This window comes from Ornithorhynchus anatinus, chromosome 1 (genome assembly GCF_004115215.2).
Source record: "Ornithorhynchus anatinus isolate Pmale09 chromosome 1, mOrnAna1.pri.v4, whole genome shotgun sequence".
Classification (NCBI taxonomy): Eukaryota; Metazoa; Chordata; class Mammalia; order Monotremata; family Ornithorhynchidae; genus Ornithorhynchus; species Ornithorhynchus anatinus.
This window is the reverse complement of record NC_041728.1, coordinates 134498586-134620481: the sequence shown is the minus strand read 5'-3', so window position 1 is coordinate 134620481 and position 121896 is coordinate 134498586. Positions and strand designations below refer to the sequence as shown.

General features: G+C 46.3%; 1 protein-coding gene across 6 annotated transcripts; it reads left to right on the top strand.

Annotated features, from left to right (window-relative positions):
* Positions 1-3083: 3083 nt before the first annotated feature.
* On the top strand, positions 3084-99766 carry ETV5 (ETS variant transcription factor 5). 6 transcript variants are annotated; one of them, XM_029068351.2, is made up of 13 exons: positions 3084-3132; positions 8712-8857; positions 9010-9097; positions 9238-9285; positions 9385-9435; positions 43171-43300; positions 45601-45891; positions 60968-61227; positions 71380-71442; positions 79234-79302; positions 80711-80880; positions 91938-92039; positions 97446-99766. In XM_029068351.2, the coding sequence occupies exons 2-13, from the start codon at positions 8813-8815 to the stop codon at positions 97665-97667; spliced, it is 1539 nt and encodes a 512-aa protein (XP_028924184.1). In that variant the 5' UTR covers positions 3084-3132; positions 8712-8812; the 3' UTR covers positions 97668-99766. The 6 variants fall into 6 exon arrangements, with proteins under 6 accessions (XP_028924184.1, XP_028924191.1, XP_039768951.1 ...); XM_029068358.1 differs by lacking the exon at positions 3084-3132 and adding an exon at positions 5199-5221; XM_029068365.2 differs by lacking the exon at positions 3084-3132 and adding an exon at positions 8449-8598 and having other exon boundaries at positions 43174-43300.
* Positions 99767-121896: the final 22130 nt, after the last annotated feature.

Genomic DNA, 121896 nt, shown 5'->3' with positions numbered 1-121896 from the left:
TGGGACAACCCGATGACCCTGTATCTACCCCGGTGCTTAAAACAGTGCTCTGCACATAGTAAGCGCTTCACAAATACCAACATTATTAGTAGTATTATTATTAGGACAGTGCTCTGCACATAGTAGGCACTTAACAAATCCCAACATTATTATTATTAGAAGAGTGCTCTGCGCATAGTAAGCGCTTACCAAATCCCAACATTATCATTATTATTATTAGCACAATGCTCTGCACAAAGTAAGCGCTTACCAAATCCCAACATTATCATTATTATTATTAGAAGAGTGCTCTGCACGTAGTAAGCGCTTACCAAATATTATTATTATTAGAAGAGTGCTCTGCACATAGTAAGCACTTACCAAATCCCAACATTATTATTATTAGAAGAGTGCTCTGCACATAGTAAGCGCTTACCAAATCCCAACATTATCATTATTATTATTAGCACAGTGCTCTGCACATAGTAAGCGCTTACCAAATCCCAACATTATCATTATTCTTATTAGAAGAGTGCTCTGCACGTAGTAAGCGCTTACCAAATATTATCATTATTATTAGAAGAGTGCTCTGCACATAGTAAGCGCTTACCAAATATTATCACTATTATTAGAAGAGTGCTCTGCACATAGCGCTTACCAAATATTATCATTATTATTAGATGAGCGCTCTGCACATAGTAAGCACTTACCAAATCCCAACATTATCATTCTTATTATTAGAAGAGTGCTCTGAACATAGTAAGCGCTTACCAAATGCCAACATTATCATTCTTATTATTAGAAGAGTGCTCTGAACATAGTAAGCGCTTACCAAATATGATTATTAATATGAGAAGAGTGTTCTGCACATAGTAAGTGCTTACCAAATATTATCATTATTATGAGAAGAGCGCTCTGCACATAGTAAGCGCTTACCAAATAGTATCATTATTATTAGAAGAGTGCTCCGCACAAATTAAGCGCTTAACAAATATGATTATTATTATGAGAAGAGTGCTCTACACGTAGTAAGCGCTTACCAAATAGGATCATTATTATGAGAAGAGCGCTCTGCACGCAGTAAGCGCTTCCCAAATATGATTATTAGCACAGTGCTCTGCACATAGTAAGCACTTACCAAATATTATCATTCTTATTATGAGAAGAGCAGTCTGCACATAGTAAGCGCTTCCCACATATGATCATCATCATGAGAAGAGCGCTCTGCACATAGTAAGCGCTTCCCACATATGATTATCATCATGAGAAGAGTGCTCTGCACATAGTAAGCGCTTCCCACATGTGATCATCATTATGAGAAGAGCGCTCTGCACATAGTAAGCGCTTCCCACATATGATCATCATTATGAGAAGAGCGCTCTGCACATAGCAAACGCTTCCCACATATGATCATTATTATGAGAAGAGCGCTCTGCACATAGTAAGCGCTTCCCAAATAGGATCATCATTATGAGAAGAGCGCTCTGCACATAGTAAGCACTTCCCAAATGTGATCATCATTATGAGAAGAGCGCTCTGCACATAGTAAGGGCTTCCCAAATAGGATCATCATTATGAGAAGAGCGCTTCCCAAATATGATTATTATGAGAAGAGCGCTCTGCACATAGTAAGCGCTTCCCAAAGATGATTATTATTATGAGAAGAGCGCTCTGCACATAGTAAGCGGTTCCCAAATGTGATCATCATTATGAGAAGAGCGCTCTGCACATAGTAAGGGCTTCCCAAATAGGATCATCATTATGAGAAGAGCGCTTCCCAAATATGATTATTATGAGAAGAGCGCTCTGCACATAGTAAGCGCTTCCCAAAGATGATTATTATTATGAGAAGAGCCCTCTGCACATAGTAAGCGCTTCCCAAATGTGATCATCATTATGAGAAGAGCGCTCTGCACATAGTAAGCGCTTCCCAAAGATGATTATTATTATGAGAAGAGCGCTCTGCACATAGTAAGGGCTTCCCAAAGATGATTATTATTATGAGAAGAGCGCTCTGCACATAGTAAGCGCTTCCCAAAGATGATTATTATTATGAGAAGAGCGCTCTGCACATAGTAAGATCTTCCCAAATAGGATCATTATGAGAAGAGCGCTCTGCACATAGTAAGCGCTCCCCAAAGATGATTATCATTATGAGAAGAGCGCTCTGCACATAGTAAGCGCTTCCCAAATAGGATCATTATGAGAAGAGCGCTCTGCACATAGTAAGCGCTTCCCACAGATGATTATCATGATGAGAAGAGCGCTCTGCACAGAGTAAGCGCTTCCCACAGATGATTATCATGATGAGAAGAGCGCTCTGCACAGAGTAAGCGCTTCCCAAATAGGATCATCATTATGAGAAGAGCGCTCTGCACAAAGTAAGCGCTTCCCCCAGATGATGCTTATTCTGATTATTAGCCCAGCGCTCCGCCCAGACTAATAATAACGTTAATAATGTTGGTATTTGTTAAGCGCTTCCCACGCGCCGAGCACCGTTCTAAGCGCTGGGGGAGACACGGGGGAAATCAGGTTGTCCCACGGGGGGGGGGGGGGGGCTCACCGTCTTCATGCCCATTTTACAGATGCGGTCACTGAGGCCCAGTGAAGTGACTTGCCCACTCACCCCACCCCAACCTAATTATGAAGTAGGATTCATGAAGAAGGCAGCAAAGGGGGGGGGGGGAGGGAGGCGGAGCAGGGTCGGGGCCCCGCGAGAGGCTCCCCGGCCTGAGCCTCCCCCCCCCCCCCCTCCAGACGCCTTTTTTTATGAATGAAATCCGCCCTCCCATTCATTACATAAAGCGGACGGCCCTGATTGGTCCGTCGCTTCCCACGGGGCGATTATGTAAAACCGTCCGGGGGCGGGGCCTCCGTGGCGGCCCCGGTCCAATGGGGCCGGCGCCCGGCGGGCCGGCGCGCGCCCATTGGCGGATCGGCGGGCGACGGACGCGGCGGCGGGCCAATGGGCGCGGAGGGGGCGCGGCGGCGGGCCAATGGGCGCGGAGGGGGCGGGGTCGGCGTTGCCGGCGGGGGCTCGGCCGGAGGCGGCGGAGGCGCAGAGAGCGGGAGGAGCGCGGGGAGCGGAGCCCGGCGGACCGGCTTTCCTCCCTCCCTCCCTCCCTCCCTCCCTCCCCGGTCCCGGCGGCTCAGGTGAGGGTGGCACCCCCTTCTCCTCCTCCTGCAGCCGGGTGCGAAGCACTGCGCTCCACGCCGGGCGGCGGGCGGGGCGCCGGTCCTTCCGCCCTGTTTACGGACCGCTCGGCTGGGGTGCGGAGCGCTGCGCTAGGCGTTGGGGAGAGGCCACTCCAAGCTTTCAGTCGCATTTAGGGAGGGCTGGGTGCAGAGCACTGCGCTAGGCGCTGGGGAGAGGCCACTCTAACCTGGGCGTCGCATTTAGGGAGGGCTGGGTGCAGAGCACTGCGCTAAGCGCTGGGGAGAGGCCACTCTAACCTTTCAGTCGCATTTAGGGAGTGATGGGTGCAGAGCACTGCGCTAAGCGCTGGGGAGTGGCCACTCTAACCTGGGAGTCGCATTTAGGGAGGGCTGGGTGCAGAGCACTGCGCTAAGCGCTGGGGAGAGGCCACTCTAACCTGGGCGTCGCATTTAGGGAGGGCTGGGTGCAGAGCACTGTGCTAAGCGCTGGGGAGAGGCCACTCTAACCTTTCAGTCGCATTTAGGAAGGGCTGGGTGCAGAGCACTGCGCTAAGCGCTGGGGAGTGGCCACTCTAACCTGGGAGTCGCATTTAGGGAGGGCTGGGTGCAGAGCACTGCGCTAGGCGCTGGGGAGAGGCCACTCTAACCTGGGCGTCGCATTTAGGGAGGGCTGGGTGCAGAGCACTGCGCTAAGCGCTGGGGAGAGGCCACTCTAACCTGGGAGTCGCATTTAGGGAGGGCTGGGTGCAGAGCACTGCGCTAAGCGCTGGGGAGAGGCCCCTCTAACCTTTCAGTCGCATTTGTGGAGTGCTGGGCGCAGAGCACTGCGCTGGACGCTGGGGAGAGTCCACGCTAATCTTTCAGTCGCGCTTACGGGGTGCTGGGTGCAGAACACTGCGCTAGGCGCTTGGGAGAGGCCACCTGGTGAGCACTGACTTTGTGCGGAGCACTGCGCTAGGCGGTTGGGCGAGCACGGTTTGATACTCAGTCGTTTTGAGTGAGCGATGACTGTGTGCAGAGCACTGCGCTGAGCGCTTGGGAGAGTACAGTATAGCCTGGTTCGATCGTCTTTATTGAGCGCCGACTGCGTGCAGGGCACTGTACTGAGCGCTTGGGAGAGTATAGGCTAACGTTGTTCGATCGTAGGGACACTGTACTAAGCGCCTGGGAGAGTAGACCAGAACGTTGTCCGATCGTATGGGGCGCTGACTGCCTGCAGGGCACTGTACTGAGCGCTTGGGAGAGTGGAATATAATATTGCTCAATTGGATTTATTGAGCGCTCGGGAGAGTGGTAATGATGATGTTGGTGTCTGTTAAGCGCTTACTATGTGCCGAGCACTGTTCTAAGCGCTGGGGGGGAGATCCGGGTTGTCCCAGTCTTCATCCCCATTTTCCAGATGAGGGAACTGAGGCCCAGAGAAGTGAAGTGACTTGCCCCCCAGTCCCACAGCTGCCAAGTGGCCGAGTCGGGATTCGAACCCATGACCTCCGACTCCCAAGCCCGGGCCTCTTTCCACTGAGCACCATTCTTTCAGTCGTATCGACTGAGCGCTCGCTGTGTGCAGAGCGCTGTGCTAAGCGCTTGGGGGAGTCCAGTCTGCCGCTGGGCACATTCCCTGTCCACCAGGAGTGAAGAGGGGATGGGGGGCAGGGTGTTCCCAGGAGGGACAGCCGGGATTTGGGGGGTGCAGGGAACATCTTGGAAGGGCGGGGATTTGGGGGACCTGGACAGGGACCCCGAAAGGGCCCCCGTTTGGGGGGGGGGATACGAATTTGGGGGGCTCAGAAAGTGGGGGACACCTGGTTTGGACGCCCCTAACCTAACCAGGCTGCGGGCTATAATAATGTTGGTATTTGTTAAGCGCTTCCTATGTGCCGAGCACTGTTCTAAGCGCTGGGGTAGACACAGGGCAATCGGGTTGTCCCCCGTGGGGCTCACAGTCTTCATCCCCATTTTCCAGATGAGGGAACTGAGGCGCAGAGAAGTGAAGTGACTTGCCCACACAGTTAAGTGGCGGAGCCGGGATTCGAACTCATGACCTCTGACTCCCAAGCCCGGGCTCTTTCCACTGAGCCATACTGAGGTGCGAGGGGTTTGTTTTTTTTTTTTCGAGGGGGGAGGATTAGCTACCTCCATCCCCATCGGCCTCCAATGACGGGGTGGGTGCAGGGGGGCAAAATAAAAACCTGGGAACCCCAATATTGGGGGGGGCGGGTCGCTCAGTACAGCACCAGGAGGGGCACGGGAGGGGGCCAGCTCAGTTTGGCGGGGTGCACAAGGACTGTCTTTAGAAGTTAATAATAATGATGTAGATTGGTATTTATTGAGCGCTTCCTGTGTGCAACGCGCCGTACTGAGCGCTCGGGAGAGGACACTAGGACATGAAACGCATCCCCCTCCCCCAGCGAGTCCTGCGTGCCAAGCACTGTACTAAGCGCTCGGGAGAGAACACTAGGACACCGAAAACATTCCCCTCCCACAACGAGTCCTGCCTGCAAAGCACTGTACTAAGCGCTCGGGAAAGAACACTAGGACACTGAAAACATCCCCCTCCCCCAACGAGTCGTGCGTGCAAAGCACTGTACTAAGCGCTCGGAAGAGGCCCCTAGGACATCAAACCCATCTTCCACAGCGAGTCCTGCGTGCAAAGCACTGTACTAAGCGCTCGGAAGAGGCCCCTAGGACATCAAACCCATCTTCCACGGCGAGTCCTGCGTGCAACGCACTGTACTAAGCGCTCGGAAGAGGCTCCTGGGACATCATACCCATCCCCCCCACCAACGAGTCCTGCGTGCAAAGCACTGTACTAAGCGCCCGAAAGAGGCCCCTAGGACATGAAACGCATCCCCCTCCCCCAACGAGCCCTGCGTGCAAAGCACTGTACTAAGCGCTCGGGAGAGAACACTAGGACACCCCAAACATCCCCCTCCCACGAGTCCTGCCTGCAAAGCACTGTACTAAGCGCTCGGGAGAGGCCCCTAGAACCTCAAACCCCTCCCCCACCGAGTCCCAAAGGTGTCGCTTTTTTAGGGGGCGGAGAGGTCGCCCCCCGTTTTCCCCGAGGGAGCGTATCAGCCGCCCCCGATCCTGCAGCTCCGAGTTTGATGAATGTGGGTGACTTTCTGAATGAAGCGGGTTTCTTTCCCCCAGCTCGTTCGCTCGCCTCTTTTTTTTTGCTTTTTCTTTTTTGTGAATGAAGCATTGAGCGGCTCCTCTCCTCGAAGGCGGGGGTGTAAGCAGAGCGAGGCGCAAGGGCCCCCTCCCCTCACCCCTCCCGGAGAAGTTTTCATGAATGGGGAAAGCTGGGAATTGGGTGGAAGTGTGGCTTGGGTTGGTTTTTTTTCCCTTTTTCTTTTTTTTTTTGTGAATGGGGCCCTGCGCTGAGGATCCAGTTACAGCCTCTACCTGATGCTGCTTGCTCCGCCATTCATAAAAAACCAAGACCAGATTTGGGGGGAGGGGTTTTTAATTGGATTCTTTGACTGTGTTAAAGTTTTCCTGGAGGCACAGTGAAAGGGGAATAGGAGGAAATGATTTTTAACTCTTGGTTTGAACTCGGGACGTCCCCTTCGGGCCCTTCGAAATGAAATTATCGATGGAGGGGGCGAGAGACCAAAAAAAAAGACGCGGTGACGGATTCATTCATTCAGTAGTATCGATTGAGCGCTTACTATGTGCAGAGCACTGCACTAAGCGCTTGGAATCGAAAAGAAGGAGGGGGCCAAAAAAAAAGACGCGTTGACAGATTCATTCATTCAATAGTATTTATTGAACGCTTATTATGTGCAGAGCACTGTACTAAGCGCTTAGAGTGGACAAATCGGTAACAGATGAGAGAGTCCCTGCCCTTTGACGGGCTTACGGTCTAATCGGGGGAGACGGACAGACAAACGTGATTCAGACTGGCCCACCTGAGGCAGGCCTTGACCCATAGGAAGCGCTCAACCAATATCATTATTATTATTATTATTATTTGAATCTAGACCGTGAGCCCGTTGTTGGGCCTGGGTTGTGTCTGTTCGTTGCTGAACTGTGCTTTCCGAGCGCTCGGTACGGTGCTACGTAAGCGCTCGGTGAATGCGACGGCACGAATGAATCGGTTCTTTTGTGGCCTTTTGAAAAGATATTGGCCGTCGATCTTGAAAAGCGCTGCAGCGTATTTCATTTCGGGCCTGAAAATACTCTCCACCTCCCCCCCCCCCCGCCGGCCGCTTATTCTGTGAGGCTGACAGATTTTTGGAGGGGGTGGGGAAGGTGTAAGCGGAGAAGGCAGAGTACATTCCTCCCTGCACTGCTCAGTGTTTCAGAGCTTCTGCTTAGACTTTGGTGGCACTTAAGAAGAGGCTTTGGTCTAAAATAGTTTTAGAGCTGTGACTGAAGACTGTTACTTGCTGACCTGTATGTCCCGCTCACTCTCTTCCCCTTCTCCCCCCGCCCACCTTCTTCCTTCTCCTCGAGACTGACTTTTAAAATAAGGGGCTCTCTCTTCCCCGCTTTCCCAAAGAAACCTCCTCGTATAAAAAAGAAAATGGAAGGCTGGATCTGTCTTCGCACGTTGACGAAAACTCGACCCGTTTCGAAATACAGATCTCTCCGGTGCAGTTGCCCACTAGAGGACTCCTTATTTTAACTTTGCATATGCAGGTTATAGGAAGGAAAACTGCTCTCTGATCATTTCCCCCTGCTAGAGTGAGCTAGAATTACAAGAATTGCAGCAGTAAAAGCAGAGGAGCTGTGTTTTGCCAGTTCTCTGTTGGCTTTTCTGCCCGTCCTACGGAGGACGGAGTACAAATGTGAAAAGGTGTCCGGAAAGGCAGTACGGTACCGTCTTGTTTTGTTCCCTGCGAACTTGAGAAACCGCCTTCCTTTCTTAACCTCTTGGAATCACCGAAGAGTTTAGTCGCGATTTTCCTGACGTGTCCGGGGCCCCTCTCTGGCCCCTTTGAATACGTTCCTCCTCCATATTTAGCGTGTACTAAAGCTTCCACCCGCTCCCCAAGTTTCCCAGGCAGTCTCTTTTATGGAACTGTTTGCTGCTTTGATAAATGTCATTCGAGGAGAGTTGAGGCGGGAGCTTTTCTAGGGTTAAGTTAAACCCGCTTTGACTTTCCACGAACTTATTGCTAATACTGACTTTTTTTTTTTAAAGCCTTAACGGTGGAACTATTTGGGATTTGTACGGTCAGGGTGCCCTCCCCGCCTTTTGATCCTTGCCTGTCTATGGAAGTTTGCTCCTTTTAAGAAGTTAGTGAGGTCACTAGGTTGCTATGGAGAGTTATGACATCACAAACAAGAGGTAGGACCTTTCTTGCGTTTGGACAAGAAGGGATAGGTTCTGTGAAAATGAAGTTGAGTAATCATAATCAGCAGATGATCTAGGGCAGGAAATCTCGAGAAGTAAAGGTTTCGTCTTGGGCCCGCGTTAATCTGGCCCAGCAGTTAATCTCTACAGCTCGCACAGTAAGTGTTCCTTAAGTGTCACCAAAGAAAGGAATGTTCTCTCTTGGGCTCAAAGAAACAGCAATATGTGATTATTTCATGGCTTTATCTCTCTTTTTTTTCCTGTTTCTCAGTCTGGAAACTGCCAACGTCTATAGCAAGAGGACCCTTTTCCCCCTTGGAATTGCTCAATGCTGAAACCTTTCAAAGGGATATTAAAGTCATTGGAAGCACAATGGATGGTTTTTATGACCAACAAGTCCCTTTTATGGTCCCAGGGGTGAGTCTTGTGGCCCTTCCTTCTCCCCCTCCCCTGTTTATTTTTGTCCTTCAGATATGAGCATTCTCCTAATTTGTTTTAGTGCGTCCCTCCTCCCGAATCCCCTGTGTTTCAGAGGAGTCTCTCTTATGGAACTCGTTTGTTTTCTTCAGAAATCTCGTTCAGAGGAATGTCGAGGGCGGCCCGTGATTGACAGGAAGAGGAAGTTCTTGGACAGTGATCTGGCTCATGATTCAGAAGGTCTGCAAGTTTTCCCTCGTATTTGTTATGGTTTCTTTCAAATTGGCTCCATTGTGAGTAGAAGGTAAAGACCTTCTACCCTCTCCTTCCCGAAAAACTTGCACCTTTTCATGTTGTTTTCATTTTATTTTCAATTCCAGAGTTGTTCCAGGATCTCAGCCAGCTCCAGGAGGCTTGGTTAGCTGAAGGCAAGTTTCTCAGCTGTCCTGTTTTTTTTCCAAAGAAAATCTTTCAGTGTACACTTTCATTGAAATTGAAATGTCTAAATTGCAATTTTTTTTTTCCAGCACAAGTTCCTGATGATGAACAGTTTGTTCCAGATTTTCAGTCTGATAACCGTAAGTCCTTTCTTAGTTGCTGAACTTTTTGCTGAGAAATCATCCGATGACCCTACTTTGGGGGCCTGATGAGATTAGCTGAAATGCCCCTAAATCGTTTTGGTTTATGTGGCCCTATCGCTAGACTCCGAAAGGGTGGGTACCCAGTTGCATGGCTTCGTATTTGGGCTGTCTGCTTCGCTCTCTTCTCCCTTGGCTGTGTCGTATTCAGCTGTTTCAGGTTTTCCCATTGCAGAAAAAATTAGATGGATTTCTGAGAAATTCAGCCCCACTTGCTGGTAAATCAGGAGATGTTCCAATCGGGTGTTAAACCGCCCCTTCTCCCCCCCCCCAAAAAATCACACTTCTGATCTCGAGAGCGAAAAGGTTACTTTTGCGGGGCGGGGGTCTTCTTTCAGTGCTGTCCTCAACAGGTTTTTGAGCTTTTACGGTCCAAGGGAGTCTGTCAAGGACAAAGCTGGCTGGTGAAATTTGAGCAGCCCAGAGCTACTCTAGGGACCATTAGTCACTGGCCAGTGAGCATGTTTAAGAGAAGATTGGAGAAAATGCTGCCTCTCTGGAGAGTTGCATCATAGAGAAAATCATGTCTCTTAGTCATAGTTATGATAGCAAACACCTGAGCCAGGCAAGAGGGTACGGTTTCTGCTTTTGCACTAGACAGACGGCTTGCTCGCTTTGTATCGTTGCTGGCAGAAAACGCCGGATGTGTGAATTTGTGCGCGCGCGTTCGGATGCACACATTTGGGGTGGTTCCTTTGGGTCATGCCGGTAATAGAGGTTCAATAAAAGGCGAGATGTTCCGAATCATTAATGGAAATAGCGTTGGTCCCAACTAAACATTCTTTAATAATAGGCCTCCTTTCTAAGGCACACTGCCATGAAACTTTAAAAGGGAATAAAACGTAGCCTGCAGTTGAATGGTTTCCTCAGCTTTGTCACAGCTTGCCACGGAGTATTCTATATTAAAGTAAATGCATGTTAATTATTGCTCTTTGATTGCTTTAAAGTGATTGGGAAGCTTGCCACCAAACTGCTAAAGACAACCCGAATTTTGTATTTTCTTTAGAGATGAAAGGCAGAGGATTTGTAGTTCAACTTTGTTCTGTGTTGACAATCTGGCCCAGCCCTCACAGTTCTTGCTTGGAGCAGCATAAACTGCAGTGGTGTGGGAGGCGGCTGTTTTGGCAGAGACGCTTTGAAATGCCTTTGACACTTTTTTTTTTTCTGGAGGGGATTGTTGTTGTTTCTTCCTACCCTTAAGAGCTAGGGAGGAGAGAGATTGGCTACTCCAAATTGTGATAATTTCAAAACTAAAATAAATCATCTTTCAAGGTGTTGGCGAGCACATTCTAGATACAAATGAAGACACGTATATATCTAGATATTTTTATATCTAGATATAGATACACACACGTGTATATATATATATATATGTATATATATATTCTTTTGTGGGTACACACTGTAATGATGCCATCAGGACATGTTCTTCAAGCAGATTTTGACTGTCTAAAAATAAATCCAGGTCAAATAATAGGATGTAGGAAGGCTTCTTAATGTAAAGAAACTCTCCAGCTTATATATAACATGGCTTGATTCAGTGTTAGTTTTATAAGCCCAGGACACTCTAGCCTTGTGTCTTTAAAGGTGATGCCGAGCGTTTTATCACTTTCCCTTGCACGTTGCTGTCTAATTTCTAGGGAAAGAGCCTGGAAAAGGACAGGCCCCAAATGTATTTATTCGCCAACAAGAACTTGGCTAAAATACAAGTATGGGCCGGTCTCTCCTTTAGCCGTTCATTCTCATTATTTGCTTAGACTGCAGTTCAGAATCACAATGCAGTAATACCGGAGCTGGCAGACTAAACTGCTGGGCAGTACACTCTTTCTTCTCTCTGAAAGCATTTAGTAGGATTTTATTAAAGACCCAGCCTCCACTCTTGAGTGATCTTCTGGAAGGTCACATGATTTCACCACAGGAGGGGGAGAGAGTCTCCTTCAAATTTAATGAAACTTGGCTGGGGGGCAGTTAGAATCTCCCAAGAAAGGACAACTTCATTTTGTGGTGTAAAACCGTCCCCCCCCCCCCTTCAAAATCACTGGCCCTGCAGTTACCCGAGCCCGAGGATTTTTAACAAATGCTCTTCTGAGGACCGCCGCAGTTGACATTCAACCTTTTTCTCTGAACAGAGATCTAAACTTGCCTAGTTTTCCTGTGAGGATTAAAGCGCTCGGGATTGTAGAAAGTAGTTTATCGCCAAAAATAGGATCCAGGGCCGTTAAGTCCTGGAAGCTTCGCTTAAATGACAAAGCGTATTTTGAGGGAGGGCGCCTTCCCGACTTGCCATTTCTGTCGAAAGGCTATCGTTTGCCAGCTGCGGAGCAGCGTGGCCTAGTGGAAGGAGCACAGGCCTGGGAGTCAGAGGACCTGGGTTCTAATCCTGCCTCCGCCACTTGTCTTCTGGGTGATCTTGGGCAAGTCACTTGGCTTCTCTGGGCCTCAGTGACCACTTCTTCTCTGTAAAAGGGGGATTAAGACTGTGAGCCCCTTGTGGGACGTGGAATCTGTCCAACCTGATTAGCTCGTATCTACCCCCAGTGCCTAGTACGGTGCCTGGCACATAATAAGCACTTAACAAATACCATAAAAAAGTTAGCTCAGTAAGTGTATTCTTCTTGACTGACAGAGGGTCATCGGTTGTAGTTTTCACTTAGGTCCTAGAGGTAGAGTGTTGTCCAGACCGCGGCTCTGGGCCCTTTGGAGACCTACAAAGTAAATTTCCTGTAATTTTCACCATCCTCCTCTTTGTTCCGAGCTCAGCATCGTTCTCATCTCCCAGGACGCTTCTAGGGTGGAGAATTTGGTTTAGTCGATAGGATGAGAACACGAAGGAAGAAAAATATGGCAAACTCATTACATTTCGACTCGAAAATTTTCTGAGAATGTTCTGAGCAGTCTATGGAAATACATGCAAAGTAGATGATACTTTCATGCACCCACCGCCTTTCTGTTTCATATGTGTGACCTTGGGCAAGTCATTTCTCTGTGCCTCAGTGCCTTTATCTGTAAAATGAGGATTAAGACTGTGAGCCCCATGTGGGACATGGACTATGTCCAACCTGATTAATTTGCATCTGCCCAGTATATAGTACAGAGCCTGGCACGTATTAAGTGCTTAAAAAAATCATAGAAAATATACCTGAATATATGACTAGGAACTTCCTAGTCATTAAACACCCAGGTTTGTCTGATGGCATGCCAATGCTTTATGCTTTTTGAGTTCTCTGTTCTTGTCCTGACTTTGAAAACTTCTCTCTGACTCCGGTTTCTCCAAAGTTCAGATTTATTTTTTCCATCCTGTGTTAAGGAACTTTCGAGGTGGATGAGAAAAGGGCCTCAAACATTTCCGAATATAAAGCACCCTATGTAAAACAGAGCAGACTGAGGTGATGCAGAAATGTGCTTGACATTCTCACAGAGAATTAATAATAATCATTATGGTATTTATTAAGAGCTTACTATATGCCAAGCACTGTTCTAAGCACAGGGGTAGACACAAGGTAATCAGGTTATCCCACGTGGGGCTCACAGTCTTAATCCCCATTTTACAGATGAGGTCACTGAGGCACAGAAAAGTTAAGTGACTTGCCCACAGTCACACAGCTGATAAGTGAGGGAGCCGGGATTAGAACCCATGACCTCTGACTCCCAAGCCCGTGCTCTTTCCACTGAGCCCCGCTGCTTCTCATTGTATTTGGAAGCAGGCTTAGGTAGCTTCCTGGCATTTGGACCTGGGGGATGCTGGGCAGACAATTATTGCTCCAGTCATCTCTTTTCCTTAACTCCTACCTGGGTATTTAATAGTATTGCTAATACCGTAAAAGGCAATGTGCAACGACTGATTTTTAAAGAAGAATTTAAATCCGCTATGGCAGTGGCCGGTGAGTGGAAGGCAATCTGCTACAAGTCAAAACTTAACTTGTGCTGGGCAGCAGCATCATGGGAGAGAGTCGGGGACGGAGACTCAAGTTGACTGCGCGGAAGGAGGCGGTGGTCAACCACTTCCGCATTTTTACCAAGAAAATTATGAATCCACTACCAGAACGATTGCAGATGGAGGTGGGGCGTTCTGGGAGAGATGTGTCCGTGGTGTCGCTATGGGTCGGAGACGACTCGACGGCATAAGACGAAGACAGGTCTTCCTCATCCCCTACAACTGGGGGAGACGAGAGTGTTTAGGGCAGTGTCTTAATTCAGGATGACTGTGTGAAGTTGGGGGAGAGTAAACTGGAATAAAATGGGCATCTTAAAGTAGTAGAGTTACCTGTAACAAAATTAAATCTAATCCATCAATCGGTGGGGTTTACTGAGTGCTTATTCTGTGCAGGGCACCATACTAAGGGCTTGGGAGAGTTCAGGACAATAGATTATAGACCAAATTAAAAGGTCGTGGGTTCTAATCCTGACTCCGCCACTTAGCTGTGTGACCTTGAGCAAGTCACTTAACTTCTCTGTGCCTCAGTTACCTCACCTGTAAAATGGGGATAAAGACTGTGAGCCCCTCGTGGGATAACCTGATTTCCTTGTATCTCCCCAGCGCTTAGAACAGTGCTTGGCACATAGTAAGCGCTTAACAAATACCAACATTATTATTATTATCCCTGCCCTCAGGGAGCATACTGACTAGAGGGGGAGATAGACATTAAAAGAAATTACAGATGGATAGGTACAAAGGTGTCCTGGTGCTGGGGGAGAGTTAATATCAAAGCGCTTATTTGATACAGACCTGAGGGTATCGGCTATGAAGAGGGAAGGCTTAGATGGGGAAATGAATGGAAGGCCTCTTGGAGATATGATTTTAGTAAGGCTTTGAAGATAGAGAGAAAATACGCCCTCCAGCCTGCCCCCGCCTCCCTGCCCCCCCTCCTTTTGGAGGTACTTTTTCTCAGATCTAATTTCAAAGAGCATGGAAATAACTAGAAGGAAGTAGAAGTAATTTCCTATGGGCAAGCTAATTAACTGATAGGACCGAATTTGCGGAACTGCCGAATTTTAAGGTGTGGTTGGAGAACAAAATCGATTTTTTTTTTTTTACTAGCTCTGCAGGAATTTCATGGTCTCCAACGGATCTCGTGCCTCAGTTTATTGAGTTGTGCAGTGATGATCATCTTTCATGGGATTTCTGTACCGGTAGGAAGTGGGGGGGTTGGGGTCCCAAGACCCCTGATCATCGCACTGTCCAGATGCAGCTTTAGGGGCCAAACATTTATTTGTTTTGTTTTGGTTTTGAAGTGCATTATCTGAAAGGGCCATTATAACTACCTTTCCAGCCCCCCCATCCCCTTCCCCTGACACCCCCCCCCCCCCGAAAGGTGAATAAGAATTAGCTTAAAACCTGGGGAAGGAAAGGTTATGATTAACTCATTTTCAAGCCCAAAGGATTCCTTCTAGCCGTATTTGTCTCTTCAGAAGTACTTTTCAATGTCATTAACTGCTTCATGGAAGAGGGAGAAGGAAGGTGGAAAGGTCCGAAGACGACCCGGGAAAGCAAACACCTGCTTACTCATCCGACCAGAATGAATTAACAGCCCTAGGCATCTCTTGGCATCCTCTTTTTAGCAGTGGGTCCAGTGAAGATCCAATCCCGGGACTTTAGCGTCTGAATTCTGTTATGTCGTACTCTCCCCAGTGCTCTCTTCTGCACGCAGTAAGCGCTCAATAAATCGATCGATTGATCTGAAGATCCCATAGGGTTACCTCTCTGCCAGAAAGAACCACTGCGATTTCTCCTCCCCTCTGCTCCCGGCCCACCGTTAGTTTACTTTGCCTGTTTAAAAAGCTGAGAAGAGCAGAGTCTTCCCAGAATCTTCCTTGCTCTTATTCCTGTTCTGAGCTGTATAGTGGGTCCTTTCTCTTCATCTCTTTTTGAGACAAGAAATTGGAATGGAGAAGTGTTCTTTCTGATCTGGCAGGCCAGGCATTTATGCAGAGCCCTAAGGTACCGTATCCTGAAATGAATCCAAAAGGTTCAATTTATCATCCGCTCTTGAGGTTCCTTCTGCCTTGCTCCGTTTAAAAGGGAAGATGTGGCGAAGATGGAGAAGAGAAGGTGTAGAAACCTCATGCCATTCGCTTCATGCCAGTTCCATCCCGGCAGTATCGCTTTCTTGGTTCGAATCCCTGGAATGAGATGGCGAGGATTTATTTTTTTTGGTCCTCTAACCTTTCTGTAGAGAGACTGTTCCCACACTATTGTGTTCGCCTTTTAATTGTAGTGAAGAACATTCGAGTTGAGAGGCTGAAAGCACTCAACGCACACACAATGTGCCCTTGAGGCATTTCTAGCCCCATCTGTGCCAAAGTAGTTTTCCAGTTGGCATCCAGGAAGAGCATCTTGTCGTGTTTGTGACTCCTATCTCTTGGTCAGAAGCCACTAATGCCGATGCCAGTTACCGGATTAGCTTGCTTTATAAACAAAAAATAGGTGTATTGTGAATTCCAAGAGTTAATGTACTGGCTTGTCCCTGTGAGTTATCCCGCTTATACGATATCAAAGTAATCGTCACTCAGTACTTGAGGAGCCCCTGTGTGCAAGGCCCTGCAGAGAAGCAGCAGCAGAGAGAACCCAGGCCTGGGAGTCAGAAGGTCTTAGGTTCTACTCTAGGCTCTGTCACTTGTCCGCTGGGTGACCTTGGGTAAGTCACTTCACTTCTCTGGGCCTCAGTTCCCTCTTCTTTAAAATGGAGATTAAAATCGTGAGTCCTATGTGGGACAGGGACTGTGTCCGACCCGATTTGCTTGTATCCATCCCCGTGCTTAGTACAGTGCCTGGCACATAGTGAGCACTTAACAAATACCACAGTTATTATTATTTTTACTACCAAGGTCCTGGGGGATTTTTGCCCAGGGTAGAAAAGGAATCCTTGCACTCCAGGAAGGTACGCTTTTTGCAGATGGTTGTGGGCAGGGAACGGGTCTGTTTACCGTTATAGCGTACTCTCCCAAGTGATGCTCCACACACAGTAAGCCCTCAATATGATAGACTGAATGAATAGTAAAATTCATTTTCTCTCGTGGCTTTCCTCAACTCCCATAACCATCCTGGGTGATGATGGCTTCTGATCTCCCTTTCCTGAGCCCCCACAGCAGTTCAGCGTGGCTCAGTGGAAAGAGCCTGGGCTTCGGAGTCAGAGGTCATGGGTTCGACTCCCGGCTCTGCCACTTGTCAGCTGTGTGACTGTGGGCAAGTCACTTCACTTCTCCGTGCCTCAGTTACCTTATCTGTAAAATGGGGATTAACTGTGAGCCTCATGTGGGACAACCTAATTACGCTGTATCTACCCCAGCGCTTAGAACAGTGCTCTGCACCTAGTAAGCGCTTAACAAATGCCAACATTATTATGTCTGTATCTGAAATTTATATTAATGTCTGTCTCCCCCTCTAGCTGTAACCTTGTTTTGGGCAGAGAATATGTCTGTTCATTATTGTATGGTACTCTCCCAAGCGCTTAGTACAGTGCCCTGCACACAGTAAGTATTCAATAGATACGAATGACTACGAACCTCAATATAGCTAAATCCCGGGTGTTTTCCTACTCCCCTTGGTCACCCCCCCCCCACTTTTTTATGGTGTTTGCTCAGCGCTTACCATGCGCCGGTCACTGTACTAAAGCCCTGGAGTAGACACAAGCTAATCAGGTCCACAGTCCACATCCCATATGGGGCTCACAGTCGATTCCCATTTTACAGATGAGGTAACCGAGGCCCAGAGAAGTAAAGTGACTTGCCTGAGATAACAGAGCAGACAAGTGGCGGAGTGAGGATTAGAACTCAGGACCTTCTTACTTCCAGGCCTGCGCTTTATCCACTAGGCCATGCTGCTTCTCACTCTCACTTCTCAGTGGTCACACATCCACTTCTAGGCCAGGAACCATAGTAGAGAGATAAGATAAGAAGGAGAGGGAAGAAGAGGCAAATAAAGAATTCCAGTGGCCCAGAAGTAATAGAAGTGATCTGGGAATAGGTCATGGGTTCTAATCTGAGCTCCACCACTTGTCTGCTCCGTGGCCTTGGGCAAGTCACTTTATTTCTCTGTGCCTCAGTTACCTCCTCCTCAGTTACCAAAGTGGGCACTGTGACTGTGAGTCCCATGTGGAACGGGGACTGTGTCCAACTCGATTTACTTTGTCCACCCCAGCACTTAGGTACGGTGCCTGGCACGTAGTAAACGCTTAACAAATGCCACAGTTATTTTCATTAATAATAATAGTAATGGGGTAAGTAATGAAAGGGTATATTACCCAGTGTATTGTTTGCTCTGAAGGTACCGTCCTTCAGCATGGATGATTGAAAGCTGTCTCTCCATTTTGGTGAAGATCGACAAGTGAGTGGTGATGGAGCTGATTGTGAGTTTGCAGAGGAGCTGTTTGTTTGGAAGGCAGTGAAGGTCAGTGGATAGAGCACGAGGCTTGGAGTCAGGAGACCTGAGTTCTAGTCTCAGCTTCACCATCTGCCTACTACATGGGACAGGCCCTGTGTTCGATCTGATTATCTTGTATCTACCGTCACGTGAAGCACAGTGCTCGGCACACAGTGCTTAATAAATACAATCTTCATCTCTGAGAAGTAGTGTTGCCCAGTGGAAAGAGCAGGGGCCTGAGAGTTGGAGGACCTGGGTTCTAATCCTCGCTCCGTCACTTGCCATTAGACCACACTGCCTCATTAGTCGATCTTTTTATATTTGTGTACCTCATTAGAATGTAATAATAATAATTCTGGTACTTGTTAAGCGCTTACGATGTGCCAAGCACTGTTTTAAGCACTGGGGTAGATACAGGTTAATCAGGTTGGACACAGTCCCTGTCCCAGATGGGGCTCCCAGTCTTAATCCCCATTTTACAGATGAGGCAACTGAGGACCAGAGAAGCAAAGTGACTTGCCCACGGTCACACAGCAGACAAGTGGAGCTGGGATTAGAACCCAGGTCCTCCTGACTCCCAGGCCTTGGCTCTATCCTCCAGGCCACTCTGCTTCTCTGACTCTTTCAGAAGTTTGGTCTTGATCTAAAAGGCAACCAGGAGCTACTGAAGAGATTTTTAGGATGGGGAAGTGATTCTTGAGAGTGGATTTTGGAGGCTATGTCATAAGGTAGATCGGAAGAGGGACGAGATGGAAAGCTAATGGAAAGGCTATTGCCAGGTTCCGGAGAGAATTGAAGCAGAGGATTAGAGAGGAAGAGATGGACCTAGGAGATGTTGTGAAGAAAGAAGCCACCATGCTCAGGAGAAATTTGCTAGATTTGACTCTCGTAAAGTAGTATAATTTCTCTTGTAAGGAATTCTGGTTGCCAGACAGCTCAATCATTCTTCCCAAAGATGGTAATTCTAACTTTGAAGAATCCCTTGAGAAGACAAACCAGTTTGTTGCCATTCTTTATAATGCCTTCAAAGTCAATTTCAAAGTCTGCCTTTTCCCACCCTTCCACCCCTCAGCCTTCCTCCCATTTTATGTGGCAAGGGCATTTAGGGGGGGCATTCGTGTCTCCTTACCTGAGCTAGGAGATGCAGAATGGACCTGAGTACGTTGCTTGGATAGGCAGCTGTTGCCTCCCTGTCATCTAGGGGAATGAAAAGCCCGGCCATGGGAGTCAGAGGACCCGGCTTCTAATCCCGACTCTGGCACCTGTCTGCTATGTGAACATGGACGAGTCGCCAAACTTCTCTGTGCCTCAGTTCCCTCATCCGTAAAACGAGGGAACCGTAGACGGTAGGCTGTAGACCGTAAGCTTGTTGTGGGCTTGAAATGTGTCTGTTTATCGTGTATCGTTCTCTCCCACCGGCTCTGGAAGAGTACAGTGCTCTGCGCACGGTAAGCCCTCAGTAAATTCGACTGAATGAATAAAATGGGGATTAAGACCGTGAGCCTCACCTGGGACTTGGACTGTGTTCAGCCTGATCGGCTTGTATCCACGCCAGCGCTTAGTACAGTGCCTGGCACGTAACACCTAACCAATACCATAAAGAGAAGTTGGCTCACCAGAATCAGGGGCTGCTTTCAGCCCCGTACAAGGAACCGATCCCATAAAACCTTGCCCGGCGGATCCCTCGGGGACCTACTCTACCGAAAGGAAAAACCCAGGGATCTGGGGCGGATTCCCAATGCGATGATCCCTCTAATGGAAACCAGGCTGCAGAGACAGCCCAGGGTAAGGAGAGATATCACTGAAGCATGTTGCTCTTTGCTGGTAGTCAGCAGTTGTGTTTTGGACAAAGCAGCACAAGTTAGTTTTTCTTTTGCCTGCCTCTATTTTTTTTATTTTTTTTTTTGCCAGAGGGCATTTCCGGACCTCACTACAGGCCTACTTGTGCAATCATTCAGGATTTCAGCAAGTGTTCGGCAGGGCAGAATCCTAGGGAGCAGTGCAGGCCATTCCAGCAGTGTTTGAATTTCTTACATAAACCCTTGCACGCAGTTTGAGCTTCCCTGTGCAGACAGCTGGTCTCTGTTATGAATCTAAGTGTGGTTTCCCTTTTCTTGTACCGGAGCGCTGAGTGGAGTTATTTCCCCTCTCCTCCCTCCCACCACCCCCTCCTCATTTTCCCCACCCCTCCACCCCTCTCCCATGAATGGAGCATTCCAAATTGGTTGTGAATGGAGGGCGGTGCCCACTTGCAGACTTTTTCAATGAATAACCAGACCCCATTGTGCTGCTGGTGGAAAAACAACCAGCTCGAACAACACAGAGACTGTTAGGAAGGAGCATGCTTGTGATTGGCAGCTGGAGGGCCTCCAAAATTAGTTTCCTTTGGCTTCCCTGCTGCTTGCCGTTCTGCAAGGCTGGGCTTAATGGAGGTTATAGTTTGCTTAAAGTACTGCCCGTAACCCTCGAAATGCTGGCTGGGCAGCCCGAAACGGGGGCGGGCGAAAGAAAGCAGCCGCTTGCTGACCGAGGGACCCATGACCACCTTAATTCCCTGATCTCGGAATTCTTGGAAAAGGGATTAATTTTTTTTTACACTTATTTTCTCCCTCTACCCTCATTCGGATAGGGTTTTCGTCCTTTAACATGACCTCGGCAGTCATCTGTCCAAGGACACGAGCTCTAAATCCCGGCTCCGTCACTTGTCTGCTGCGTGGCCTTGGGGAAGTCACTTCACTTCTCTGGGCCTCAGTTACCTCATCTGTAAAATGGGGATGGAGGCTGTGAGCCCCACGTGGGACAGGGACTGTGTCCAACCCGATTTGCTCGTATCCACTCCAGTGGTTAGTACAGTGCCTGGCACATAAGCGCTTAACAAATGCCATAATTATTATCTAAAATCAAGCATGACAATAAAGCCTGTTGTTGCTCATCTCAACTTTCTTTCCATATAACCCAAGGCAACACTTTCACCTTGCTGAGTCTGTAGAAGCAGTGTAGTCTGGTGGAAAGAGCACCAGCCTCCGAGATGCAGGAGGCCTGGATTCCAGGCCTGTTGTCCCAATTACCTGCCATGAGAACTTGGGCAAGTCACTAAACTGCTCTGTGCCTCGATTCCCTCCTCTGTAAAATGTGGATTAAATCCCTGTTCTCCCTCCCTCTGTGAGTTCCATGTGGGATAGGGACTCAGCACTTAGTATTATTATTAGTCTTGGATTTGGGGAATCTTTTTTATGGTATTTGTTTTGTGTCAAACACTATTCTAAGCACTGGGGTAGATACAAGCTAATTAGGTTGGAAAGAGTCCCTGTCCCACATGGGGCTCAGAGTCTAAGTAGGAGGGAGAACAGGAGAACTGAGGCAGAGAAGTGAAGTGACTTGCCCAGGGTCACGCAACAAACAGTTGGCAGAGTAGGGATTTTAAATCCAGGTCCTCTGATTCCCAGGCCCATGCTCTTTCCACTAGGCTGTGCTGCTTAAATCTTCTTGGGATTGCCATTATATTTATCCTAGCATGACTTAGTGGATAGAGCACGGGTCTGGGAATCAGAAGGACCTGGGTTCTAATCCCAGCTCCACCACTTATGTGCAGTGTAACCTTGGGCAAGTCACTTCACTTCTCTGGGCCTCCGTTCCCTCATGTGTAAAACGAGGATTGAGACTGTGAGTGCCACATGGGACAGGGATTGTGTCCAACCCGATTTGCTTGTCGCCACCCCAGGGCTTAGTACAGTGCCTGGCCGCATAGTAAGCACTTAACAAATATCCCAATAATTGCTATTATTATTAGCCAAATCCTTCCCACTTCTTTCTTAGCATCTCTTGGATCCCTCCCTGGGACCACAAGCTTCATTTGCTCCTAGTTAGTAATGGTATTCATTAAGCTTACTGTTCACCTTCAATGGAAGATAAGCAGATTAAAGGATTCCCTTCCCAGGAGGGACTCACAGTCACACATGTAGAACAATAACACTGAAATGCAAAACAATAAATTAGAAATTGAACAGTGGAAGATAACAACATCAAACTAAGTCGAGGGAGTCTTGCTCTGTACTTCCTCCAGGCAACAGTCTACACTCCAGCATCAAATCCAGATCCCAGAATGGTTTCACTTCCTGAGTTCTGGGGCCCTGCCAAGCCCCAGGAGAGGAGGGAAAAGCAGCGTAGCCTAGTGGGTAGAGCATGGGCCTGGATGTCAGAGAACTTGGGTTCTAGTCCCGTCTCTGCCCCTTGTCTGCTGCGTGACCTTGGGCAAATCGCTTCACTTTTCTGGGCCTCAGTTACCTCCTCTGTAAAATGGGAAGTCCCTTGGTGGGGAACGTGGACTGTGTCCGACCTGATGAGCCTGTATCTACCCCAGGGCTTAGTACAATGCCTGGCACAGAGTTAATACTTAATAGAGACCATTAAAAAAAAAAATTGAAAAGAGGAGCCATGAAGTGGCCTACCTCAGCCACCCTCATTTCTATGCCGTGTAACAGAAATGTACAGTTGTCTCCTTTCCACTGGGTAGACCCAGGAGGTACACAAGATTCAGGCAGGTTTAGTTGAAAACCCTCCAATTGCAACTTGTGCTTAGTTTTTTTTTAATGGTATTTAAGCCCTTACTTGGTGCCAGGCACTCTACTAAGCCCTGAGGTAGGTACCAGTCAATCTGGTTGGACACAGTCCATGCCCCACATGGAGCTCCCACTCTTAATCCCCATTTTCCAGAGGAGGTAACTGAGACACAGAGAAGTGAAGCGACTTGTCCTAGGTCACACAACAGACAAGTGCCCAGGTCCTCCTACTCTCAGGTCTGTGCTTTAATCATTAGACTACGCTGCCTCTCGTTCCTTGGGATGCTCTCTCCTTATGATGAGGAGCCCCGAAACAGAATTTGGGGGGTGTGGGCACCCTGACCTAAGCCCGTCTTGCCTGTCTAAGGACTCCAGTTCACCAGGCTGCATCGACATCCCTTAGGGAAATCTGGAATCTACAGAAGCCTCCATAGTGCCTGGTTCAGAACCACTCATCCGTTGGACACTCAATAAATATCTCTTAATTGTGATGATCTCAGGATAAAATCCACTTGAGAGAGGAAATTGGTAATTGCACTTAGGTTAATGAGCCTACGGCCTTAGGAGTTTCTACTCCTAAACCTCACTGCCCCCAAGGTCCCTTCCATTTGATTGTTGCCCCAAGATACGTGACCAGGCAAGGTTTGGGATTTTCTGAAATATATCCCTCCCCGCATTAAATGGATCTTGGGCAAGGATGGCTCGCCTTCCTTGTTAAAGCGAACAGGCCTGGGCAGATAGTTTTCTGCGGGGAGGGGTGGCGGGCTTTGAAATCTCCCAAGAGGTAACTCTAGCTAGCAGCTGGACAAGTGGCTGTGAATATTTTTGACTCTCTAAGGAGCAGGGACCATGGTGTTTTGCAGAACCGGACGCTTTGCTTCATGGACTCTTTTAAGCTCCCTGCCTACGTGAAAGTGCTTTTCACACAGGCCGCACAATCAGTAGCCAAGTTGGGGCTAATGCCTTGAGTGCTTGTCTTATGTCTCGTAGTCTAAAGTACAGTTCTCTACCCACAGCAAATACGATCCATAAATACGATCGAATGATTGAATCTTGAGAAGTCATTTTACTGGCCAGAAGCACTCATCAGCACTTAGTACAGTGCCTGACACATAGTAATTGCTTAACAAATACCGTAATTACAGCTGCGCCTTTTTTTTTTAAAGTATTTCCTAGACATGCACATTCTTGAAGCTTAGCGTGGCTGCCTTTCGGCTTTGTAGAAATAACACTGCATTTCCAAGCGAGACTGTGAATTCAGTAGATGATCTTAAATCTGGAAATAGCTGAGCAGCGTGGCCTAGTGGAAAGAGTTAGAGGACCTGGGTTCTTATCCTGGCTCAGCCACTTGTCTGCTGTGTGACCTTGGGCAAGTCATTTAACTTCTCTGTGCCTGTTACCTCATCTGTAAAATGAGGATTAAATCCTACTCCCTCCTAAATTAGACTTTGAGCCCCATGTAAGACAGAGAATGTGTCCAACCTGATTATCTTATGTCTACCCCTTCATTGTTCCCTTTATTCTTCCCCTCTCCCAGCCCCACAGCAGTTATGTACATATCTGTATTTATTTACATTAATGTCTGTCTCCCCATCTAGACTGTAAACTCACTGTAGGCAAGCAATGTCTCTATTGTTCTATTGTACTCTCCCAAGCACTTAGTACAGTGCTCTGCACACAGTAAGTGCTCAATAAATATGATTGAATAAATGAATACACCAGGATTTAGTACAGTGCTTGGAACATAGTAAGTTCTTAACAAGTATCATTAAATGTATATATGTATAAATTTAAATATAAATACATAGTTATAAATATATATTTATACATATATGCATTTAATGATACTTGTTAAGTACAACAAGAAGCATAACTGCACCCAGGCAGTTATATAAATTTGCAGCCGGACAAAGGTTGCCTTCAACATTATACAAAATATTCTGTAAGATCATAATATAATAAGACACAATCACAGTCTGAAAGTATTTTGTGGTCTGAGCATATTTTGTATAATGGAAGTCATAATGCTATCTGTTTGTTTTATTAAAATTTAGAATAAGCATTTGTGGTCCGTATCTAAAATTCAAAAGTATCAAAAATCCACATATCGCTTGTTCCCATTGCGTCTGCATTTTTGAGCCACTATACTGTTTTCTGTAGTTGTTCTTGAAGGACTCTTGTTTTGCTTTCTTTAAAAAAGAAGAATGCCTTTGGTTAGAGAACCAGATTAAGCTCGTATGAATTTTTGGTCTTTACGGTTAAATAATGCAGCTAATTTGAATTTGCACTAGAAGGCTTGGGGTGAAATTGCTTTTCAGAGATAGTTTGTTGCCAAATGCTAAACTGTTTTAGAACATATTTAGAATTAAGACTTGAAGTAATAGCGTTCAACTAATAACCGTATGGGCAAAATCGGACATCTCTTCCTTCAAAAAGAGCATTCGTTTTTTTACGTGACCTCAGTGTAGAGAAATATAGTGCTCATTCTATCTGTATGCAGATATATTTTTCTCTCTCCCCCTCTAGACTGCAAAAGCCCATCATGGACAGGGAATATGTCTGCCAACTCTGTTGTACTCTCCCGAGCACTTAGTACAATGCTCTGCACAGAGTAAGCGCTCAATAAATACCACGGATGATTATGATCTTTAGGAAGGCTGGGGTGGACTTAAACAGCAACATTAAGATTCTGGAGATAGACATTCTGCTTCCTAGCTCAACCCCAGGGCTCACTGACTTTAGACAAGACATCTTCACCTCTCTGGGATGTCTGTCTCCCCGCTTCAAGACTGTGAGCCCGTTGTGGGCAAAGATAGTCTCTATTTGTTGCCGAATTGTGCTTTTCAAGTGCTTAGTACAGTGCACTGCACACAGTAAGCACTCAGTAAAAAGATTAAATGAACCAAACTATTTCCTGCCCCTCTAGCAGATGGCATTGAATCCATTTTCCAAAGGATTTGAGCATCTTCTCAGTGAGGTAGTGTTAGAAAAGAGATGGTCAACCTATGAACCTTTGTTCCCAAACTCTTTATGTGGTCAGGGAAAAAAGTCTCTTGGATAAAATTATAACACACAGGTGGGAATGTTATTTCAGAGTGCAAGAGGAAACATGCGGGTGAAAAATAGTTGCCCAGAAGAAAAAAAACACTGCTCTGGGAACTTAGACTCCTTATCGCCATCAACAAAAAAGTATTTACTGAGTTTCCATGGGGATTTAGGCTGTGGGTTCTGTCTTCGAGGAGTTTACAGTCTGGAGGTAACTTTTAATCAAGTGACCCTATCCCCTTCTGGTCTTGTGACCCTGGACAACTCTTCACGCTCCTGTTCTAATTTTCCCCTTCTGTAAAATGGGGCTACACCCGCCCATCTCTACCTTCCAAAGGGTTTGGAGACTAGCTTAATGTATATGAAAAAAACCCTGAAAGCAAGTAAAAACAAGGAAATCTGAAACAACAATAGTCCATCTGAGCTAAAAAAAAAAAAAGTACCACTTTAGACATTGTTCACATTTAAGTGCTTTTCCTGAGACCTTTCTAAAGAAATAGGGATTTTACACCTGTTGGGATTACACAAGGCTGCAGGAAACGGGTTGCCCCAGTACTATTCTTCTAGCCAGGATGTCCTCTACTTCACTCCAAGGCTCAGCCTTCCCTTGTGGGGAAAGTAGAGGAGAGGCAGCATGGCGTCGTGGATAGAGTACAGGTCTGGGAGTCACAAGGTCATGGGTTCTAATCCCTGTGCTGCCACTTGACTGCTGTGTGATGTTGAGCAAGTCATTTCACTTCTCTGTGCCTCAGTTTTCTTATCTGTAAAATGGGGATTGAAACTGTAAGCCCCACATGGGACAGGGTCTTTGTATCCACTCTGGCATATAGTTAATAAAGTGCCTGGCATACAGTAAGTGCTTAACGAATACCACAGTTATTATTACTAAGGGAGGGTTGCCTCAACCTGATGGTTACTTGCGCTAGGGGTTGTGGAGAATGGGAGTGTGGGGAAGGGAGAAGAAGAGGAGCAAAGAGTAAGCACGTGAGTCTTACTGAGATGTGATTAAATGTGTTTGAAAAAGTCAGAAAACAAGGCAGTACTTGCAAAAAGAAAAAAGATAGGTACCTTTGGAATCGAATAGAAGATATGATATGCAAATTGGGAGAGCTCTGGCATTTTGTCCTAGTAGAATTGAGGCAACGTTGGTTTAACAGCCAGGAAGGAAGAAACAGGCTTGCTATCATTTAGGTGACTTTTCCCAAGACTTTTAACTAGAATCCAGAGCAGGGCTTACACCAGGCAAGACAAATGGGTCCCTATGTTTTCAGTTCTTTGTGTTTGAAGTGATGAGATCAAAGCCAAGCTACCAAATGACCCCCATTGCCTCAGTCCAAACAGTACCCTAGCGGCAACTGATGAACTTCAGCTTCAAAGTAGGAGAGGAAGAAAAGAGGTAACTTGAATTATCCCCAGTGTTTTCCAAAGAAACTGCACAACAAAACTAGCCTCTTGGCTTCTACTCTTCTCTCACCTCCCCCTCTCATGGTGTCTCTAACATTGGCAGAAATTTTTTTGGGGCGGGGGGGGGGCATAGCCTGACTTCAAAGAAGGCCCCCAAAAGCTTTCCTGTGTGTGTGGCCCAGTTCTTTGATAACTTTTGATCCTAATCACTAATTTCAACCAAAGGGGTAAAGGGACCCAGTCAACGGAGAGCAGGCAGAGGCATGAGGGTCCAACAGATCTGTGGTAGGTTTGCAGGGAGGAAAGAAACGGCTCCCTCTGAACCTGAGGAAAACTCCCCCAGACATAATGCTGAGCACCATTCCACGACAAAGTCCAGTCATTTTGGGAATCCATGCTTCAACTCCATCAGCTAGGACGCAATCGACAGGAAAGCAAGCTCTGTTAGTTTCCCCTCTCGGGACACCTCTCCTTAGGGTGGGAAATCTCTTTAAAAAAAAAAAAAAAAAGGGATGAGGTGTGACTTCAAGGGCTGCTCTATAGTACAAGAGAGTATGGCAATGTAAATAGCATCGTGCCTGGAACGTCTTCAACTGCTAATGTGAGCCTGATTCTTCTTCGACCCCGCCAAAACAAAGTGCTGCAAAAGCTTCACAACCAGGGCCATGGCAGACTGTGAGTTAGGAAGGCCCTAGGCTGGAGAGAAATGTTGTGGAAGAAATAAGAGAGGAGGAATCTGAGGTGAAAAGAGCAATTGAGATTTAGTGATTAGCGCTGGGGTTAGAAGGAAAACACCTAACATACCATCATCATCATTTCATGTTAGGGACAGATCTGGTCATTTGATGGCAGTGACTGTGAGGACAGTTGAAAGTTTTTCACCTGAAGAATGGCTGGACTAAGAGCCTCCTCTTGAGAATTTTGGTTTCCCCCAGACTCAGTCGGGTGACGTTTCCCAACTTTATTTTTGGAAACTGTTGCAGAGCGGAGTCAACCCTAACTCTCTGGACAAGTCTGTGCGTGTCTTCTGTTTGGTTTGGATGGAGGAGAGACGTCCTCAGGATGCCCCTCCCCACTTTTGATTGCCAGAACTCGCAGCCCCTTGGCCCCGTAGACGAGGAAGTTGTCTTCTACTCCGCTTCCTGCCCTGCTGCTCAGGGAATGCCGTACTAAACGACTATAAACAGTGGAAGGCCGTCTGGAGTTCCGGACGGAGGAGGGAAGGTGAAGGAGAGGCGGGCACGTGAGGGAACAGGTCACCACAGGTTGGCACGTGGCAAGGGTGGAGGCTTGCTCAGAGGGCAACCGCCCAGGTTCTGACTACCCGCCACTCACCACCTCTAATGAGGCGCCTGTGGGGTGGCTATATTTGATCTGGATTTCTCCCACCCTTCCCTCTCCCTCTATCCCCCGAGATAAAAATGTCTCTACCATAACTGAGAGTCAGAAGGACCTGGGTTCTAGTCCCGGCTCCGCCACTTGTCCGCTGTGTGACCTTGGGCAAGTCACTTCACTTCTCTGGGCCTCAGTCATTCATTCAGTTGTATTTCCTGAGTGCTTACCGTGTGCAGAGCACTGTACTGAGCGCTTAGGAAAGGACAGCACAGCAATAAACAGTAACATTCCCTCTACAACCAGCTCATGGGCTAGAGGAGGGGAGAGAGCAGTACAAATAAGTAAAATTAGAGATATGTACATAAGCGCTTTGGGACTGGGAGGGGAGAAGAGCAAAGGGATAAATAAAATTAGAGATATGAACATAAGTGCTTTGGATTTGGGAGGGGAGAAAAGCAGAGGGAGCAAATCAGGGCGATACCTCAGATCCCTTATCTGTGGAAAAAATGGGGATTAAGACTATGAGCCCCTTGTGAGTCAGGGCTGCGTCCAACCTGATGACCTTTTATGTACCCCAGCGCTCAGAACAGTGCCTGACACGTAGTAGGTGCTTAAAAAATACCATTAAATAAAAAGGTTTCTTCTGAATTTTTTTTTTTAATTTAAGTAGCCAGACAGAGTATTATTATGATCAAGTACCATCGAATGGTTTCCGATTCATAGCTACTCTATGGATATATTTTCTCCAGATTGTCCTGTCTTCCGCCATAATCCGTAACCTTTTCTAACAGTTCTTCCGTTATTGCCATTATGGTCTCCACCCATCTAGCTGCTGGTCTGCCTCTTCCACATCTTCCCTGGATTTTTCCTAGCACTAGTGTCTTCTCCCGAGAATTAGTCCTCCCGCTGATGTGTCCAAAATATGTCGAGTCATTTGGCCTTCCAAAGACACTTTGGTTTAATTTGCTCCAAAATCTGTTTATTTTTTGAGAGTCCGTGGGGAGCTTAAATGGCATGGGGTGTAGGAACAAAGGGAGGAGCAGATGGGCAGGTGGGAGGCAAAGGGGCGCAGGACAATGCCAGGCCAGGCAGCGAGTGGCAAAGGAGACGGAGAGTTGGATCCCGGCCTCAGCTCCGGCCCCAGGAGCCAGGCATGGAGGAGGAAATTCATTTATTCATTCAATCATATCTATTAAGCGCTAACCGTGTGCAGAGCACTGTTCTGAGCACTTCGGAGAGTACAGTACCACAACAAACAGGCACATTCCCTGCTCAATGGAACTCTGCACTCCCCCTGCCCTTCCTTCCTCCCGGGTAGTCATTCATGAGTCCCCAGAAGCAGCGTGGTCTAGTGGATAGAGCCCGGGCCTGAGAGTCATAAGGACCTGGGTACTAATTCTGGCTCCACCACTTGTCTGCTGTGGGACTTTGGGCAAGTCAATTCAGTTCTCTGGGTCTCAGTTCCCTCATCTGTAAAATGGAGATTAAGACTGTGAGCCCCATGTGGGACAGGGACTGTGTCCAACCTGATTAGCGTGTATCTATCCTAACGCTTAGTACAGTGCCTGGAATATAGTAAGCACTGTAACAAATGCCTGTAACAAGAAGGCATTTTTCCTTTCCCTCTGCTTCTCCTCCCCTCCCCATTGACCCTACTCCCTCCCTCTGCTCTTCCCCCTTCCCCTCCCCACAGCACTTGTCTATATTTGTACATATTTATTGCTCTATTCATTTTATTAATGATGTGCATTTATCTATAATTCTATTTATCTGTTTTGATGGTAGTGATGCCTATCTACTTGTTTTGTTTTGTTGTCTCTCCTTCTAGAATGTGAGCCCCTTGTTGGGTAGGGATTGTCACTATCTGTTGCCAAATTGTACTTCCCAAGCGCTTAGTACAGTGCTCTGCACGCAGTAAGCGCTCAATAAATACGACTGAATGAATGAATGAAAAGGACAGTTAAAAGAAAAAACAAAGTTTCATCATGGAAGCAGTTAGGGAGAGGGTGGGGTTAGTGGGGGTGGATGAGGAGTGTGAGTGAAGTGGGGGAGAAAAATTTGACAACTGACTGGCAGTAGCGAAAATGCAGTCTGACATGTAAGTCTGCTGCCTGCTTCCTAACTCCTCTTTAATGTGTTACACACACCCCCCCGTGAAGCCGATTTGCTGAGGAACAGAGAAAGGTCTAGAGGGTCTAATGACAGTCCAGATCTTAGGGCAGCGGGCTGAATTCTTTTTCTCTCTCTGGCCTTTTACAAACAAACATTAACGTTCCCTTGTAAGTCCCTTTCGGGATAGGAATAGAATCTGAATGTTGAAAAAGATAGGAGTAGACACTTCTGAGGTCAAAGGCAGTCTCCGTCTCAAGAAGCTTGCCGCAGAGAGGGATCGAATTATTTTATCTGTAATTTATTTATTTATATTAATGTCTGTCTCCCCATCTAGACTGTAAGCTCACTGTGGGCAGGGAATATGTTTGTTTATTGTTAAACCGTAATGATAATAAAAACAAGATCTCTCCCCCATTCTACACTGTGAGCCCGTTGCTGGGTAGGGATTGTCTCTCTTTGTTGCTGAATTTTACTTTCTAAGCGCTTAGTACAGTGCTCTGCACACAGTAAGCGCTCAATAAATATGATTGAATAAATGAATGCATAATAATAATTATGGTATTCGTTAAGCGCTTACTAAGTGCCAGGCACTCTATTAAGTGCTGAAATGGATACAAGCAAATCGGAGTGGGCACAGTCCCTTGTCCCACATGGGGCTTACAGTCTCAATCCCCATTTTACAGATGAGTTAACTGAGGCACAGAGAAGTGAAGTGTCTTGCCCAACATCACACAGCAGATAAGTGGCAGAGATGGGATTAGAATTTATGACCTTCTGACTCCCAGGCCAGTGCTCTATTCACTACGCCATGCTGTTTCTCAGTAGCCTGTTCTCTCCCAAGCGCTTAGTACGATGCACTGTATACAGTAAGCACTCAATAAATACTTTTGAATGAATGAATTGAGTGAAAAAGAACAATGGAGACAAAACTTTTGGAAGCCCACAAAGCCTATATTAGACTTCCCCAAGAAAAAGAGGGATTGATCGAGAGTTTATACTTACACCTTTCTTCCCGCAAGCCCTGTCTGTTGCCAAATGCTTCAACTCCGTCCTTCCCCGACAAAAACAATCAGCTCACAGAAGTTGCGTGTATACATATTAAATCTGTGGCCAACTGAAACATTTGTGGTTGTGTAACACTAAAGCAAAACCTTCCGGAGACACATTTTAGAAAAATATTTTTTCTTTAATTAAACTGTCACTCTTCACATTCAATAAAACTCTTTTCCTTTTAGTTTGATTTGATTTTGCTCTCCAGATGAAGTTTGCTGCCTGAATTGACATGAAAAGGCATCATGTCACAGAATCCAGGCCCTAGGAGCCAAGTTTTCATTTCGAATGCAGAGGCGCAGAGAGGACAGGGATATTGGTGCAGTGGAGACTAGAAGGGGATAATTGCCGAAGAGCTAGCAGACCAGAAAGTTAGCTTTTAGGGTCTGTTAGGCCTGATTGGAAACCCTGAAGACTTAACGGAGTTGCGTCTGAGGAGCAGTATGGCCTAGTGGCTAGAGCCCGGGCCTGGGCGTCAGAAGGTCGTGGTTTCTAATCCCGGCTCTGCCACTTGTCTGCTGCATGACCTTGGGCGAATTGTTTCACTTCTCTGTGCTTCAGTTAACTCATCTGTAAAATGGGGGTTGAGACTCTGAGTCCCACTTGGAACAGGGACTGTGTCCCACCCGATTTGCTTGTATCCATCCCAGTGCTTAGTACAGTGCCTGGCACAGAGTAAACACTTAACAAATACCACAATTACTTTTTTTTATTATTATTAGCAGAAAGAGCACGAGCCTGAGAGGCAGACAACTTGGGTTCAATTCCTGGCTCTGCCATTTGCCTGCTTTGTGATCTTGGGCAAATCACTTTTCTGTGCCTCAGTTTCCTCATCTGTAAAGTGGGGATTCATTGCCTGTTCTTCCCCAACTTTATGAGCCCCATGTGGAACAGGGTTTATGTCCCACCTTATTATCTTAGAGAAGCAGCATGGCTCAGTGGAAAGAGCCCGGGCTTAGGAGTCAGAGGTCATGGGTTCTAATCTTGGCTCCCGCTGTCTGTCAGCTGTGTGATTTTGGGTAAGTCCCTTCACTTCTCTGTGCCTCAGTTTCCTCAACTGTAAAATGGGGATTAAGATTGTGAGCCCCATGTGGGACAACCTGATTACCCTGTATCTACCCCAGCGCTTAGGACAGTGCTCGGCACATAGTAATCGCTTAACAAATACCAACATTATTAATATTATTATTATTATCTTGTATCTACAGTTCTTAGTATGTTGCTTGGCATACTAAGTGCTTAACAAATACCAAAATTATTACTAGTATTAGACCTCCCCTGGGAATCTCTCTTGAATAATGCTGGTATTAAGTAGCTTACTGTGAGCTAATTTACCACGCACACACTTTGTGCATGCAAACTGACCTCAGAACTCATTTCAAAACATACGAATGTAACTTTCTCTTTTGTTCCTTCTGGGTAGGGATTGTTTCGCAAGGGATGGAGATGAATTGTTCACTTCAGTTTGGGTGTGATCCTTCTATTAAGTCTTTTAAAGGGCCTGTTATAAATGTTAATCACTCAGCTTTCTTAATACTGTTTATTAGTGGGCTAAGTGCTGGAGTAGACTCGAGAAAGCTGGACAGAGTTCCTGTCCCACATGGAGTTCATGATCTTAATCCCTATTTACAGATGAGATAACTGAGGCCCAGATAAATTAAGTGACTTGCTTAAGGTCACTAGCAGAGGAGTTGTGGGGCCGAGATTAGAACCCAGCTCCTCCGCCCCCCAGGCCTCTTCCACAAGGCCACGCTGCTTCTCCGCGACGTGATTTCACAAGTGCCTTGAAGACGGGCAGAGCCTGTGGTCCTCTGGTGAAGTTGGAGGAGGGTGTGAGCAAGGGGTTTGTGGCAAGAGAGACAAAAATGAGGTCCTGGAAATGAAGAAGGCATGAAAGTTGAGGGGTAGCGATAGAAGAGTGAGAGTAAGTAGCAGGGAGAGGATTGGATGCCAATAACAATCTTAGGCTGGAAGAGGTCTCAGAAGATCCTCAAGCCGTAGATCAGTGCCTGTGGTCTATAATTTGGGAACTATTAATGAAATCCAGGAAGGGGCCCAGTTGGAAATGTGTGCATCCCCTGTTAGTTGTCACTGCAGGGTGACCAACCATGATATGTGTGGAGCACTGCTTAGCGACTAGAGCTTGGGCCTGGGAGTCAGAAGGTCATGGGTTCTAATGCCGCCCCACCACTAGAGAAAGAGCACGGGCTGGGGAGCCAGAGGTCATGGGTTCTAATCCCGACTCTGCCATTTGTCAGCTGTGTGACCCTGGGCAAGTCACTTAACTTCCTTGGGCCTCTGTTCCCTCATCTGTAAAATGCCTACTTGTAAAATGTCTAGACTGTGAGCCCGTTGTTGGGTAGGGATTGTCTCTATCTGTTGCCAAATTGTACTTCCCAAGTGTGCAGTACAGTGCTCTGTGCACAGTAAGCGCTCAATAAATACGATTGAATGAATAAAATCGGGATGAAGACTTTGAGCCCCACATGGGATAGCCTTGTATCTACCCCCGTGCTTAGAACAGTGCTTGGCACATAGTAAGCACTTAACAAATACCAACATTATTATTTTATTATTATTACTTGTCTGCTGTGGGACCCTGGGCAAGTCACTTCTCTGTGCCTCAGTTCCCTCATCTGTAAAATGGGGATTGAGACTGTGAGCCCTACATAGGCCAGGGACTGTGTACAACTTGATTTGCTTGTATCCACCCCAGAGCTTAGTACAGTACCTGGCACATAGCGCTTAACAAATACCATCATTATTAGTAGGAACGGTCATTTTAATGCCTTAATAATAATAATTGTACTTGTTAAATGCTTACTATATGCCAAGTACTGGACTAAGTACTGGAAATAGATCTTCGGGTTCAATACGGTAGACTGTAAACCCGTCAATGGGCAGGGATTGCCTCTATCTGTTGCTGAATTGTACATTCCAACCGCTTAGTACAGTGCTCTGCATGTAGTAAGCGCTCAATAAATACTATTGAATACAGGGCTCACTTTGTAAGTAGGAGGGAGAACCGGTATTGAAACCTCATTTTACAGAAGTCCAGAAAAGTTAAGTGACTTGCTCAAAGACACACAGCAGGCAAGTGACAGAGGAGGGATTTAAAATCCAGGTCCTCTGACTCCCAGGCCCATGCTCTCTCCACTAGGCCACACTGCTTCTATACACACTATAAACCAGTTTGCCACTAAAGAGCTAGATTCTACATTAATGTTATCCCAAGATCTTGAAAATTACATTAAAACTGGATTTCTTATTTATTGCTGATTCTGTTATTCTGGCTGTACTCCTAATATCTACTGGATGCCTGCTAAATGCAATTTGCTGTACTAGTCTTAGGGAAAGTACAAAGAAGCAAAAATACGTATTTTCTGCCCATTCATTCAATAGTATTTATTGAGCGCTTACTATGTGCGGAGCACTGTACTAGGCACTTGGAATGTACAATATGGCAGCAGATAGAGACAATCCTTGCCCAGTGATGGGCTCCAAGGAGATGACAGTTTAATAGTGATTGTGGTTTCCCCCTTAACATCCTCCTGAGCTTTCTTCCACAACCAATCAGCAGCATGACCTATTGGATAGAGCATGCGCCTCGGTGTCCCAAGGACCAGGGTTCTAATCCCAACTCTACTACTTGCCTGCTGTGTCACCTTGGGCAAGTCACTGAACTTCTCTGTGCTTCAGTCCGCTCATCTGTAAAATGGGGATTAAGACTGAGCCCCATGTGGGATTGTTTTCAATCTGATAATTGGATGCTTAGAACAGTGCTTTGCACATAGTAAGCGCTTAACAATTTTTTACAAAAATCACTGCTTCTGTTTCTTATTGCTTTCCATCTAATAAGGCTGAAAAATGAGTGATCACTATTGAAGTGGAAAATAGTTCATGTATATTTTTCCCCAGCTTTGAATTTCTTGCAAAATGTACTAAAAAGGCAAATTCTCTTTTTAAAAATGAAATGTAGTTAAGTATTTGCACAAACTTTGTCCAGTTTTTACCGTACTCTTTATCAGTAGTCCTTGGAGATCAGTTAGTCAGTTGTAGGGGTTTGGGGGGTGGGGGGTTGTATTTGTTAAGTGCTTACTATGTACCAGGTACTGAACTAAGCGCTAGAATAGATACACGTGAATCAGCTTGGACACAGTCCATGTCCCACATGGGACTCACAGCATTATTCCCCATTTTACAGATGAGGGAACTGAGGAACAGAGAAGTGAAGTGACTTGCCCAAGGTCACACAGCAGACAAGTGGCAGAGCCGGGTTTAGAACCCAGGTCCTTCTGATTCTCAGACCTGTGTTCTATCCAGTAGGCCGTGCTGCTTCCCTGCTTTGGAGTCCCATTGTACAGGAGAGGAAGTTGAGGCACAGAAGTGTCAAGTATTAGGTTCTGGGTATAAGAGGATTCTGTGGTTGAGTGTAGACATTCCCGAGTCCCTTGTGAGTACATGGCCTCTGAGTCTGTCAATTAATCAATCATATTTATTGATCACTGCATACAGATCACTGTACTAAGCACTTTGGAGAGTATAGTATAACAGAGTCGGTAGTCACGTGCCTTAACCACGATAAACCTGCCATTCGTTAAGCAGCGTGGCTTAGTGGATAGAGCACGGGCCTGGGAGTCAGAGGTCGTGGGTTCTGATTCCACCTCCACCACTTGTCTGCTGTGTGACTTTGGGCAAATCACTTCACTTCCCTATGCCTCAGTTACCTCATCTGTAAAATGGGGATTAGGACTGTGAGCCCCATGTGGGACAACCTGATTGCCTTGTATCCACCCCAGCTCTTGGAACAGTGCTTGGCACATAGTAAGCGCTTAACAAATAACGTCATGATTATTACCTTAACACACTCATAGAATTTTTCTTTCCCTTCCGAGCTTCTTCCCTGTCTGCTTCTTTAGGAGCACTCTACTATTGACCTACCTCTAGATTGTAAGCTACTATGGGCAGGGAATACATCTGTTATAATGTTGTGTTGTCCTCTCCCAAGCGCTTAGTGCAGTGCTCCGCACACAGTAAGCGCTCAATAAATATGATTGACTGACAGAATGACCGATTGACTCCCATCCCCTCAATACCAGTAGTTCTCGAAGAATATTTTGCTGCAGCCGCCATAACATTTTTGTAGCCGCGTCATTTAGAACCAGTAGTTGTAGGCTGAAGTTACTTAAGCAAAGAGCTTAAGAAAATACCTGAAAAACGACATGTCCAATTGGAAACATTTATTTTGTTGATTTTTGACCATGCCAGCCCCACTACACTTGAGGGACTGCATTGCCGAGAATCACTCCCTTTCCCCGCTCCCTTTCTCTTCATTCCATGGGAACGAGTAAAGTGGTGCTTTTTCTCTGTCATCTTTTTAAATGGAAATAGGACCACCCACCCAACTCCCTGTTTCCTGAGGCCATTATGAAAATGTATTAATCTTTGAGGCCAGCTTTCATCTTCCTTTTTCTTCTGCCAGGTCCATCTTCAGGGTTACAGAGGGATTTCATGTGAATGTGAAATTCGCAAGCTGTTTCCTCATCTCTAAGCTAGGGAATAGAGTAGAAGAGTATTTGACTATGTACAAGTTTTGCTTCCATTCAAAATGGCTCTCATTCATTCAGTCGTATTTGTTGAGCGCTTACCGTGTGCCAAGCATCGTACTAAGCGCTTGGGAAAGAGTACAGTATAACAACAGACACATTCCTGCCCATAACGAGCTCAGAGTGTAGAGGGGGAGACAGACATTCATATGAATAAATAAATAAATAAATAGAGTAAATAAATATTTCTTGTTGTTGTTGAAGTTCTAGTTGTTGAAGCAAGAGAAAAAGAATGGTGCAACAACTCAACACTTTCACAGGATACACGCCGACTTACACGTCACCCTAGTATAGTGCTGGTGTTATTTAATAATAATAATTACAGTATTTATTGAGCTCTTACTATGTGCCAAGCACTGTTCTAAGCACTGAGGTACATGTTCCACATGGGGCTCACAGTCTTAATCCCCATTTTACAGATGAGGTAACTGAGGCACATAGAAGTTAAGCGGCTTGCCAGAGTCACACAGCAGACAAGTGGCAGAGCCGGGATTAGAACCCACGTCCTCTGATTCCCAGGCCCGTGCTCTTGCCACTGAACCACGCGTTATTTCTCTAATGAACTTTTCACTCGGGAAAATGGTCACTTTGGTATGCACACCTTCATCAACATTGCACATGTGCACATCCATTTCTTCCTACATCATAATCAAGTTTTACGCAAGTAAATGTGCATTTTTGGAAGAATTTTACATAATTAAGAGCATGAGCTTTCTTTAATGAAAGGTTCATGAGGGAAATAACCCCAACATTATAAGAGGGCGGAGTGTAAGTCAGCATGTGCATCCGTTGAAAGTGTTGAGTTGTTGCTTTTTTTCTTACTTGAATTAGAACTGAAGAGCTGTTTTGAATACAAGCAAAAGTTGTTCAGTCTAAAATGTATTGTGAAAGTGTGTGTTGTGGGAAAAGCAGGTGCATACCAAAGAAACATTCCCTTCTATGCCCCTGCTTTAGCGAAGAAGTCTCAGGTTGGGAGGGATTGGATGGTGGCGGGTGGTGATGAGAATAAATTTCCAGGCAACATTTGGAAGCATTGATTTTCATGGCCTCTCAACTTGTCCCAATTTCCTTCCCATCTCTCTTTCACCTTATTATTCTCTAGAGAGAGAGAGCCTTGGGGGAAAAAAATCACTCTTGCTTTCCAACCACCCCACGACTCCGCACGCGATGTCTGTCGTGAGACGGGATGAACCCTGGATTCGATATACATCTGTGGGGCCAATGGCTGTGAGGCAGAATTGTTAAGTCACGTTGTGCACTGTTAGAGAGGCCATCCGGACTCCTGTTTACAGGTTTTAACGAGATAATCCTCTAAAATTTGAATTACGTTTCATACCGGCTGAGTGCTGGTTGCCAAGCTCATTTTGGTGTCAAGATAGAAGAACCAAAGGGCTCCCCTTTCCTCTCGTCTCCAGCCTTCTTTTGAATTGGGCATTGGAGGAGAGGTCTTGGAAGTCCAAGTGACAGTCGAGCTGTTTAAGCTGTCCAGGAAAGGATGGAATTACTATCATCTATTAAGATTGAGAGCGAGCTGGGCCCCTGATACTCTTCTAGGCACTATAATTAGTTAGGAATTAACTACTCATACTGTTTAGGGGGGCAAGCAGATCGGGTGGGAAGAAAGTTACCTTAGTGAGTCACAAAGGAACTTCCCTCAGGTTAACTATTTTACTGGGGCTTCTGATCCAAGTGGGGAAAAGGTTGTAGATTATAACAACTGATAACCTTAAAGCTTCCTTGATGTAGGAGAGCCAAGACTGCAGATGACGGAGGAGATACATCCAACTCCCATCTCTCTATCCAGTACAGGCCCTTGAAAGTGTGGGTGTGAAATGCCTCTTCTGAAAGGTTCTAGTCTGGGCATCATCATAGTCATCAACATCATCATACTTGGAGAAGCAGTGTGGCTTAGTGGATAGAGCATGGTCCTGGGAGTCAGAAGAACTGGGTTCTAATCCGGCTCCATCACCTGGCTGTCGCGGGTCACTGATCTTCTCTGTGGCTCAGTTAACTCATCTGTAAAATGGAGATGAGTGTGAGCCCCATGTGGGACAGAGACTGTGTCCAACCTGATTAGCTTGTATCTACCCCAGCAAGTAGAACAGTACTTGCCACATAATAAGTGCTTAACAAGTACCATAATTATTATTATAATATAATATTATATCAATATTGCATTATAATAGATAATATAGTGTTGTGTTAATATAGTTTTATGTTCCCCCTAGTGCTTTACAAGTACCATAATAATTATTATAATAGATCGATATTGCATTATAATAGATAATATGGTGTTGTTAACATTATATGATATGATGTAATATGATCATTAATTGTGGTGTTATTAAGTACTTATATGCCAAGCACTACACTAAGCTCTGGAGTAAATCTAAGATAAGCAAGTTCCACATGGGGCTCACAGAGTAAGTAGGTGGGAGAACACGTACTGATTCCCCATTTTGCAGATGAGAGAACTAAGGCACAAAGAAGTTAAGTGACTTGCCTAAGATAATAATAATAATAATGTTGGTATTTAAGTGCTTACTATGTACAGAGCACTGTTCTAAGTGCTGGGGTAGAGACAGGGTCATCAGGTTGTTCCACGTGAGGCTCACAGTCTTAATTCCCATTTTACAGATGAGGGAACTGAAGCACCAAGAAGTTAATAACAGGCAAATGGTCCAACCAGGATTAGAATCCAGCGCCTCTGACTCCGGCCTGTGCTCTTTCCATTAGGCCACACTGTTTCTGGACATGCAATTGAAGCACAGTTTTGGGGCCAACCTATGTCATTCGTCTTGTTTGGGGAGCCCCTCTCCTGCCTGCCAACTTTCTCATCATCGTGATCCCCATCATCACCACCACCATCCATATTTACAGCCTGGGCCTGGGAGTCAGAAGGTCATGGGTTCTAATCTTGACTCTGCTACTTCTCAGCTGAATGACCTTGGGCAAGTCACTTCACTTCTCTGGGCCCAAGTTACCTCATCTGTAAAATGGGGAATAAGACTGCGAGGCTTAAGTGGGACAGAGACTTTGTCCAACCCAATTTGCTTGTATCCACCCCAGCACTTAGTACAGTGCCTGGCATAAAGTTAAATGCCTAATAAATACCAGAATTATTATTATTATTTTGAGCATCATCTGAGGGTAGAGTGGTGTCCTAGAGACTTGAAAGTGTACAGTAAAAGACATTCTAATGGAAAAGAGAGGAAGGCACAAACTGAATACTGTGCACACAATAGAACGCAATTGGTAGAATCCAAAAAGTGAAATAAATATATACACATTCGTGCAGAGGGAGGCTGAGGGATCAGTGATGGGATTAGTTAGGGAGTGTTTTATAATCACAGAGGAGGCTACTGAGGACATCTTAAACGTAAACCATCGGCTTTCCGTACTTTAGTCATTCTAATCTTTGACTTCCTCCAACTTTTCCCCTCCTTGGTCTGTTTTACAAACTACAGCATGAATCATCTTTCTCCAGAATTGATCTCTTCTTATCCTTCTCTTCAGAAGCCTGCCGTGATCCCCTTGTTGCTGCTCAAATCAAGACAGTACTCCAAATATGGGTTTCAAGGCTCCCCACCGATTTGCTCCAAATGCAGACGTCTTTCTTTCAGGCTACTTGCTTATTTTTCCGTCCCATCCAAGGAAATCTGTTTCTTACCATTCTTCCCACCTTTCCTTTCTTTTTTTTTTAATGGCATTTGTTCAGTGCTTACTCTGAGCCAGACACTGTACTAAGCATTGGAGAAATTACAGGCTAATCCGGTCCATGTACCCCTTGGCACTCACAGTCTTAATCTCCATTTTACAATTGAGGCACAGAGAAGTGGAGCGACTTGCCCAAGGTCACCCAGCAGACAAGTAATGTTGGTATTTGTTAAGCGCTTACTATGTGCAGAGCACTGTTCTAAGCACTGGGGTAGATACAGGGTAATCAGACTGTCCCAGGTGGGGCTCACAGTTTTAATCCCCATTTTACAGATGAGGTAACTGAGGCCCAGAGAAGTTAAGTGACTTGCCCACAGTCACACAACTGACAAGTGGCGGAGCCGAGATTCGAACCCATGACCTCTGACTCCCAAGCCTGGGCTCTTTCCACTGAGCCATGCAAGTGGCAGAGTCCTTCTGACACCCAGGCCCGTGCTCTATCCACTAGGCCATGCTACCTCTCTTGAAAAGCTTTAACAAGCACCCACCTCTCCTGTGAAACTATCCCTCATTCCAGCTATTGTAGAAGCATTATTGACAGAGATAATATGTACCTTTGTCAACCATGTGTTCATATCTCTCCTCTTTGTAAAACCTCTTGAAATTTTCATCCTTGCTACTTGTATTTTGGGGATTAGATGTATATTTACTTTTTGTGTTTATTCTCCATGCCCCAGGAGCAGGCACTTTTTCCTTTTTCCTTCTTTTGAAATTCCCTACAGCTCCTAGACTATTCCCTGCTCAGAGTTGACAATAAATCAACGTGGTTGATGCGAGATGATTTTGAAAACCTACCACTAATTAGAAATGATGAGGCAACCTTAATAGAGACAGTTAAGTAGGTAGATTTGTGTTGGGGGAAGAAAGTGGGGTATTATGGGTCACAAGCAAAGGTTAGGGTGAATACAGGGTACAATAAGTTAGTCTTCCCAAAAACTATTTTTCAAAGTGAAATAATCTGCCCATGGCACTGAGTTGACATGGGGGAGAGCTAGGTATTCATCTTGCTCAGATTATTGGTTCAGTGTGATTGGAAAGGTGACAATGTTCTAAACAAATAGATTTGTGCTACTTGTTAAGCACTTGCTATGTGCCAAGCATTATAATAAGCCCTGAGGTAGATACAGTGAAGTGACACAGTTCCTGCCTACATGAGGCTCACAGTCTAAAGGGGAGGGAAAACAGGTAGCTTATTCCCATTTTTACAGATGCACAGAGATGTTAAGTAACTTGCCGCAGGTCACGCAGCTGGAAAGTAGCAGAGCCAGAATTAGAACCTAGGTCTTCTGACGTCCAAACCTGTTCTCTTTCTACCAGGTCATCATGCTGCTTTTCACTGATGTTAGTGGTTAGATGCTGCTAAACTCATTTTTAAGTTGATGCAGCTCTCTTTAGTTGTGTATATGACTGTCTTTTAATAATAATAATGTTGGTATTTGTTAAGTGCTTACTTTGTGCCGAGCACTGTTCCAAGTGCTGGGGTAGATACAGGGTAATCGGGTTGTCCCACGTGAGGCTTAATCCCCATTTTACAGATGAGGTAACTGAGGCACCTAGATGTTAAGTGACTTGCCCAAAGTCACACAGGTGACAGGTGGCGGAGCCGGGATTAGAACCCATGACCTCTGACTGCTAAGCTTTCCACTGAGCCATGCTACTTCTCAACAACTTTGAACAACTGCTTTTAACAACTACTAAGTTTTTTCAAGGAGTACCTGAACTTTGATGCCATCAGGCATTCATGGAAGGAAATAGTGTATCAGTTGTTGAACTGGAAATATAATACTGTTCTCCTTGAGTCATTTAGACCCTCTGAGATGACTTTGCTTGCACTTTATCAGACCTCTCTGAAAGGTCTCAAATGTTCAGGATTCCATCCTAGCCTACCTTCATTGACTCTTCGCATCTTCCAAGATTGTCGAAGGTTTGTGAGTACCTTTTCAGGAAATTGGGATGTGGCTGAGAAAATGTGGCAAGTGGTCTTGGCTAAATAAATGTTCGAATGGTGATTCCAACCTTTAAATGCTTTGATTTGGAGTTAAAATGGGATTCTCATGGGGATGTCCTATGCATTCTATCATAGGATGTGTTTCTGGCTCTGTGACTGTGTGCCTGTGAATGGGGATGAGAGCCCAGTAAAGGATTACAGAGGTGAAGCGGTGTGGCCTAATGGAAAGAACCCGGGCCTGAGAATCGGAAGGAGCTGGGTCCTAATCCCAGCTCCGCCATGCGTCTGCTGTGTGACCTTGGGCAAATCACATCTCTGGGCCTCAGTTACCTCATCTATAAAATAGGGATTAAGATTTTGAGCCCTTTGTGGGACAGGGACTGTGTCCAACCTGATTGACTTGTAGCTACCCCAGTACTGAGTAAAGTGCCTCGCACATTTGAAAGCGCTTAACAAATACCATAAAAAAAAATGTCACCTATTAACTGGTTACCCTTTCTCCCTGTTTCCCCCTTTCTCTTATTCCCTTTCTAATCGCAGTAGTGCTTCACGCTCCACCTCCAACCAAGATCAAGCGAGAACTGCATAGCCCATCTTCGGAGTTGTCATCCTGCAGTCACGAGCAGACCCTTGGTGCTAACTATGGAGAAAAGTGCCTCTACAACTATTGGTATGTAGCCTTATCCATGTATTTCGCCCAACAGTTAGTGCAGTGCTCGACCCATTGTAAACACTTAAGGAGCAATATCATTGATTGACTGATGTCAAAATCTTCTCCCTTAAATCTCTTTCAATTATAATATTATGATGTCTATCAAGCGCTTACTATGTGCCATGCAATGTTCCAAAGCGCTGAGGTAGAAACGGAGGTAGTCAATTTGGACCCAGTCCCTATCCCACTTCAGTCGTGTTTACTGAGCGCTTACTGGGTGCAGAGCACTGTACTAAGCACTTGGAAAAGAACAATACAACAATAAACAGTGACATTCCCTGCCCACAACGAACTTACACTTGGGGCTCACTGTCTTAATCCCCATTTTATAGATGAGGTAACTGAGGTACAGAGACTTTAAGTGACTTGCCCAAGGTCACACAGCCCACAGGTGGTGGAGACGGGATTAGAATCTACATCCTCTGACTCCCAAGCCTGTGCTCTTGCCATCAATCCATGGTATTTATTGAGTACTTACTGCGTACAGAGCACTGTACTAAGCACTTGGGAGAGTACAGTCTAACAGTTGGTAGACACATTCCTGCCAACAGTGAATCACAGTTATCTCTGTAAGGAGGAAAGTGCCTCTACAACTATTGGTATGTAGCTTTGGGAGAGGAGTTTGGAAGAATGGTGATCTAGATATGATCTAGATATGATCTAGATGTGACTGTGGGCAAGTCACTTAACTTCTCTGGGCCTCAGTTCCCTCATCTGTAAAATGGGGATTAAGACTGTGAGCCCCACGTGGGACAACCTGATTCCCCTGTGTCTACCCCAGCGCTTAGAACAGTGCTCGGCACATAGTAAGCGCTTAACAAATACCAACATCATTATTATTATTATTATATTGTCATTGTTGAGGCTTTTGGTCACCTGAGCACCCCCCATCCAGTACCTCTGTTCTGGAATTAATAACCCTCCAGAGAAGTTCATTATTTGTGGTCATTCTTGGTCCACAAATCACTTGGAGCTTTTCATGGTAATATACGCAGCTGTATGGAAAAGGTACATTTACTCATGTTACTACAAGTCTTCGTGGTTGAGTAGGAAAAACTAGCCTGAGTTTTGGGGAGTTTGAGCTGCGATTTTTGCGAACATGAACTTAGAAACCCCGAGGGAATAATCTGTAAATCAGAATATGTTCAGGCCTGTGATGTTGCGGTCATGTTCTTCATGAGCCCCACGTTTTGGAAAACTCGCACCCCTTAACCACCCCACGAATGCACACGACTGTTCTTTCCAACATGAAAATCTATCCAGAACAAGGAATGTTGTCAGAGAAATAGTCCCACGTTCCCTAGGAGCGTTCTATCCGAAATGCGCAGTGAAGATGCATTATGGAACTGAGTGCCGATGAAAAAATCAATTAATACTATTTATTGAGCGGGTAGAGCACAGCCTTGGGAGTCAAAAGGATCTGGGTTCTAATCCCAGCTCCGCCGTGCTCTGCTGTGTGACCTCGAGCAAGTCACTTAGCTTCTTTGGGCCTCAGTTACCTCATCAGTAAAATGGGGATTAAAAATGTGAATCTCATAGGGGACAGGAACTGTCCAATCTTGTATCTACCCCAACGCTTAGTACAGTGCCTAGCACATAGTAAGCGCTTAACAAATGCCATTTTTAATACAAAGTGTCGAGCACTGGACTGAGCATTTGGGAGAGTAGAGAGTTGGTTGACAAGTTCCCTGTCCACAAGACGCTTACAGTCTAGAGGGGAATAATTTAAGGTTCTGTTCTGTGCCCCTTTTTTAAGGTCCCTAGGAATACCACTGAACTTTAATTATGTGCTCTAAATATGACCAACCCAGATCTGCCTGGTGGTCTAAGGTAGAAAGGTATCCTTGAAACAGTTGTTCTGACTTCCAGGGAACTGTAAAATATATGAGGAAAACCAAGTGATGTAGACTTTCTTTTTCTTTTAACCACCAAATACAAAGATCCGCCTAAAAGAAACAAAAGAAGCTGGAAGCGGAGCTAAAATTATCTTTGAGAAAATCGCTCTAAGTGTTAAGTCCCTGTGACGCAGCCTGTTTGTCACTTTTCAGAGGTACAAATATTCCCTCGGGGCTGCTAGCGATTTAACTGTGTTAATGCTGTCACTTCCTGACAACAATGAAATGCAAACAAGCACGCGGGTTGTTCTGAGCAACAAGGTAACTGTTCCAATGGCCTAGTTGTGGTATCTGATTTCTCTTGTATGTGTGTGTCTCTTTCTCTCTCTTAATCTCTCTCTCTCTTTTTAATTTCTGTTGCAGTGCCTATGATAGGAAGCCCCCCTCTGGGTTCAAGCCATTAACACCTCCCACCACCCCCGTGTCACCACCGGCTCATCAGAATTCCCTGATTTCCCCACCGGTCACATCTTTGCCGACTTCGGCCCATGTCCCCACACCAGGGCCAGTGTCAGGGGTACCCCAGGCCCCTGCCCCTCACCCCCTTCATGAACCTCGACAGCAGCAGCAGGCGTTCGCTGTACCCAGGCCTCCTCATCAACCCATGCAGATGCCAAAGATGGTGCCCGAAAACCAGTACCCATCCGAACACAGGTAAGGAGGATCCCAGATATTGCTTTCCCGCCCTAGTCGCCCGCTTCGGCCCATGAAGATGGGTCAGCGAGGGTCGTTAGTCTTTATAAATGCTTAGCAAATAGAAATGACTACCTATCGCCAATGCCTTTCAGCCCTCCTAGAGAGGCAGCTAAGATCATACAGCGCTTTGCACACAGTAAGGGCTCAATAAATACTGTTGACTGAATCGTACTCATGGCAACTGCTTCGGTTACAGCTCCCTGATCTGAGGTACTTTAAACATTGCCTAATTCATCCATGCAACACGCTTAGGAAGCCGGTAGTGGAGAGGTGGTCGGCACTAGCAGCGTGGTGTAGTGGAAAGAGCACGGCCTGTGAGTCAGAAGGGCATGAATTCTAAGCCCGGCTCCACCGCTTGTCTGCTGTGTGACCTCAGACAAGTCACTTGACTTCTCTGGGCCTCACTTCCCCCATCTGGAAAATGGAGATTGAGACTGTGAGCCCTTAGTGGGACAGGGACTGACTGCATCCAACCTGATTAACTTGTATCTACCCCAGCGCTTAATATAGTGCCTGGCACATAGTAAGCGCTTAACAAATACCACAATTATTTCCGATATCATCATTGTTATTGGTATTATTATTATCATTATTATTAACCTGATTTGCTTGTATCCACTCCAGCGTTTACATCAGTGCCTGACACACAGTAAGCATTTAATAAATACCACAATTATTATTATCATTATTAGTGAGGAGACTGAGACAGAGAGGTTGATCTACCCAAGATTTGACAGTATAGGCCACCAAAGACATAGACTGTAGTCTCTCCTTTAGGGTTTTCATATTTTTTTACTTTTAGTTTAAGCTGGTATTATCATGTTCAGATCAATCAATGGTATTTGTTGAGCGCATACTATGTGCAGAGCACTGTTCTAAGCACTTGGAAGAGTACAGCACAAGAAAATTAGACCCGTTCCCTGCCCATAATGAGTTCATAGACTCATGAAAACTAGCCAGATGCGTTATAATTGCCTCTTTGAGATAAGTCACTGGGTTTTATGAAGTATCCTTCCTTTTTTATGGCATTTGTTAAGTACTTACTTTATGTCAGGCACTGTACTGAGTGCTGGGGTAGATACAGGCTAATCAGGTTGGACACAGTCCATGGCCCCCATTTTACAGATGAGGTAACCAAGCCACAGAGAAGTTTAGTGACTTGCCCAAGGTCAGACAGCAGACAGGTGGCAGAGCTGGGATTAGAACATAGGTATTTCTGACTCCCAGGCCTGTCCTCTATCTGTTAGCCACAGTGCTTCTCCGTCGTCCCCATTTTATCATTAGTACTCTTGTTGCGATATTCAATTTACCAGTAGAAGGGGAGACATTGCAAGATGGAGTTTCCTCCCTAGGATTTTACAAAGCCAAACCAGAGCTCTTGTACCTCATTCTCTTAAACCCTCTTTACTAGTGGTTTTTTTTTGGAACTTTGAATGTTCATGGCTTTAGTCTAAACAACTGTTGGCATTACTGGCCTTTGGGCATCCAAGAAATGGTAGGGGAACTGTGTCCATCGTTCAGAATCCCTGGCTGTCATTCACTGCCTCTCCCGCTCCAGTAAATGTGAAGGGGGTGGACCAGTTTCCTACTTAGAAATTTTCTCTCTGTAGTTTGTTTTTAGGTCAGACGCTGGAAGATTGTTTTCCTTTCTCCTTCCCACCCTGACGTAGGAAACTACTGTGAGGCAAACATTCCTTTTTCTTTGTCATAAAAGAATAACAAAGGATTAAATTTGGTTATTTTGCCCTTTTTAACTCCAGTTTACTTCTGGAGGGGAAAAAATATATATTTTCCCCGATCCTCCTGGAACTGTGGGTTGGGAGGAGTGTGCTTGGTGTGTAAGAGTGGTGACACACGCTCATTCTGTGTTTATCTAACCTTCTATAAAGGAAAATTACTTACTTAAACTGTCAAACCCTTTTACTGACATTTCCTCTTCGATAGCTGCTGTTTATCTTGGTGGTTTTTGTAAGCAGATGGCCTAGCTTCTTGAGCAGACCCTTACTTACTAAAAGCCCATCTCCTCCAGGAAGCCTTCCCTGAATACACTCTTTATTTCTCCACCCTATTTTCCCTCCCTATTGCCTCACCCATGCACTTAGTCCCATCCCCTAAACACTTAAGTACTCACCCCACTCCTACCTCCACAGCACTCATACTCCGTTGCTTCTCTTCCTATGACTGATTTTTATGTCTGTCTCCCCACTAGACTCCATAATAACAATAATGATAATAATAATAATAATGGCTTTGTGAAGCACTTACTGTATGCCAAACATTGTTTTAAGTGCTGGGCCAGTCCATCTACGTGGGCCAGTCTGTCTACAAACTTCATTCTGCTCTCCTAAATTATTAAGTGCTCTCTCTGCTCAAAGCAAGCGCCCAATAAATGCAACTGATTGATTACCTATATTCTGAGTCGTTTTACCTCAGAGACTGTGTTAATTAGTAGACATCTACATGGTGGTTCAGATTTAGCCAGCACCACAGGGTGCCTGACATTATTCTGGAGGTAAAGGCACGTTGTCAGGAATAGTTTGTTTCATTAGATCAGTAACATTTGCCAAGGGCTTCATGTAGATGCATAAAATCATCAGGAAGGACACACATAAATTTGCATCAGATTTACATGAGTTGGTGTGCATCCCGCCCTTTAACGATTTTTGCATTTCTCTCTTCTGTTTTATTTCCATCAAACCCCACTCTCGTCTCCCCAAATTCCCTACCCAAGAACCGTATTCAGACAGATGAGGCGAGAGGGTGTATAAAGAGATAAAAACTTAGTGAAAGTATGGGAGTCTATGAAGATTACAGGGAAGGTGCTGACCAAAAGATTTAAAAAGGAGGGAGTCTGGGGTGATCAGACTGAAGGGTTAGGAGGAGGTCTTGGAGCCGATGGAATCTGGAAAGAGGGGGCAAAGCGGAGGTGACTGTAGGTTGCTCCTACTGGACTTACCACTGCCTTCAGTAATTGGGGACCGGCCAGCCGTCATCCAACACGGAACGAACACATGGCGTGGCCTAGTGGATCCAGCACGGGCCTGGTAGTCAGAAGAACCTGGGTTCTAATCCTGGCCCTGCCACTTCTCTGCTGTGTGACCTTGGACAAGTCACTTCACTTGTCTGCGCCTCAATTACCTTATCTGTAAACTGGGGGAATAAGACTGTGAGTCCCATGTGGGACAGGGGCTGTGTGTCCAACATGATTATCTTGTACCTGCTATAGCGCTTAGTACAGTGCCTGGCACATAGTAAGCGCTCAACAATTACCATTTTTTTAAAAAAATCCTTCAAAGCCAACTTGGCCCGTCTCAGCAGCTCTAGCCATGTGACTTGAAATTACAAGGGCCATGGGAATAATGGCACCATTTTAGCCCCTTCTGGCTTGTTGCCAGAGGAATTTTTTTGTTTGTTTTTGCTCTGGGCTGGTAGAGCAGGTTCATTCATTCATTCATGACTTAGTGGATAGACCTAGGGGTCAGAAGGATCTGGGTTCTGATCCCACCTGTGTCACATGTCAGCTGTGTGACCTAGGACAAGTCACATCACTTCTCTGGGCCTCAGTTACCTCATCTGTAAAGTGGAGATTAAGACTGGGAGCCCCATGTGGGCCAGCAACTGTCCAACCTGATTAACTTGTATCTACCCCAGCACTCAGTGCTTGACACACACTCATTCATTCAATTTAATTGTATTTATTGAGCGCTTACTGTGCGCAAAGCACTATTCTAAGCTCTTGGGAGAGTAGAGTACAAGAACAAATAAACACATTCCCAGCCCACATTGTGCTTACATAGTAAGAGCTTAGCAAGTACCATAATTATTATTCATTCAGTTGTATTTATTGAGTGCTTACTGTGTGCAGAGCACAGTACCAAGCACTTGGGAGACTACAATAGAACAATAAACAGACACATTCCTTGCCCAGCAGGTGTCTGCTCCGTTCCTTACCCCCTGGTCTTTTTTGTTCCAAGCCTCCCAGTTGAGGCCCCCGGGCACGATGCCACGCATCCTCTTAGTTCCTGCTCTCGCCCCTCCATAAAATGAAGGCTGGTTTGCACCGGAGGTTGCAGCTCCCAGAGATGGTGGCTCTAAGCCCGAGCTGGATCCTAGCCCTGATTCCCTGCAGGGAGACGTCCTGGCCATTTTTTTTTCTTTTCCCCAAGATCATTAGCCTATTCTTAACCAACCAATTAGTCAGAATATCTCTGTAGGTTTGGAGAAATGAAAAGAGTTATGAAATGTCTGACCACCTATTGGAGGTCCTGATATTAGCTTCTATATCTCTGTCTATGCCACAGCCTATAAGTGGCATTATTAATCTTTCCAAATGGCTAGTATGTAATCAGAGCTAGAAATCAGCTCCAGTAAAACTGTTTCCTTCTGTTTCTGCCCTGTTTCCTTCTTCCCCCTCAGCCTGCTCCTCCCAGTGATACTCTCTATTAAAACCCTGGAAACCTCAAGAAAGAGAGGGTACATCGGAAAGGGGTGAATTTTGGTCCCCCTTTTTCCCACAGTGAAGAAATTGCTTGAGCAGAATTTATGCCTGTGACTCTGGGGCATAGCAGAACAAACATGTAACAAGCTACCACTATTCCCACTTTTTTTTTGGTATGCATTAAGCAGTTACTATGTGTCAGGCACTATATTAAACATCTTCAAAGCCCTAATAAGAATAATAATTATAGTATTTGTTAAGCGCTTACTATGTGACAAGCACTGTTCTGAGTAATAGTAATGTTGGTATTTGTTAAGCGCTTACTATGTGCAGAGCACTGTTCTAAGCACTGGGGTAGATACAGGGTCATCAGGTTGTCCCACGTGAGGCTCACAGTCTTCATCCCCATTTTACAGATGAGGTAACTGAGGCACAGAGAAGTGAAGTGACTTGCCCACAGCCACACAGCTGACAAGTGGCAGAGTCGAGATTTGAACCCATGACCTAAGTACTGGGATAGATGCAAGGTAATCAGGTTGGACACAGGCCCTGTCCCACATGGGACTCACAACCTCAATCCCCATTTTACAGATGAGGAAACTGAGGCCCCGAGAAGTCAAGTGATTTGCTCAAGGTCACACAGCAGAAAAGTGGCAGAGCTGGAATTAGAATCCATGACCTCCTGGCTCCCAGGCCTGTGCTCTATCCACTACGCCATGCTGCTTCTCACTAAAAATTCCTACTATAATCCCATCTCTTCTAAAAGGGGCCTTCCCTAGCTAACCCTCCGTTTCCCCACCTCATTCTTCCTCCCTCAGGCATCATCTGTGCTCTTGGCTCTGTACCCTCTAAACACCTGGATAATCACCCCATCTCCATGGCATTTAAGCACATATCCTTATACTTTCCCATTTCCCTATCTGTAATTTTCTTGGTCTGCTTCCCTCTGGACCATAAGCTCCTCATGAGCGTGTCTGCTGACTCTGTCATAACATACGCTCCCAAGCTCTTAGCACAGGGCTCTGCACACTGTAAGCGCTCAGTAAATCCCACTGGTTGATAGATTGACCAGCAAGCCTGCCTCCCCGAAGGCAGAATGTTGAGCTGTCTGGGGACTGCAAGCCTGGAGTTGCATTGTTCCCAAGGTTCATCGTCTCCTCCAAGAACTGTTTCCCCATTTAACATTTTTTTATGGTATTTGTTAAGAGCTTACTACGTGCCAGGCACTGTTCTAAGCACCAGGGCAGATACAAGGTATTTGAGTTGGACGCTGTCCCTCTCCCCCATAGGTGACGTGGCTCAGTGGAAAGAGCCCGGGCTTGGGAGTCAGAGGTCATGGGTTCGAATGCCTGCTCTGCCACTTGACGGCTGTGTGACTGTGGGCAAGTCACTTCACTTCTCTGTGCCTCAGTTATCTCATCTGTAAAATGGGGATTAAGACTGTGAGCCTCATGTGGGACAACCTCATTATACCCTGTATCTACCCCAGCACCTAGAACAGTGCTCTGCACATAGTAAGCGCTTAACAAGTACCAACATTATTATTATTATAGGGCTCACAGGCTTAATCACCATTTTACGGAAGAGGTACCTGTAAAGTCACAGAGAAGTTAAGCAACTTGCCCGGGGTCACCCAGCCGTCAAGTGGCAGAGCCAGGATTAGAACCCAAGTCCTTCTGACTCCCAGGCCCGTGCTCTAGCCACTAGACCATGGAATTCTGAATTTTCGCTAGCTCCCATTGGTCACAACATCTTCCTCTTTTTCTTTTGTGTCTCATCCTCTTTCCCTCTTAAATTGTGAGCCCCTAGTGGGATAGGAATAATGGGAAACGAACTCTATTGTATTGTACTCTCCCAAGCGCTCAGTAAAGTGCTCTGCATACAGTAAGTGCTCAGTATGACTGATGAAGGCTGTGTCTGAACCGCTTATCTATATCTACCTCAGAGCTCAACACAGCATCCACAGTACATAGTAAGCCATGAGCAGATACCACAATCAGTGATAATGATGATTGCGACATGTAGAAATCTGACATCTATTTTCTCCTAGAATTGGTCGAGAGAAGATCTCTAGGTTGATCTCTCAGGGCCTGAAAGGAGAAGTTGTTTTTCCTAAACTTTTCATGCACTACCATAGACTGGCATGGTAAAATTGGACCTCAGTAGGGCTGACAGGCCTTGGCAGAGGCCCCTAGAGAGCTGTTTTGAATTTTTAATTTAAGTGTATGCCCAACTGGCTGTCCAACAGAAAAAATAAGCATTAACAGAAACTCAAGCTGTAAAAATGCACAGGCCTGTATCAAACAATCAATCAATGGTATTTATTAAGCCCTTACCAGGCGGAGAGCACTGTACTGAGCGCTTGGGAGGGTACAATACAGCAGAGTTGGCAGACGCGTTCCCTGCCCACAACAACAACGGTCTAGAGGGGAAGAATAAATAACTTATAGTATATAATTTAAAGATATGGACACAAGTGCCGAGGAGTTGAGGGTGTATCCAGAAGTTACATATCCAAGTACCTAGACAATGGAGAAGGGAGAGGGTGCTGGGGAAAGGAGGGCTGGATCGGGGAAGACCTCTTGGAGGAGGTGTGTCCTTAATAATGCTTTGAAGGTTGGAAAGAGTGGAGGGGGAGGGAGTTCCGTGGGAGGGGCAGGGCATGGGAAAAGGGTCGGTGGCGAGATAGATGATATCGGGGCAGGGTGAGTAACCTGGAGCTAGAGGAGCAAAGTGTCCGGAGTGGGCTGTAGTAGGCGATCGGTGAGGTGAGGTGGGAGGGGGCGAGCCGACTGAGTGCTTTAAAGCCGATGGTAAGACGTTTGTCTTTGATGCAGAGGTGGATGGGCAACCACTGGAAGTTCGTGAGGAGCGGGGGACTGAACGTTGTTACAGAAAAATTAGTTGTGGGCAGGCAACGTGTCTACCAACTCCGTTGTATCTTACTCTCCCACATGCTCTTACAGTGCCCTGCACTAAGTGCTCGATGAATATGATTGATGAGTTGATTGATTATAAATGATCCAAGTAGGGTAGTGAAGTGTGGGCTGGAGTGGGGAGAGACAGGAGGCAGGGAGGTAGCAGAGAAGGCGGATACAGTAATCCAGCTGGGATAGGATAAGCGCATGGATCAGCGCGGTAGCAGGTGAGATAGAGAAGAAAGAGCAGATTGTAGCGATATGGTGAAGATAGAACCAATGGGATTTGGTGACAGATTGAATATATGGGTGGAATGAGAGCGATGAGTTGAGGACAAAGCCAAGGTTACAGGCTTGTGAGATAGAGTGGTGTTGTCTATGTAAATTTCCTAGAAAGTTGTACTCCAGGACATTTTTTTAAATCAAGGTATGGTATTTATCGAGCGCTTACAGTGTGCAGAGCAGTGTACTAAGCCAATACATCAGAGTCGGTAGACATATTCCCTGCCCACAATGAGTTTACAGTCTAGAGGAGGAGAAAGAGATTGTTAATGATCAGTTTTCCCATTTCTGGTTAATCCTTTCCATGACATTGGTCTTTATTCCATCTCGCTTCGGTTCTGGACTTCTTACTCCAGTTTGTCAAGATGATGCTATGTATTGTAATCCCTTTTACCTTGTAATCTTCGCACGGCGTCCGAATCTGACTTCTCTCTTCACTGCCCCCAACCCCCCCGTACAGCCTAATGAAAGTTTTAAATTATATTGGTTTCCCGGCAGACTTTGTGGATTCTATCACAGCTAGTCCATGAACCATTCATTACTTCATCTGGCACCCACCACAGTTGTGTATCCCTATAAGAGTTTCGTCAAACCCAAACTTTTCTCCTTCTCCCCGTGAGCGCTGTATTTACTGTGTGTGTATGTGTGTGTGTGTGTTGGCAGCCCTAACCAAAAAGGAAATACAGAAAAAGCATCTGACGGTTGCCCTGCGTTTTCATAACGTGAACCAAATGTTTGTAGCGTGGGTGGGTGAGTTCTTTGGAGAAAAGGCGCTATATAAATCTAACAAATAAATAAATAAATGGTTCTTTAAATAAACTGGCACCAAAAGAACTTTAATCTGTAGTTTATTGAATTCAGTAGTCCCGGGTTCCCCTGTTGCTTTCGGCGCTAGTTCGGCGCTCGAGTTCATTACGATGTGTCGTCTATCGGCATATTCATCCCCACGAATATGGGGAGGAAGGAGTTTATTAGGAACACAGCCATCCAATTAAAAGGGATTCCCGGCCTCAGTAAACAAGAACCATCTTTGTCATAGCTGCATTATGTACACAGCACATTCTAGGATACTTCAAAGGCTTGGAGGGGGAGGTTAAATGAAGGTCAGTATGCAGAGTGTAACAGATTTTTTTTTTTGAGGATGATGAGAGTTGAAATCCTTTTCTGATCTGCACAAATAGAAGCCATCGTAACATAAATCAACGTGGAACTCAGAAATCTGAAAGTCCTCCTGGATATGTTTTTCTTTATAATCCCCTCTTCCCTTTCCTCCTCTTTATCACTTTATCTTTCTCAGTCAGTTGAACGGTAGTATTCACTGAGGTCTTACTCCATGCAGAGCTCTGTACTGAGTTCTTGGGAGAGTACACTAGAGTAAGTGGACACGATTCTTGCCCTCCAGGAGTTTGGAATCGCTCAGTCAATGGTATTTGTTGAGCCCTTACTGTGTGCACAGCTCTGCACTAAGCACTTGGAAGAGTACAAAACAGCAGAGTTGGTAGACACGTTCCCTACCCACCAGAAGCATTCTATTTTACAGTGAATAATCTCATAATAAGCCCGTCAATGGGCAGGGACTGTCTCTATCTGTTGCCAATTTGTACGTTCCAAGTGCTTTAGTACAGTGCTCTGCACATAGTAAGTGCTCAATAAATACTATTGAATGAATAATCCTCCTCCCCATCCCCTCAAAACAATTACTGAACCTCACAAGCAACAGTGCCTACCTAGCGAATCAGAGGCCTCCGATCCATGGCGTAGTGGATAGAGCACAGGCCTGGGAGTCAGAAGGTCGTGGGTTCTAATCCCGGCTCTGCCACCTATTGCTGTGTGGCCTTGGGCAAGTCAATTCACTTCTCTGTGCCTCAGTTTCCTCATCTGTAAAATGGGGATTGAGAGGGTGAGCCCCACGCGGGACAGGGACTGTGTCCAACCCGATTTCCTTAAATACATCCACCCCAGTGCTTGGCACATAAGTGCTTAACAAATACCGCTCTTATTAATAATAATAATAATGGTATTATTAATAATGATAATAATAGTAATAAAAGCAAAACTAGCTGTTGCTGGTGTCCATCTGGAAGTGCCCCTTCCTGAAGAGGCAATTCCAACCCAACGCTCTAGAGTTTCAAGCTGGAAGGTGAGAGGGACACTAAAGCGGAAGTGGAGTAATCCAGTCTTGTCAGCTGCAAAAGCTCTCGTTACAAGGCTGAATGGTGCCAGCCCATCTCAGTGCCATCAAAAGAAACTGATTTATAGAGATCGCCTTTCAAGGTGTTAAGATGGTGAGAAGTTGTGTGTATGGGGGGAGCGGGGGATGTATTCATGTCCGTCCTAACTGTCATTCCTTTAAAGTGTCTATTTTCCCCTCCCCCACCATTTCCAAAATCCCTTCGAGCTGCCTTGCTGGCACGTTAAATGTCAAACCCGAACTCGAGTTTCAAATTCACGCTCCCTCAAAGGCTGTTAAATAGTGTCCTTAAATGGAGATGACTGTGGAAAGAATGGACGGGGTGAGGATCATGCTGGAGAGATCCTCTCCAGTTTCATTTATTCATTCATTCAATCATACTTACTGATCGCTTACTGTGTGCAGAGCACTGGACTAAGTGCTTGGAATGTGCAATTCGGGAACAGAGAGAGACAATCCTTGCCCAACAACATGCTCACAGTCTAAAGGGGGGAGACAGACAACAAAAACAATTTCCCCTCACCTCCTGCACCCCTGGGCCAGAGAAGCGCCGCCCCCTGCAACTCCCCACCCGGATGGATTCGAGCATTTTAGACCCCCACGTCTTCGGCCGAGAAGCGCGTCCCGATCTCTCTGTCGGGTGCCAGGGTGTGGGCTGACCTGATGAATCTAAGAGTTTCAGACTTTTAATCCAAGTGTTAGAGAAAAGATCAGTGGCCATTTTGGTATCCACAGATTTAGGGAATCAAGATCAAAGCAAGAAATCTGGTCCAGTAAAATGGGGTTCAATCTCCCTTTTCTGCCCTGTTTCCTCCTTCCCCCTTAGCCTAGTCCTCCCAGTGATACTCTTTATTAAAACCCCGGAAACATCGAGAAAGAGAGGGTGCGTCGGAAAGGGATGAATTTTGGTCCCCCTTTCTCCCACTCTGAAGAAATTGCTAGAGCAGAATTTATGCCCGTGACCATAAGCAGAACAAACATATGATAGACCATCACTCTTCTCATTTCTTTTTTTTTTTTTTTTTTTGGTATTTGCATCTGTGGCAGAAACACACACTATACTATCGTGGGACTTTTCTTTCTTGTTTCTAAAAAAAAGCTTCAGCACAATTACTGTAGTTGGAATTCACCCTCCAAATGACTACCTGCCTCTTATACTATATATCCGAAAATATACGTACACATTATCCTCCGGGAGGCAAACTATCGGAGTATAACTCCCAGACTCCAGCCTTCTCATTCTCCCACCTGCTATCCACCCGAGCCTGACAGATGGGTATGAGTAGGTAGAAAAATTTAAGGGCCCAGGCCTGGAACTATTGCTCACTCAGTGAGATCACAGTTGGCTCACATCTGTGTTAGGAGACTGTTTTGGAACAGCGGCACAATTAATGATCCCATTTGACCTTGGCGGAGTAGGGCTTTTTTTGCTAGCCGCTGGTGACCATTCTGGGAGTGTGACCTCAAGTCAGATTTTCTTTGCTATTTAAAAAACTGGGCATGAGCTTACTGAAACTCACTGGGTGACTCTCCGTCTAGCAATCGATAATAATGTTGGTATTTGTTAAGTGCTTACTATGTGCCAAGCACTGTTCTAAGCGCTGGGGGAGATTCAAGGTAATCAGGTTGTCCCACGTAGGGCTCACAGTCTTCATCCCCATTTTACAGATGAGGTAACTCAGGCACAGAGAAATTAAATGACTTGCCCAAGGTCACACAGCTGACAAGCGGCAGAACTGGGATTAGAACCCTTGGCCTCTGACTCCCAAGCCTTGTCTCTTTCCACTGAGCCACGCTGCTTCTCAACGATGGCATTTATAAGTACTACTAATAATAATGATGGTATTTGTTAAGTGCTTACTATGTGCTGAGCATTGTTCTAAGCACTGGGGTAGATACAAGGTATTCAGATTGTCCCACTTGGGGCTCACAGTCTTAATCCCCATTTTACAGATGAGATAATTGAGGTACAGACAAGTGAAGTGGCTTGCCCAAGGTCACACAGCAGACAAGTTTAGGCCGTGGGCCCGTTATTGAGCAGGGATTGTCTCTACCTCTAACCAAACTGTACATTCCAAGCGCTTAGTACAGTGCTCTGCACATAGTACTCAATAAATACTATTAAATGAGTGAACAAGTAGCAGAACTGGTATTAGAACCCACATCCTCTAACTCCCAACCCCATGCTCTTTCCACTAAGCCATGCTGAGCACTTACTGTGTGCAAAGCACTGTACTAAGCACTGGAGAGAGTATAATATAACAGAGTTGTTGACATGTTCCCTGCCCAAAAGGAGCTCACTATCTAGAGAGTGACAGTGTACTCGTAAAATGGTGAAGGGCAATTGGTTTTGAATTTTCCCTTGTCTTGTGGAATTTGTTTTGTCACTCTCTGTTCACAGTTATCAATTTGTACATACACTGGATTCCATTTACTGTCATCCTTTGGTTCAAAGATAATACTGTCTGTGAAATTCACCTATGGATGTCAGGGTCCCTGGAAAGGTGAAGGTAGGCACCAGAGAGAAGCAGCGTGGCCTAGTGGATAGAGCACGGGCCTGGGACCCAGACGAACCTGGGTTCGAATCCCAGCTCTGCCCCTTGGCTGCTGTGTGACCTTGGACAAGTCACTTCACTTCTCTGTGCCTCGGTTCCCTCATCTGTAAAATGGGGATTAAGATTGTGAGCCTCATGTAAGCTCAATGTCTGCAGGGAATGTGTCTGTGATAAGGACTATGACATAGTCAGTGCCCAACCTGCTTAGCTTATATCTACCTCAGCATTTTAGTACAGTGGCAGGCACCTGGTAAACACTTAAAAATACCATCTAAAAAAAAACCCCCACGATCACACACTGTACACACATAAAGACACATTTTTCAGTTTGCCTCTCCTGGTGCTGATTTTGCTTCTGATTCCTTTAGCAGTAGTAGTATTTTATTCAGCGCTTAGTGTGTGTGAAGCACTGTATTAAGTGTATTAAGTGCTGAAAAAGAGAAGTCAGGTGGGAATTTGACACAGACCCTGTCCCTCGAGGGGTTCCCATTCTGTGTCTCCTGATCCTTACCTTGCTTCTGCTTCCAAGGAGCAGCTCCTTTCTTTATCACTTTGCACCATTCCGGTCTGCTGGTCTGCATTGCCCAGACTTACTCCCTTTATTGATCCCCTGTCCCAGCACTTATGTATATATCTCTGTTTCCCTCTCTCGACTGTAAGCTCGTTGTGGGCAGGGAATGTGTCTGTTATATCGTTCTGTTGTACTCTCCTAAGCGCTTAGTATAGTGCTCTGCCCATGGTAAGACCTCAATAAATACAATTGATATGTCTGACTGGTCTGTCTGGATAACTGACTCCCGCTTTTCAACTGGGTTGCAACATTAGCTGAAGATTTTGCTCTGTTGTATCTGTAAAATGTTTCCTCTGTCCTCTTTGCTTTTGGTAACCCAATTTTGGCTCTCCATACGGCAGCTGTTTGGTAACCTGCTGTTTATTATCCTCCCATATCCCATCCAGCACAGCTGTGTTGAGTTGAGCCTAGCTTCAGTGTTAGGAGTCTGACTTCGTTTTAGGACTTTGTTCTGTGTGATCCTGTCATGATATTTGATATTGAGTGTATTTCCCGTAAGTGATCGTTGATGAAACTGCTCAAGGAGCCCGATGGGGCTTCTGTGATGAGACCAGATCTCACAGCCCTAGCAGTTCATTCAATCGTGTTTATTGAGCGCTTACTATGTGCAGAGCTGTGTTCTAAGCGCTTGGGAAAGTACAATAGAACAATAAACAGACACATTCCCTGCCAGCACTGCAGCTCATAGAACTTTAGTTTACCGTGGAGCCAAATAGCATATTGCTGGTTCGGTTTGACGGTCTCCCAGAGGATATGCTGACCTTCTTGATTCAATTTTCTTCTTTATTGTAGCATCATTGTTCATAAAAACTCCACACCATTGCCTTTAAAGCAGTCCATCACCTTGCCCCCTCCTAGCTCACCTTGCTTCTCTCCTTCCACAACCCAGCCCGCACACTTTGCTCCTCTGGTTCTAAACTTCTCACTGTGCCTCGATCTCTCCTGTCTCGCTGCCGACCCCTGGCCCACGTCCTGCCTCTAGCCTGAAACACCCTCCCTCCTCAAATCCGACAGTCACTCTCCCCCCTTCATAGCCTTACTGAAGGCACATCTCCTCCAAGACGCCTTCCCAGACTAAGCGCTACTTTTCCTCGTCTCCCATTCCCTTCTACATCGCCCTGACTTGCTTCCTTTGCTCTTCCCCGCTCCCAGCCCCACAGCACTTATCTGTAATTTTCTTTATTTGTATTGATGTCTGTCTCCCTTCAACAGACTTGTCCAAGGTCACACAGGGAATATGACTGTTTATTGTTGTATTGTACTCTCCCAAGACTTAATACAGTGCTCTACCCACAGTAAGTGCTCAATGAATATGATTGAATGAATTAATTAATTATCATGAGCAGGGTTGATGTACACATGTTTTTTCTTTTGCAGAACATGGCAACACTCACCCTCTGGCCTGAGTTTTGCCTATTCCTGCCTTGGAATAACTGTATAAATTTGCTCTGTGTGAAACAAACTTCCATGTGAAGTTAATTAAAAGGAAAGCTCACTCTTGCCAAACCCAGATCATTTTTTTCTCTCTGTCTGAATGATTCAGGGTTCAAGTTTCACTTTGGAAGAGGGAACCAGTATTGGGAAATAATTCATGCTACCAATCTATATATTGCTCTACATCTTTTACCTGTTTATTTCATTGGATTTCTCCAACTGGGAGGGTTCCAGACACCATCGCCTGCTCTTTTGGATTCCATTTCTGTATGCAGAGAGTTTCCAGTACTCTACCAGTCTCGGCTATGGGAGAGAAAGTCAAGCAGAGGGATCCCCATTCCATTCCTAGCTTGGGCAGGGGCTAGCGAGTGGAAGGCCATCTGCTATAAGTCAAAACTCCCCCATGCTGGGCAGCTACGACATGGGAGAGAGTCGAGGGTGGAGTTGACTGCACGGAAGGAGGCAGTGGTCAACCGCTTCCGTATTTTGACCAAGAAAACTGTATGGATCCACTACCAGAACGATTGCAGATGGAGAGCGAGGCGTTCTGGGAAAGATATGTCCATGGAGTCGCTACGGGTCGGAGGCGACTCGACAGCGTTTGACGAGACAGGTCGGGCTCATGGCTCTTTCCGTTTCCTCCAGGTTTCAGAGACAGATGTCCGAACCCTGCCACCCCTTCCCTCCGCAGTCAGGGATTCCCGGAGACGGACGTCCAGGGTACCACCGGCAGATGTCAGAGCCTGGAGTCCCTGCGGCTCCCCCTCCACCTCAGGGATTCAAACAGGAATATCACGATCCTCTCTACGAGCATGGCGTTCCGGGCATTTCAGGGCCTCCCAGGCATGGTTACCAATCTCCAATGGGAATTAAGCAAGAGCCCAGGGATTACTGCATCGATTCAGGTCTGTATGAATTTTAGTCTCCAGCCCTGTTGGAAATTCTTACCCTTTACCCTCTGTTGAGGAGCAGCGCGGCTCAGTGGAAAGAGCATCGTCTTAGGAGTCAAAGGTCATGGGTTCTAATCCCAGCTCCGCCACCTGTCAGCTATGTGACTTTGGGCAAGTCGTTTCACTTCTTGGTGCCTCAGTTACCTCATCTGTAAAACGGGGATTAAGATTGTGAGCCCCACGAGGGACAACCTGATTACCCTATATCTCCCCCAGTGCTTAGAACAGTGCTCGGCACATAGTAAGCGCTTAACAAATACCAACATTATTATTATTATCATTATTATGGGAGAGAAGAATAAAGATGGAGGCTGGTGGGTGACAATGTATGAGCCAATAAATTCCTCCACAGGGCAGGCTACTTCAGCCTCGCGGGGAGTTGGAGAAGCAGCACGGCCTAGTGAATAGAGCCCGGGCCTGGGAGTCAGAAGGACCCGGGCTCTAAACCTGCTGTGTGATCTTGGGCAAGTCACTTCACTTTTCTGGACCTCATTTGTAAAATGGAGATTAAAAATGTGTGCCCTCTGTGGGACAATGACTTTGTCCAACCCGATTATCTTGCATCTACCCCAGCGCTTAATACAGTACCTGATGCATAGTAAGCACAAAACAAATATTTCAACTGTTATGATTTGTAGAGTAACGCAGTTCACTCAAGCTTCAGCCTCCACCCTCCTCTATAATAATAATTATCATTATTATTAATAATTGTGCCCTCACAGTCACTCCCATGCCCAGTGCACCCTGCCCTTTCACACATCCAGCATTTAAAACAGTGCTCCAGTGCTGAGAACAGTGCTTGGCACATAGTAGGCACTTAACAAATACTATCTGAAAAAAAAAACCAATCCACATTCCAAGACCTGGGGACAGGTAGAAGATCAGGGTATACCGGCAGCTCCCTTATCAATCTGTCAATCAGTGGTATTTCTGGAGCGCTTACTACGTGCAGCACACTGTACTAAGCACTCGGGAGAGGACAACAGAGAGTTGGTAGATATGATCCAAGCTCACAGTCTTTGTCCCAGCAGCAGTAGCCCTGTTGGACTTCTGCACTCTTAACTGGACCTACATCTCAGTCTCCCAACCTGATTATCTTGTATCTACCTCACGCTTAGTACGGTGCCTGGCACATACTAAGCGCTTAACAAATACCATTAAAAAAAAATCTCCCACCGAGACCGATGCGAAACCCAAGTGGGAAGCCAGCATTTGAGTTGGGAGCAGCGGGGGCGAGGGGGTCACATGAGACCCGATTTAGGTGATTCCCAGGCCAAAATCATTTTGACCCTGGATCAGTAAGCACGGGGCAGACTTCACCACAGAAGCTCGATTGCAAACACTAAATCCTCGAGTTCCCAAAATAACTAAAAGAGCAGTTCAGCATTCATACTTCTCCCTCCCACCGTAATGAGAGGTTTTTTTCATTCAGATCTATAATTCAGATCTCCACAGCAAAGTAGGTATGTCTGGGGCAAAGATACTGCCTTCTTGCCTCCGTTCCCCTACCCCCACCCCGCCCAAATCTATTATCTCACTCAGTGGCTTTGCCCAGGAGTGTTTCACAGCAGGTTAAATTGTTTTCACAAAACCACTTGTGCCTTAATATTGTTCAGGATAGCTGACTCGTCAGCAGCTAACGTTGGAGGGATTTGATACTAGTACACTTTATTTCAGTTGGGTACAAAAGCGCTTAAGAGCATTAAGCGGAAGGGGGGTCGACGGAGTGTTTTTCTTATAGTATCGTATCCAACGTGTGGGTGATTACTGATCTGAGTCTGCCGGATTGGAGATGTTGCTTCTAGGATTCCCCCATCCTCTGCGGCCTGCTTGCCTGGACTCAGGGGACCAGTTTGTCAATCGTATTTATTGAACACTTACTGGGTGCCAAGCACTGACTAAGCATTTGGGAGAGTACAATTAAAAAAATAGACACATTCTCTACCCACAAGGAGCTTTCACTCTAGAGGGAGAGGCGGACATTAATATAAATAAATAGCGGCCTAGTGGGAAGAGCACAGGCCTGGGAGTCAGCAAACCTGGGTTCTAATTCTGACTCTTCCAGTTGCTTTCTGAGGGACCTTGGGTAAGTCACTTAATTCTCTGGGCCTCAGTTTCTTCAACTGTAAAATGGGGATTTAATACCTGTTTTCTTTCCTACTTAAGACTGTGAGCTCCCAGGCGGGACAGGGACTGTGTCTGACCTAATTTGTACCAACTCCAGTGCTTAAACAGTGTTTAAGGAAGCACTTAAATACTGTAAAACAAATGAACAGACTCAGAGCTGAGGAAAGGAAAAGCTCAAAAGACCATCTACTAATTCATTCATTCAGTCGTATTTATTTGAGTGCTTACTGTCTGTAGAGCACTGTACTAAACTCTTGGAAAGTACAATTTGGCAACAGAGATAATCCCTACCCAATAACGAACTCAGAGTCTAGAAGATAATAATAATAATGGTATTTGTTAAGTTCTTACTATGTGCCAAGCACTGTTGCTGGGGTAGGTACAAGTTTATCAGATTGTTCCACCTGGGACTCACAGTCTTAATCCCCATTTTACAGATGAGGTAACTGAGGCACGGAGAAGTTAAGTGACTTGCCCAAAGTCACACAGCTGACAAGTGGCGGAGACGGGATTAGAACCCACGACCTCTGACTTCCAAGCGCATGCTCTTTCCACTAAGCCATCCTCAACTGATGGCTTAGTTGCTGCTGCCCGCCTCAGGACTGTAAGCTCTTTGTGGGCCGGGATCGTGTCTACCAACTCTGCTATATTGTGCTCTTCCAAATGCTCATTCCAGTTCTCTGCACACACAGTAAGTGTTCAGTAAATACCACTGATTGACCAAGGTTTTCAGGAGGCTCCGACGCAGACCCGTTAGAATGTGGTTCTGAAATTATTGAGGCTTCTGATCATTAATCACTCCTAAGAGTAGATCGGCTCTGCTGATTTGGGAAAAGTCATGTCAAAAAACTACAGTTGACCTGGGCAGATAATAATAATGGTACTTGTTAAGCACTTACTATGCTCCAAGCACTGTTCGAAACAGGTTAGACACAGTCCCTGTCCCACATGGGGCTCACAGTCTTCCCCATTTTACAGATCAGGTAACTGAGGCCGAGAGAAGTGAAGTGACTTGCCCAGGATCACAGAGCAGACATGTGGTGGAGCCAGGATTAGAACGCAGGTCCTTCTCACTCCCAGACCTGTGTTCCGTCCAATAAGCCACGTGCCTTATGATACCTCCCAGCTGGGAATTCATGGAAGACATTTGGGAGTTTGTACTCTTTGGGGCATTTGGTCACAAGAGGGGTACTTGGGAGTCAGAGATCATGGGTTTGAATCCTGGCTCTGCCACTTGTCAGCTGTGTGACTGTGGACAAGTCACTTAACTTCTCTGTGCCTCAGTTACCTCAACTGTAAAATGGGGATTAACTGTAAGTCTCACGTGGGACAACCTGATTATCCTGTATCTACCCCAGCACTTAGAACAGTGCTCTGCACATAGTAAGCGCTTAACAAATACCAACATTATTATAATAGTAATAGTGGTGTTTGTTAAGCACTTACTTAGTGTTGAGCACTGTATTAAAGCGCTGGAGTACAAGATAATCATGCAGGACACAATCCCTGTCCCTAGTGGAGCTCCTAGTCTAAGTAGAAGGGAAAGTAGGTATTGAATCCCTATTTTACAGATGAGGAAACAGAGGCACAGAGAAGTTAAGTGACCTGCCCAAGGTCATACAGCAGGCCAGCGACAGAGTCGGGATTAGGTCGCGGGTCCTCTAACTCCCAGGATCATTCTGTTTTCACTAGAGATCTGGCATGTTTTTGCAAAAGCCACTGAAATCTTAGTATTTGGTTTCAAAAAGCATTTTTGAACTAAAGCAAGGTCTAGACAAGCACTTGGAAATAAAAACGCAGCTTGGAAAATAGGTGGAGTACCGCCCTTCTGCAAAGAGTTGAAGTGCTACCCTGAGGGAACAGGGGAATCGTGATTGTGGAGCTTGGGCACTAAGAAGTTGTTGTCTGCCTCCTCGAAGAGATGGATAAGAAGCAGCGAGGTATAGTGGATAGAGCCCGAGTTTGGGAGTCAGAGAGCGTGAGTTCTAATCCAGTCTCTGTCACTTGTCTTCATGGTGACATTGGGCAAGTAACCTCACTTCTCTGGGGCTCAGTTCCCTCATCTGCAAAATGGGGATTAAGACTGTGAGCCTCCTGTGGGACAGGGACTGTGTCCAGCCCGATTACCTTGTATCAATCCCAGTGCTTAGAACAGTGCTTGGCACATAGTAAGAGCTTAACAAATATTATTATGAATATTATTATTAGCTACCGAGAAGAAACCTTTTTTTCTGCCCTGCACTCGTGTGGTGCTGGAAGGAACAGGAGAATGTTAAGCTAGTTCCAACCTTCTCCCATGGACCATTCATTCATTCAGTCATATTTATTGAGCACTTACTGTGTGCAGAGCATTGTACTAAGGGCTTGGAATAATAATAATAATGATGGTATTTCTTAAGTGCTTACTATGTGCTAAGCACTGTTCTAAGCACTAGGCTAGATACACAGCTATCAGGTTGTCCCACGTGGGGCTCACAGTCTTAATCCCCATTTTACAGATGAGGTAACTGAGGCACAGAGAAGTGACTTGCCCAGTCACACAGCAGACAAGTGGTGGAGCCGGAATTAGAACCCATGACCTCTGACTCCCAAGCCCGTGTTCTTTCCACTAAGCCACGGAAGAGTATAATACAACAATAAACAGACACATTCCCTGCCAAAACGATCTTATAGTTTAGAGAGGGAGAAACAGTGCAAATAAATTACAGATGTGTACATAAGTGCTGTGGGGTGGGGAGGGGGGAGAATAAAGGGAGCAAGTCAAGGCGATGCAGAAGGAAGTGGGAGATGAGGAAAGGTGGGGCTTAGTCTGGGAAGGCCTCTTGGAGGAGGTGGGGCCTTCAATAAGGCTTTGAAGATCGGGAGAGTCATTGTCGGATTTGAGGAGGGAGGGCTTTGAGGAGGGAGGGCGTTCCAGGCCAGAGGCAGGAGGTGGGCTACAGATCGGCGGTGAGATAAGTGAGATCGAGGCACAATGAGAACGTTAGCAGTAGAGGAGCGAAGTGTGCAGGCTGGGTTGGAGTAGGAGAGTAGCGAGGTGAGGTAATAATAACAATAATGTTGGTATTTGTTAAGCGCTTACTATGTGCAGAGCACTGTTCTAAACACTGGGGGAGATCCAGGGTCATCAGGTTGTCCCACGTGAGGCTCACAGGAGGGGGCAAGGTAGTTAAGTGCTTTAAAGTCAATGGTGAGGAGTTTTTGTCTGATACGGAGGTGGGTGGGCAACCACTGGAGTTTTTTGAGGAGCGGGGTGACACGTCCTAAACTTTTTTATAGAAAAATGATCCGGGCAGTAGAGTGAAGTATGGACTGGAGAGGGGAGAGGCAGGAGGCAGGGAAAAGAGGCCGATGCAGTAATCCAGGCGGGATAGGATGAGTGACTGTATTAGCGTGGCAGCAGTTTGGATGGAGAGGAAAGGACGGATTTTAGCGATGTTGTGAAGGTGGGACTGACAGGATTAAGTGATGGACCGAATATGAGGGTTGAATGAGAGAGAGGAGTCGAGAGAGGAGTCAACCGTGAGCTCTCCTGAGCAACTCACCTGCCCAAGTGAATGGTAGAGCTTTATCTTCCTGGATGATCAGAGTTTCATCTGTGGCTTTCACAAGTGGGGAAAAAATAATTAGGACACATCCTCCCAGAGGCTTTCCTAGCACATAAATTAGGGGTGGAGTGGGTGAGGTTTCTGCTGCTTTGTGACTGAATCGATTGGTCGATCGATGGTATTTATTGAGCGCTTTCTGTGCACAGAGCCCTGTACGAAGCGCTTGGGGAGGTCCAGTACAACAGAGTCGCAGACACGGTCTCTTCCCACAAGGAGCTTAATAAGTCTAGAAGGACAGACCGACATGAAAATAGAGATAGTGGGGAAGAGAGAGTGTAAGGATCTCTACGTAAGTGCTCTGGCTCCGGGTGTGGGGTGAATAATCAATGTTGAGCGTATACGTCTGCTTAAATTTCACCGGGCAATTCTCATCAAGGTTTTTGGATGTTTTCCTGGGGAGCCTGCAAAATCAAAACCTCATCCAAGGCAGGGAATTTTCTTGGCGAGGCCCTGAAGCGGATCTCTATCCTAGTTGGAATGGCAGATTGTCATTTTTTTTTAAAATCAGGGGCTCGACAGATGTGTTGCCATCTTTAAACTCCAGTAATCTGGACAGCATTACTGAGGTGGAAGAGCGAGGTGAGGATTCACACTCACATGTGGGAATTCCATCTCCCCACTTTTCCTGTCGACCGGTGGTGTGGCGAGATGATGCCCACAGAAGGTGGTGGCTAAGTCTGCACGGGGGTTTTGTTTGAGTACGTCTCTCAGGAGATGTCTAAGCTACCCTATCCCAACCCTAGTTGTTCGTTCTGGTCCTGGCTTTGTAACTGCAAATCCCCTAATCGCTTTAGTCCTAAAAATAGTTTGACCTCTTGAGGCAGGATTGAATGAGACCATCAGCAGTAAAACGGAGCAGATGGGGAAAGATCTAAGGTTCTGGGCCCTCTTTCCTCTCCCCATCAGCCTACATAGTTAACGAGGGATGAAAGATTGGGCGTATGACTTTTTGAGAGTCCATTCACTCATTGGTATTTCACTTTTACACTCTAGAAACAACTTATTCTCCATTAAATATTTTTCCTACAAGTCACGGATTAGCAAGTCTTTCGCTAATCGTCCTTCCTTTTTTTCATGTAAAAGATCCCGTCTGAAACATTCATTCAATAGTATTTCATTCAATAGTATTTATTGAGCGTTTACTATGTGCAGAGCACTGTACTAAGCACTTGGAATATACAATTGGGCAACAGATAGAGACAGTCCCTGCCCATCGATGGGCTTACAGTCTAATCGACGGGCTTACAATCTAATCGAAACGTGCATTCCCCACTGCAGTGGATGGACCTGTATCTGGGGGTGAAGTTTAGGGGGGAACGATGAGGAGCAAAGGTTTCTGAATTCTGGGCAGGGGCCCACCAGTGGTGTCTAATGCACTCAAATGGAGGAAGAACAATTCTAGAGTCGGGGGAAAGGGAGTGTAAAACTGTGGAACCAAGACACACTCCATTTCCCAGCCAAAAAGGGGAATTGTTTGCAGGGGGAGAACGGGAGCGAGGCGGCTACTTGCTCAGGGGCACGTTGTCAGCGCTCAATAAATACTACCGTTAGATCGATTGACTTGGAGGGAAGCAACATGGTGTAGTGGATAGAGCACGGGCTTGGGAGTCAGAAGGATGTGTGTTCTAATCCTGGCTCCACCACTTGTCTGCTCTGTGGCCTTGGGCAAGTCACTTCACTTCTCTGTGACTCAGTTACCTCATCTGTAAAATGGGGATTAAGACCGTGAGCCCGATGTGGGACAGGGAGCACGTCCAACCCAATTTGCTTATGTCCACCTCAGTGCTTAGGACAGTGCCTGGCACATAATAAGCAGTTAACAAATACCATAATTACTATTATGCTTTTTCTGGCCCCGGTTACAATCTGATAAACTCCACACCAGCAAGCCCATAGCACCTATGTACAAATCTTTTAATTATATATTATAAATTATATTAAAGTCTGTCTCCCCTTCTAGACTGTAGGCTCGTTATGGGCAGGGGAGTGTGTCTGCTAATTCTGTTGCATCATCCTCCCCCAAGTGCTTAGTACAGCGTTCTGCACGTACTAAGTGCTCGACAAATGCAACTAATTGATCGATCAATCTGGTTGGAACGGGGAACGATTTGCTCTGCCTTCTTCAGTGCCTGGAAATTTGGGCGTCCGGGTGACATGCTATTCGAGTGCTCATGACTGTTCCAAACGTAGTCCGCGGTGGGAAAATGAGGTTAAAATTCCAGTCCCTTTCCAGGGGCCTTGATCATGGCAGTGAAAATGTCAAAATGGAGCCAGATAAAAGAAGCAGCAGGATCAAAGGTTAATCTATAAACCTTTTAAACCGGCTTTAAAATTAGCACCTCTGTGCCAGGGCCAATAAGTAGTTGACAGTTTGGAATTAGTCATTAATTTCCCCAAACCTGTATTATCCTTTTCTAATCAGTTACTGAGGATGGTCATTCAGTTATATTTATTTCATTCATTCATTTAATTCATTCAGTCATATTTATTGAGCACTTACTGGGTGCAGAGCACTATACTAAATGCTTTGAAGAGTACAATACAATAAACGGACACATTCCCTGCCCACAGTGATGGTGGTTGGAGATAGATATCAATATAAATAAATAAAATGACACATAAATGCCTTGGGGCTGGGAAGGGGGAAGAACCAAGAGAGCAAGTCAGGGTGAATCGCTTCGTACTAGCACTTAGTACAGTGCTCTGCACATAGTAAGCACTCAAATACGATTGAATGAATGCAGAAGGCAGTGGGAGATGAGGAAAAGTGAGGCTTAAACTGGGAAGGCTTCTTGGAGGAGATGTGCCTTCAATAAAGCTTTGAAGCAGGGGAGAGTAATATCTGGTGGATTTGAGAAGGGTGTTCCAGGCCAGAGGCAAGATGTGTGCAAGGGTTCAGCAGCAAGACAGGCAAGATCGAGGCACAGTGAGAAAGTTAGCACTTAGTGTGCAGAGCACTGCACTAAACACTCAAGAGCATACAGCATAACACAGTTGGTAAACAAAGTTCTCTGTCCACAACGAGCTTACAGTCTAGAGAGTATAAATAAATATAATAAAGACGGCATGGAACCTCTCTCCTGCTTTGCTCTGCTGTCCAGATTTTGCTCTTTGGAAGAATTAAATATGGAGGATTGTATTAACTCTGAATCAGAGAGGACTTACTACGTGCCAGCTACTGTGCTAAGCGCCGGGATAGATGCAAGCTAATCAGGTTGGACACAGTGCCTGCCCCACATGAGACTCACACTCTAAATCCCCATTTTACAGATGTTAGTCATATTTATCGAGTGCTTACTTTGGTCAGACCACTGCACTGAGCGCTTGGGAGAGTACAATACCACAATAAACAGACATATTCTCTGCCCACAACGAGCTTAAAGTTTGGTGAGGGAGACAGGCATTAATATAAAAAAATAAATTACAGATATGTATGTGTTTGGGGGCTGAGATAACTGACATACAGATAAACCGAGGCACAGGAAAGTTGAGTGACTTGCCCCAAATTCACCCAGCAGACAAGTGGCAGAACTGGGAGAGTAGAATGGAGGTCATTCAATCCATCAGATGGTATTTATCGAGCTCTTACTATGTGCAGAGCACTGTTCTAAGCGCCTGGGAGAGTACAAGACAGCATGGCGTAGTGGATAGAGCACAGGCCTGGGAGTCAGAAGGTCATGGGTTCTAATCCCGGCTCCGCCACGTCTCTGCTGTGTGACCTTGGGCAAGTCACTCAACTTTCCTGTGCCTCAGGTACCTCATATGTAAAATGGGGATTAAGACTGTGAACCCCATGTGGGACAGGGACTGTGTCCAACCCAATCTGCTTGTATTCATTCATTCAATCATATTTATTGAGGGCCTACTGTGTGCAGAGCACTGTACTAAGCACTAGGAATGTACAATTCAGCAACAGATAGAGTCAATCCCTGCCCCAAAATGGGCTCACCACCTCAGTGCTTAGTACAGTGCCTGGCACATGTTAAGCGTGTAACAAATACCATTATTATTATTAATTAGCAGTCACATTCTCTTCCTAGGCCCTTTGGACTCTTAGGCCTGTGCTCTATCCACTGCGTCTGTTTCTCTATTCAGTTTTTTGATTCCCCTCAAAATGTAAAGGCTGCTCTGTTTGCCTCTGACTTAAAGAGTTGCCCCTCATAGCTCTCCACATCATTTATTTGGAGTGAGGTTTGTTTCGGTGGGTGTAACCACACGGGCCCGTACCCGCGAGTAGTGGCTATTTTTCGATGGTTTGGATGACCCGTTGACAGGGATCTTCCCCAAAGGATTTACCGCTCAGTGTCAGTTGAATGCAACGTGTTGATTCCACCACCCGGCTAATTCCCTCGGTGTGCGTTTTGTTTTTCAGAAGTGCCTAACTGTCGGTCAACCTTCATGAGAGGAGGGGGCTATTTCTCAAGCAACCACGATGGTAAGAAAGTGCCTCACGCGAATAGTGGCTGAAGTAAACCTACCACTGGTTATTTTTACGGCTAAGCCCGAGTACCTCAGATCCCTGTCGAAAAACGTTTTAAATTATTCATAAGAGTAGTAACCTGGTATTTGTTAGGACTTACTGTGTGCCAGGCACTGTACTAAGTGTTGGGGTGGAGACAAGCATATCGGGACAGCCCACCTTCAAAACCCTCTTAATATCACATCACCTCCAAGACTAACCCTTTATTACCCCACCCTATTTGCCCTCCCTTCAACGTTAACTATGTACTTGGCCCTGGATCCCTTTTGTTCATTCATTTGTTCAATCGTATTTAATAATAATAATTATGTATTTGTTAAGCGCGTACTATGTGTCAGGCACCATACTGACACATACGCTCTGTCATACGCTCATACGCTGGGGTGAATACAGTCAAATTGGGTTGGACACAGTCCCTTGTCCCACTTGGGGCTCACAGACTCAATCCTCATTTTTTTGTGTCATTTTGCCTGTCTACTTGTTTTGTTTTGTTGTCTGTCTCCCCCTTCTAGACTGTGAGCTTTTTGTTGGGTAGGGATTGTCTCTGTTGCCGAATTGTACTTTCTGAGCGCTTTTTACAGTGCTCTGCACACAGTAAGCACTCAATAAATACAATTGAATTTTACAGGTGAGGATAAGGGAGGCACAGAGGAAATGAAGTGACTTGCCCAAGGTCACACAGCAGACACGTGGTGGAGTCGGGTTTAGAACCCATGACCTCTTGACTCCCAGGCCCGTGTTCTGTCCACTATGAGAAGCAGCGTGGCTCAGTGGAAAGACCCTGGGCTTGGGAGTCAGAGGTCATGGGTTCGAATGCCGGCTCTGCCACTTGTCAGCTGTATGACTGTGGGCAAGTCACTTCACTTCTCTGTGCCTCAGTTACCTCATCTGTAAAATGGGGATTAACTGTGAGCTTCACGTGGGGGAACCGGATCACCCTGTATCTACCCCAGCTCTTAGAACAGTGCTCTGCACATAGTAAGTGCTTAAATGCCAACATTATTATTATTATTATGAGTAGGAGTCATTTCATCATCCAGTAATGATCATTATCAATAATAACAATAATGATATAAATTGTATTGGTTTTTACTGTGTCCAGCCCTGTGCTAAGCCCTGGGTTCTTGTCCTGCCTTATGCTGTTGAGTCGTGGTAGATAAGAGATAATCAGATGCAACACAGTTTCTGTCCCACGTGGGGAGCATAGTCTAAAGGAGAGGGAGAACTGGAATTCATTCATTTATTCAGTAGTATTTATTGAACGCATACTATGTGCACAGCACTGTACTAAGCGCTTGGAATGTACAATTCGGCAACAGATAGAGACAATCCCTGCCCATTGACGGGCTCCAGTCTAATCAGGGGAGACAGACAAAAACAAGACAACTTAATCACGATAAATAGAATCAAGGGGATGGACACCTCATTAACAAAATAAATAAGGTAATAAAAATATATACAAATGAGCACAGTGCTGAGGGGAGGGGAAGGGGGAATGTAAGATTACATGGGAATGTAATCCCCGTGTTACAGATGAGGAAACTGAGACACAGAGAAGTTAAGGAACTTCCCCAGGCTCACACAGCAGGCAAGAGGCGGAGCCAGGATTAGAATCCAGACCTCTTTCCAGCAAGGGTGTGGCACTCTACCAGTTTTTTTAGCATTGAGAATGTGACCATCAATAGGGTCATAAGATAGATCAACACAAAGTCAACACCGCTATGTAAAAAAAGATACTCTAGACCGTAAGCTCATTGTGGGCAGGGAATGTGTCTGTTTATTGTTGTATTCTATTTATTGCTATTGCTATTGTTCTTGTCTCTCCGCCTCCCCCCGATTAAACCGTAAGCCCGTCAAAGGGCAGGGACTGTCTCTATCTGTTACTGATTTGTACATTCCAAGCGCTTAGTACAGTGCTCTGCAATAATAATGTTGGTATTTAAGCGCTTACTATGTGCAGAGCACTGTTCTAAGCGCTGGGGTAGACACAGGGGAATCAGGTTGCCCCACGAGGGGCTCACAGTCTTAATCCCCATTTTACAGATGAAGTAACTGAGGCACAGAGAAGTTAAATGACTTGCCCACAGTCACACAGCTGACAAGCGGCAGAGCCGGGATTCAAACCCATGACCTCTGACTCCCAAGCCCGGGCTCTTGCCACTGAGCCACGCTGCTTCTCCACATAGTACTCTGCACATAGTAAGCGCTCAATAAATACTATTGAATGAATGTTGTACTCTCCCAAGCGCTTAGTACAGCGCTCTGCACTCAGTAAAAATCGAATGAACGAACGGGTAAGCAGTCGCGTGCAACAGCGCCATAGCCACCGCTGCGTATGAGAATGCTTGAAAGTTGACGGCTATGAATCGAATAAGACTTCTCGGTTTCTGAGTTGGCTACTACTGTAGGATGGAAGGGATTTGATTTTCAAAAGAGGGAGGGGACACGGTGACGGTAGTCCATTTGTCATTGCTATGGCAACTCGTTACCACTTTCAAAACCAGGAAGAGAATCTAGGGCAAACAACTTCTCCCTTTGTCTTTGTGCCGGCTCTTCGCCCTCCTAAGCTGGCTTTAACTTTTACATCATAATGCATAATGCCCGACTGCTTGATTTTACTCACGGGAGAAGGAGACGGGACCCTGAGTGCATGAGAACTCTAGTATCCCCCGCAAGGCAGAGCCCATCCGACGGGGTGGGTGAGTGGCCTTGATCTTGGATGGATGTGACCTCATTTAAGAATCATAAATAATAGTAATATTCGTGGAATTCATTAAGCACCTACTCTGTGCCAAGCCTTGTATCAAGTATATTAAATATCGTATTAATAATAGTTGTTATTGTATTTGTTAAGCGTTTACTATGTGCCGGGCACTGTACTAAGCGCTGGGGGGATACAAGCAAACCGGGCTGGACACAGTCCCCGTCCCACGTGGGGCTCGCAGCCTGAATCCCCATTCAGAGAAGCAGCGTGGCTCAGAGGAAAGAGCATGGGCTTGGGAGTCCGAGGTCATGGGTTCGAATCCCAGATCCGCCACTTGTCAGCTGTGTGACTGTGGGCAAGTCACTTCACTTCTCTGGGCCTCAGTTACCTCATCTGTAAAATGGGGATTAAGACCGTGAGCCTCACGTGGGACAACCTGATGACCCTGTATCTACCCCAGCGCTTAGAACAGTGCTCTGCACATAGTAAGCGCTTAACAAATACCAACATTATTATCATTATTATTTTACACTTGAGGGAACCGAGGCCCACAGAAGTGAAGCGACTTGCCCGAGGTCACACAGCAGACAAGTGGCGGAGCTGGGACTAAAACCTCTGACCTTCTGATTCCCAGGCCCGTGTTCTATCCGCTACACCAGGGAGAGATGCGGGATGATCAGATTAGACACAGTATCTGAACCACATGGGGCTCAAGATCCAAGTAAGAGGGAGAGAGATATAGACTTAACATTTTACAGATCAGGGAACGGAGGCCTCGAGAAGTTAAGTGACTTGCCCAAGGTCAAACAGCAAGGGGTGCAGAATGGGCTGGCACATAACGTGAGACGTCCCAAATGTGAGGTGCATCCTGTGAGCAATTAATAATAATAATAATAATAATGGTGGTATTTGTTAAGCGCTTACTATGTGCCAAGCACTGTACTAAGCACGGGGGTGGATACATGCAAATCAGGTTGGACCCAGTCCCTGTCCCATGTGGGGCTCACAGTCTCAATCCCCATTTTACAGATGCTGCTTCCCAGTGCTTAGTTCAGTACCTGGCACATAGTAAGAACTTAAAAATCCCACAATTATTATTATTACTATAATTATTATTATCAGACCGAAGTCTTTTCCACGGGGGTTCCTCTGGCCATCTGAATGAATTCAAGGATTTGGGGGGAGTGGGAGTGGGGAAAGTAGCTTGGCGTTGTGGATAGTGCACGGGCCTAGGCGTCAGAAGGTCATGGGTTCTAATCCCGGCTCCTCCACTTGTCTGCTGAGTGGCCTTGGGCAAGTCACTTAGCTTCTCTCTACCTCAGTTACCTTATCTGTAAAATGGGGATTACGATTATAAGCTCCACGCGGGACAGGAACCCTGTCTGACACGATTTGCTCTATCCACCCCAGCGCTTAGTATAATGCCCGACACATAGTAAGCTCCTAACAAATACTACAATTATTATAATTATGATTGTTATTATTAGTCAACGGACAACTGACTTTGGAGAGAGGACCAGCAGCTGCCTAGTGCCGTCTTCCAGTCTCCTGAAAGTTTCTCGAGCTCCAATAGACGGCTCCAGCAGGCAAACCAGGGGGAGTAGGAGGGAGAGAAGTGTTTTGCGTAATTATAACAATTAGAAAAGAGCATGCACTTAAAGGAAATATTTTTAGTAAGGCATTTGGTTGCTTGCTGTACACAGAGACCAGACTATCAGGGGAGAAGGGAAAAGAGGAGGGGAAGGTTGGACTCTTTCTTCTCCTGATCAAGAATCCAGCTTTATTTAGAAGGAGCTGGTCTTCTAAATTGCGTGAAATTAGCCTGACACGGTTTTCCCATCCTCTCAACACTACAGGCAGGCGCACACACACACAGATGCCCATAAAAACAGTTAGAAAAACAAGCACTGCTGATTGGCATCTGCGATGACAAAGATATCCAACCCTGGTTTACACGTTCACCTTGAGTCCTTCCTCTCTCCACGTCTCCTCCTCGCCCCGCTCCTCCCCTGAGCGGGCAGCTTCTTCCTTCCTGTCCCCTTCATTTGGTTTATTAGACTGCTGGAACCACAAGAAATGCAGCTGCTAATGGGGCGCATCTCAGATTTTCAACTGATGCTTCACATCAGCTAATCCATCCTCCAGCTGTTCGAGAGCAACCCGTGTCGTCCTGGGCGGAAACCGCAGAGCACACCAAAATGCTATTTCTTCTCAGTTGGGAAAACCACACCTAGCATTTAATCCGGGCTCGCGACTTTATTTCTCCCTTTCCGAGCATGTCACCCTTACTTAAAAAACAAAGCGTACTTCTAAGAATAGCCCCCATCAACAGGTGGGCAGGTTTTGATTTGTTTCTTTTGAAATAACCCAACCGCGTTCTGGCAGTAGCTGCTTCTGCTCTTGGGAGCTTCATCAGAGGAGAATAAGGATGGACAGGACTTCAAGAGGTCACCTGGATCTCGCCCCTGTCTCCGGGCAGCACTACATGAAAAGCTTTCCACAAAGAGAATCACCCACCTGTTTTTTTTTTTTAATCTTCAGACGTGAAGATGCTTACTGTACACCCTGTGATTGCTCAAGAATTACTTGTTTGTCGACATCTCCCTTGGTAGTGTGTTATCTTGTGTTTTCAAAATTTAAATGAGGAAGCATTTCCTAAAGTCTAACAGAAGTCCCTCCTGACGCAGCGCAGGCCACTTTGCTCTTTTTTTTAAGCGCTTACGATGTGCCAGGCAGTGTAATAAGCGCTGGGGTAGATACAGGCTAATCAGGTTGGACACAGTTCTTGCCCCACATGGGACTCACAGCCTTAATTCTTATTGTACAGATGACGAAACTGAATCCCAGAGAAGCAAAGTGACTTGCCCATGGTCCCACGACAGACAAGTGGCAGAGGAACTCAGGTCCTCTGCCTCCCAGGCCCGTGCTCTATCCGCTAGGCCACACTGCTGACTCTCGACCTGCCGGCAAACGTCATCCATTCAGAATCCCTCGTATGCTCCAAGACTGTAATTAAGTTTCTTCAGGTTTCCCTTTTCCAGGATAACTATAGTCTCTTTCTTTGGCCTTTCCACACCCCAGCAAGATCTGCTAGCCCAATTTGGTTGTTCTCTGGGCTTTCTCCAGATAGACTTGGACTACCCTCAAGAGAGGGATGTGTAGGCAGAGCTTTGGGTCTTTAAAGGTGGAAATTTCCATTTCATTCAGTCATTTATTGAGCGCTTACTATGTGCATAGTACTGTACTAAGCGCTTGGGAGAGTACAATATAACAATAAACAGACACATTCCCTGCCCACAACGAGCTCACCGTCTAGAGGAGAAGCAGCGTGGCTCAGTGGAAAGAGCCTGGGCTTGGGAGTCAGAGGTCATGGGTTTGAATCCCAGCTCTGCCACTTGTCAGCTGTGTGACTGTGGGCAAGTCACTTCACTTCTCTGGGCCTCAGTTCCCTCACCTGTAAAATGGGGATGAAGACTGTGAGCCCCGCGTGGGACAACCTGATTACCTGTATCTACCCCAGTGCTTAGTACAGTGCTCTGCACATAGTAAGCGCTTAACAAATACCGACATTATTAGAGGAGGTAGATTTTCTGTCATCAGGAGGTTTCCCCAGGGCAACCAGCAGGAACCGGCTACAGCCTAGACCCTCCCCACTGGGAGTAGGTGGGTTGGGGGGCGAAGGGGGTGGGGTAGCATGAGACCACCATAGTCTAGTGGAAAGAGGACAAGCCTGCGTGTCAGGTGACCTGGGTTCTAATCCCAGCTCCGCCACTTGTCCGCTGTGTGACCTTGGGCAGGTTACTTATTTTCTCTGGGTCTCAGTTCCCTCATTTGCCAAATGGGGATTCAATACCTGTTCTCCTTCCTACTTAGACCGTGAGCCCCGTGTGGGACAAGGACAATGTCCAACCTGATTAAATTTTACCAACCCCAGCACGTAGAATAGTGCTTGGCACAGAGTAAGCGCCTAACAGATACCGTAAAAACCAATACAACAGATAGCAGAAGCTGGAGTGCGAGTCAGTCAGTAAATCGTATTTTTTGAGCACTTAGGGAGTGCAGAGCACTGTACTAAATGCTTGGGAGAGTACAACAATATAACAATACTACAACAGTACAACAATAAATAGACACATTCCCTATCCACAATGAGCTTGCATTCTAGAGGGAGAGACAGACATTAATATAAAGAAATAAATTACAGATACGTATGTAAGTGCTGTGGGGGTGGGAAGGGGAAATGAATAAAAGGAGCAAGTAAACCAATCAACTAGAATTTGGGTCGACCAGGAGTATTTGTGTTTGGGTCACAAATCGGTTGGTCCCATTGAAGAAACCCAGGAACAGCTGTCTTGATTCTCCCCATTTGAGTCTGACATCAGGGGATTTGCCTCTCATCTCTTCCCAGAGACCAGCTGGTCTTGCAGCAGGAATTGACACCACTCTGGCACTGCCAGAAGCAGCGTGGCCTAGTGGATAGACCCCGGGCCTGGGGGTCAGAAGGACCCGGGTTCTGATTCCGGCTCCACCGCTTGTCTGCTGTGTGACCTTGTGCAAGTCACTTCGCTTCTCTGGGCCTCGGTTCCCTCGTCAGTAAAATGGGAATTAAGACTGTGAAACCATGTGGAACAGGGGCTCTGTCCATCCCAATTTGCTTGTATCCACCCCAGCACTTACTACAGTGCCTGGCACATAGTAAGCACTTAACAAATACCATGATGATAATAATAATAATTGATTCGACTGTAAGCCCGTCAATGGGCAGGGACTGTCTCTATCTGTTGCCGATTTGTGCATTCCAAGCGCTTAGTACAGAGCTCTGCACATAGTAAGCGCTCAATAAATACTGTTGAATGAATGAATGAATGATTCCTTCAGAATCAAACCCTGTGAAAGGTATTGAAAACCAGTTGGTCGTGAAAATAGCAGCATGGTCTGAGGACAACATTCTCACCCTCCAGTGGCTTAAAAATGCAGGGGTTCAACCCATGGCCTAGATTGTATTTGCCAAGTGACGTGTTCTGTCTTTCTGTTTAACCCAGGCTTTTCATATGAAAAAGATCCCCGACTGTACTTCGATGACACTTGCGTCGTGCCCGAAAGGCTGGAGGGTGAGTTGATTAAGGGCTGGAGACAAACCAGGAGTAGAAAATGAGTCTCCTGCAAAAAATTCACTCTCCAAGAATCATCACAGAGAAAGCCCTGCCCGGTGCACCTCCCAGCGGGGTCCTCAGAGTCACGCACAGGGTATAGCGCTGCCGTTTTGCCCCATGACAGTGCTTTCTTGTGTCAGTTAATCAGCGGTCTTTATCGAGCACTTTATCGTGCACAGAGAACTGTACTGAGCATCCGCCTATGCATCGAACAGCGACGCGTCACCAGTTTTAGAGCACTCAGTCAGCTCGTCCCCTCTTACCTCAGTGATCCCCTGCTCCAACCCAACCTACCCACTTTGCTTCTCTACCGCCAATTTACTCGCAGTGTCCCAGTCCCGACTCCTTTCCTGCATCCTCCCTCTGGCCTGGAATTCTTTCCCCCTCCGTATACACCTGATCACCATTCTCCCCACCTTCAAAGCCATATTAAGGACACCTCCTCCAAAAGGCCTTCCCTGATTATTAAACCTTCTGTTCCCTGGCTCTGTCTCTCCCTTCCGAGTCGTCTCTACACTTGAATCTGCGCCCTTTGGGCATTTGGTATTCCCCCCACCCTCAGCCCCACAGCATTTATGTACATATCTGTAAGTTATTTTATTTATATTAATGTCTGTCTCCCCTCTAGACTGTAAGCTTGTTATGGGCAGAGAATTTGTCTACCAACTCTATTGTATTTTACTTTCCCAAATACTTAGTACACACAGTGAATGCTCAATATACACACATTGGTCGATTGATTGATTGGGAGAATACAACAGAGTTGGAAGACACATGTCCTGCCTACAAAGAGCTTACGTGGCTCAGTGGAAAGAGCCTGGGCTTGGGAGTCAGAGGTCATGGGTTCGACTCCCAGCTCTGCCACTTGTCAGGTGTGTGACTGTGGGCAAGTCACTTCACTTCTCTGGGCCTCAGTTACCTCATCTGTAAAATGGGGATTAACGGTGAGCCTCACGTGGGACAACCCGATTACCCTGTATCTACCCCAGCGCTTAGAACAGTGCTCTGCACATAGTAAGCGCTTAATAAATACCAACATTATTACTATTATTACAGACTAGAGCACAGGCCTAGGGAGTCCGAGGACCTGAGTTCTAATCCGAGCTCTGCCACCTGTCTGTTGTGTGACCTTGGGCAAGTTGCTTAACTTTTCTGGGCCTGAGTTTCCGCATCTGTAAAATGGGGATTAAGACTGTGAACATGGGACAGGGACCGGGTCCAACCTGATTACCTCATATCTACCCCAGCGCTTAGGATAATGCTTGCCCCCAGTAAGCGCTTAACAGACACCATGATAATAAGAATAGAGGAGGTTCCCCCACACCGAGCCTGCGGGAATCTCAATTCTCTTTCTCCCCCCAAACAGGCAAAGTGAAACAGGAAGCGACCATGTACCGGGAAGGGCCCCCTTACCAGAGAAGAGGCTCTCTGCAGCTGTGGCAGTTCCTGGTCACCCTTCTCGACGACCCGGCCAACGCGCACTTCATCGCCTGGACGGGCAGAGGCATGGAGTTCAAGCTGATAGAGCCGGAGGAGGTATGAACCGGACCGGATGCTCAATTTGGGCCGACTGGCCGCCGTGTCCGGCCTTGTAGGCCGGACAGCAAGCGCCTGGGATGAGGGAAGAACGCTCACGCAGCGTCATCGATGGTCTTTATTGAGCGCATATTCTGTGCAGAGCACTATTCTAAACACTGGGGAGAGTACAGTGCAACAGATTTGGCAGACGCACACTTCCTGCCCCACTGGCGTGGCGCTAATCCACCAGATCCCTTTGATAAGAAATAGGGTATTTGTTAAGCACTTACTATGTGGCAGACACTGTACTAAGCGCTGGACAGTGGTGACTGCGCCTGCGGTGTGAGTGAGGCACCGAGTTCACCAAGAGTACTTAGCATCCTCCCCGGAAAATCTGCCAACAGTATTATTATTATTATTCTACAGTGCCGTCGAGTCGTTTCCAATTCATAGCGACTCTCTGGATATATTTTCTCCACGACGTCCTGTCTTCCGCCATAATCCGCAACCTTTCTAACGGTTCTCCCGTTATCGTTGTTATGGTCTCCATCTAGCTGCCGGTCTGCTCTTCCACGTTTTCCCTGGACTTTTCCTAGCATTAGTGTCTTCTCCAGAGAATTAGTCCTCCCGATTATGTGTCTGATAAGTAAAAATCTCATTATCCTAATGAACTGTCCTCCTCACCTGCTCACACTCTTTCCCTCCCAAACTCTTCGTTGTCCGGTCCTAGGGTGCCAGGGGAATATAAAAATTTGATAACCTTTGTGGTATTTGTTAAGTGCTTACTATGTGCCAGAACAATTGCAGATGGAGGCGGGGCGTTCTGGGAGAGATTTGTCCATGGAGTCGCTATGGGTTGGAGATGAGTCAACGGCATAAGACAAGAGAAGACTTGTGCCAGGCACTGTACTAAGCGCTGGGGTAGATACAGGGTAATAGGGTAGGACACAGTCCCTGTCCCACATGGGGCTCACAGTCTCAATCTCCATTTTACAGATGAAGTAACTGAGGCACAGAGAAGTGAAGCGACTTGCCCAAGGTCACATAGCAGACAAATGGCAGAGCCGGGATCAGAACTCCCTCCTGACTCCCAGGCCCATACTCTATGATTATGGTGATGATGATGGTATTTGTTAAGCCCTTACTATGTGCCAAGCACTGTTCTGAGCTCTGGGGGAGATACAAGGTAATCAGGTTGTCCCACGTGGGGCTCACAGTCTTAATTCCCATTTTACAGATGAAGTCACTGAGGCGCAGAGAAGTGAAGTGACTTACTTGCCTAAAGTCACACAGCTGACAAGTGGCGGAACTGGGATTAGAACCCACAACCTCTGACTCCCAAGCCAGGGCTCTTTCCACTAATTCACACTGCTTCTCTGCTGTCCACTAGGCACTCGTGAGAGAGTGCAGTATAACAGAGTTGGTAGACACATTCCCTGCCCATAAGGAATTTATAATCCAGACGGGGAAACAGACGTGAATATGAAGAAATTATGGATGTGGACATCAGTGCTGTAGGGCTGACAAAACAAAATTCAAGGGGGACGTGGAAAGGAGAGGGAAGCCCGTCAATGGGCAGGGACTGTCTCTATCTGTTGCCGATTTGTCCATTCCAAGCGCTTAGTCCAGTGCTCTGCACATAGTAAGCGCTCAATAAATACTATTGAATGAATGAATAGAGGAAATGAGGGGCTTAGTCGGGGAAGGCCTGTTGGAGGAGGCGGAATTTTAATAAGGCTTTGAAGGTGGAGAGAGTGGTTGTATAATGAATATGAAAGGGGAAGAAGAATGTATTCTTGTACCAGAATATAGCTGTATATTTGGGTTACAATTGTTGCAGACTGCAAGCTTGTCCCCTAGAAGGTAAGCTCCTTGTGGGCAGGCAATGTGTCTGTTTATTGTTGTACTTTCCCAAGTGCTTAGTAATAATAATAATGTTGGTATTGGTTAAGCGCTTGCTATGTGCAGAGCACTGTTCTAAGCACTGGGGTAGACAGGGTCATCAGGTTGTCCCACATGAGGCTCACAGTTAATCCCCATTTACAGATGAGGTAACTGAGGCCCAGAGAAGTTAAATGACTTGCCCACAGTCACACAGCTGACAAGTGGCGGAGCCATGATCAGAACCCATGACCTCTGACTCCCAAGCCCATGCTCTTTTCACTAGGCCACGCTGCAAGTCACTTCACTTCTCTGTGCCTCGGTTCCCTCATATGTAAAATGGGGATTAAGACTGTGAGCTGCACGTGGGACAACCTGATTACCTTGTATCTACCACAGTGCTTAGAACAGTGCTTGGCACATAGCGATTAACAAATGCCATCACTGTTATGCGAGATAACCAGGTTGGATGGTGTCCATGTCTCACGTGGGAATCGCAGTCTTAATCCCCCATTTACAGATGAGGTCAGTGAGGCACAGAGAAGTGAAGTGACTTGCCCATGGTCTCTCAGCAGACCAGTGGCGGAGCCAGGGTTAGAATTCGGGTCCTCCTAATTCCCAGGCCTGTGGTCTATCCATTAGGCCAAGCTGCTGCTTGGTGCTTCTGGGATTGGCTACAGTGTGCAGGAATAATAATAATGTTGGTATTTGTTAAGCACTTACTATGTGCAGAGCACTGTTCTAAGCCCTGGGGTAGACACAGGGGAATCAGGTTGTCCCACGTGGGGCTCACAGTCTTCATCCCCATTTTACAGATGAGGTAACTGAGGCACAGAGAAGTGAAGTGACTTGCCCACAGTCACACAGCTGACAAGTGGCAGAGCGGGGATTCGCACCCATGACCTCTGACTCCAAACCCCGTGCTCTTTCCACTGAGCTGAATAACCCTGACAGTGAAGCGATATTTCCATCCTGTTGAGCCTACGACCATTTGGATCCCGTTGGATGCCCAAACAACAGAGCAGGGGAGCGAACGCTGAATCCAGCCCTTCTCGGTTTACGCGGAGCTCTTTCAGCCGCATTCTCTCAAACGTATCTAGCCCAGGGAAATCCGAGAAGTAGCGGATAGAGCACGGGCCTGGGAGTCGGAAGGTCACGGGTTCTAATCCCGGCTCTGCCACTCGTCTGCTGGGTGGCCTTGGGCAAGTCACTTCACTTCTCTGTGCCTCAGTTACCTCATCTGTAAAACGGGGATTAAGACTGTGAGCCTTCACATCTCTGGGCCTCAGTTCCCTCGTCTGGAAAATGGGGACCGAGACGGTGAACCCCACGTGGGACGGGGATTGGGTGCAACCCGATTTGCTTGTCTCCACCCCAGGGCTTAGTACAGCACCTGGCACAGTGCTTAACGAATACCAAATCATTATTATTTCATGGATGCAGAAATCGTAGACTGAAGGTGTGGCATCAGTCCAGTTTCTCCGCTATAGATGACACTCTGTTCTTGCTTGTTTACCAAAAAATGGCCAGAACCACTCCCATTTCCTCCTGGCTCCAGAACAAACTTAAGAGCTTTTGTGCAGATGCTAGAAGGCTGACACCACAGATCCCCGGCCTGAATGTTGCCCAGATTAGTCTGGAGAAAGAGCCACTCTTGATCCAGTATCTTCCCCGGCTAGATTTTTTTTTTTCCCTTTCCTTGTTTTTCAAAGTGGAATAGGTGTGGCTGAAAAAGCAGAGAGGTGCCAATCAACTGTTCCAAAGAACTGCTCTGTTCTATAATTGCATAAACCGGAGCTTTAAGAATGCACCAGCGGGATAAAAATGCCACCTTCTAGATTGGGCAGGGGCTATGTCCCACCTAATTATCTTGTATCGATCAGAGAGGCAGTATGGCTTAGTGGCGAGTGTGCGGGCTTGAGGTCGTGGGTTCTAATCCCAGCTCCGCCACTTGTCAACTGTGTGACCTTGGGAAAGTCACTTCACTTCTCTGAGCCTCGGTTACCTCATCTGTAAATTGATGATTAAGACTGTGAGCCCCACATGGGACAACCTGATGATCTTGTACTTATCTTGATTCTATTTATTGCTATTGTTCTTGTCTATCTCCCCTGATTAGACCGTAAGCCCGTCAAAGGGCAGGGACTGTCTCTATCTGTTACCGATTTGTACATTCCAAGCGCTTAGTACAGTGCTCTGCCGATAGTAAGCGCTCAATAAATACTATTGATTGAATGAATGAATACCTCAGCACTTAGAACAGTGCTTGGCACATATAGAGAAGCGGCGTGGCTCAGTGGAAAGAGCACGGGCTTTGGAGTCAGAGGTCATGGGTTTGAGTCCCGGCTCAGCCACTTGTCAGCTGTGTGACTTGGAGCAAGCCACTTCACTTCTCGGTGCCTCAGTTACCTCATCTGTAAAATGGGGATTAAGACTGTGAGCCTCACGTGGGACAACCTGATGACCCTATATCTCCCCCAGCGCTTAGAACAGTGCTCGGCACATAGTAAGCGCTTAACAAATACCAACATTATATTAAGTGCTTAACAAATACCAACATTATTATTATTAGAACAAAACAAGTAGACAGGCAGCAGAGGCATGGGGAAGAGCTCGTTAACCCCAAAAACCCTTCCCTTGCCCCCACCAAAGGTAGTCATCCCAGATTTGGTTGGGTTAATGACCACAGAGGTTATTTGCCTGATCTCCTACCACAGCCCAGCCCACACACTTCACACCTCTAGCACCAGGTTGCTCACAGTGCCTTGATCTTATCTATCTCACCGCGGACCCCTTGCCCACCCCCTCCTTAGGGCCTGCAACTCCCTCCCCATTCATATACACCAGACCACCGCTCTCCCCACCTTTAAAGACTTGTTAAGGTCACTTGTCCTCCAGGAGGCCTTCACCAATTAAACCCTCTTCCCCCCAACTCCCTCTCCCATCTGCATCACCTACAATCTAAGCCCTTGATATTCACTCCACCCTCAGCCCCACAGCACTTATGTTTATATCTGTAATTTATATTAATGTCTGTCTTTCCCTCTTGACTGTAAGCTCCTAGTGGGGAAAAAACAATTCTAACAACCCTGAAGTATTGTGCTGTCCCAAAGTGTTTAGTACGGTGCTTTACACATAATAAGGGCTTAATAAATTCCTTTGATTGATGAATGTGAGTCAGTAGTAGGCGAGAGGGCAAATGGGCACTTTGTTCGTACATGTCCAAAACAACTCATCTTTTTCCCCACTCTAACCCCCTCCTCCTCGCAACTTTCATTCATTCGTTCATTCAGTCGTGTTTATCGAGCACTTACTGCGTGCAGAGCACTGTACTAAGCGCTTGGGAAGTACAATACAGCAACAAATAGAGACAATCCCCGCCCACAGCAGGCTCACAATCTAGAAGAACTTACCCTTTCACTATAGACAACACCACCATCCTCTCTGACTCCTATTTAAACTTTGAGCCCCATGTGGATCAGGGATACTATGACCGATCTGATTAACTTGCATCTACCCCAGTGCTTAAAAGAGTGCTTTAGTGCTAAACAAATATAATAATATAGTAATAATAATAACAATAATTTTTTAACCGCCCTGATGGTTGTATTTGGGAAATGAGATGAGGGTGAGGGCATAAAAGCCCCTCTCAGGGTTGCATCTGGAAAGTTTCCAGTCCTCTACCAGTCTCAGCTACGGGAGGGAGAGTCAAGGAGAGGCCTGTCCATTCCATTCCTAGCTTGGCCAGTGGCTAGCGAGTGGCCGGCAATCTGCTACGAGTCAAAACCCACCCGTGCTGGGCAGTGGTGACACGGGAGGGAGTCGAGGGCAGAGACTCAGGTTTACGGCACGGAAGGCCGCAGTGGTCACCCACTTCCGTATTTTTACCAAGAAAACTCTCTGGATCCACTGCCGGAACGATTGCAGATGGAGAGCGCGGCGTTCCGGGAGAGACGTGTCCGTGGTGTCGCTACGGGTCAGAAACGACTCGACGGCATAAGACAAGACAAGGGGGCATAAAGGGCTTTTTAGGGGCTGGCAGCATAGAGAGGTCCCTGGGTAATTGGAAGTATAAATCATTTCAGTGAAGGCAGCTACAAAGCAAGCGGCTAGTCTGCGTTTTATAAGACATGACTCACAGAAGTGAGATTCAACACCCCCGCTCTTATTGCGAGTGAGAAGTTCAGCCATTTCCATTAAGCCCCGATCCATTTAGCCAGCCGGAGAATGGTTCAAGTACGAGTGTGCTTCCTTAAGCCTGGTTTCTTGTTAAAGTACACTGAAAACAAAAAAAAATGAAGCGGTGGTTTTCTCCTCAGCAGGTCATAACTCAACTTCAAGGTGCTCCATCCCATTCAGGCTCATCTCCTCTCCCCTCTTGTATTGTCAGCAATGACGTGGGCAGCTTTTGTGCGGGGTTTACAGATCTATCAACTCCGTACTGTTGTACTCTCCCAGGCACTTAGCCCAGTGCCGTGCACAAAGCAAGCACTCAATAAATTCCATTGATTGATTGACTGGTTTAGGAAATGCGGGCTCTAAGAAAACCTCCAGGTTCATCATGTGGTTTGTCATGTGGGCAGCCCTCATTGATTTACCCCATTGCACCAATTTTTATTACTTCATTCCTACTGCCTAAGGCCAAAACCCAAGGACAACAGCTGCAGATTTACCCATTATTGAAACTTCCATTCTCCCACCACCGGTACTGATGATCGACAGTGGTATTTGTAAAGCACTTACTACGTGCCCGGCACTGTACTAAGCACTGGGGTAGATACAAGTTTATCAGGTTGAACACGGTCCCTGTCCCACATGGGGCTCACCATCTTAATACCCTTATTACCATGAGGGAACTGAGGCCCAAGGTCACTCAGCAGACAAAGTGGCAGAGTAGGGATTAGAACTCAGGCCCTTTCAACTCCCAGGTCTGTCCCCTGTTCTCTAGGCCACGCTCGGAAGCAGAGGGAAAATTCTGAACAGATGGTCAAAGACCCCAGCTGCCTTAATAAAGAAACTGATCTTTTTCAGTTCAACATGTTTGAGGTGCCGAAACAAGAGACCTGCTGGCTATCCTATGCCGCAGCAGGTTGAAATTCTTCTGTGGTGGCTCTCCCACCACTCCGGCCCTCCCGGCAAATGTTCCACCCACCCCTAAACTATCTGTCTCTCCCTCTAGACTGTAAGATCGTTGTGGGCAGGGAATGTGTCTGGTGTACTCTCCCAAGCACTTAGCGCAGAGCTCTGCACATAGTAAACACTCAATAGATACGTTTGACTGACCTAGACCTCATCGACCCCTCTCGTTTGATAATGTCTGCGTTTAAGCCTCACGTGAGGAATGAGGCTCTGGTTTTTGTGGGAACTGTTACATAATTTCTCCGATCATTCGGTTGTATATATTGAGCACTTACTGTGTGCAGAGCACTGTACTGAGCATCTGGGAGAGTACCATACAACAATAAAGCGCTTGGGAGGAGAATACAATACTACAACATTCCCTGCCCAGAGCAAGTTTCCCTAACCCCTCTGCGTACTTGGAGGACCCTCATCTCCTCATCCCAAGAAAGAGCCAGGTTTCTTAAACTCTTTGGCATAACTAAGGAGACACCTCTTGGAGAGTTTGAAGGGTGAATCGGAGGAAGAACTGCTTGGGATGTAATTGTAGGCAGCTGCGGGGCTGAGTGGTGCATTCTGGGTAATTATCCATAATATCCATTACAGTGTGCATGGAAATTGTGGTTTTAAAACTGCATTTTGGCAAGCCCCCTAATCAAATGTCTTTTGATAGTCATCCAGCTTAGCACCCTCTCAATTATGACAGACTCCGCTTTAATCTGGAACCATTTTAGCCGTGAATCCGCATTAACGAATGTTTTTAGGGGTAGGATTGTTTGTTGAACATGTGGCAGATCACGGACGGAGAGTCTTGAAGCAAGTTTCCCTCTGAAAGCATCAGTCCCTTCGTCGCGGCCCCTTCTCCTTTCAGAGGAGGAGGGAGGCAGCTGATTCCTTTTATACCCTCGCGTCCACAATCTGTTTGCGATCAGCGCGTGCGACGCAGCCGACCGCTCGGGCTCTGGCCTTTGTTTTTCAAGTAAAACGCTAAAAAGCGATCCCCGGTGGAGCGGTTGGTGGGCGCTGCCGGCCGACCGTGTTGGAGCAGAAGAGTCCGAAGGGCTCCGTGATGCACGGGAAGGAGTTCTGAAGTGAACCCCTCCGTCTGTCGAGCTCTGGCGCTGGAATCCGAGTTGGTATCCATAACTACCGGCGTTGCTAGAGACCTGTGCGAACACAAAGCCCCCTTTCGATTAAGCTCCTCGAATACGTCAGGGATCGCGGGAAGGGAGTTCGTGACTGGTGCTAGAAGACGTTCAAGAACAAGTTTCCACCGTGATAAGGAAAGAATAGAGTTCCTTTTTTTTGTTGTTCTTGGCATCACTGTGGTCGGTTAAAACTAATGCAGCGTGATAGACTTCCCTCCAAGCCAGGTAGGAGGAGGAAAAGAGAAACAGAACTGATCTGTTTGGAGCCTTCTCCTCATTCCACCACTTTCTCCTGACTTTTTGGGTTTGTGTTATTTCCCCTGAAGTGTTTTACCTTCGCTCTCATCCCTCAGAACAATCACAAAGACACAAAGACACAAAGGCAAAATGGAAGAAGAATGGGGAAAGGGGATGCAGTCAATATCTAAGTGTGGGGTACATCTCTGTGTATTTTTGACCCATTTATTAATCAATCAGTCCTATTTATTGAGCGCTTACTGTGTGCAGAGCACTTACTAAAAACTTGGGAGAGTACAATATAACCGAGTCGGTAGACACGAGTGCGAAATGGCCCCTGTGTTTTTTTATTGCGTATGCTCTAGGAAACCTAAGGGAATGGAGCTGATTAATGCAATTTACCTCGTACACAATATCTTTGTGCAAAGTCCAATGGAATTATGAGTAACAAATGGGTGCTAACGTGATGAGGGCAGATGTGTTCTTCTTCCTACCCATCTGGCTGATTTTTTTTTTCCCCTGATGTTTCCATCTCTATCCCTTTTGATTTTTTTTTTTTTTTTGGCATGGGAACAGACCATTCCTGTCTGGAAAAGAATAAATGAAGAAAGCAGGCAAGCCCCTTTACCCTCACACCGTGTTAAGTTTCTCCTTCTTGAAAAAAAGAAAAAAAAAACCTTAGATCATCCTTCAAATAATGAATTCAAGTCTAGCGTCCTTTGAAGGGAATGTGCGTTCAAGTTCATGTGTGGGAACAATAATAATAATCATTGTGGTATTTGGTAAGCGCTTACCACGTGCCAGGTACAGTACTAAGTGCTGGGATAGATACAAGGTAATCGGGTTGGATACGGTCCCTTTCCCACAGAAGGCTCACAGTCCTCATCCTCATTTTACAGATGGGGGAACTGAGGCAAAGAGAAGTGAAGTGACTTGCCCAGGGTCACCCTGAAACACAGAAGTAATTAGTGTGTCATTAGGGACATTCTATTTTTGCAGTCCCATAGGGTTGAATTTAGTCATTCCCCAAAACAAGGGCAACTTCAACCCACCTGCCTAAAGAAGCTAATGAATGAATCCTCCTTTTGGTGACACGGAAAAACTTTGCCAAGATCTGCTGTTTTCCCTCCACCGTACACGTGAGGGGAAAGGAGCTACCTATTTATTTTAGTTGCCTCGGTCTGTTAAGGTACTCAAAAGCGGGAGATTCTTGACAGCTCCACCAGTCAAATCAGGCTATCGGAAATGCATTTCCTAAGTCCTGCTTGGCTCAAGCTTTCAGCTCAGGCCTCTCGTTAAATCTCTCCTCCATCACTATGCCTCAGGTGGACCGAGCTGGCTTTTAATGCACTTCAGAAGTGTTTGGGAAGCCCTGTGAATTTTTCATTAAGTGGATAATGGAGCTCAATGCTTTAGCGTCCATTCGGCAAGCCCGCCGGGGACCAGAGGATTGGACGGCGGTCTGCTGGGATCACCCGATTCCCCCTCACAATGGGCGAGGCGATGGGTAAATGTCTCCCACCCCCCTCTCCAATCTTATTAGAATTGAACTTTTGCTCTCCCGGCCCATTAGCAACTCACTAGTGTGTTTCTAATGTTTCAGGGATGACCGTTCTAATTATCCCTTATTGACTGCTACAGAAACCACAGCACTTAACAGCAACATGCTAATGGGCTGAAGGGATTGGTCGATAACTCATAGATAGGGAAACAGAGAACATCTGCTTCCTCGGAGACATTAGGAAAGTCCACCACGGTCCGAAAAAGCTTGGACTTTTTCACCTCTAGATCCCCCGTCGGGGTAACGGTGACCAAATCACCTCTCCGGGGTGTGTGGGCCTCGGACACCCTGCTTCCTCCTCCTCCCAGGTCGGGTTCATTCGTTCATTCATTCAGTCGCGTCCATTGAGCGCTTACTGTGTGCAGAGCACTGTACTAAGCATTTGGGAGAGTACAACACATTCCCTGCTCACCACGAAGTTCATGCCCTCTTCCTTGAACCACTCCGTGGATGGGAGATGGATAAGAAGCAGCGTGGCTTAGTGGATAGAGCATGGGCCTGGGGGGCAGAAGGACCTGGGTTCTAATCCTGACTCCACCGCTCGTCTGCTGCGTGACTTTGGGCAAAACACTTAACTTCTCTGGGCCTTAGTTCCCTCGTCTGTAAAATTCATTCTTTCATTGTATTTATTGAGCGCTTACTGTGTGCAAAGCAAAGCGCTTGGGAGAGTACAATATAACAACAAGCCGACACATTCTCTGCCCACAATGAGCTCACAATCTAGAGGGGAGAGCTCAAAGTCTAAGGGTGAGCCCCCTATGGGACTGGGATTGTGTCCAACCTGATTAACTTGTAGCTACCCCAGCGCTTGATGATAATAATTATGGTACCTGTTCTTTCATTCATTCAATAGTATTTATTGAGCACTTACTATGTGCAGAGTACTGTACTAAGCGCTTGGAAAGTACAATTCAGCGCTTACTATGTGCCAGGCACAGTACTAAATGCCGGGGTGGATATAAGCAAATGGAGTCCCTGTCCTACGTGGGGCTCACAGTGTCAGTCCTCATTTTGCAGATGAGATCAATGCTTAGAAAAGTGCTTGGCACATGGTAAGCACTTAACAACCATAATTATAATTATTATGCTCTCCAGGTGTCCCTTCACCCTGTGCTTTCTTGTCTCCTCAGGTAGCTCGCCGCTGGGGCATCCAGAAGAACCGGCCAGCCATGAACTATGACAAGCTCAGTCGTTCTCTGCGCTACTATTACGAAAAGGGCATCATGCAGAAGGTAAAGGGGGGTATCGAGAGCTTCTTGAACCATGGCAAGAAGGCTTACGTGGGGGTGATCAAGCGAGTAGCTCTCTGAAGTGGGGCGATTTAACTGCCTGGAAAAGAACTAGATGGAGAGACAATGTAAGGTTGACAATCCAGTGCTTAAAACAGTGCTTGGTACGTAGTAAGCGCATAACAAATGCCATTATTATCAAATAGTTGCAGTAGGTTATTCGGGGAAAATGAACTTGATTGGGGAGGGGAAAAATAGCAAAATGCATTAAGGGGAGGGAGGTAGTTATACCGATTAGGTTTGTGGGGCAAACCACTTTAATAATGACGGTACTTTTTAAGCGCTTACTGTGTGTCAAGCACCGTTTCAAGTGCTGGGCTAGATACAGAGTAATAATAATGTTGATATTTGTTAAGCGCTTACTATGTGCAGAGCACTGTTCTAAGCACTGGGGTAGATACAAAGTAATCAGGTTGTCCCACCTGAGGCTCTCACAGTCTTAATCCCCCTTTTACAGATGAGGTAACTGAGGCACAGAGAAGTGAAGTGACTTGCCCACAGTCACACAGAGGACAAGTGGCAGAGCCAGGATTTGAACCCATGACCTCTGACTCCCATGCTTCTTCTCTTTCCACTGAACCACACTGCTTCAGGTTGAGCACAGTTCCTGTCCCACGTGGAGCTCCCACTCTTATCCTCATTTTACAGATGAAGTCACTGAGGCAAAGAGAAGTGAAGAGATTTGCCCAAGGTCACACAGCAGACATTTGGTGGAGCTGGGATTAGAACCCAGATCTTTTTAGCTCCTAGACCCGTGCTCTATCCACTAAGACATGCTGCTTCTCCCGTCACGTTGCTTCTCCGTTTTGGTTTGGTCCATATCAGGCAGAGGCAAAGTGCCGTTGAGTCTTTGGTTGCTCTTTGTTTCTGGGAATTTCGTTCGAATGTGGTTGAAAAGCAGACAGAGAGGGAGTAATGTTTTCTAGAGCTAAATTAGAATCGGGAATTATATGCTGAGAGGCATGAAGCTTCCAGATGTGTTGGGTGGCAGTGGATGGGAGCGGGTTTGGGTGAATGGGAAAATCCTGAAGCAAGAAAAACTAGAACTCAGGTGGATCCTCTAATGTAGCAGTCCCCAAGGCCTCAAGCCTTGGGCCTAAGATTCCACCCATCATTCCCACTTTTTCTTTTAATGGGCAACGTAGAACAAAGATGGAGAGAGACACTTTTAAGAAGCCAGGGCAGTGTTCTGAATGGGTTAGGAAGGCAAGAGGCAGAATCTCCAAACTAATGGAGCTAATAAGGTAATACCAAGAGCCCTCCAAGTAGCCATTTTGCCCACTGGAGGTAACGATTACCAAAGCCAGGGCGGCGAGCGGAATGGCAGCCCTGGACTCTGATTCAAGCAGAAGCCTGTCGTCGACAGTTTAGGGGGACGTATTCCGTGGTAAGAAGGAGACTTGCTAGAAACCCCCCGCCCAGCTCCCGTCCTTACCCACATGTAGCCCCTGATGTCCACCAGGGCCGGTAGCAGGGGCATATGGGGAGATCCCAGTCCTTTGACCCCACCCAGTTCCTGGGCAACTGTGCTCTTTGCCATTTCTGTTGGCAATCTGAGTGACTGGAAGCCAAATGTCCTGACCGCAAGGGAATGTGCTTTTGACGGAAAGGAATACTTTAACTCTGCATGTAAAGTAGGAACTTCCTGAATGAGGGATGGCCCGGGGATGTCTGTCATTAACAAAAAAGGAAGTAGAAAATAAGGCTAAATGTTTAAGCCCTTGGTGAAACATGGATCAACCAAGACTTTGTAGGCCCTAGTGATATAAAACATTTGAAATAAAACTGAAAATATTATGATTTTTAAAGAAAACAAATAGAGATGGTTTAGTTTACCAGTATCCATAGCCGCTTCTCCTCCCTCGCCCCCCCCCCCAACTTTCTCTTTCCTGAGCTGACAGTTAACACTTGCCCTTCCTTCTCTGCCCTTAAGACTTTGGTTGCCAAAGCATTTAATCTCTTTAAGGTGACCTGCCTCCTCCAATTTCATGCACTCAGCCTCTAGTTCTGTGGTACTTGCTGTTTTCCAGAGAGCATGGGAGGAGCTGAGTACACAACTGATGAAATTAGAGCCTCTCTTCTCACAGCCAGGCTCAGTGACCTCATTTTAGGATCAGTTGGAACGATTGTTTAGATCTGGGGGGAAGCCGGACGAGTCTGGGAGTCTTTAGACCTGGTTTCTCACTCCGGCTCCACCATTTACCTGCTGTGTGACCTTGGGCAAATCACCTAACTTCCCTGTGTCTCAGTTCCCTCATCTGCAAAATGGGGATTCAGCACCTGTTCTCCCTCTTAGACTGCGAGCCCCTTTTGGAACCTGATTATCTTATATCCTACTCCAGTGCTTAGTACAGTGCTTGGCACACAGCTCTTAACAAATATCACAGTTATTACTGTTAAGCACTCTTAACAAATACTATTAAAAATGCATTTTCTTCCAGGCCTCCAAAATAGGAAGTTTTCCAAGTCTAAAGTCTCAAAAGGCCTAAACTCCTGTAGTGAAATAGGGATCTAGCAAATACCTATGGCTGTTTTGGTACCAGTGGAGTAGAGTTAAAGTCTACCTGGGAGCTAGGACTGTGTTGGGCAGATGAGCAAGCCTGGATGATTTAAATCCATAATCTAATCTAAATCACTCATTTTAGCCAACGACTACAGAAAAACTCCTTCTTCCGTCCTACCAGAGCTGCTCTGAGAAAACTATGGGCTGGCAAAAGTTTTCTCTCCTGTCATTTCTCCCACCTCTCCTTGTGGCGGTGAGTCATGAGCCCCTGAATTGGCCAGAAGTTGCCGAGCAGGAGGAAGAAGCAGCCTAGGGCCTGGATAATCCACAACTAGGTCACCGTTGCCCAAATAATCAAGAGTTCACTAATGGTAGTAATTCCACAAATGTGTATACGGTAGTTAGTACCCAGAGTCTCACTTGGGCTCGAGCTTCCCAAGAAAAGTCCCAAAGAAGGGGAGCTCTACTTATATTTTTGTCCTCTCCTGGGCACATCGGCTCTCTAGCCCCCTTCCCAGCTCTTCTGGTGGTTTTTTTGTAGAAACTTGGGGGGATCGATCCCTGCCGCTTGACTACTGTGTGACCTTGGGTAAGTCACCTTTACCTCGATTTCCTCATCCTTAAAACAAGGATTAAATACCAGTTCTCCCTCGCCCTTAGATTTGGGAGTTCCATGAGTTAGTTACACAAGGACTGTGTCCAATCTGATAATCTTGTATCTATATTATTATTCAGCATTTAGGGACACATGGTAAATACTTAGTAAATACCAGCATTATTATTAACAGAGATACAAGATAATCAGGTTGGACTTGGAAAAATCAGTGTGGCCGAGTAAATAAAGTATGGACCTGGTAGCCAGAAGGATCTGGATTCTAATCCCAGCTTCACCACTTGTCTATCGTTTGCCCTTGAGCAAGACACTTCACTTCTCTGTGCCTCAGTTACCTCATCTGTAAAATAAGGATTAAGACTGTGAGCCCCATGTGGGATATATTCAACCCAATTTGTTTGTGATCGCCCCAACGCTTAGTATAGTGCCAGACACATAGAAAGCACTTAAAAAATGCCATTATTATTATTAAGTCTCAAGGTGAGGGAGAACAAATATTTAATAACAGTAATAATCATAGATGACATTGCTTATAGAGATATTTCTCTCCTCTAATGGAAACTACCTTCTTTGGCCTTTCGTGGAGTCTAGGTTTTAGAGTTATACCCCATGGGCATGACCCTTTTTTTAATCGTATGTATTAAGGACTTACTGTGTGCCAAACGCTGTTCTAAACTCTGGGTTGATACAAGCTAATTACGTTGGACACAGTCCGTGTTCCGCATGGGGCTCACAGTCTTAATCCTCATTTTACAGATGAGGTAACTTGAGGCACAGAGAAGCACAGTGACTTGCCCAGGGTGACACAGCAAGCATTTAGCACAGCCGGGATTAGAACCCAAGTCCCTTGACTCCCAGGTCCATGCCCTTTCAACTAAAAGTAAAAATGGTACTTGTGAAGTGATTACTATGTGCCAAGCACTGTTCTAAGCTCTGGGGTAGGTACAAGTTAAGAAGGTTGGACAAAGTCCCTGTCCCACATGGGGCTCACAGTCTTAATCCCCGTTTTCCAGATGAGGTCATGAAGCCCAGAGAAGTGTTCTTTTATTGCTATTGTTCTTGTCTGTCCGTCTCCCCCGATTAGACTGTAAGCCCGTCAAAGGGCAGGGACTGTCTCTATCTGTTACCGATTTGTACATTCCAGGCGCTTAGTACAGTGCTCTGCACATAGTAAGCGCTCAATAAATATTACTGAATGAATGAAATGACTTGCCCAGGGTCACCCAGCAGTCTTGGGGCGGAGCTGGGATTAGAACCCAGGTCCTTCTGACTCCCAGGCCCATGCTCTGTCCACTAAGCCACGCTGCGTCAGTAGCCACGCTGCTTCTCGTGTGGCTCATTTATTCTCCCAACATTCCTGTGGTTTGGGGAGAGAACATTAGGGGACTCAAAAAGTGACTTCCCAGTTGGTCAGTGGAAAAGTCTGGACTTCAATTTGGTTCCTCTTTTCTGGGTCTCTGTGCTTGGCTCAAACGCCCACTTGCCAGCGACCTCTATTTCTGGCCTCCTGACCCAAAGGCTCAGTTTTCCCCACCACCCTCCAAATCACCACTCGGCCAACTCAGTCATCAGATCCAATGAAAGGCAGATACCGACAACGGGAGTATGAAACTCTTAGCCTGGACCCACCGAATGTTTAATACCGAATCAACTCTCCGAGAAGCAGCGTGACCTAGTGGATAGAGCCCGGACCCGAGAGCCAGAAGGACCTAGGTACCCATCTCGGGTCCACCGCTTGTCTGCTGGGTGACCTGGGGCAGGTCACTTCTCCGCGCCTCAGTTACTTCATTTGTTTCCTCTTTTGTTTTGTTGTCTGTCTCCCCCTTCTAGACTGTGAGTCCGTTGTTGGGTAGGGATTGTCTTTGTTGCCGAATTGTACTTTCTAAGCGCTTAGTACAGTGCTCTGCACACAGTAAGCGCTCAGTAAATACAATTGAATGAGTAAAATAGGGTTTAAGACTGGGAGCCCCATGTGGGACGAGGACTGTGTCCAACCTGATTATTTGTATCTACTCCAGGGCTTAGAACAATGCCTGGCACATAATAAGCACTTAACAGATACCAAAAAATAAACCAAAAACTACCACCTACTGTCAATCCCACCTGGCCATGCCCTATAGAATGTTTGTATTGAAGTATCGTACTCTCCCGGGCGCTTAGTACAGGGCTCTGCACACGGCAAGCGCTCAGTAAATACGGTTGCGTGAACGGATGTGACTGTTTCCTCCTTCAGGTGGCCGGCGAGCGGTACGTCTACAAGTTCGTCTGCGACCCAGATGCCCTCTTCTCCATGGCCTTCCCCGACCATCAGCGCCCGTTCCTGAAAGCGGAGTCGGACTGCCACCTGACCGAAGACGACACCTTACCGCTGACCCACTTTGAAGACAGCCCGGCTTACCTCCTGGACGTGGATCGTTGCGGCAGCCTCCCTTACGCAGAGAGCTTTGCGTACTGACGGGGCCCAACGGCCGGACCCTAGAGCTGGCCGTTCCCGTGCGGGCAGACGAGGGCGGGCCCTTTTGTTTGGGTCTCTGACCGCTCCTAAAGCTTGCCCTCTGAGCGTTCTCCGGAGAGGCCCAGCGTACTCTGGATCGTCACCCCGGAGACGGGACCCCCCCCCCCCCGCCTGGGGTGTGGGGATGGGGGGAAAGGCCATCCAAGGACTGGTCGCCTTCTCCAGACCCACGGAGGCGTCTGGGAGGGGATTCAAAATGGAGCCGCGGCCCATCCGACCACGGGCGGACGCCATCGACCAAGCCAGGGCCCTCCTGTCCGGGGTGGGTCGTGCGAGGGGCGAGTCTCCGCGACCATCCGCTCTGCGGGGATCACGGACTCGCGGCCGTCTTGACGCCCAAAGGGCTTTGAATCGCACAGACGGTGGTTGGAGAGACATCCTACACCCCCAGGAAACGAGTTGGGCCCAACTGGGGAGAGCCCAATCTGGTTGTGGGCCCGGGTGGGGGGTTGAGATGGTACCCCGAATCCAGAGGAAGACCCTGCCTGTGTCTCAAGAAGAAATTAAAATCAGGTCAACAGTCGTACCCCACTTCCCGCTTCCCAGGTGACAAACTGTCCTGACTCCCAGCGCCCTTCAGCTATCCTGTCGCCTACGGGCACCTCTTTCTCTTCCCAGTCCCCAGGGTGTGTGGAAAATGGTTTGATTTTACAAGGGTGATTGCATTAGACGGTATTTTTTTTTTTTTTGGTGGGTGGGAGGGGTCGGAGAGGAGTCCGGTTTGGATTTGGGGGGTTTTGGTTGTTGTTTTGGGAAAAAAAAAAAGAGTTTATAAACTAATTTTTGTAGTTTTGGTATTTAAAGCAAAAAAAAAAAAACCCCAAAAAAACAAAAAACAACAACAACAAAAAGACTCCTATCTTTTGGGAGCCGCAGGCCGGGGCTCGTGCCGACCCAGCGGAGAGCCTGCAGCTGCAAAGGGGGTTTTACTGGGGACCGCCCTCTCCTTTTTGCCATGTTCAAAGCCCGCTTTACGCTTTCTTTACCCGATTAACCTGACTGAACATTGGCACCTGGGTTGGACATTTTAGAGCGCGCAGGGCAGCTCCGAGACACTGCCTAGATTTTTACATGTATAGTCCCGCGTGTTCACCGACGTGCTGTCTCTGGGAAGTGTATGTACATAACACAGCGCATCTATTTCCCGCCGGTCACAAGAGGAACCTCAGGGGCGTCTTTCCCCAACTTTGCTGGTGACTCCCGTTCATTACAATGGTTCCTTTCTGTTCTTCCTCTGCCTCGGTCAACCCTGCGTATCTCAGAGGGTTCGAGGCTTGCGTGTAAAGCCTGCAGGTTAAAAAACAAAAACAAACAAAAAAAAAAACATTGCTAGCTTTTTAGTTTCCTGCCATATTTCTCTTTTAAATCGTCGACGCCGGTCCACGTATATGGTCAACGGTTTAAAAGTAACCAAGCCAGGCTATAAAAAGGTGGCTGGGGCGATGGAGATAGAGGACGGTGACTAGAACGTGTCTCCCTCTGCGCTGGTAGTTGAAAACTGGGGTTTCCCAAGCTCCTTGGTGTAATTATAGCTTTCTAACTTACACTTTATTACATATTCTATACATATATTGCCTATTTTACCCTCAGCTGGCTCAAGGTTTGTTTGTTGTAAATGCTGTATAGGAATTTCTGCCCTTCCCTCATTCCATTGCCCTTCCCCCCTGGTTTTTTTGGGTTGTTTTTTTTCCCCTATTCTGGTGTGGGCCTTTTCTGGATGGATCGGTTCTGTTTTAGCAAGGTGAGAGAAAGCTCTCTGTAGACTTGAACCACCTTCCCCGCGAAGTGTAAAACCTGGCCTACGTAGTCCCGAGGCCAAGGAGGGCAACAGGACCAGTTGCATCCCCCCCAGATCCATGCACCCCCCAAGTGGTTTGAACCCTCCCTTCCAGATCACGGGGGGAGTCTACAGTGCAGAAGGGGTTCATCTGTAAATTGATTTTCTTTTTCCTCCCCCCGAGCAGGGCTCTGCATCACCTGCCAAGCTGCGTTACATTCTGTACTGTGTACAATAAAGAAGTTTGCTTTCAGTTCACCCATCCTACTCTACACCCGCCTCTTTCTTTCCCTGGGAGGCCGGGGGTGAGGGTGGGGGGCGGCCCGCTAGACTTCTGAGGGTCGGGGCTCCCAAGAAGGATATCTGCAGCCCTTGGCTTTTGCTTTGTGACCCGAAGGTGGTGGCTGGAGTTGATCATTAATAATAATAATTATGGAACTTGTTAAGCGCTTACTATGAGCCAGGCACTGGAGTGGATTCAAGCAAATCAGGTTGGACATAGCCCCTGTCCCACAGTGGGCTCACAGTCTCAATCCCCATTTTATAGAAGAGGTCACTGAGGCACAAAGAAGTGAAGTGACTTGCCCAAGGTCACACAGCAGATGAGCGGCAGAGCTGGGATTAGAACCCATGACCTTCTGACTCCCAGGTCCAGGCTGTATCCGTTATGCCATGCTGCTTCTCTATTATATTTATCGTATCTGTAATTTTATTTATTTTTATTCAAATCTGTCTCCACCTCTAAACTATAAGCTCATTGTGGGTACGGATTGTGTTTGATTTTTCGATGGTATTTGTTAGTACTTACTATGTGCCAAGCATGCCTCCTAAGCATTGGGGTGGGTCCAAGCAAATTGGGTTGGACACAATCCCTGTCCCACGTCGGTCTCACAGTCTCAATCTCCAATTTCCAGGTGAGGTAACTGAGGCTCCGAGAAGTGAAATGGCTTGCCCAAGGTCACACAGCAGAAATGGGGAGCGGGGATTAGAGCCCATGACCTTCTGACTCCCAGGCTCTTGCTCTATCCATTACACCATGCCTCCTCTCTGTTTATTGTTTCGTGGTAGTCTCCCAAGCGCTTAGGGCAGTGTTCTAACCACTGAAAGCGCTCAATAAATACGCTTGATTGACTGAGCGCCAGCCCCTGCCACTAAAGAACGAGCCACCGCAACTGTGGGGGTTCATGTAGGGAAAACGGGAAAAGCGCTAAGCTTTCAATCTCGCAGGTCTTGTGGGATTGGGAATCTACCGCCCTCTCTCCTGCCTTGTCTCCCACCCACTCAACTGCACCTTTCTGACCACCCTTTCTCTACCGTCTTTTCCACTGCTCTCTCTTCCTGCCTCACGACTGCCTTCTCTATTGATAAATTAATCAGTCGTACTTATTGAGCGCTTCCTGGGTGCAGAGCACTGTATTAATAACAATAATGATGGTATTTGTTAAGCGCTTACTATATGCCAAGAGCTGTTCTAAGCACGGGGGAGATACAAGGTAATCAGTTTGTCCCACGTGAGGTTCACAGTCTTAAGTCTCATTTTACAGATGAGGTAACTGAGGCACAGAGAAGCGAAGTGAAAGTCACACAGCTGACAAGTTACAGAGCCAGGATTAGAACCCACGACCTCTGACTCCCAAGCCCGGGCTCTTTCCACTGAGTCACGCTGCTTCTGTACTTGGGAGAATACAATGCAACCGAGTCGGCAGACACATTTCCTGCCCACAACAAATTTACGGTCTTAGAGTTTATAGCTTACAGGGGGAGATGGACATTGACATAAATAAGTGGTGGATACAAACACAACTATGTGCATAAAGATATTCATTCAATCATATTTACTGAACGCTTATTGTGTGCAGAGCACTGTACTAAGTGCTTGGGATTGAGAGCTCACCTCCTCCAAGAGGCCTTCCCAGACTGAGCTTCCCCTTTTCCCTCTGCTCCCTCTCTGCTCCCCCTTCGCCCTCTGCTCCCTCCTTCTCCCCACCTTCACCTCCCCTCAGCTAAGCCCCCTTTCCCTCTACTCCTCCCTCTCTCCCTTCCCCTCCCCTCAGCACTGTGCTCATCTGCTCATTTGTACATATTTTTATTACCCGATTTATTTTGTTAATGAGGTGCACATCCCCTTGATTCTATTTATCGTGATTGTGTTGTCTTGTTTTTGTCCGTCTGTCTCCCCCATTTAGACTGTGAGCCCGTCAATGGGCAGGGATTGTCTCTATCTGTTGCCGAATTATCCATTCCAAACGCTTAGTCCAGTGCTCTGCACAGAGTAAGCGCTCAATAAATACTATTGAATGAATGAATGAGTACAATAGAACAATAATTCCCTGTCCACAACAAGCTTAGATGAAGACGTGTCTCCTCCGAGAGGCCTTCGCTGCCTAATCCCTCCTTTCCTCTTTTCCCACTCCCTTCTGCATCACCCCAATTTGCTCCCTTTATTCACTCCTCCCTCAGCCCCACAGCACTTATGTCCACATCTGTCGTTCATTTATTTCTACTAATGTCTATCTCCACCTCTAGACTGTGGTTCCTTGTGGGCAGGGAATACGTCTACCAACTCTGTTGCACTGTACTCTCCCAAGCGCTTCGTACAGTGCTCTGTCCGCTTAACTTCTCCATAAAATGGGGATTAAGACTGTGAGCTCCATGTGGGACAGGGACCGTGTCTGACCTGTTATGTTGTATCTACCCCAGCACTTAGAACAGTGCTTGGCACATAGTACTAGAGAATAATAATGTTGGTATTTGTTAGCGCTTACTATGTGCCGAGCACTGTTCTAAGCGCTGGGGTAGACACAGGGGAATCAGGTTGTCCCACGTGGGGCTCACAGTCTTCATCCCCATTTTACAGATGAGGTAAAGCAGCGTGGCTCAGTGGAAAGAGCCTGGGCTTGGGAGTCAGAGGTCATGGGTTCAAATCCCAGATCAGCCACTTGTCAGCTGGATGACTGTGGGCAAGTCACTTCACTTTTCTGGGTCTCAGTTACCCCATCTGTAAAATGGGGATGAAGACTGTGAGCCCCACATGGGACAACCTGATTATCTTGTATCCTTCCCAGTGCTTAGAACAGTGATTTGCACAGAGTAAGCCCTTAACAAATACCATCATTGTTATTAGTATTATTAGTAGTAGTAGTAAGAGCTTAACAATACCACAATTATTATTCATTCATTCAATAATATTAACTGAGCCCTTACTGTGTGCAAGCGCTGTACCAAGCGCTTGGGAGAGTACAATATTTGCTATTGTTTTAATGAGATGTTCATCCCCTTGATTCTATTTATTGCTATTGTTCTTGTCTGTCCGTCTCCCCCTATTCGACTGTAAACCCGTCAAAGGGCAGGGACTGCCTCTATATGTTACCGATTTGTCCATTCCAAGTGCTTAGTACAGTGCTCTGCACATAGTAAGTGCTCAGTAAATATTATTGAATGAATGAATACAATATAATTATAATAATAACGGTATTTGTTAAGCGCTTACTATGGGCCAAGCACTGTTCTAAGCTCTTGGGAGAGTACAATATAATAATAATAATTATGGTATTTGTTAAGCACTTACTGTTCTAAACGCTAAGGTAAATACAAGGTAATCAGGTTGTCCCACGTGGGGCTCACAGTCTTAATCCCCATTTTACAGATGAGGTAACCGAGGCACAGAGAAGTGAAGTGGTTTGCCCCAGGTCTCTCAGCAGACAAGCGGTGGAGCCGGGATTAGAACCCACCTCCTCTGACTCCCAAACCCGGGCTCTTTCCACTAAGCCACCCTGCTTCTCTGACAGACATATTCTTGCCCACAATGAGCTCACAGTCTAGAGGGGGAGACAGACATTGATATTAATAGATAAATAAATAAATCACAGCTATATAGATATTTTAATCCTTTGCAAACAGCAAGCACTCAGTAAATACGATTGATTCATATGTACTTAACAGATCTTGACAGATCTCTTGGCTGGCTTAGGAGGACTTTAGGAAGACCCTCTGTCAATGACTTCTCACTTTTCCACTTTCCATTTTTCTCCAAAAACATTTTCTTTAAGAACTTTTTAGTAAGTGATCCCTTTGAAAGTGTTAATAGGTTTTACTCTTCAGGCATTTCCTTTAGCTGAGGACTAGATTTCACCCCTCGAAGGTGGAAGTGAACACAAAGTATCTTGCCATCCCACCACCCTAACTATAGGTATTTATTTGTAATTTTAAAATCTGCTCCTGCAACTCATCCGACTATATCTCTTGAGCACTTACTGTTGTGCAGAGCACTGTACTAAGCGCTTGGAAAGTACAATTCGGCAACAGAGACAATCCCTGCCCAACAACGGGCACACAGTCTAGAAGGAGGGAGACAGACAACAAAACACAAGTATCAAAACTTTAGTAACAAAGCCCCAAGGAAACAGTAATCAAAGAAACAGTAATCAAGGAAACAGCAAACTCATACTCAGCTACTAACAAGGACTAGTAAAAGATGAAATAATAATTAGAAAAAAAAAATCCAAACAGCTGAAGTTGCGGAAGAGTAAGTGACCCGTCGGAAGTATGAATGCATTGCTGCCACGTAAATCCAACTGTTAATAATAACGATAATACTATTTGTTAAGCGCTTACTATGTGCAAAGCACTGTTTCTAAGCACTGGGGTAGATACAAGGCAATCAGGCGGTCCCACGTGGGGCTCACCGTCTGCATCCCCATTTTACAGATGAGGTAACCGAGTCCCAGAGAAGCTAAGTGACTTGCCCAAAGTCACACAGCCTAGAAACAGCGAGGCTTAATGGAAAGAGCCCGGGCTTGGGAGTCAGAGGTCATGGGTTCTAATCCCAGCTACGCCGCTTGTCAGCTGTGTGACTTTGGGCAAGTCATGTCTTCTCTGTGCCTCAGTTCCCTTTTCCTTAAAATGGGGATTAAGACTGTGAGCCCCACGTGGGACAACCTGATCACCTTGTAGGCTCTCCAGCGCTTAGAACAGTGCTTCATACCTAGTAAGCGCTTAACAAATACCATCATTGTTTTATTATAACTGGGGGAGTCGGAATTAGAAGCCACGACTAAGCGATGCTGCTTCTCCACGCTGTCTCGCTATTGACTTTTTAAAAGAAGATAAGGCGGGTGGGGAGGCAGAGAAGTAGAGCAACCTGGCCTACTGGATAGATCATAAGCCTGGGAGTCAGAAGGTCATGGGTTCTAATCCCAGCTCTGCCACTTGTCTGCTCTGTGACTTTGGGCAAGCCTCTTAGCCGTCGACCCCTGGGCCACGTCCTCCCGCTATCCTGGAACGCCCTCCCTCCTCACCTCCGACAATCTAATTCTCTTCCCCTCTTCAAATCCCTACTTAAAGCTCACCTCCTCCAAGAGGCCTTCCCAGACTGAGCTCCCCCCTTTTCCCTCTGCCCCCTCTACCCCCCCTTCACCTCTCCGCAGCTAAACCCTCTTCTCTCCCCTTTCCCTCTCCTCCTCCCCTTCTCCCGTCCCGCCCCCTCAGCACTGTACTTGTCCGCTCAACTAAATATATCTTCATCACCCTATTTATTTTGTTTAATGAGATGTACATCACCCTGATTCTATTTATTTGCCATTGTTTTTATGAGATGTTCTTCCCCTTGACTCTATTTATTGCCATTGTTCTTGTCTGCCTGTCTCCCCCGTCAAAAGGCAGGGACTGTCTCTATATGTGGCCGATTTGTACATTCCAAGCGCTTAGTACAGTTGTCTGCACATAGTAAGCGCTCAGTAAATACTATTGAATGAATGAATGAATCTCGATTTTTCAGTTCCCTCACCTGTAAAACAGGGATCAAGACTGGGAGCCGCATGGGGGACAGGGACTGTGTCCAACCGGATTATCTTGTATCCACCCCGGCGCTTACAGTGCCTGGCACGTAGTAAGCACCTAACAGATACCGTTATTATTATTACTGCCTGGACAAAGCTGAACCTTTTTATCTTCAACAGCTGAGACTCCAAGGTCCAGTTTGTGGATGATTCTATAGTCAGTTTCTCTCTCTCCTTCTTGTCCATATGCTGCCTTTTGGCCATTTCCCAGCTTGTTAACACCTCTAGTTAGGAAGGCTAGGATAGAAGCGAGGGCTAATATTCAGCCGGGCTCCATTTGCTCCTTGTTAACAGCTGGTACTTAGGTGAAAATTTGGCCCTGGCCCTCATGGAGCTCACAAACAATAAAGCAGAGGGGAGCGGAGACCACTGCAGGGTTAAAGAGATAAAGAAGATGAGAAGCAGCGTGGTTCAGTGGAACGGAGAGACCGGGCTTGGGAGTCAGAGGTCATGGGTGCGAATCCCCGCTCTGCCACTTGGCAGCTGTGTGACTGTGGGCAAGTTACTTCACTTCTCTGGGCCTCAGTTCCCTCATCTGTAAAATGGGGATTAACTGTGAGCCTCACGTGGGACAACCCGATTACCCTGTATCTCCCCCAGCGCTTAGAACAGTGCTCAACAAATACCAACGTTATTATTATTAAACACATAATCAATCCATAAGTGGTATTTTTTGAGTGCTTACTTTATGCAGAGCACTGTACTAAGCACTTGAGAGAGAACAAGACAACAGAGTTGGCGGAGACTTTCCAAGCAGCGTGGGCTAGTGCAAAGGGCACGGGCCTGCCAGTCAGGGGATCTGGTTTCTAATCCCAGCTCTGCCAGTAGCCTGCTGTGTGACCCTGGCCAAGTCACTGAACTTCTCTGTGCCTCAGTTTCCTCAACTGTAAAATGGGGATTCATTTCCTTCTTTCTCTCCTATTTAGACTGTGAACTCCATGCGGGGCAGGGACTGGGCCCAATATGATTAACTTATCTACCCCAGCGCTTAGGGCAGTGTTTGATACACTAGAAAATGCCATTTTCTTAAAAAAAGGTGCTCAGTTGAGAGCTTCATAAGGAAGGATAAAATAATAACAGTACTAACAATATAAAGCAATAGAATAACAATATAAGCAATATAAAACAATTGAATGAATGAAAAGGTAAGGACAAGAATGTTAGAGCATGGCTTAGTGGAAGGGGAGTGGGAGGAGGGAGGGCCGTGGGGAGTCAGAACCCCTGGCTTCATCCATTCAGTTATATTTACTGAGCACCTGCTGTGTGTGCAGAGCACTGTACTAAGCACTTGGAAAAGTACAATACAACAATAAGGAGTGACAGTTACTTCCCACAATGAGCTCACAGTCTAAAGGGAGGGAGACAGACATAGAGACAAACATGCACCAGGCACAGCGCTTAACAGACACCAGTATTATTATTAAACAGACATCGATACAAATAAATAGGTGCCAACTGGCTGGGTGACCTGGGGTAAAGTCATTACCCTCTCTGTGTCTCAGTTTCCTCATAATAATAATAATCGTATCTGTTAAGCACTTACTATGTGCAGAGCACTGTTCTAAGCGCTGGGGTAGATACAGGGTAATCAAGTTGTCCCACATGAGGCTCACAGTTAATCCCCATTTTACAGATGAGGTAACTGAGGCACAGAGAAATTAAGTGACTTGCCCACAGTCACACAGCTGACAGGTGGCAGAGCCGGGATTCGAACCCATGACTTCTGACTCCCAAGCCCAGGCTCTTTCCACTGAGCCACGCTGCTTCTTCTCATCTGTAAAGTGGATTAAATTCAATCAGTTGTATTTATAATCAATCAAGTATATTGAGTGTTTAGTGTGTGCAGAGCACTGTACTAGCCGTTTAGAAGAGTACAGAAGAACACGTCGTCCCTGCAGTTTATAATCTAAATACCTGTTCTCCCTCCCACCTGTGAGCCCCATGTGGGACAGGGACTATGTCGGACTTTATTAGCTTGTATAATAATAATGATGGTATTTGTTAAGCATTTACTATACGCCAAGCACTGTTCTAAGCGCCGAATCTGCCCCAGTGCTTGGTACAAAGTAAGTGCTTAACACATAGCACAATTATTGTTAAAAGTAGCAATAATAATTATTACTTTTTGGAGGTAGAGGGCATTATGCCTAGAGCCCAGGAGCCTGATATGAATGCATCCATTTACAGGACAGGATGCATTTCAGGATTTTCCGCTCTCCAGGCCAATCTCAATCAGCATGGCTTAGTGGATAGAGCAGAGGTCTGGGAGTCAGAAGGTCACGGGTTCTAATCCCAGCTCCATCACTTGTCTCCTGTGTGACCTCGGGTAAGTCACTTTATTTCTCCGTGCCACAGTTACCTCATAAGTAAAATGGAGACTGTGAGACTGACGTGGGATGGGGACTGTGTCCAACCTGATTTGCGTGTATCCACCCCAGAGTTTAGTACAGTGCCTGGCACATAGTGAGCACCTATGGGACTGTGAGCCCATTTGGGACCGGGACTGTGTGCGACCTAATTGGCTTGTAGCTCCCGCAGTGCTTAGGATAGTGTTTGACACATAGTAAGTGCTTAACAGGGGACATGTCTGCTAATTCGGTACTCCCCTAACTGCTTGGTACAGTTCTCTGCTCATAGTAAGTGCTCTATATGATTGATGAATTAAATACCACAATTATTATTATTATTATTAAATTGCACCAACAAAAAATACAAGTATCAAACCTCCCTAATGTTTGCTGTCTAGCAGGGCCTTTAAGACAGAGATGGATTCTGTGAAATGTTTTCACCTGGCTGTGTGATCTGCCAGAGGCCAACTCACCAGGATTCAAGGAAACTGGCTTTTCCATCTGGAACCCATCAGTGCATTGGGCTAAATATTCAAAATGGAGAATGCATTACCGCTGACGCTGTAGGGGAACAAGGCATTTCTCCAAAGAGCTCAAAGTATGCTCTAGGTAACACTAATCTTCCCAGCAGCCCTGGGAGAGGAAAAGTCAGGTTAGGGATTTGTTCATTCATTCAATTGTATTTATTGTGTGTGGAGAACTGTACTAAGCGCTTGGGAGAATATGATACAACAATAAGCAGATACATTCACATTTGCTGCCCACAACAGGCTTAGTCTAGAGGGATGGAGATACTAATATAAAGTGAGAAGCAACATGGCACTGTGGCTAGAGCATGGGCCTGGGAGGCAGAAGGTCATGGGTTCTAATTGTGACTCCACCATGTCTCTGCTGTGTGACCTTGGGTAAGTCACTTCACTTCTCTGTGCCTCAGTGACTTCATCTGAAAATGGGGATTGAGACTGTGAGCTCCACGTGGGACAGGGACTGTGTCCAACCCAATTTGTTTGTATACTCCCCCCCCCCACCGTGCTTAGTACAGTGCTTGGCACAGAGTAAGTGCTTAAATACCATCATAATCATTAATAATAATCTATTAATAATTATTATGATGGCATTTGTTAAACACACTCCGTGCCAAGCAATGTTCTAAGCGTTGGGGTGGGGGGATATAAGGTCATCATAGTTATTGTAATTATTATCATTATTATTGTCCGATGCCAGTTCCTCTGTAAACACTGAGGGAACTGAGTTCTTCTACTAGAATCTAATTGTCAGTGTGGGCAGTGGAATTGTGCTCTGGGGCAGAGCAGGAAAATTCAGGCCCCCTGCCCCTTAAACCTGCCCTCCACCCACTCAGCTCTAGCTTTTCATGTAGGTTATTCATTTGGAGAAAAGCCAGCAAACAATCCCACCCTTTCATCAATGCTTTTGATCCTCATAGTACCATAGATTAATAACTGTGGTATTTGTTGAGCTCTTTCTATGTGTCAAGACCTGTAAAAATAATAATATTACCATTATTATTATTATGGTATTTAAGTGCTTTCTATTTGCCAGACACTGTTTTAAGTGCTGGAATAGATACAAGATAATCAAGTCCCACATGGGCCTCACAGTCTAAGAAGGAGGGAGGAGAATCCCCATTTTGCAGACTAGGGAGTTGAGGCACAGAGAAATAAAATGACGTGCCCAAGATCACACAACAGACAAGTGGCAGAGCTGGAATTAGACCCCTGGCCCACGTCCTACCTCTGACCTGGAATGCCCTCCCTCCTCACATCCGCCAAATTAACTCTCTTCCCCTCTTCAAATCCCTACTGAGAGCTCACCTCCTCCAGGAGGCCTTTTCACACTGAGCCCTCCCTTTCCCTCTACCCCTCCCCCCATTCCCCCTACTCCCTCTCTCTGCTCTTCCCCCTTCCTCTCCCCACAGCTCTTGTGTATATTTGTACATATTTATTATTTATTTTAATGATGTATATATATCTATGATTCTAGTTATCTATTTTGATGCCCTTGATGCCTACTTGTTTTATTTTGTTGTCTGTCTCCCCCTTCTAGACTGCGAGCATGTTGTCGGGTAGGGATTGTCTCTATCTGTGGCCGAATTGTACTTTCCAAGTGCTTAGTACAGTCCTCTGCACACAGTAAGCGCTCAATAAATAAGATTGAATGAATGAATGGATGATTCCCAGGCGGGGGCTCTTTCCATTAGGCCACGCTTTTCCGTAGACTCAGAGAATGAAGTGACACCAAGCATGTGTTTAAATCCCAAGGTCATTTCCCGTCCTCATTTCACCCTGGGCGCCCATCTGAGCAGCCACGAAGATGAAAAGGAGGAAGAGGCAGGCAATTTTTTTTTCCCCGATCAGCTAATCTAAATCGAGGCTCTGGTTGCAGCCTGTACAGGGAAATGGTGACTCACTTCGAAGCTGGACTGGAAAAAAACCAGACCATAGGGATTAATCTTGGGCATGCCAGGGAACGGGGATCTAATAGATCTTTGGCAATCACATCTCTAATTGCTCTGCTAAAGTCTCTCAACTGTTCTCCCCGTTCTCTGCTTTCTCTCCCAGTTATTCTCTTAAAACGTTTCCTCTTTGTCCTATTTATTCAGTGCCTGCTTCTCAACAGCCATGTGCATAGTGAAACTCAAAACTCCTCACTTCCACCCTAGAAATACTGTCCTTGAAACTCTCATTTTCTCTTGGGTAACAATTGAGGGAATGCATTTTTGATTTCTAACGGTTGAAGTGCTTACTATGTGCCAGACACTGTACAAGCGCTGGGGTAGATATTATTATTATGGTTTTTAAGTGCTTATAATGTGCCAAGCACTGTTCTAAGCTCTGGGGTGCAGAGCAGGTAATCAGGTTGTCCCACGTGGGGCTCACAGTCTTCATCCCCATTTTACTAATGAGGGAACTGAAGCACAGAGAAGTGAAGTGACTTGCCCGAGGTTGCACAGTAAACAAGTGGCAGAGCCAAGATTAGAACTCACATCTTCTGACTCCCAAGCCCGGGCTCTTGCCACTAGGCCAAACTAATCAGGTTAGACACAGTCCCTGTCCCACGTGGGGCTCACAGTCTTCATTACCATTTGACAGATGAGATAACTGAAGCACAGAGAAGTGAAATGATTTGCCCAAGGTCACTCAGCGGATCTAGGATTAGAACCCAGGTCCACTTGCAGTTGGATCTGTGACCTTTGGGCATTTGATCTTTGTCCCATCCTCAACTCTGTAGCTCTCATGTACATACACATATATGTATATATGAATTTACTTATATTAATATTCATCTCCCCCTCTAGACGGTAAGCTCGATGTGGGCAGGGAAAGTCTCTACCAACTCTGTTGTATTGTACTCTCCCAAGTGCTTAGTACAATGTACTGCACTTGGTAAGTGCACAATAATTATTACAATAATAACGATGGTATTTGTTAAGCACTTACTATGGACCAACCACTGTTCTAACCCCGGGGATAGATACACGGTAATCAGGTTGTCCCACATGGGGCTCACAGTGTCTATCCCCATTATACAGATGAGGTAACTGAGGCACAGAGAAATGAAGTGACTTGCCCAAGGTCACACAGCAGACAAGTGGTAGATCTGGGATTAGAACCCACATCCTCTGACTCCCAAGCCCGTGCTCTTTCCACTAAGCCAGGACATAGGCCAGTAAGTACCTTGTTGCTGAGGATAATATCAGTCTTGCCCCTTCCCCTCTCTCGGCCATCTCCTTGGAGGTGGGGGGTGAGAGGAGGCTTGCCACCCCAAAAGGAACAAAAAAGGGTATTTCATTTCCTCTTGGCCTTTCCCCATGGTGGTTGGGTCAAGAATCAGAGGAGTTGGGAGACGGAGCTCAAGGCACCAGAAGCAGCATGACGTTGTGGATAGAGCACGGGCCTCGGAGTCAGAAGCTCATGGGTTCTAATCCTGTTTGCCACTTGTCTACTGTGTGACCTTAGGCAAGTCACTTCACTTCTCTGTGCCCCAGTTACCTTATCTGTGAAATGGGAAATAAGATTTAGTCATATGTGGGGCAGGGACTGTGTCACACCCGATTTGTTTGTATCCACCACAGCACTTAGTATACTGCCCAGCACGTAGTAAGCACTTAACAAATACCATTACATACATATAGTGTGGCTCAGTGAAAAGAGCCCGGTCTTGAGAGTCAGAGGTCATGGGTTGGAATCCCCGCTCTGCCGCTTGTCAGCTGTGTGATTGTGGGCAAGTCACTCAACTTCTCTGTGCCTCAATTACCTCATCTGTAAAATGGGGATTAACTGTGAGCCTCACTGGGACAACCTGATTACCCTGTATCTACCCCAGCGCTTAGAACAGTGCTCTGCATATAGTAAGCGCTTAAATACCAACATTATTATTATTATTATCATTGTATGTTAAGAGGAAATGGCAGGTCTTTAAGGCATAGGGTATGCCCCAGCCAGAGGGGAGAGCTAACAAATTATCCTCTCTATTTGCTACTTCCCCTTATCTCCTTGTTCTTTTTTCTCCCACTATTTGTAAAGGCTTTCTGACTTCCTCCTCCATTAGATTGTAAACTCCCTAGAGGCATGGAACATGAGTCTTTACTTTTATTGTACTCCTCCACTCTTAATACTTAATACAATGTTCTGCATTCAGTAGGGGCTCAATAAATGTCCTTGACTGATTGATTGATTGATTGACCTGATGACACTGGGTAAAGCCCAGCCAATTCTAGACTATAAACTCGTTTTGTGGAAAGTGAACATGTCTACCAACTCCATTATACTCTCCCAAGCACTTAGTACACTGCTCTGTGGACGGTAAGTATGCGGTAAATCTGATCAATCAATTCATTTTAGCAGAAAGTGGGGAGAATGGGAAGTCAGGAGAAATGGCAATGAAAGGGAGAGAAAAGCACTTTTTCTTAAAGAAGCGGCATGGCTCAGTGGAAAGAGCCCGGGCTTGGGAGTCAGAGGTCGTGAGTTCAAACCCCAGCTCTGCCACTTGTCAGCTGTGTGACTGTGGGCAAGTCACTTCACTTCTCTGTGCCTCAGTTCCCTCATCTGGAAAATGGGGATTAAGATTGTGAGCCTCATGTGGGACAACCTCATTAGCCTGTATTATCCCAGCGCTTACAACAGTGCTCTGCACATAGTAAACACTTAACAAATACCAACGTTATTATTTTCTTGCCTGTCTTCCTCTGTCGAGTCATCTCCGACCCATGGAGACTCCATGGATGCATTTCTCCCAGAACGTCCCACCTCCATCTGCAGTCGTTTTGGTTATGTATCCATGGAGTTTTCTTGGCCAAAATCCAGAAGTGGTTGACCATTGCCTTCTTCCACGCAGTCAACTTGAGTCTCCGCCCTCCACTCTCTCCCAAGCTGCTGTTGCCCAGCACAGGTGAGTTTTGACTCGTAGCAGATTGCCGGCCACTCGCTAGCCACTGGCCAAGCTAGGAATGGAATGGACAGGCCTCGGCTTGACTCTCCCTCCTACAGCCAAGACTGGTAGAGGACTGGAAACTCTCCAGGTGACATCCTGAGAGGGGCTTGCTTTTTCACTCCAAAACAAAGTTAGTGCCATGGCCTTGGACCTCAGAAGAAACTCCAGCTAGAGAGTCATCTATAAGGAGAAAAGGTGAGTGGATGTTCTTTGCTTTTAAGAAACCCAGGTTAAATTAAAAAACTCTTCCAGAAGAGGACTAGACTGTGGCTAATTTCGGTTTAAAGTCACAATTGCTTAATTGCTCTTAGATTTCTTTACCCTGGTTGAGAGATTTGGATACATTTTTATGTGTGTGTGTGTGTACATATAAACCATATTAACTCACATAATTGTCTCCCCAACCCCCAGCATAATTTCCTCCTGCTCACGATTTAGAAGAATCATTGTTTATTGGGTAGAACACAGGTGGGTGAGTCAGAAGGACCTAACTTCTAATCCCAGCTCTGCCACTTGTCTGCTATGTGATGTTGGGCAAGGTACTTCACCTCTCTGTGCCTCAGTTACCTCCTCTGTTAAGTGGAAATTAAGACTGTGAGTCCCATTGTGAGACCTGGACTGGGTCCATCCCAATTAGCATGTATCTCCCCAAGCGCTTAGCACAGTGCCCGACATATAGTAAAGAACTCAACAAATACCATAAAAAAAGAAATCTGAGGGGGAAAAATATCTTTGTGGGCCACCCAATAGTCATTTGAAGTAGTGATCGTGTGCCAGGGTAGGAAGAGAAGAAGAGTAGGTAACGCCAAAGAAAGAGTCTCGTGCCGGGTAGGGGAAGTTTCTAATCTAAAATCAGTGCATTCTGAGGATCAGAATTTGAGAAGGGAGCGGGCGGAAGTGGTTATCCTAATTCATTGAGTGCATATTGTACAATAGAAGTAAGAAAGACCATCTCCTATGCCCTCTTAATTTTCCTTCTCCCCTTCTTTTTTTCTTCCGCTCTCCTTATTACTATATTTAATTCAATCAATCATTTATTGAATGCTTTCTGTTCGACCACTGTACTAAGCACTTAGGGGAGTCCAATATAGCAGAGTTGGTCGGCACGTTCCCTGCCCACAAGGAGCTTACAGAATAGAGGAACTATAACTAATGTGAAAGATTTTCAGACCACTCCTCTCTCCATCTTCAAACCCTGCTAAAAATTTCATCTCCTCCAGGAGGTCTTCCTTGATTCATCTCTCATCTTCTCACCTCATGGCCCCCCAAATGCCACTAAAGCCCTTTTCAGACCACATGAGCCCTTCAGTTCGCACGGCCCCTGTAGCACTTATTGTCCCATTTTAATAATAATAATAACATTGGTATTTGTTAAGCGCTTACTATGTGCAGAGCACTGTTCTAAGCGGTGGGGGAGATACAGGGTAATCAGGTTGTCCCACATGAGGCTCACAGTTAATCCCCATTTTACAGATGAGGCCACTGAGGCACAGAGAAGTTAAGTGACTTGCCCACAGTCACACAGTTGACAAGTGGCAGAGCAGGGATTCGAACCCATGACCTCTGACTCCCAAGCCCGGGCTCTTTCCACTGAGCCATGCTGCTTCTCTATATACTCTACTACTTCCTTCTGTCCAGAATTGATTAAAGTGTCTGTCTCCCCTGCCACATTGTATTCTCCTTGAGAGCAGGGATCATGTCTACTAATTTCCCGTCAATGGGCAGGGACTGTCTCTATCTGTTGCCGAACTGTACATTCCAAGCGCTTAGTACAGTGCTCTGCACATAGTAAGTGCTCAATATATACTATTGAATAATTTCTATGGCACTCTGCCATGTGCTTAGTACAGCATTCTGCACTGTAGGGGCTCAATAAATATTGTTTGATTTTTTTTTTCTAAAATCCCATCTTATTTGGGTATCTTGAGTCTTTTAACTTGGAACCCTGAGAAAAGACAACGTGCATTTAAATATATGGACATTTGAAATTTAAATGTCTTTTATCTGGGGACTCCCGGCTAGTCTGGACTGGGAATCAATGGGAACAGAAGCTCAGCTGGATTTAATAAAGGTACTTGTTAAGTGCTTACTGTGTGTCAAGCACTGTTTGAAGCACTGCACTGGGATAGAACAAAGTTAATCAGATTGGACACAGTCCCTGTCCCACATGGGGCTCATATTCTTACTCCCTACTTTACTGATGAGGGAACAGAGGCCCAGAGAAATTAAGTGACTTGTCCAAGGTCACACAGCAGACGTGGTAGAACCGGGATTAGAACACATTTCTTTTTGACTCCCAGGCTTGTGTAGTCATTTGACCAAACCTCTAAATAAATGTGGCCAGAACTCACTGTCCTGTCCAGAAAACTCAATACAGAGCGATTATTACTATTATTATTCACTCAATCGTATTTATGGGGCACTTATTGTGTGCAGAACACTGTATTGAGTGCTTGGGAGAGTACAGTACAACAATAAACAGATACATTCCCTGTCCAAAATGAGCTTCCAGTCTAGAGGGGGTGAAACTGACATTAAATAAAAAAATTACAGATGTGAATCCCGGCTCTGCCGCTTGTCCGCTGTGTGACTGTGGGCAAGCATTTCACTTCTCTGTGCCTCAGTGACCTCATCAGTAAAATGGGGATTAACTGAGAGCCTCACGTGGGACAACCTGATGACCCTGTATCTCCCCCAGTGCTTAGAACAGTGCTCTGCACATAGTAAGCACTTAACAAATACCAACATTATTATTATTATTATAAGTGCTGTGGGGCTGGGATGGGGGATGAAAAAAGGGAGCGAGTTTGGGTGATGCAGAAGGGAGTGGGAGAAGAAGAAAGGGGGGCTTAGGGAAGGCCTCTTGGAGGAAATGTGCCTTCAACAAGACTTTGAATGGGGGGAGAATAATTGTCTGTCAGATTATCATCATCATTATTATTATATTTAAGTGTTTTTTATGGGTCAAGCACTGTTCTAAGCTCTGGGGTAGATACAAGTTAATCAGGTTAGTCCCAATCCCTATCCCACATGAGGCTCACAGTCTAATTTTTTTTCTTGGAAGTAACCAATTTAATTATCACCACCAAGGTCCAAATTTCTCTGCCGTTGAAGACTCGGAGAGTGAATCAGTGGTTTCCTGACTTGAAGTCCACCAGCCCCTACAACGGCAATGTCGAGCACTCGACTACGAGTCTGTTAACTTCGGGTTTTTATAATTATCCCCGAGCTGCCTGAGGCTGCCCAGGAATCCTCAGTTTGTTTCTTTTCCAAATTTAATCAGAGCCTGGATGTAATTGGACATTAATGGGAATGTGGACACACTGCGTAAAACCCCATTATCACTGGGAAACTGGCTATAAACACACAGACGAAATGGATTGACTTTGGCAGCACGTCTTGTGCTAATCGCGTTATTGAAAATGGAATAGAAAGATGCTCACAGCAATGTTCTGCCTCCGACCAAGGTTTCTACCCCAGCCTGTTTACTTTGGCTCAGAGAGGTGCAGTCCAATCCAGAGGCTTTGTTTTTGTTCTCATAATATTAATAATAATAATAATTGTGGTGTTTAAGCGCTTACTCTGTGTCAGGCGCCATTCTAAGTGCTGGGGTAGATACAAGCAAATGGTGTTGGACACAGTCCCTGTCCCACAGGAGGCTCACAGTCTTAATCCCCATTTTACAGATGAGGGAACTGAGGCACAGAGAAGTGAAGTGACTGTCCCGAGGTCACACAGTAGATGAGTGGCAGAGCCGGGATTAGAACCCAGGTTCTTCTAACTAGCGGGCCCACGCTCTATCCACTAGGCAATGTTATTATCTCTCTGGGCCCAAAGGATCAGTTCATTCATCAGTCACTGATACTTACTGAGCGTTTCCTGCTTGCAGACCACTGTATCAAGCGCTTGGGAGAGTTCACTGGACATAATTCTTGCCCACCAGGAGCTTGCAGTGTGGCTCAGGGGAGAGAGCACGGACTTGGGAGTCAGAGGTCATGGGTTCAAATCCCCACTCGGCCACTTGTCAGCTGGGTGACTTTGGGCAAGTGACTTCTCTGTGCCTCAGTTACCCCATCTGTAAAATGGGGATGAAGACTGTCAGCCCCACATGGGACAACCTGATCATCTTGTATCCTCCCCAGCGCTTAGAACAGTGCTTTGCACATAGTAAGTGCTTAACAAATGCCATCATTATTATTAGAGGGGGAGACAGTCGTTAAATTACAGATAAGGAAAGGAGCAGAGTGTAGGAAGGGAAGCAGCAGAGTGTAATCGATTAATTAATTAATCAATCAAGGAATGGTATTTATTGAGTGCTTACTAAGTACAGAGAACTGTGGCGTGGCTCAGTGTTAAGAACCCGGGGTAGGGAGTCAGAGATCATGGGTTCAAATCCAAACTCAGCCACTTGTCAGCTGTGTGACTTTGGGCAAGTCACTTAACTTCTCTGTGCCTCAGTTACCCCATCTGTAAAATGGGGATTAAGACTGTGAGCCTCACGTGGGACAACTTGATTATCCTGTATCTACCCCAGTGCTTAGAACAGTGCTCTGCATATAGTAAGCGCTTAACAACTACCAACATTGTTATTATTATTATTATTATTAAGCACTTGAGAGAGTATGTATAATAGAGTTGGTAGACATGTTTCCTGCCCACAATAAGCTCACAGTCTACTGGTATGTAAATAAAGATACGTAAGCCTGGGTACACAAGTGTGGTAACGGTGGAGTGCGGTGAGTATCCAGTATTTAGTACAGTGCCTGTCACATAGTAAGTGCTTAACAAATACCATAATTATTTATTATTATTATCATTATCAAGAGCACTCAGGATGTACAGACTGTATAATTCTATAATTCTATTTATTTATATTGATGCTATTGATGCCTGTTTAGTTGTTTCGATGTCTGTCCCCCCCCCTCAGACTGTGAGACCATTGTGGGCAGGGATTGTCTCTCTCTGTTGCTGAATTGTACTTTCCAAGCGCTTAGCACAATGCTCTGCACACAGTGAGCACCCAATAAATACGATTGAATGAATGAATGAAGTGCACAGGTGATGCAGAAGGGAGGGTGACCAGGGTGGGAAGTGGAGAGGTTAGTCAGAAAGCAGCATGGCCTAGAGGATAAAGCACCGGCCGGGGAGTCAGAAGGTTCTGGGTTCTAATCCCAGCTCCGCAGCTTGTCTGCCATGTGATCTTGGGGAAGTCATTTCACTTCTCTGTGCCTCAGTTCACTCATCTGCAAAATGGGACTCCAATACCTGTTCTCCCTCCTACTTAGACCGTGAGCCCCAGCGAGATCTGATCATCTTGTATCTATGCCAGCGCTTAGTACAGCACCCGGTATATAGTAAGTGCTTAACAAATACCATAGAAAAAAAGGCTTCGTGAAGAAGTGTGTTTACTGGTGCTTTGAAGAAGAGGAGAGTGATGGGCTGTTGGATATGAAGGGAGGGGGCGTTCCAGGCAGAAGAAAAAGGGGACACAAAAGTTCTGCATTTCACAGATGGGAAAATGGAAAGAGACAAAGACCAAGTGTTCATGAGGTTTTGTTAATGTTATTTTGTTAATGAAATGTACATCGCCTTAATTCTATTTATTTGCTATTGTTTTAATGAGATGTTCTTCCCCTTGATTCTATTTATTGCTATTGTTCTTGTCTGTCCGTCTCCCCCGATTAGATCGTAAGCCCGTCAAAGGGCAGGGACTGTCTCTGTTACCGACTTGTCCATTCCAAGCGCTTAGTACAGTGCTCTGCACATAGTAAGCGCTCAATAAATACTATTAAATGAATGATTGAGATGAGGGAGACAAGGGGACAAAGAAATTAAAGCTTGTCTCTGTCAGTCAGCCATATTTATTGAGCATTTATTGTGTGCAGAGCACTGTACTAAGTGCTTGGGCAAGTACACTATAACAATAAACAGACATATTTCCTCTTCAGTGACTACTGCAGGGACCCCCAGCTTTTAATCAATAGTATCTGGGCAGAGCACTCTACTAAACATTTAATGATGGTATTGTTAAGCGCTTTATATGTATCAAGCACTGTTCTAAGCACTTGGGTAAGTCCAAGCTAATCAATTTGGACCAAATCCCTGTCCCAGATGGGGCTCAGTCTTAATCTGCATTTTACAGAAGAGGTAACTGAGGCCCAGAGAAGTGAAGTGATTTGCCGAAGGTCACACAGCAGGCAAGCAGAGTAGCCGGGATTAGAACCATCTGACTCCCAGGCTCCATCCACTAGGCTGCGAACAATAGAGTTAGTGTTAGTGATGATGATGATGATGATGGTATTTGTTAAGCGCTTACTATGTGCTGATCACTGTTCTAAGCGCTGGGGTAGATACAAGGTAATCAGGTTGTCTCACGTGGGGCTCACAGTCTTAATCCTCATTTTACAGATGAGGTAACTGAGGCACAGAGAAGTTAAGTGGCTTGCCCAAGGTCACACAGCTGACAAGTGGCAGAGGTGGGATTCGAACCCATGTCCTCTGACTCCCAAGCCTGGGCTTTTTCCACTAATGATGATGATGATGATGTTGGTATTTGTTAAGCGCTTACTATGTGCCGAGCACTGTTCTAAGCGCTGGGGTAGATACAGGGTAATCAAGTTGTCCCACGTGAGGCTCACAGTCTTCATCCCCATTTTACAGATGAGGGAACTGAGGCACCGAGAAGTTAAGTGACTTGCCCACAGTCACACAGCTGACAAGCGGCGGAGCAGGGATTAGAACCCATGACTTCTGACTCCTAAGCCCGTGATCTTTCCACTATGCCACACTGCTGCTCTGTTAGTGATAATTAAGGTCCTTGTGAAGCACTTACTATGTGCCAAGCACTGTTCTAAGCGCTGAGGGAGATACAAGTTAATCAAGTTGGACATAGTGCCTGTCCCATGTGGGGCTCACAGTCTCATTCCCCATTTTTCACAGATGAGGGAACTGAGGCCCAGAAAAGTGAAGTGACTTACCCAGGGTCACACAGCAGACAAGTGGAAGAGCCAGGATTAGAATCACGTCCTTCTGACTCCCAGGATCCATCCACCAGGCAGTGTATGATAGAGTTAGTAATAATTACAGTCCTTGTTAAGCACTTACTATGTGCCAAGCACTGTTCTAAACCCTGAGGTAGATACAAGCTAACCACGTTGGACGCAGTCCCTGTCCCACGTGGGGCTCACACTCTCTATCCCTGCTTTTCACAGATGAGGGGACTGAGGCCCAGTGAAGTGATCCAGCAGACAAGTGGCGGAGTCAGGATCAACAATAATAATAATAATAATAATGTTGGTATTTGTTAAGCGCTTACTACGTGCAGAGCACTGTGCTAAGCGCTGGGGTAGACACAGGGGAATCAGGTTGTCCCACGTGAGGCTCACAGTCTTAATCCCCATTTTACAGATGAGGGAACTGAGGCACAGAGAAGTGAAGTGACTTGCCCACAGTCACACAGCTGACAAGTGACAGAGCCGGAATTGGAACCCATTACCTCTGACTCCCAAGCCCGGGCTCTTTCCACTGAGCCACGCTGCTTCTCTAACCTAGGATTAGAACCCAGGACCTCTGAGTCCCAGGCCAGTGGTCTAGCCACTACACCGTGCTGCTCCTCAAAGCACAACACGATCCTGATTTTGGCTGCTGAATAAATCTGAATTCCCCCAGAGCCTGGGCCTTGTCTTCTGCCCTCAAGTCAGGCCCAACGAGATGAGCAGCCTGGACGCCACTTAGGGCATCCACCAAGACACCTTCAAGCCCCTCATCGTGGCCCAGTGGATAGGGCATGAGTCTGGGAGTCAGAAAGACCTGGGTTCTAATCCCGAATCTGCCACTTTTGCATTCCTTCATAATAGACACATTCTCTGCCCACGACGAGCTTACAGTCTTGTCTTCTGTGTCAGTCAATTGTATTTACTGAGGGCTTACTGTGTGCAGAGCATTTATTCAATCAATCATATTTATTGAGCGCTTACTGCGTGCAGAGCACTGTACTAAGCACCTGAGAGAATACGATACAACACTGTAATAATAATAATAATAATGTTGGTATTTGTTAAGTGCTTACTATGTGCCGAGCACTGTTCTAAGCGCTGGGGTAGCTACAAGGCAATCAGGTTGTCCCACGTAGGGCTCACAGGTTTCATCCCCATTTTACAGATGAGGGAACTGAGGCACAGAGAAGTTAAGTGACTTGCCCAAGGTCACACAGCAGACAGGTGGCGGAGCCGGGATTAGAACCCATGATCTCTGACTCCCAAGCCCGTGCTCTTTCCACTGAGCCACACTGCTTCTCTGTAACAGACACATTCGCTGCCCACAGTGATCTTAGTAGAGGGGCAGCTCACTTCACTTCTCTGTGCTTCAGTTCTCTCATCTGTAAAATGGGGATTAAGAGAGGGAGCCCCATGTGGGACAGGGACCGTGTCCAAACTGATAATAGTCTATCAACCCCGGTGTTTAGAACAGTGGTTGGCACATAGTAAGCACTTAACAAATACCATAGAAAAAGTTCTAAGGGGCAAAAAGTATCTTTTATTTGTGGGCCACACGCTAGTAACTCTAAGTAGTAATAGTGTCATGTGCTTGGAAAGAAAGAGGAGTCATATTACCATGGGCAAGTCACTTAACTTCTCTGTGCCCCAGTTCCCTCATCTGTAAAATGGGGATGAAGACTGTGAGCCCCACGGGGGACAACCTGATTCCCCTGTGTCTACCCCAGCGCTTAGAACAGTGCTCTGCACATAGTAAACGCT

What these genes read in the sequence shown, in the direction of transcription:
- ETV5 (XM_029068351.2), top strand. Translation starts at nt 8,813, where the DNA reads ATGGATGGTTTTTATGACCAACAAGTCCCTTTTATGGTCCCAGGG. An exon ending in AAGTGCCTCTACAACTATTG is followed by an intron (nt 43,301 to 45,600) that starts GTATGTAGCCTT and finishes TTTCTGTTGCAG; the next exon opens with TGCCTATGATAGGAAGCCCC. An exon ending in TTTCTCAAGCAACCACGATG is followed by an intron (nt 71,443 to 79,233) that starts GTAAGAAAGTGC and finishes TGTTTAACCCAG; the next exon opens with GCTTTTCATATGAAAAAGAT.